The sequence below is a fragment of the Suricata suricatta genome, chromosome 10, assembly GCF_006229205.1.
Source record: "Suricata suricatta isolate VVHF042 chromosome 10, meerkat_22Aug2017_6uvM2_HiC, whole genome shotgun sequence".
Lineage (NCBI taxonomy): Eukaryota > Metazoa > Chordata > Mammalia > Carnivora > Herpestidae > Suricata > Suricata suricatta.
In genome coordinates this window covers 56,877,033-57,015,515 of record NC_043709.1, presented here as the reverse complement: position 1 = coordinate 57,015,515, position 138,483 = coordinate 56,877,033, and the positions used below count along the sequence as shown (strand labels likewise).

Here is a 138,483-nt window from a genome sequence, read left to right as displayed (position 1 = left end):
TTAGAGACAGAATTAGACACAGGTATACCACTGGTCCCACCTCTGTGATATGCTTTCTATTATAAATCACACTATACGAAAAAAGGTGTTCCCAGATGTTAAACCATCTCCCCAAAAGTCTTGAGTGGATGGGGACCATGGCATTCACCTCATCTCCCAAATACTAGGGTTTATAGAGCAAGGTCGAAATGGCATTAGACTGATTGAATCAAGGCCCAGTTTAGGGGTGTGTGTGTGTGTGTGTGTGTGTGTGTGTGTGTGTATGTATAGGGGCCACAGGGCGAGTATTACCAGCCTCCCTGGAGACACCTTCTCCTGTCTCCCCTGCTCAATAGTAGCAAGATACATAAAATAAAATATACAATACCTTGTTTCTCTCACTCTTCTCTCTCCTCTCACAAATTTCATCTCAAAAGTTATCTTTAAAGGAAGTGTCCATCTCAGTTTTCCTAACTTCTTTTCTTCAGTAGAAACAAAATCTTTTTTTTTTTTTTTCCTTTAAGTAATCTCTACATGGGGCTTGAACTCACAACACAGAGATGAAGGATCATATGCTCTGGCAACTGAGCCAGCCAGGCACCCCAGAAACAAAATCTTTATAACTTATTCTTTATTTTAAAATGTTTAAAAAGGCCCTCAGAGTTGATGTTCTCTTCCTTTTACTCATCTCCTTTATTCTCCTCTCTGTCCTTTTCTTCTTTTTCTCTTCTCAGAATTTCTCTATCAGTGATGGTTTTTCTGGGGCTCTCTTGGTATCTAAGTGTAGAGAGACAGAAAGAGAAATAAGCAGTAGAGGCACCTGGCTGGCTCAGCTGCTGAAGCGTGTGACTCTTGATCTTGGGGTTGTGAGTTCTAGCCTCACATTGGGTGTACAGATTACTTAAAAATAAAATCTGAAAGGAAGGAAGAAAGAGAGAGAGAGAGAAAGGAAGGAAGGCAGTAAAACCTGGCTAAGGGTGGAGGTAAAAGTACAAGTAAAGGTCAGTGAGAACTGCCCCTCCCCACATTGACAGATCTAAGGGCTCTCATTTCTGTCACCCCAGGTCACCAGTTTCCCTCAAACTGAAGCAGATAACTCAGAAGCAAAAAATCCCCCTGTCTGATAAACAGCACTTATACCCATCTGCCACATGGAAAGGTTAAACCACAGTCTGGGCCCCAGAATCTGAGACCCTGGGGTGGGGCCAGCCTGTCTCCCAGGGACGATACCCTACAAAGTCCCTGGGTCCTCCCTTCCTTTTTTAGCAGCAATTTGGCCATCACGAGGCCCACCAGCAGTCCAAAGCTATATGCCCCGGCTCCACTCTGTCTTCCCGTAGCTCGCACACTGGCCCTCTTCTCCACGGCTTGGTTATCTTTCCAGGCTTGCAGCTGAAGTCAGGGAAGGAAAGACAAGCAGAACTCACTTGAGCAACATCCCTTCCTCCTCAAGCCCATGCACCTTTGCTTCTGGATGGTTTTGTGGAGCCAGGATACAGGGAGAAATAACTCATGCCATCCACCTCCTGTCTCCTCCACAGTCTCCTCTCCCACGGTGGGCAAGCCCTACAAGTGTAACTACTGTGGCCGGAGCTACAAACAGCAGAGTACGCTGGAGGAGCACAAAGAGAGGTGCCACAACTACCTACAGAGTCTCAGCACTGAAGCCCAAGCTCTGGCTGGACAAGCAGGTGGGGCTGTTGGCAGGCCTGTGGGGGAGCTGAGGGCTGGGCCAGAGGGAGACCAGGGCTGGGATGATTCCAGCACCTCCCCCCCTTCACAAAGGGATGCGGTCTGTGGAAAAAGAACCCTTACCTCAGTAAATCTGCCAAGCCCTCCAGTTGGTGCAGAGCCCTGTGGTAGATGCTGCAGGGAGATCCAGGGATCGGAGAGGATTTGATCTATGTCCTTAGTGTGATGGGAGAGAGAAAACCGAAGGAAGTATAAAATCAAGGGTCACATGTATATAATTGTCCTCAAATTACTTGAAATGTTGCTAGGATGAGCTCTGGATGGGAGGGAAGTAAGCAGAACCTAGTTTTCCAGGTATCAGGTATGACCTTCCTTGGCTACCGACCTGCTGACATATTTACTCCAGGCAAAGGCTGCTGGGCCAATGCTACCCCCATTTAGCTATTACTTGTCCCTGCCTCCTCCCCTCCAGGTGATGAGATACGTGACCTAGAGATGGTGCCGGACTCCATGCTGCACTCATCCTCTGAGCGGCCAACCTTCATTGATCGGCTGGCCAACAGCCTCACCAAACGCAAGCGTTCCACCCCCCAGAAGTTTGTAGGTAAGAATCCTGTTGGAGAGGAGACATCAGCTTTAAGTCACAGCTCATCTAAATCTGAGCTCTGGTAGCCATTTGACCAGTTGGATCTGGAGATTTGATTTCAAAAAGCAGTCTGATAGTCTCTGGTGCTCAGAAAACTTCCCCGAGAAAAGGAGGGGAGTGAAGAGGGAGAAGGTACCTCAAGAGGGTGAAGAAGGGTCAGTGTTGAGGCATCTCGTGGTGGTTATAAGAGGAGGGGGTCAGGGAGCTCAGGTTCTCCCAGGTTTTGAGAATAGCAAGGACTTCAGCCTGTGGGAACTGAGAGAATGACTCTTAGTGTCAGAGGGAGGAAGTGTGAGTATGGGGTCCACCCATCTGGCCTTGATAGTTTGCTCTCTAGCTTAAATAAAGAGTAATGAAGGAAGTTTTAAAGATCAGTGGGCCGGGACTGAGTCCTTCCCTAAGATTATAGCCTGGAATTGGGGAGTGGCCCTACAGAGGACCTGACCTTGAGGGAAGTAAATGAGGGGTGGTAAATAATATTACAGCCATCCCATGGTAAGAAAACAAAGAAGTAGTCGTGGAGGAGCTTAGAAATGATCTAAACCCAGCTCTGCTAAGGTCCTCTTCTCCACAGGTGAAAAGCAGATGCGTTTCAGCCTCTCAGACATCCCCTATGATGTGAACTCGGGTGGCTATGAGAAGGATGTGGAGTTGGTGGCACACCATGGCCTGGAGCCTGGCTTTGGAGGTTCTCTGGCCTTTGTGGGGACAGAGCATCTGCGTCCCCTCCGCCTTCCACCTACCAATTGCATCTCAGAACTCACACCCGTCATCAGCTCTGTCTACACCCAGATGCAGCCCCTCCCTGGCCGACTGGAGCTTCCAGGGTCCCGGGAAGCAGGTGAGGGACCTGAGGACCTGGCTGATGGAGGTCCCCTCCTCTACCGGGCCCGAGGCCCCCTAACCGACCCTGGGGCATCCCCCAGCAATGGCTGCCAGGACTCTACAGACACAGAGAGCAACCACGAAGATCGGGTTGGGGGGGTGGTATCCCTCCCTCAGGGTCCCCCACCCCAGCCACCTCCCACTATTGTGGTGGGCCGGCCCAGTCCTGCCTACGCCAAAGAGGACCCCAAGCCACAGGAGGGGTTACTGCGGGGCACCCCAGGCCCCTCTAAGGAAGTGCTCCGGGTGGTGGGTGAGAGTGGGGAGCCCGTGAAGGCCTTCAAGTGTGAGCACTGCCGAATCCTTTTTCTGGACCATGTCATGTTCACCATCCACATGGGCTGCCATGGCTTCAGAGACCCTTTCGAGTGTAATATCTGTGGTTACCACAGCCAGGACCGGTACGAATTCTCTTCCCATATTGTCCGGGGGGAGCACAAGGTGGGCTAGCCACCTACTGCCCTCCCCTCAGTTGGCCACTCCACTGCCCTGCCTACACGAGTCTAGCTCTGTCCCCACTACATCCCAAGGAGTTTTGCTTGGTAGCCCCCACCACTGGCTACCTGACTTCACACTTGACCCTGACCCCTCTTCACCTATTCTCTACCCTGACTGATTTAAGCATTGTGATGAAACAGGCCTTTTTGCTTACGTTTCTCCTTTCCTCTTCTCCTCCCATCCTAGCGTATTCAGAATTATTTATTAATATAATTTGTTGATTTTTCTTTTGCTTTTTTTCCTCTTAACTTGTATCAGTCACTTGCCACCACCCCCACACTCCTCCTGCCCACAGTCCCTTTCCACTTCAGGCCTCATTTTTCTTTCTTTGATCCAGCTTTCTCTAACAGCCCTAGTGGTAAGAAGCTCCTCTTAGTCCTAAAAGTCCTGAGCTTCTTGTGTTAAGTCCTCACCTTTTGCTTTATTCGATTCTTCAGTTTTGCTGCTGATAGCTCCCTCTGGCCCTACGTTAGCTCTGTGGCATTATATCTCTTCTCTGGGGCCCTCCGACCTGGTACTCCACACCTCTTGTGCCCTCTCACTTTAGGCAGCTTGCACTATGCTTGAACAAATGAAGGCTTTCCTCATTTGGAAGTAGGAGGGGCTGAAGAAATTCTCCCTAGGCACTGTGGGACTGAAGGTCCTCTTGATGTTCCCCTAGTAATATGAGTTTCCCAAAGCCCACACTTGGGAATCTCCCTCTGAGATGTGATCTATCTCTTCTCTCCTCAAACAACCCCCAACACTGCTACTCTCTTCAACCTGCCGGTCTACTCAGTGGTGGTTTTTCTCTCCTTGGCGTGCCCCAATTTTATATTCTCAGGGGCCAAGGCTAGGTCTGCAATCCTGTCTCTGACATGTTGGGAGCCACAGGTGCCTAATTGGGAACCAGGGCATGGGAAGGGGGTGATTTAAAATTCTTATCTTTCTCTTCCGCCTCTAAACTTCTTCACTCTAGTGACCTTCCTAGGATCTCAGGGGCTCCTGCAGTCCCTGTCCTATGAGAAACTAGTGGGTTGCTGCCTGATGACAAGGGGGTACCTCAACCCCTCAGTCATACTGCCTTCTTCTTCTCCCCCAAGTCCCCTGCAGGATCCACCCTCATTCCCAGGCTTCTGGGCCCTGTTCTTAGGATCAGTGGCAGGGAGAGAAGGGTGTCTCTTTTCTCTCTTCTAATTTTCAGTATAACCAAAAATTATCCCAGGATGAAGTAGGGCATTTGCCCCTTGCCTCATTCCATTCTTGTGCCAGCAAGAATGGGATGGGCACAACTGAGCTGGGGGTCATCCTTTACTGCCCCCTTCTACACTCAGTTCCCAGATGTATGGCAGGATGGGGGCACTCTCCTCCTGGCTACAGCAGAGACCCCTGGCTTTTTGGGTAACCTAGTTAGTGAGAAGGGGGCAGGAGGAGATAGCTCCACTGCAAGTGGAGGTCTCTTTCCACAAGTGTTTCCTGCCCCAGGCCACAGCTGTCCCATTCTCTGCTTCCTTGAGATTCAAACCAAAGGCTGTTTTTCTATATTTAAAGAAAAAAAAGAAAAAAAAGAAAGTAAAAACCAAACACAACACCTCACAAGTTGTAATGCTTGGTCCTCTCTCTCTCTCTCTCCTTTTCTCTTCCCTTCCATCTTTATTTCCATATGTCCTTTCCTTATTGGCTCTTTTGCCTCCTACTTTTCTCACTCCCTATCAGGGATAATTTAGGGGGATGGTGAAGGGTTGGCTAAGGAACAGATCCTGGGATTGGGGCTCCTAAGGGCTCTAAGAAGAGTCTACCTTACCCTCTTATGGGAAGGGAGACCCTAGAAAAACTCCTCCTCTATTTCCTTTTTCTCCCCCATTATGTAGTCTCCCTAAGAGAACCAGATTGCCAGGAAGGGGCATTGTGGGTTGATTGTTCCTCCTTGACAATGTAGCAATAAACAGATGCTGCCAAGGGCAAAGGATGAGGGAGTTAACTGGAAGGAGAGTGCTCTCTAGGTAAGGGGAGGGTCATCACAACAGCACCCTAGGGAAGCGGCTCCTTGTTTCAGGATGGCAGCAGAGTGGAGATTAATATCTAGGGTTCTCCTCAACTGTTCTGGTTATTGAGCCCCTTCCTGTTCGACCTATCCCTTACCACCTCTTCTGCGTCTGCTATGTATTTGGTGACACCTCATAGGGACTAGTCCCTTCTGAGGTATCAGAGCCTTAGGGTGCCCACATCCCCTCCCCCAGTCAGCTCTGGCACCTGTAACCTCCTGGAACATGAAGGACTATGCTCTGAGGCTATACTCTGAGCCCATGAGAGCAGAGACTGGAAGGGCAAGACCAGGTGCTAAGGAGGGGAGAGAAGGGGACGCTGTCTCTCTCCAGACCATCACTGCACTTTAACCAGGGTCTTAGGTACAAAATCCTACTTTCCAGAGCCTTCCAGCTCTGGAACCTCAAACATCCTCATGCTCTCTCCCAGCTCCTTTTGCATAAAAAAAAAAAAAAAGAAAAGAAAAAGAAAAAAAAAAACAACAAAAAACACATTGAAACCCACATGGAGAAAAGAGGTGTTTTCCTTTTATATTAATATTCAAAACTAATACCACACACAAAAAATTTCTAAATAGACACTTTTCCAGACCTTTGTTTTTTTGTGTCAGTGTCCAAGCTGTGGATGGGATTTTGTAGTACATCCAGCAGCTTCTTTCTTTATGTATATAATATATATATATATATTATATATATTTTTAATCAGAAGTTATGAAGAACAAAAAGAAAAAACACAGAAGCAAGTGCAATACCACCTCTCTTCTCTCTCTCTCCCAGGGTTTCATTTGTAGCCTATGCTTGGTGTCTCCTTGGACCTTACCCTTTCACCTCTTCCTCTTCCTTTGGTTCCCCCAAGCCCCTTTTTTAAAGAGTTTTTCTCCTTTGTCAAGGGGAGTTAAACTAGCTTTTGAGACTTATTGCAAAGCATTTTGTATATGTAATATATTGTAAGTAAATATTTGTGTAACGGAGATATACTACTGTAAGTTTTGTACTGTACTGGCTGAAGGTCTGTTATAAATAAACATGAGTAATTTAACACCCCTGGTTGTTTTTGCAGACTTCCTTTGCTGTAATTTTCTGCTGGGAGGGAGGAGGGCCTCCTTGCTGTATATTTTACTGACTGCTAAACATTTTGAAGGTGAACAAGTCTAAGACTAAGAGGAAACCAAACAAGAATGCGCAAGTTGTTCTTACAGAAGAAGAGATTTTTCGACCTAAGTGGAAAGTGGAGATTTTCCTACCAGGAATGCCTTCAGGATAGAGAAAGCCCAGCTTGCCTATCCATCCAAAGTAGAGATTCATCAAACATATATAGAGTACCTACTATATCCAAAACACATAACATGCCTACGGAGATACAAGTTAAAATAACATGAGAGATGATAACAGTAGGATCTACCACTTCCTGAGTATCTCATAAATGCCAAGCACCTTGCCAAGTATTCATTTAATAGTAGAAACCACCTACAAATAAATGATCCACCATTACTAGTAAAGAAATAAAAGCCCAAGAAGAGAATAAATAACTTGTCCAAGACTCATCAGCCAATAAAAGTCAAAACTCAGATATGAACCTAGGAGTATGTAACTCCAAAGTCTGTGTCCACACCTTTATACCAGGGAATGCAGCCACTGAAAGTCCTAGGTTATAAAAATTCAAAGAAAAACCAAGATAGGAACATTAACTTCATACTTAAGTCTTAACTATTTTCTGTCCCCTTCACTCTGCAGTATTTTCTGTTCTATCTCATTGCCAATCCACACACTAATGTCTGCCTTCAGTTTTCCATGAGACTACACTGAAGTAAAAATTGAAGACACTTCCATCTAAAGCCTATCATTTTCCATGCCTCATTAAAACTAACAAATTCAAACATGGAAGAGACAATGACTACAGTTGTTCTGAAGACAAAAGTTAGAAAATAAATTTTAACCCCAATAAATTGGAATAAAGATTAAAAGGAACCAAGAGAAAAGAAAAGAAAGGAACACGATAGGTTTCTTTTGAGGAAAAGTAACTGGTGTTCAGACTCCAGAATGACTCATTAATGACTTGCAGATCTCCATCTGTACCATCTTGGGTCTGAATTCTGGGAGGTCCACTAGACACTGAATTTTTTTGATGTTTGAAGGTAACTAGGTGGTTGGCCACCCATGGATAGCATTCCTGCTCAAAGCTAAAGACTTTCTGAAGACTCTTCAGGGGTAAATGAAGCTCACACGAATGACAGTATGTGTCCCACAGGCCAGCTTCATTGAAATGGTGAAATCACTTCAGTGGGGCTTGATCAACATTTATTAAAATAAAGTAGAAAACAGAACACATCATTGTACCTTATGTCCTAAGGAAGTAGTTTCATGAAGTCTGTGTTTCAGTTTTTTAACTTTATGTTTTATTTATTTTTGAGAGAGAGATCACGAGTGGGAGAAGGGCAGAGAGAGAGAGAGAGAATCAGAAGGAGGCTCCAGGCTCTGAGCTGTCAGCACAGAGCCCAATACAGGGCTCCAACTCAGGAGCTCTGAGATCATGACCTGAGCCAAAGTCAGACACTTAACTGGCTGAGCCACCCAGGCGCCTCTAATGATGAGATACTTTATTCATCATGTAATTTTATATATATATATACACACACACACACAATCTATTTGTATTTGTATGTGTTTAAGTTTTATACGTTTGTGTATTTGAGTACCAATGTAAAATATATTTCTACTGTGGGTGGGGCTCAAAATTGTTGAAGTTACTGTTCCAGACTACACCAGCATCCATTTTTTGTTGTTGTTAGGTGGGAGGCAGCATGGTGCAGTGAAGGCAGGACACGACTTACTAACTCTGTGACTGTCAGTAACCTCAGTTTTAACCGCTCTACACCTCAGTTTTTCAATCTGCAAAGCGAGGATAATAATAGTTTATTAGTGCCTGGCGCTAGGCTAATAGGATTCAGGGGCTTACCAAAAACAGTGAATGAAAAACAGTCCTAACACCCACGTACTTCCCAACAGCCCTTCGAGGGGTTTTGTCCGTACTGGATGAAGGGGAAATGTTTTGTTCCCCACTCACCCCAACCTCCGTTTCCCAATCCCAGACTAAGTAAAATGATTGTCAGAGAAACAAGCCGAGAGCGTCCCCTGGTGGCGTAGCGCCACTTTCGGTCTAAGTACTTGAGGCCAAGGGCCTGCCACCTTCGCACTACAACTCCCATGCATCTCGCTAACTCTGATCTCTGATTGTACAATTTGTGGTCTAGCGCCGGGCAACATCCGCGTATAGCAAAAACCGGATAATTACAACGCCCAGAATTACTTCCGGGGTAGGGTGCGTGGTGCTTGTTGGGAAACGTATAACCCAAATTTTCTTCCGCCAGCAGGTTAAATAGTCCCACGGTCACTTTCTACCACGGATAACTAAACTCGAGAAACGCTTTTCTACTCAAGATTTCAGCGTAAACACTGAATAATAAAGAAAATCTGAATAAACTGGGTTGCCGTTCTTGGTATGTGTCTCGTAAATAGTCTCCCTGTGTCGGCGTAGGGATCTCGTGATATATAAAAGAGCCGGGCCGAGGGCAACATCTTCTCTCGGGTTCTTCTTTCCAAGATGGTGAGTTGTGGCGCGTGGTGAGTGCGGGGGGCTCTGAGTAAGGACTAGCAGAGCAGATTCTGGAGGTTTGGGGGCTTCAAAGCCTAGGCCGTGGTGGAGAGTACACAGAATGTATATATTTGTTCCGAAGTTGGCGAGATTTGCGAACGGACTGAAAGTCTCCGTGGAGCCTTTGTAGGGGGTGCTGGCCCGGATTGGAGCCGATAGGGGGGTAAGGTTGGGGAAGTTGATCCCTTTTTATAATGTCTTCATTCTGACGCAGACCAAGAAAAGAAGGAATAATGGTCGTGCCAAAAAGGGCCGCGGCCACGTGCAGCCTATTCGCTGCACCAACTGCGCCCGTTGCGTGCCCAAGGACAAGGCCATTAAGAAGTTCGTTATCCGGAACATAGTAGAGGCCGCCGCGGTCAGGGACATTTCCGAAGCGAGTGTCTTCGACGGTGAGTGAGCTCTTTGTGCAGCCCATCCGCACGTTCCTGGCGCGTCCCAGACAACTTCCGTGCACCTTTAGAACTGTTGATGGTTAAAGAGAACGGTATATTTGCCATGTTTTTTCTTTCCTTTTTTGTTTTTTTGTTTTTTGGATTTTTTTCAGCCTTGACTGGGCAGGGGCTTTTATGGTAGTGCAGTTTTTGGGTCATCGTTTGTGGCTACCTATTTAGAGAGTGAGATTCCAATTAATGTTCCAGGAATGAGGGTAGTCTCATTTAATCAAGGGTGACTTTATTTGGGGCTTTCTGTTCTGATCACTGTTTTTCCTTAACATATTAGTTTTCCTACGGAAGGAAAAGGGGCCCAAAGAACAGACAGTAGGACTGGTGCAACTGTTGAAGGAACTGGATTGATTCTCTGTTAATTACATGTAGTCTGTGGATTTGGTACCCATGGTGATGAGATGGATTAATAGGGGTCCGGGAGTATTCATTTGTGAAAACGGACATGTGTTAAATTATCAGAAACTGAACGGTTCCTTTTGAAGTGCAACTTTGTGGAGATGCTGGAGACACACTTAACTGTGTTTTTAACTGATAGAATGAAGGAGAGAGCAAGTGCAAAGTGGGTATGATAATCTACTGTTCTGCCTTATTTACTTTCTGCTCCTTAGCCTATGTGCTTCCCAAGCTGTATGTGAAACTACATTACTGTGTGAGTTGCGCTATTCACAGCAAAGTAGTCAGGAATCGCTCTCGTGAAGCACGGAAGGACCGAACACCGCCACCCCGATTTAGACCTGCTGTAAGTATCCTTTAAAAAAATGTGGAAGCCAGAAGGGTGATGGACAAAAGATAATGTGAGGACCCAAAGAATATCAAATTAACCTCTAAGTAGGTATCGTAGACCTAAAACATTTGAAGTCTCATATGAAGAAGAATTGTTAGAAACTGTTTTAGATGGAGTAAGTGATGTGGGTGGTGCACGCCCACCAGTTTTCCCTGCATGTATGGCCCAAGTGCATTGTCAGTTATGGGAGAGTATGGCCAGGTTCTTGGAGAGGAGAGTCCTTCTTTGATGTTTTTAAAATTTACTCTTGTGGTGTTTTTTTTTTTTTCAATCTTTCAGGGTGCTGCTCCACGACCTCCACCAAAACCCATGTAAAGATAAGGCTTGAAGAAAAACTTCTCTGAAAAAGATAAAATAAAAGAGGTTATACTTTAAAAAGCATGTTGAGTGTATCTGTTGTCAGTGTGAGAGTCCTATGTATCACAAGCACTGTAATTTTCATTCAAGTGTGATGTGCCAGTCTTTATTTTCATGGGGGAAGAAGTTTATCCATGTAAGTAAAACCCTAACTTGGGTTTCTTTTATATTTGTATTATTGGCTTCCCCAGTTTGCAGAGCGTCCTCGAAGGAGGGGGGTAGGGTTAAAGGTGCCTCTGGGTGTTAAGTCAGTAACACCGTGCCTAGTGGATTATGTTGGTGTCTTAAAAATAGGGATTAGGAAGGGTGCCCTGCCTAGGTGGCTCAGTTGGTTAAGTGTCTGACTCCATTTCAGCTCAGGTCATGATCTCATGGTTTATGAGATTGAGCCCTGCATCAGGCTCAGCACTGCTAGTGCAGAGCCTACTTGGGATTTTCTCCCTCTCTGTTTTCCCCTGCTCTTATGCACTCTCTCTCTTATGAGATAAACTTGAAAAGAAAATAGAGATAAGGAATTAAGGTAAGGGAAAACGAGTGAGGAGCACATCAGGAGGTAACTTAGACTGAGATTGTGTTTATCTCTAGTGGGGGACACTTTAATAGGAAGTGTATGACTTAGTTTTCAAAGGATCTGTACTCTGATCTTTCATACAATTCATCTTTTTTTGGAATTGGTCTGCTGCTGAGCCTGTTTTGGGCTAGCTTTCATTTCTATGGAATAAAGATGTCCAGGATACCAGAAGCATTCCTGGGAACTTGTAGTCCCACAAGAGGAAAGAATTTCCATACAAAGTATGGAAGAAAGCTGTATCATACTTCATCTCTATGACAATGGCTCGTTTTTTCTAGAGTTCAGAAAATAGAAAGTTACCAGCTAGGAATATGTATGTGTTTGAAAAATCCATTTAGGAATTAATTGATAATCTAGTTTTGTTAGTTAGGTTATATGATTTTCTTTTGCCTCTGAACTAAACTAAACCTGTAGCTTGGAAGCCATGATTAAAATGAAAGTTTTGGGCACCTGGCAGGCTCAGTCACTGGAGCATGTGATTCTTCATTTTGGGGTTGTGAGTTCGAGCCCCACTTCTGTATGGAGATTACAAATTTATTGATTTATTTTGAGAGTGCCTGCAGAGGGGAGAGAGTGAATCCCAGGCAGGCTCCACTCCACAGCGTCAGCACAGGGCTCAATGCAGGGCTCGAACTTGAATTGTGAGATCATGACCTGAGCCTAAATGAAGAGTGGGACACTTAGCCAAAGGAGCTACCCAGGCATCCCACTTAGAAATATCTCTCTCTTTTTCATGCCTGTGGGGGTGGTAGAGAATTGATGCAGGGCTCAAACTCCCTGAAAGGTGAAATGGTGACCAGAGCCAAAGAGTTCAATGCTTAACGTACTGAGTCATGCAGGTGCCCCCAAAAGTCTTTTTTATTTTTGAAAGAGAATATGAACAAGCGGAGGGCCAGAGGGAGAGGGAGTCACAGAATTTGAAACGGGCTTTAGGCTCTGAGCAAACATTCAGCAGAGAGCCTGATGGAGGGCTCAAGCCCACAAACCATGAGATCATGACCTGAGCTGAAGTCAGATGGCTAATCGACAGAGCCACCCAACCGCCCCTAAAAAAATTATTTTTTTTAATGTTTTTTAAAATTTATTTTTGAGAGAGAGAGAGACAGAATCTGAGCAGGCTCCAGGCTCTGAGCTGTCAGCACAGAGCCTGATGTGGGAATTGAACCCACAAACCATGAGATCATGACCTGAGCCAAAGCCGGACGCTTAACCAACTTGAGCCACCCAGGCACCCCTAAAAAATTTTTCTTAAAAAGTGATCTTGTTTCCAGGGATTGTACATTTCAGAGCCTAACAAGACTATGAATGGGTTTAGCAATTTCTCTACTTGGAGATAATCTCAACTTCACTGAGATTTTGGAGTGCCAGAGATGCCTGACAAGCTTTTCATGTTCTTCATGCTCTAAAGTAGGCCCATTCTACCTCCCAACCCCGACGCCCGTTGCAAATAAATCAAATTCATGCGTTGTCTGATGGGCAACCAGGTTATCATTCACATCTATGGGAAGATCACATATCATGCCACCAAAAGTGACCCACAAGTCAGCTTAAGGTTCTCCAGATGTTGACAGCAAAATGAACAGCCTGTTTTGCTTAAGCCATCGTGGACTAAAGTTCTAGTAGTTGGTTGCAGAAAAGGTGATAAGAGACCTCTGAGTCCCCATCTCCCACTCCCACTTTATTTGAGTGGACTTAAGTGGGTGGGGAAAAGGTAGTTCCAATCTCAGCATCCCCCTCCAACACTTTTGTGTTTATTTTTGAAGGAGAGAGACCCAAGAACATGGGCAGGGGCAGAATCTGAATCAAGCTCCAGGCTCTGACCTGTCAGCACAGAACCATGCAGGGCTCAAACTCAAGAACCTCGACATCATGACCTGAGCCACCCAAGTACCTCCCTAACAAATTCTGATTTATCCCCCAGTCTTGATGTATAAAGTATTCAAACCAGGTGGAGGTCTCTGGGCTATTCCAGTCTTTGGTCCAATATCTTTGAGGTTCTTGGATCTGAAGTCAGTTCCCTCTGGTAATCTGGATTCATTGATGTCCTGGACCTTTCCCTCAACAACAAATCCTGTACTCTTGTTTTTGTCTATATTTCCATTACTTAGCATGTAGGAAGACAGAATTAGTCATTCCCTATCCTATCACATCATTTAGGTTAATGTCCTTTAATTTACACATTTAGCTTAATTCTTTCAGTAACTATTAGGTACGGAGGAGTGTCTACTTCATCTGCATTAACAAGCTAATAGGCTTGTCAGAGGATGCTGAACCAGCAGATGAAAGAACAGGCTAGAACTAGATTCATTCATTTATTCAGAAAATGTTACTTACTGATATACTTAGCACTTAGTTTCTCAGTTCAAATCCCCCCCACCCCCACATTAAACCGAGCTGTCTGGTTAAGAACCTAAGAGAGTGGGCTAGTAGATGTGAATCTTACCTCTGATACTTCTAGCTCTGGCCTTGGATGAGTTAGCTAGCTAACCTTTCCTTTTTTTTTTTTTTTAAATTTTTTAACATTTATTTATTTTTGAGAGAGAGAGAGGGAGACAGAATCAGAAGCAGGCTCCAGGCTCTGAGCTGTCAACACAGAGCCTGAGTGGGGCTCGGACCCAGGAATTGTGAGATCATGACCTGCGCTGAAGTCAGCTGCCTAACCAACTGAGCCACCCAGGCACCCCAAGTTTGCTAACCTTTCCAACTTTCATTTAAGTAGACTTCATGCCCAATGTGAGGCTTGAACTCACAACCTTGAGCTCAAGTCATATGCTCTACTAACTGAACCAGGCACTGCTCCAATTTTCTAATTTTTAGGTGGTCTTTGTTTATTTTTGTTTATTTTTTTTTTTTGAGAGAGGGAGAGGAAGGATCCCAAGCAGGCTCTGATAGAGCCTGATGTGGGGCTCCAACTCAAGAAAAGTGAGATCATGACCTGAGCCAAAACCAAGAGGGGATGCTGAAACTATTTAGCCACCCAGGCGCCCCCAGGTGGTCATTCTTATTTCATAGTATTTTTGTGAGGTATAAGTGATAGGAAACAATCATTTATTCAAGAAATACTGTTTTAAATTTATTTTTGAGAGAGAGCGTGAGTAGGGGAGAGGCAGAGAGGAGGAGAGAAAAAATCCCAAGTAGACTGCAATATCAGAGCAGAGCCCAATACAGGGCTTGAACTCAGGAACTATGAGATCATGACCTGAGCCGAAACTGAGTCAAGATGCTTAACCAACTAAGCCTCCCAGGCTCCCCTCAAATTTTTTTTTTTAATGAGAAAAAATGGGGCACTGGGGTGGTTTAGTTGGTTCAGGATCTGGCTTTGGCTCAGGTCATGATCTCATAGTTCATGAGTTGGGGCCCCATGTCGGGCTCTGTGCTGACAGCTCAGAGCCTGGAGCTTGCTTCAGACTGTGTCTGCCTCTCTCTGCCCCTCCCCTGTTCATGTTGTCTCAAAAATAAAGACATTAAAAAATTTTTTTAAGGGGAAAAATGTTGAGTACCTAATATGTGCCAGCCATCTAGTTTTATATAAAATGGCCTTATGTCAATAAGATTGATAACATTTAATCAAAAAATTAAAAGTGAAAGCAAGCTATTTGAATAAATGGGGAAAGAGCTTACTAACAGAGGGGAAACTGAGTGCAAATGTTTCAGGAAACTTTGCCTGGCATGTCACAGATAAAACAAGTGAGCTAGGGGGAAGTAGTTTAGATATACAATCCTTTATATGAAATCCTTGAGACCTTCCTTGCTTTGGAATTGATTTTTACTTTAGAACAGTAATATAGAGCATATACTATTTAATATATAACATCCCCAGAGGGATTTGGAGCAGCACCCAGGATAAAACACATTACTATTTCTGCAGCAAAATGCAAGAGTAGTCATGTAAATTACCCAAATAGGTTTCATGTCAAGTTTTGTTGCCATATGAGTTCCAAAAATCTTGGGTTTTAGAACTGTTTTACGGGCGCCTGGGTGGCTCAGTCTGTTAAGTGTATGATTTCGGCTCAGGTCTTGATCTCACTGTTCTTGGGTTAGAGGCCCGCGTTGGGCTCTGTGCTGACAGCTCAGAGCCTGCAGCCTGCTTCAGATTCTGTGTCTCCCTCTCTCTCTCTGCCCCTCCCCTACTCATGCTCTGTTTCTGTCTCAAGAATAAATAAACATAAGAAAATTTTTAAGAACTTATTTGTCAACTGCAGAAAAGAGGTTGTGTATCGGGGGCGCCTGGGTGGCTCATTTGGTTAACTGACCAACTTTTGATTTCTGCTCAAGTCACAGTCTCATGGTTCATGAGTTTAAGCCCTGCATCTGGCTCTGGACTGGTGGTGTGGAGCCTGCTTGGGATTCTGTCTCCCTCTCTGCTCTCCTCCGCCTGTTCTCAGTCTCTCTCAAAATAAATGAAAATAATATTAAAAAAAAAAGATTGTATATCTACCTATGGTACACAAAGTTAGATCATATGGGTCCTTATAGGCCCTGGCCAACTCTGGACTTCACTCACAATGTGATGGTAAACAATGAAGTACTACTTCACACCCACTAGGATGGTTATAAAAAAAAAAAGACGATAACAAGTTCTGGACAATGTGTGACAAAGTTGGAACCCTTGTACACTACTGGTGGGAATGTGAAATAGTGCACTTTGGACACAGCCCTCATAAAGTTACCATATGACCAAGCTATTCCATTTCTAAATATATACCCAAGAGAACTGGAAATATATATTCACTCAAAAACTTATACATAAAATGTTCATAGCATTATTCATACTAGCAAAAAGAAACAACCAGGGTTTCTGGGTGGCTCAGGTGGTAGAGTATGCAACTCTTGATCTCAGAGTTATGAGTTAAAACCCCACATTGGGTGTGGAGCCTACTTTAAAAAGTAAGTAAATAAGAAAGTTACAGGGGCACCTGGGAAGCTTAGTTGGTTGACCATCTGACTTTGGCTCAGGTCATGATCTCATAGTTTGTGAGTTCGAGCCCCTCACAGGGCTCTGTGTTGACAGGGCAGAGCCCCCTTCGGATCCTCTGTCCCTCTCTCCCTCCTAGCTTGCGCTCTCTCAAAAGTAAACATTAAAAAAAGACCTAGAAACAATCAAAATGTTCATTAACTTGTGAATGGATAAATAAAATATAGTATATACATACAAAAGAATATTTGGCCATAAAAAGGAGTGGAGTGCTGCTATGTGCCACATTCATGAACCCTGGAAACATGCTAAGTGAAAAAAAGTCGTAAAAGACCACATGTTGTAGGATGGCCCCTGGGTGGCTCAGTCAGTTAAGCATCTGTCTTTGGCTTGGGTCATGATCTCATGAGTCTGAGTCCCACATGGGGTGAACCTCACTTTTTTCTCCCCCACCAATTCTGCTCCACACTCGTGCTCGCTCTCTCTCAAAAAAAAAAAAAAAAAGTATGATTCTATTTACATGAAATGCCCAGAATAGGCCAAATTATGGAGGCAGAAAAGAGAGTAATGGTTACCTAGGGATAGGGAGTTGGAGGAGAGGGGAGTGACTGTTAAATATATGGGGTTTCTTTTCGGGGTAATGAAAACATTCTAAACGTGATTGGTGATACTTGCACAGCTCTGAACCATACTAAAAACAGTTGAATTGTACACTTTAAATGGGTGAATTATAGCTATGTGAATTATAGCTCAGTAAAGCTGTTACGAAAAATAAAAATAAAGTCTGGTAGTAATCCATTGGGGGAGCACAGTGGTGACATGATCTGACTTAGATCTAGTGAGTTCATGATGAATCTTGACTATTTTTTTTTTAAGAGAGAGAGGACATGACCGGAGAGAGGGGCAGAGGGGCAGAGACAGAGGCAGAGAATCGTAAGCAGGCTCCACACTCACCAGGGAGCCCGAGGCAGGGCTCAGTCTCACAACCCGGAGATCTTGACATGAGCCAAAATCAAGAGTGGACTGAGCCACCCAGGTACCGCAGCTACCTCTGAAATGCTAGATGAGTATTTCCCAACTTCAAACATTTGTGTACTTCTTTTGGTATTTCTGCCATATCTACACTGTCATTTTCTTTAAGTTGATTCACCTTTATATACATTAATTATGAAAAAAGATTCTATATTTAACATGAAGTTAATGTTCTAAATGAAAAACTAATAACTCTTCCCATAAATAGAAGGTAATGTTTTTTAAAAAACAAATTACATAATTTTTAAATTAAAAATGTTTATCATTTTTTTGTTTATCATTTTTTATCACCAAAATGATTATTTTCAAATTTTATTTTTGTTTCACTTAAAACAATTTTTTTAATGTTTCATTTTATTTTTGAGAGAGAGACAACGTGAGCAGGGGAAGGTCAGAGAGAGAGGGACACACAGAATTCGAAGCAGGCTCCAGACTCTGCTAGCTGTCAGCACAGAGCCCGAAGCGGGTCTCGAACTGACAAACTGTGAGATCATGACCTGAGCCTAAGTTGGATGCTTAACCAACTGAGCTACCCAGGCACCCCTCACCAAAATTATTTTTATCACCAAAATCATCCCACATATGTCTACGGGAAATATTTCTTCAGCTGTAAACTTATGAGGTCAGGGACAATGTCTAGATGGTCAGTTATATTGCCTGATGTACAGCAGGTACTCAATATTTTGAATAAATATGCTGGGCTTATTTATTTAAAAGTCAGGGATGAATGAAAATAATCTCCTAAGAATCATCTCTGCCAACTGAATAAAATTCATTCCTAATCCCACCTCCACAAAGCAGTATTCAAAGATCTTGAGGGTACTGGGCACCTGGCTGGCTCAGTCAATGAGAGCATGTGACTCTTGATCTTAGGGGTCCTGAGTTCCAGCCAAATGTTGGGTGTAGAGTTTACCTAAAACATCAACAACAAAGAATTTGAGGGTAGAGTTTGGGACTCTGCATTTTAATAACATCCCAAGTGATTCTGATACAAGTGGTCTGCAGACCATACTTTGAAAATAAACAATTGTACTAGAAAAAAAAATATCCTGGATTGGTTTGCTCTAGTTTGGAAATATAAACATGGTGCTACTTCAGTCATGATTGGTGAATGGAAGAGTCCAAGAAGAACCGGGAGAAAGAGGAAGCCAAAAAAAAAAAAAAAACTAATTAGAAAAAATAAGGGAGGCTGAGAGAGGATGTTGAGCAAGAAGATAAGATCAGAAGTTGTAGGGAAAGTGGTAAAACATATAATGAAATATTTAAGATATACAGCAAATTTATATATATCCACCTCCCAGCTTAAGAAAGAAAAGGTTACCTGTAGAGTTGGATCTCTCTGTGAACTCCCCACTGATCGCATCCACTCTCTTCCTCCAAGTGGTAACCACTAAACTGAAGTTATCATTTATCATTCAAATGAATTTCTCTTTTAAATTTTTTAAGTAGGCTCTACACCCAACGTGGAGTCCAGTGTGAGGCTTGAACTCACCACCCTGAGATCAAGACCTGAACTGAGATCAAGAGTTGCACACTTGGGGTGCCTGGGTGGCTCACTCGGTTAAATGTCCGACTTTGGCTCACGTCATGATCTCACGGTTTGTGGGTTCTGGCCCCATATCAGGCTCTGTGCTTACAGTTCAGAGCCTGGAACCTGCTTCAGATTCTGTCTCTCCCTGTCTCTCTACCCCTCCCCAGCCTGTGCTCTGTCTGTCTCTCAGAAATAAACATTAGAGGAGCCTGGGTGGCTCAGTGGGTTGGGCCTCTGACTTCGGCTCAGGTCATGATCTCATGGTTAGTGGGTTTGAGTCCGGCATTGGGCTCTGTGCTGACAGCTAGCTCAGAGCCTGGAGCCTGCTTCGGATTCAGATTCTATCTCTCTCTGCCCCTCCCCCTCTCATGCTCTGTCTCTTCCTGTCTCAAAAATAAAACATAAAAAAAAAATTATAAGAAATAAATAAACATTAAAAAAATTTTTTAAAGAGTTGCACACTTCACAGAGCCACCCAGGAACATGATTTTCTTTGTATTGATATTGTATATGTGTATATATATTCCTTCACATCTTATATCAAAGTGAAAATATAAAGTAGGCAGTTGAATATAAAGGTTTGGAGTTTAAGGGAAAGAAGCCTAGATTGGAAATACAAATTTGGAGATCATCATTTTATTTTTTTTTTTAAGTTTATTTGGAGAGAGACTGCGAGTGTGAGTGAGGGAGGGAAAGAATCCAAAGCAGGCTTTGCATTGTCAGCACAGAGCCCCACTCGGGGCTTGATCTCACCATTTGTGAGATCATGACCTGAGTTGAAATCAGGAGTTGAAAGTTTAACCCACTGAGCCACCCAGGCCCCCCTAGGGATCATCACTTTATTTTTTTTTAAGTTTGTTTATTTGTTTAGAGGGAATGGGGGGAGGGGCAGGGAGAGAGGGAGACAGAGGATCTGAAGCTTCTCTGCACTGACAACAGAGAGCCTGATGTAGCACTCACATTCACAAACCATGAGATCATGACCTGAGCTGAAATCAAGAGTCAGACACTTAACCAACTGAGCCACTCAGGTGCCCCTATAATTGTTTTTAATTCATAAAACTGGATAAGGTTATCCAGGAAGAGAATATGTAGATGAGGGTGGGGGAGAGAGAAGTCTAGAGACTGAATATATACTATGAGGTTTAGTAATCAGGGAGGTGAGAGGGAACCAGCAAAAGAAACAAAAGAAAAGGCCAATGAAGTAGGAAGAGAACTGAGCTATCATGAGTGTCCTCAGAAGTTAAGTGAATAAAACCTTGCAAGGAGGAGCAAGTGATTAACTGTGCCAACTGTTGTTAATAGATTAAACAAGAATTGAGAAATAACTATTGGCTTAGGAACACGGAATCATTAGTAACTTTGATGAGAAGTTTTAATTGATGCGGACAAAAGCATAAGACGAGGTTCAAAAGAGGATGGGCAGAATGTCTCTAACATTTATTATTGCTAAATATGATACTTACTGCAGAAAGAGAGATAGAGAATGGGAGGGGAGAACATTGGAGACATCTTTTTCAAACAGTTTTGCTGAACAAGGAAGGAGGGGAATAGAGTAGTGGGTGGAGGAAGAAGTGGGGTCAAGAGAGGGATTTTATAGAATGGTAGAAATATCAGCATGGTTGCTTGAAGATGGAAAAATTGAGGGAAATAGAGAAAATTAGATGATGTAGGAGACAGAGCCATGTCCTTGAGCAGACAAGGGGTGGATTCCAGGGCACAGGTGGAGAGGTTGGCCTTGGATAGGAACATGGACAGTTTATGTACCAAAACAAGAGAGAAGATAGAATATATAATCCAAAAGCAGATGGGTTATTTCCTACTTCTATTTCTCAATGAAGTAGGAGGCAAGGTCATACGCTGAAGAATGAGAATACAGGGAGTGGGAATTAGAGGTTTGAAGAGAGAGAGAAGAAAGAATGGAATAGGCATCTGGGGAGTGGAAAGTGAGTGGGCTAGAGAATGCTGTCTGATGTAGCGTGCTTGCCCAGCAGCACTAGAGGTTAGAGGGCAGTAATTTAAAGTAAGAACAGTTGGCATGATTATGTACTTTTCCCCATCTATTCAATTGTATGAGTATAGATCCAAAATGGATAGAGAATTAGATTTAACCAGAGCTGTGGGTTAGCCAATGAGCACACTAAAGTGTGGGGGCAAAGAAATTGAGAGTATTTTCCAGAAAGTGGCTGTAATGACAGACCATGGAAATTAAGGTAGATAAGGAGAAAAGAAAAAACATGGGGGAGGCCCAATGGAAAGGACGTGATCAATGGGTTTGAGCTCTGGTTGAAGTTAGGACCCAGAGGGGCACCTGGGTGGCTCAGTCGGCTAAGCATCTGACTTCAGCTCAGGTCATGATCTCACGGTTCTTGGGTTCAAGCCCCACATGGAGGTCTGTGCTGACAGATCAGTCTGGAGCCTGTCTTCAGATTCTGTGTCTCCCTCTGTCTCTGTTCCTCCCCTGTTCATGCACTCTCTCTCTCTCTGAAATAAATTAAAAAACCTTAAAAAAAAAAGTTAGGACATAGAGCTGCTAAAAATATGAAATCGGAGAGTAGGATGTTTAAAATGGAAACTATGGAGGGTTTTCAGTTACTAGTCAAGGGTCTTTTGGGGAGATACAGGTTTCCTTCAGAGCACAATGGTGAAAGGAATGTTGAAGATGGGGGATTTTACTGATGAACCCTGACTTCAAAGCACTGTGAAAGAAGAAAATAGGAAACAAAAACAAAAAAACAAAGAGAAGTTTTAAGGATATATCTTTTTCTCCAGGGTAAAGCACTACCCAGACTACCAGGATCTAGGCCACCTGTATTAAAGTTGGGTTAAAGATGATGTCAGGGACAGGAAGCCAGCCTCATAGTTTCAGTACTGAGGAGTGCTCAGAGCAGCAACTTAGTGCATCGGTTAGGAGCTCAGTGTTGGAATCTAACAGACCTGAGTTTGAATCCTTCTTTTGCTGTGACTTGGGGCAAGGCACTTACTCTCTCTGGACCTCCATAACTTTATTTAAATCTTGCAGGGGCACCTGGCTGGCTCAGTTGGTAGAGCCTGTGATTCTTGATCTCAGAATTGTGGGTTCAAAGCCCATATTGGGTGTAGAGATTACTTAAAAATAAAATCTTAAAAAAGATTATGGTGTGCTCAGTCAAAAGAGCAGGTAGCTCTTGATCTTGGAGTTGTGGGTTTGAGCCCATGTTGGGTAGAGAGACTGCTAAAAAATAAATAAACTTAAAAATGTTGTAGTAGTTAGGGGGTGACTGGCTGGCTCAGTCAGTAGAGCACATAATTCTTGATCTTGGGGTTGTAAATTTGAGCCCCATCTTGGGGTATAGAGATTACTTAAAATTAAAATCTTTTTAAAAAATTGTAATAGTTATACTTCACAGGACTGTTTGGAGAATTAGATGCAATAATATATGCAAGGGACTTTGCATAGACCCTGCTAGGTGATGTAACATTACAAAGGGCAGTAGATATTATTCCTGGCCAGTCTTCAGTTTTGTTATGTCTTAAAAACTCAATCTTTAAAATTGCTTTATTAAATTAAGGGTAATTGAGGGGTGCCTGGGTGGCTCAGTCAGTTAAGCATCCGGCTTTGGCTCAGGTCATGATCTCATGGTTTGTGGGTTCGAGCCCTGCATCAGGCTCTGTGCTGACAGCTAGCTCAGAACCTGGAGCCTGCTTTGGATTCTGTCTCTCTCTCTCTGACCCTCCCCTGTTTGTGCTATTTCTCTCTGTTTCTCAAAAATAAAAATAAATTTTAAAAAGGGGTAATTGATATACAATAAACTGTAGGTATTTAAAGTATACAATTTGAAGTCTTGATATATGTGCATACCCATAAAACCATCACCATACTGAAAATAATGAGCATATAGATCCCCCCAAAAGTTGCCTTTGCTTCTTTGTGATCTCACCATCCTATCATTTTAGCCTTCTCCTGAGGCAACCACTAATCTGCTTTTTGTCATCATAAATTTCTTGGTATTTTGCTGGAATTTTACATAAATCATACAGGGGCGCTTGGTGACTCAGTTAAGCTTCCAATCTCAGCTCAGGTCTGGATCTCAAGGTCGTTGGTTCAAGCCCCGCATTGGGCTCCACACTGGGCATGGAGCCTGCTTTAAAAATAAATAAACAAACAAATGGTTAAATCATATAGTGTATGCTTTTTAAATCTTGGCTTTTTTCACTCAGCATAATTATTTTGAGACTCATCATTATTGCATGATTGCTCTTTACTGCTGAGTAGGATTTCATTTTACGGATGTGCCACAGTTTGTTTATCCATTCATCTGTTGATGGGCACTTACATGTGTTTCTAGATTTTGGCTGCTATAAACATTTATGTACAAAGTGTGTGTGGACATATGCTTTTGTTTCTCTTGGGTAAATACCTGGGAACAGAATCACTGGCTGGATGAGTCATACTGTAAGTGTATGCTTAACTTTTAAAGAAACTGCCAAAAATTAAAAAAAAAAGAAAGATACTGCCAAATTGTTTTCCCCAGTGATTATACTACTTTACATTCCTCCCAGCAGAGTATGAGAGTTCCAGTTTCTTCACATCCTCTCCAATACTTGTATGTTTTGTTTTGCTTTTAATTTTAGCCATTCTAATAGGCACATGGTGTAAACAAACCAACATGAGTTTGCACTTTGAGCCAAAAACTGCACCAGATTGAGCTGTCCCACAAAGAAACCTTTTATTTGTAGCAAATAAGATCAAGGGGATGGCTTCCAAAGCCTTGACTCCCCTAGAGAGGGTGAATGGGTTCCTTTTGCTTAGGGTTAGTACTAATGTTTAGATGAGGAAACCTTGTCTACCTATGGAGTGGTGAGCGCATAAAGTTAGGCGTGCTCATTTAGGAAACCTGCTTAGAAGTACATTGTATGTGATGTAAATGAGGCGGAGGCTCCTCTTTGGACAGAGATCTTAGTCTTATAATCAGGTAAAGGTTATTGTAGTCATTCCAGAGATCCATCTGCGCAGGGAGTCGGGTTTAGCTGAGAAGTCTGGGTGGTCTGGGCAGCGTGAGGTCTTGTTAGGGCAGTTGCCATCACCTAGGCGGTGGTTTCGTGTTTCATTTGTCTGAGTTAAGGGGAAAGCGGAAAGAAGAGCATAAGGAAAAATATATGACAAAGGTTACTGAGTATAGGCAGGTGGGCAGTAAAGGCCTGGTCTTGGGGTCCAGCTGGTGATAATAGTGCTGTCTCATTATGGTTTTCATTTGTTTATCCATAATAACTAATGACGTTGAACATCTTTTCAAGTGCTTATTTGCCAGATGTATTTTTTTGGGGTAAAATGTCTTTTCGAATTTTTTGCCCATGTTTGTTTGAAGTTTATTTATTTATTTTCAGAGAGAGAGAACACACAAGCAGGAGAGGTACAGAGAGAGAGGGACAAAGAGAACCCCAAGCAGGCTCTGCATTGTCAGCACAGAGCCCAATGTGGGGCTCCATCTCACAAACTGCAAGACCAGTACCTAAGCTGAAATCAGGAGTCAGACACTTAACCAGTTGAGCCACCCAGGTGCCCCTCTTTTGCCCATGTTTTTAAAGCCAGTTTGCCTATTTTATTAAGGGCTTTTATTTATTTATTTTTAAGTAATCTTTACACCCAACATGTGGCTCAAACTTACAACCCTTACTATCTTGAGATCAAGAATTAGATTTTACACTGAGCCATCCAGACGCCCTTTTACTGAGTTTTGAGAGTTCTTTTTTTTTTTAATAATTATTTATTTTTGAGAGAGACAGAGAGACAGAAACAGAGCGTGAGTGGGGGAGGGGCAGAGAGAGAGGGAGACACAGAACCTGAAGCAGGCGCCAGGCTCTGAGCTCTCAGCACGTAGGTCTCAAACCCAAGAACTGTGAGATCATGACCTGAGCCAGTCAAATGCTTAAATGATTGAGCAACCTAGGCCCCCCAAGAGTTTTTTTTAAACAAGGTTTTATTGAGAGGGTTTTGCTTTTGAGAGTTCTTTATTCTGAATGCAAGTTATTTCTTAGATATGTGATTTACAAATTTTTTCTTCCAGTTTGTGACTTATTTTTTTATCCTCTTAATAATGTCTACTGAAAGCAGAAGTTATTAATTTTGCTACAATCAAATTTATTTTCTTTTATAGATCATGCTTTTGGTACTGAATCTAGATAGTTTCCTTATTCAAGGTCATTGAGTTCTTCTGTAAGTTTATAGTTTTAGGTATGTGATGCACTCTATAGTTTTTTATTTTTTTAATGCTTTATTTATTTTTGAGAGAGAGAGAGAGACAGTGAGAGCAGGGGAGGGTCAGAGAGAGAGGGAGACACAGAATCCAAAGCAGGCTCCAGGCTCTGAGCTGTCAGCATAAAGCCTGACGCAAACCTCGAACTCATGAGCTGTGAGATCATGACCTGAGCCGAAGTCGGACGCCCAACTGACTAAGCCACCCAGGTGCCCCTATTTTTTAATTAAAAACATTTTTTAATGTTTATTTTTAAGAGAGAGAGAGAGACAGTACAAGTGGGGGAGGGGCAGAGAGGGAGACACAAAATCTGAAGCAGACTCCAGGCTCTCTGAGCTGTTCAGCACAGAGCCCAATGCAGTACTTGAACTCACGAACCAGGAAATCATGATCTGAGCTAAATTCAAATGCTTAACCAGCTGAGCCACCTAGGTGCCCCAATTTTTTCTTAAATTTTTTAAGTTTATTTATTGTGGGGGAGCACAGAGTGGGAGAGAGGGAGAATTCCAAGCAGGCTCTGCACCAGTCAGCACAGAGCCCAATGTGGGGCTCAGTCTCACAAACTGTGAGACCATGAGCTGAGCCAAAAATCAAGAGCCAGATAGTTAACCAACAGAGCCATCCAGGAGCCCCTGGTCTGTGATCCACTTTAAATTTTGTATCTAGTATGAGATATGGACCAAAATTCTTTTTTTTTCTTGCATATGGATTTCCAATTGTTCCAGCACCATTTGTTGAAAAGACTATCTTTATTGAATAGTCTTTGAACTTTTGTCAAACATCAGTTGACTATATTTGTGAGACTATTTCTAGACTCTATTTTGTTCCATTGATCTATTTATCTATGTTTAAACAATACTATTGTCCTGATCACTGTAGCTTTATAGTGAGACTTGAAGTCAAATAGGGTAAGTTGCCAACTTGCCAATTTTGTTCCTCTGGCACTTTCTTAAAAAAAAAAAAAAGTAAATCTGAGATTTTTATTGGGATTGCATTAATGTATAGATACATTTGAAGACAATTTGACATCTTAAGGATATTGAATCTTTCCACCAATGAACACAGTATCTCTCTCCATTTATTTAGGTTTTCTTTAATTTCTCTCAGGAGTACTTTGTAGGAAAACTCAGTTTTGAAAGCTCACTCAGAGTCAAACTAGCCATACACTCTGGGTCAGAAAATTAACCAAATTATTGAAGTGTAGACTCGAGTCACAAATGCATGGGTTCAAATCCTAAATTTTACTGTCTATATTATATTGGGCAAGTTATTTAACCTTCTGGCGACCTAGTATCCTAATCTGTAAAATATGAGTAATAATACTAAATTCTTTATGTGTTTTGAAGATTAAAAATGAGGCAATATGTACAAGGCATTTAGTATAGCAACTGGCACACAGTAAGTACACAATAAATATTACTTATCTTTTTTAAAGAAGATTATTTTCTTATTTTGTTTTACTTTTTAGAGAGAGGGGGAGAGAGAGAGAGTCTTAAGCAAGTTCCATGCCCAGCATGGAGCCCAACACGGGGCTTGATTCTACAACCCGGGGATCATGACCTGAACCAAAATTAAAAATCGGATGCTCAACCAACTGACCCACCCAGTGTCCCAATAAATGTTACTTATTATTACTATTCTCTAGGCACTTTACAATAGCTATCTCATTTACATCTCAATTCCTAAAACACCTCTCCCTTTAGGTCCAATCTTTTTTTTTTTAATGCTTTATTTATTTTTGATAGAGAGAGAGACAGAGAATGAGAGAGGAAGGGTCAGAGAGAGAAGACACAGACCAGAAGCAGGCTCCAGGCTCTGGAGCTAGCTGTCAGCACAGAGCCTGACATGGGGCTCGAACCCATGAACATGAGATCTGACCTGAGCCGAAGTCGGAGGCTTAACCGACTGAGCCACCCAGGCGCCCCAGGTCCAATCTTTGATGACACATTCCTGGCTTTTTTTTTCTTCTGAGTTCTGTGCTCAGTGTAGGGCTCGAACTCCTGACCCTTAGATCAAGAGTCACATGCTGCACTGACTGAGCCAGCCAGGCACCTCAGACATTCCTAGCATTTCAAAGATTTCCTTTAATTTTAAGCCTCCCCTTTACACTAAACACATTCTACCAGCTTAACTTCCAATGAAGCTAAAGACTCACTGCTCTTTCACTATATCCATTGATTTTCCATCACTAGATGGAAAAAAACCCTTATTTTTTCTGTTTCCACTATTCTAATAAAACCTCATAAAATGGCAAAATACAATGAAATTATGATTTTCTATTCTTTAAGTGGGCAGAATCCTTTCTTCAAGTGAACATGTATCAGAAGCTTAATATGTAACCGGCTAAAGTTTGCTTTTGCTGAAGCAAGATGTATATGTGTCTATGAGGTGCTCAAACCCTTCCCCACTTCCCTTCTTACCCCACCAGAACACCCTGAAACACCTACAGGGTTCTTAGGAACATAGTTAGAAAAATACTGGGAAGGAAGGAAGGGAGGGAGGGAGGAAGAGAGAAAGAAACAGAGAGGAGGTGGGGGGAGGAAGGAAAGAAGGAAGGAGAAAGTAAGAGAAATGGAGTGACAGAGGGACAGAGGGAAGAAGGACAACATTTAAATGCTATTATTGCATAACAGCTCCAAAAGCAAAGAATATAACACTGTAGAAAGCAAACTGTTGGCTGTTCTAGGAAGCATCTTCATGTAACTATATAATGGGAATAATTTCTCTGCTGGTGTTAGAAAGGAGGTTAAGATGCAGATATATAATGTGCAAAAACACTGGTGTGGAGAGCTGAGCATAGAAAAGTTGAGGACCCCTATGCTATCCATCAGAAAGCCTCTGGGGACAGGGGCTTAGAATTCTGCTGCCCATGTCCTCTGAGGACTTTCCTTTCTGGCTACTCTGTTCTATTGGCATGTGTCTGCAGTGCCACCAGCTCCCAGTATCTTTATGTCCCAACTCTTGCCTTGGCCAAATGTACCCTGCCTTCTGTATGAAAGTCATAGTTTTCTGGTCACTTGTGTTCCCCCATTTACATATTAAAAAAATTTTTTTTAATGTTTTATTTGTTTTTGATACAGAGAGAGACAGAGCATGAGAGGGGGAGGGGCAGAGAGAGAAGAGACACAGAACTGGAAGCAGGCTCCAGGCTCTGAGCTAGCTGTCAGCACAGAGCCTGATGCGGGGCCTGAACCCACGATCGTGAGATCTGACCTGAGCCAAAGTCGGAGGCTTAACCGACTGAGCCACCCAGGCGCCCCTACATATTTTTTAAATGCAACTAAATTGTAAAGCCCAGATTTGGAGCTAACTCCAAATTTTGTCTTCTTTGTCTGTCTCCTAAACCCAAGATGCCAATCTGTATATTTCTAATGATACCACTCACTCTCTAGCAAAACAATTAATACCAGTCACTTCCTTGGGACATTTCTCCCTGCCTGGTAAGTTAACTCAGGAGATGAAACAATAAAACTAAGGATTGTTCAGTCAGCACAGGATTAAGGCTGAAGTGGTAAATTGCCCTTTTCTACTCTAGGGACAATTTTAGCTAGTAAGATAATTTCTGCACAAATACAACATACCCTCTTATGACTCTATAAGTAGGCTACATTCCTAGTAGCCCTTCCAAATTCCCATTAAAAAAATTTTTTAATGCATTTTATATGTTTGTAATAGAACATTTCTGGAAGGATCTCCCAAAATAACATTGGATTAGGAGGTAATAGTGGTTGCTTCCAGGGGGAAGAACTGGGTGACTGAAGGACAAGTGGAAAAAGATTCCTTTTTCAGTACTATCACTCTGGTCCAAGCTACTGTTGCCTCTCACCTAGATTACAGCAGTGACCTCACAACTGATCTTCTTGCCCCTATTATTACCTGTCACAGTTCGTTCACTGCAGTGAATTTAAATTAAAAAAAAATTTATTTAAAAAAATCTCATCTGTGACATCCTTACTTAAATCCTTCCAAAGACCTCCTTCTGCAACTAAAATAAAATCTTCCCTGCTTTGGGGAGCCTATATGGCTCATTCAGGTAAGTGTCCAACTTAGGCTCAGGTCATGATCTCGAGGTCCGTGGGTTTGAGCACCACGTCAGCTCTGTGCTGACAGCTCAGAGCCTGGATTCTGCTTCGGATTCCATGTCTCCCTCTCTCTGCCCCTTCCCCACTGACACTCTGTCTGTCTCTATCTCTCAAAAAAATAAATTTAAAAAAAATTTATTTATTTATTATTTATAAAAAAAATTTTTTTAAATAAAATCCCAACTCCTTACTGTGGATACAAGCCTCTGCATGATCTGGCCCTTCCTTTCCTCTTTGACCTCCTCCCCATTATTCTTTCTGGTCCAGTCACATGGGTCTCTTTTCTGTTCCTCAGGCATTCCAAGCTCATTCCTTTCTCAGGGCCTCAGATCAACGCACAACTGGCTCCTTCTTGGGGCATTTAGGTGGCTCAGTCAGTTGAGCATCTGATACTTGATTTCAGCTCAGCTCATGGTCCCAGGGTCATGGGATCAAACCCCAGGCACTGGGCATGGAGCCTGCTTGAGATTCTCTCTACGACTCTCTCCCTCCCTCCCTCCCTCTACCCCTGTCCCCTGAGGGAGATCTTTCTTTCTCTCTAAAATAAAAATAAGCCTTAAAAAATTTAACAACTGGCCCTACTTTCTCGTTCAAGGCTTAGTGCAAACATCACCTCAGAGAATCTCCTTCTAACGATTCTGACTAACGGAACCCCTCCTCACACACACAGGTGATCACTTCCCAATATCTCATTTTGTTTTTGTCATGCCACTTCCTACTTAGGTTATTTCTTGAATTATTTGTTGAATGTCTACCCTCCCTAGAATGGTGACTCTTTGAGGGTAGAGGCCTTGTCTTGCATTTTAACATTATTTCCTCAGCATTTAGAACAGTGCACGGTACTGAATGAATGGAGGGACGGATGGATAAGGTCACGTAGGGGGGTCTCAGGTGGAGGGCTGTTGTATTGCTTACTATGATTGCTGTAACAAATTACCACAGACTCAGTGGCTTAACACAACACAGGTTTATGATCTTACAGTTCTAGACATCAGAAGTCTGAAATGGGTCTTGCAGGCCCAAGATCAAGATACTACCAGACTGAATTCTTTCTGGAGGCTCTCGGAGAGAATCCATTTCCTTCTCTTTCCCAACCTCTCTCTAGAGGCTATCTGCATTCCTTGGCTGGGGGCCTCTTCCTTCATCTTCAAAGTCAGCAGCATAACACCTTCAAATTCCCCTGACAGGCATGCTTCCCTCTTCTAAGGACTGTTGTAATTTCACTGGGCCAACCCTGATAATACAGGAAAATTTCCCCATCTCAAGATTCTTAACTTAATTGCATCTGCAGAGTTCCTTTTGCCATGTAAATACCATATTCACAGGTCTCACGGATTAGGATTTGGACATCTGTAGGAGCCACTAATCCACCTACATCAGCCATAAACCTCTCTTCTGGAATCCATCTCGATTACCCTCTAACTCAAGCAGTACATCCACCCTGAAACCTTGTCAGACCCTGTCCCCTGCAGAAACAGATAACCAGTTGTCCGTGTGTGCCTGCGTGGTGCTGTTCTCACAGCAACGCTCACGGTACTTCATAGAGATCAATGAATCCATTTACCTGCCTATCCCTTCATTAGGCTGGGAGCCTTTGGGGGCAGAAGGTAATGTTGTTCATCTTCCCATCTTCAGCACCCAAAACCCTGATGTATTAATTAATTGCTTCATTACAAAAAACATTTATTGAAGGCCTCGTATGCTCAACGTACTGGGGATACAATGCTAAACAAGCATAGATGTGGTCTCTGCCCTCAAAGAGCTTGCAGTCTACCTGGAAAGAAAAACAATTTAACCATCAATAACCAAAAAAAGAGATGAATGATAGGGTAGGTGCAATGGAAGAGCACAGAAGAAGCATACACTCTTATTTGCAGGTGTCAGAGAGACCTTCTGAGAGTAACATCTTGGTTGATGCCCAAAATGAGAAGAAATTAGCCGTAAGTGAAATCTGAGAGAGTAAATGGCAGCCCCCATAAGCATCAGTAAGCCACCTTTGGGCCCCTCACCCCAAATGGTCCACCCCAGTGAGCAGTTGCCCCCCAAAAGCAGCCATACTCAAGTGATGCATTAGAAATGAACACTCCTTTGGGGTACCTGGGTGGCTCAGTTGGTTGAGCGTCCAGCTTCCAGCTTCGGCTCAGGTCATGATCTCACGGTTTGTGGGTTCAAGCCCCATGTCAGGCTCTGTGCTAACAGCTCAGAGCCGAGAGCCTGTTTCTGATTCTGTGTCTCCCTCTCTCTCTGACCCTCCCCTGCTCATGCTGTCTCTCTCTGTCTTTCAAAAAGAAATAAAAAACATTTAAAAAATTAAAAAAAAAAAAAGAAATGAACACTCCTGGGGCACCTGGGTGGCTCAGGACTGGTTAAGCATCCGACTTCGGCTCAGGTCCTGATCTCACAGTTTGTGGGTTCAAGCCCTGCATCGGGTTCTGTGCTGAAAGCTCAGAGCCTGGAGCCTTTTTCAGATTCTGTGTCTCCCTCTCTCTGCCACTCCCCTACTTGTGCTCTGTCTCTCTCTGTCTCAAAATTAAATAGCCCATAAAAAAAAAAAAGAATAAATGAACACTCCTGGGACACTTGGGTGGTTCAGTTGCTGGCTCTGACTTCTGCTCAGGTCATGATCTTGTGGTTTGTGAGTTCGAGCCCCACATTTGACTCTGCTCTGACAGCACAGAGCCTGGAGCCTCTTTTGGATTCTGTATCTCCCTCTCTCTGCCCTCCCTTCCTTGCTTGCACTGTGTCTCTCTCTCAAAAATCAATAAACATTAAAAAAAATTAAAAAAGAAAGAAAGAAATGAACACTCCTTTAAAAATTTTTTCAATTTTTTTTATTTTTGAGAGACAGAGAGAGACAGTGCAAGCAGGGGAGGGTCAGAGAGAAGGAGACACAGAATCTGAAGACAGACTCCAGGCTCTGAGCTAGCTGCCAGCATAGAGCCTGACACGGGGCTCGAACCCATGAACTGTGAGATCATGACCTGAGCTGAAGCTGGACGCTCAACCAACTAAACCACCAGATGCCCCAAGAAGTGAACACTCCTGATGGGTGCCTAGATGGCTCAGTTGGTTAAGCATTGGACTCTTAATTTTGGCTCTGGTCATGATCTCACCGTTCATGAGTTCAAACCCCATGTCAGGTAGACAGAGCTTGCTTAAGATTCTCTCTCTCCCTCTCTCTCTGTCCCCTTCCCACTCATGCTGCTCTCTCTCTCTCCCTCTCAACATAAATAAATAAACACAAAAAATGATTAAAAAAAAGAAATGAGTGCTCCAAAGGAAATTTTAGGGGTCATAGATATGTCAATACCTATGTAAGAGCTTATCAACTTATACATTTGCAATTTATTGTATATCAGTTATACTTCAATAAAGGTGTTAAAAATAGTAATGAACCAGGGGTGTTGGGGTGGCCCAGTTGGTCAAGTGTCCAACTCTTGATTTTAGCTCAGGTCATGATCCCAGGGTTTTAGGACTGAACCTTATGTCCAGTTCCTGCTCTGAGCATGAACCTACTTGGGATTCTCTCTTCCTCTCTCTCTCTGCCTCTACCCTGCTTGTTCATGTGCCTGAGATTTCCCTCCCTCTCTCTCTCTCTCAAAATAAAGAAATAAACATTTAAAAATAAATAAAAAGTGGTGCCTTGGTGGCTCAGTCACTTGAGCATCTGATTATGTTCAGGTCTTAGTCTCATGGTTTGTGAGTTCAGGTCCCACATCGGCGTCTCTGCTATCAGTGTGGAGCCCACTTTGGATACTCTGTTCCCCTCTTTCTGCACCTGACGTGCTTGAGCTTAAACTCTCTTTCTCTCAAAAATAAACATTAATATGAATAAATAAATGCAAATTGGATTTAATTTTCCATATAGACAAGGTATTCTTCAGAAATGGTGATGGGGGCATGATACTGGAGACTAACATGAATGAGATTGTCACACAAATTGATGCACAAAATAAACTGGAGGAAAAAAATTTTTTTAATAAAAAATAAAAGATAAACTGGAGAACTCTGACACTGGCTTAGTGAGAGCTCCTGCCTGTGCTGTACCAGATGTAAAGAATATGAATCTTCCCAAGATCCCAAGAAATATTAACATTGGTGACCTCAGTATAAAAGTGCCACACCTGCACTTTTTTTTTTAAGAAAGAGAGAGAGCAAGCGGAGGAGAGGTGCAGAGAGAGAGAGAGAGAGAGAGAGAGAGAGAGAGAGAGAATTAAACAGACTGCACGCTTAACGCAGAGCCCAGCTGCAGACTCAGTCCCATGACCCTGAGATCATGACCTGAGCCAAAATAGAGTCAGGCACTAAACAGACTGAGCCACCCAAACACCATAAACCTGCGCTCTCTTTAAGTTTTTCTTAATGTTTATTTTTGAGAGAGAGAGAGACAGAATGTCAGCAGGGGAGGGGCAGAGAGTGAGGGAGACACAGAATCCGAAGCAGGCTCCAGGCTCTGAGCTGTAGGCACACAGCCCTACTCGGGGCTTCAACCCGAGAACTGTGAGATTATGACCTGAGCTGAAGTCAGACAACTGAACCAACTGAGCCACCCAGGCGCCCTAAACTTGCAGTCTTTTAAATACAAAATTTAAAGACCACTCTCAGGGAGAATCCAGGGGAAGATTGTCATCCAAGATTACCATGCACTTGTTTACCAAAGATAGAGGAGAAAAGTCTTAACTTTTGCTCTTGGATTTAAGTCAAGGTACTGTAGAGAAGGTATGTAAAATCAGTATACAAATTCAGTATTGCTTTTCTTGCTCAGTGATTTTGAAGAAATTGGGTACTTCTAGTGTGCTATTTCTCTTCTTTTCTACACTGCATTCCTATGCCCACCTAAGGCATACCTCTCTGTACTGGCTACTACAGTATTTCAAAAGGTGCTTAAGACATTTCTTTAAATTATGTACAGTATGGGGCGCCTGAGTGGCTCAGTCGGTTAAGCATCTGACTCCAACTCAGGTCACCATCTCATGGACATTGAGTTCAAGCCCTGCACTCACAGCCTGGAGCCTACTTCGGATTGTGTGTCTCCCCTCCCCTGCTCACACTCTGTCTCTCTCTGTCTCTCTCTCTTCTCTCCAAAACAAATAACATTAAAAAAAAATAAATTAGGTACAGTCCAAAATGTTGGTGTTTTGTATGGATACAAGGACAGCATTCCATAATTCCCCCCATTATTTGTCACAGTTGTTTAAAGAACCAAGTACGTATTGCATGAAAACATTATGACCTTTTTCTCTTAGCTTAAATAAACTCCAAGTTAAAAGACTTTTTTTTTAATTTATTTTTTCTAGTAATCTGCACCCAGTGTGGAGCTAAACTCACAACCCCAAGTTCAACAGTTGCTTGCTCTTCCTCCTGACACAGCCAGGCACCCAGCATGGGCCCTGCTAAGTGACTGCATGATTGCACAGATTGCCAGCCTGTAAAGCCAGCCCTGCAGGACAGGACAAGTGGCTGTATTGATCTGCCACAGGAATTCCACATCAACACAAGCCGTGAAAGATTTACAGAAATGGTGAGCCCTGGCTGTCTTTTAATCCCTAATGGGACAGTTTTCTTTCTTTTCAAAATTTCACCTGGTATTTTGCTGTGGCCAAAACAATGACCAAATTGGAGATGATTCTAGCATTGAAAAAAAAAATCAATGAAAGAAACTTGCATCAAAAGCCTCCTTTGGGCGCCAGGGTGGCTGTTAAGCATCAGGCTCTTGATCTTGGCTCAGGTCATGATCTCATGGGTTCATAAGCGCAAGCCCTGTGTCAGGGTCTTCAGGCTCTGTGTTGTCAGCAGGGAGCCTGCTTGGGATTCTTTCTCTCCCTCTCCCTCTGCCCCTCCCCCACATTCATTCTCTCTCTCTGTCTCTCTCAAAAGTAAACATAAAAAAAAAAAAAAAATAATAATAATAATAAAAGGCCTCCAGTCAACCAAAACCCTGTGCTTCATGTAAGCTTCTTCGTGTCAGGGAGAAAGGCCTGGTTATAGGATTAGGGCAGCCTCTTGGGAAAGCGTCTCTAAGCCCCGGTGACCCCATGTACCAGCACTGGCATGTCCCATCTGGCCACATCTTGACAGGTGGTCATGGGTTCCAGGCAGAACCGGTGGAACTGTGCTCTGGAGCTCCAACCTGCTGCCCCTGAGAGCTGAGTGCAGGGTCAGTGCCTTGTGGTAGGGATTTGGCTTCCATAACTTCCCCATCCTGATGGGTGGGCCCACTCGGAGGCCAGGAGTTCAGCATTCTTGGACTTCTTTAAAAAAAGCCACAACAAAAACGTGGTTCTTACAGAAATGAGAGAATTAGAATATTTCATAGTTACTTGTTTGCTTTAATCCATATAATACATTTAATAGTCCTGATTGACTAGTAATACTACCTCCATCAGTTATGATTCCTGAAAAACTATACTTTTTTTTTAACAAATGCTAACCCCATTCTCCTCCCATTTTTTTTTTTATTTTAATGTTTATTTTTGAGAGAGAGAGACAGAGCACGAGTGGGAGAGGAGCAGAGAGAGGGAGACACAGAATCCAAAGCAGGCTCCAGGCTCTCAGCTGTCAGCACAGAGTCCAATGTGGGGCTTAAACTCATGAACATGAGATCATGACCTGAGCTGAAGTCCAATGCTTAATGGACTGAGCCACCCAGGCACCCCTATTTCTTTATGGTTATAATATCTACACTGTCACATCGTATGGCCATTACATATTATACTTTCTCTTTGAACCTTCATTTAGTCTCAGTTTACAAGTAACTAATATTACAATGTTTACTTAGAGCCTATATGTTGGTGTCTCTCCAGACAGTTTGGTTGTCTGAAGTACATTCCCCAGTGGACTTCTTAGGAAGGGCTCGTGGGAAAATACTCCCTTAGTTCTTGCATATTGATAACAATTTGTCTGTGTCCGTTGTAGTTGAAGATTAGTTTCTTTGGCTCACATGTCCCTCTCTTAAATATTTAAAATACATTAAACTCATTTTCTTCTTGCATCAAGCATTGCTGTCAAGACATCTGCGAGGTATCTAATTTGCCCCTTATGAATCTATGCTCTTTTTGTCTGGTCAAAGGATTTTTTTTTAACGTTTTTTATTGATTATTGAGAGACAGAGAGAGACAGAGCATGAGCATGGAAGGGCAGAGAGAGGATGAGACACAGAATCCAAAGGAGACTCCAGGCTCTGAGTTGTCAGCACAGAGCCTGACGTGGGGCTCGAACCCAAGAGCCGCAAGATCATGACCTGAACCAAAGTCGTATGCTTAACCAACCGAGCCACCCAGGCACCCCAGGATTTTTTTCTTTAAAGTCTTTTAATTTACTAGAATATGTGTTAGTGATGTCATTGTAAGTCAATATTTGTAGGTACTTTCTATATTCTTCTTTTTCTTGTCAAATGATTATACTTGAAGCAACAACTGAAATATAATTTTAAAAAATTTTTAAAGATTTTATGTTTTTGTTTTTTGTTTAAAAATTTTTTTATGTTATTTTTTTTTTTGTTTTATTTATTTTTGATACTGAGAGAGAGAGAGCGAGAGAGAGAGCATGAGGGGGGGAGGGGCAGAGAGAGAAGGAGACACAGAATCTGAAGCAGACTCCAGGCTCTGAGCTAGCTGTCAGCACAGAGCCCGATGCGGGGCTCGGACCCACGAACGTGAGATCATGACCTGAGCCAAAGCCGGACACTTAACCGACTGAGCCACCCAGGCGCCCCTGTTTTTTGTTTTTAATGTTTACTTATTTTGAGAGAGCAAGATAGAGAGAGAGAGAGAGAGAGTGGAGGAGGGGCAGAGAGGGAGAGAGAATCCTAAGCAGGGAAGGACTTGATCCCATGAACTATGAGATCATGACCTGAGCTGAAATCAAGAGTTGGACACCCAACTGACTAAGTCACATAAGTCACACAGGTGCACCTAAGTATTTTATTTTATTTTTTTAAGTTTACTTATTTATTTTGAAAGAGAGAGCAGGTAAGGGGCAGAGAAAGAGTATCCCAAGCAGGCACAAGCTCAGCCCAAGCCTGACATGTCTCCTGATCCCATGACCATAAAATCACGACCTGAGCAGATATCAGGACTCAGACAGCTGAGCGCCTGGGTGTCTCGGTCAGTTAAGCATCTGACTTTGGCTCAGGTCATGATCTCATGGTTCGTCAGTTTGAGCCCCACTGTTGGTGAGCTTGAGCCGGGCTTCAAGTGAGCCTGCTTCTCTCTCTGTGTCTGCCCCTGGTGGGATTCTCTCTCCTCACTCACTTGCACCCTCTCTCTCTGAAAGAAAGAACCCACTCTTTTTTCTTTTTTTTTTTATTTTTTACATTTATTTATTTTTGAGAGAGTGAGACAGAGCACAAGCAGAAGAGGGGCAGAGAGAGGAGGAGACACAGAATCTGAAGCAGGCTCCAGGCTCTGACCAAACATTCAGCACAGAGCCTGATGTGGGGCTCGAACCCACAAACTGTGAGATCATGACCTGAGTTGAAGTCGGATGCTCAACCGACTGAGCCACCAAGGCGCCCCAGAAAGAACCCACTCTTAAAAAAAAATCAGACACTTAACTGACTGAGCCATCTGGGCACCCCCAAAGATTTTATTTTTAAGTCATCTCTATACCAGATGTGAGGCTCAAACTCACAACCCCGAGACCAAAAGTCACATGCTCTCCCAACTGAGCCAACCAGATGCCCCCGAAGTATAACTTCATTCAACAGGAAACCACACTTGGCGGGAAAACAGCAGGGAAAAAACCTTAAAGCCAAACTTTTTTCCCAAGGCACAGCACTGATATTTCCAGAGTGATAGCAGAATGAATAGATTTATTTCCATGAAACAAAATGATCAGTACAGAGTTTGCCTTTGAAACAGTTTCCCACTTTGTCTCCATTTCTCAAGGCTCAGGAAACCAGGCCTGTGGCCTTCCTCAGGGCCAGGTAGCCAGTGACAATGTCGGATGGCAGCCTCCAAATACAGGAATATTCTTCAACGGTGCTGAACCCCAGCTTTTTCTGGGAGTCAGACTCTTTGGCTAGAAGACCTGAACCATCAGAATAGCTTAGCTGGTTTAAAGGATGGAGGAGTGTCAATAGTGAAGTAGTTAGGATCCTTCAGTTGCCATGGCAATGCCCTTTCAGAAGCAAGAATTTGTTTCAGGTTCTTCCAGGTTCTGTTCTTCTTGCCAGCTACCGCGCCACCGTGGCCAGAGTGCACACTGAGTTTGGATCCTTAAATGGCAATGGCTTGGCAGCTTTTTCCATAGGTCCTGTGCTGAAATCAGAGGGCACCACTTTATTTGCACTCACAGCTTCTGTACTGATACCCTGCCTAAAGCTGGAGGCAGACACTCTTTTTCTTCCTCCTGGCGTTGTAACCCCTGAGCTGTTGTGGGAAGCACTGGCTGGCCTCTTCCTGCTGTTTCGGGCTATTCCCAGAGTGGAAATGGTGGCCACAATTGGAATTGGAATTTGAGCCATCATTCTTACCCCCTCTATGTCCTTTTAATATATGGTTTTGAAAACTTTTTGAATTTAAATAATTTTTTTAATGTTTAATTTTGAGAGAGAGAGAGACAGAGCAGGAGGCGGGGAGAGGCAGAGAGAGGGAGACACAGAATCCAAAGCAGGCTCCAAGTGCTGAGCTGTCAGCACAGAGCCTGATGTGGGGCTCAAACCCATGAATGGTGAGATCATGACCTGAGCTGAAGTCAGCTGCTTAACCAACTGAGCTACCCAGGCACCCCTGAATTTTTTCAAATAAATTTTTAAATATTTTTATTTATTTTTGAGAGAGAGAGAGAGAGACAGTGAGAACAGGGGAGGGTCAAAGAGAGAGGGAGACACAGAATCTGAAGCAGCCTCCAGGCTCTGAGCTAGCTGTCAGCACAGAGCCCAAAGTGGGGCTTGAACCCACGAACCACGAGATCATAATCTGAGCAGAAGTCAGACACTTAACCAACAGAGCCACCCAGGCGCCCCTTAAATAAATTTTTTTAAATGAAGTTTATTTATCTATTCTGAGAGAAAGAGAGAGAGAGAGAGGGAGAGAGAGAACAAGTGGGGAAGGGATAGAGAGAAGGAGAAACAGAATCCCCAGCAGGCTCTGCACCATCAGCCCAAAATCTAATATGGGGCTCAAACCCACTAACGGCAAGACCATGACCTGTGCCAAGATTAATAGTCAGACGTTTAACTGACTATGCCACCTATGCACTCCTAATTTTTTTTTTAATTTTACTTACTTATTGTGAGAAAAAGAGAGAGGTGGGGAGGGACAGAGAAAGGGAGGGAGAGAGAGAATCCTAAGCAAACCCCGCAGTGTCAGCACTGTCAATATAGAGGCCATCTTGGGGTTCAAACCCACACACCGTGAGATCACGACCTGAGCTGAAACCAAGAGTCACACACCTCATGGACTGAGCCACCCCAGTGCCCCTAGTTGTGAGATTTTTAACTTCAGGAAAATCTTCTTGAGTAGTTTTTGGGTTGTTTTTGTTTGTTTGGCTTTTGTGTGCGTGTGTGTGTGTGTGTGTGTGTGTGTGTGTGTTCCTTTGCTTTGGTTTTCTTTTTCATATATATCTATTAATCTATTAATGGAGTACTTGAAGATGCTCAAAGAAAAATGCCTAAGGGAAAAATAAGATGAGCCAAGAATTTCATATCTTCTTTGTCTTTACTATTTGTCACTTTCTCTTGAATCATCTTACTTCATTTTTTTTACTTAAAAATTTTTTCCTCATCAACATTTTTTTTCTTGTAAGTAAACCCTACATCCAAAGTGGGGCTCCAGCTCATGACTCCAAGACCCAAGTCACATGCTCTACCAACTGAGCCAGACAGGCGCCCCACATCTTTGATAATTTTAAGGCATTATTTGTTGTGTTTTTTGCTCTGGTGTTCTTTATAGTTTCATCTTCATTTCTAAAATGTTTTTTTTCTTTTACTTCTCCTTTTTCCTTGAGTTCTCTCACTTCAAACATCTTTCAGTTTTTTCAACTGATATGTGTCATTCTTTCATTTCTCATATCACTTTCTTGATGTCTTTTAGTTCATTTTGAAATAAAATGTTATCATTTTCATCTACTTTGTGAGCATATCTCTCTGGCATGCTTTATTTTTATAAAAACATTTTTCTGTTCTTCATTCTTTTTTTCCTTATTTTCCACTTAGCTTATTTTTTATTTATTTTGAGAGAAATAGAGAGCAAGTAGCAGAGGGGCAGGGGGCGGGGAGACAGAATCCCAAGCAGGCTCCCTGCTGTCAGTGCAGAGCCCCATCAGGCTTGAACTCATGGGAAGTGTGAGATAATGACCTGAGCCAAAGTGAAGAGTTGGATCTTAACCAACTGAGCCACCCAGGTGCACCCATTCTCTTTTTTCTTTTGTTTTTTAAGGTTTTTTTTTTTAAACATTTATTTATTTTTGAGAGACAGAGCATGAGCAGAGGGCAGAGAGAGAGGGAGACAGAGAATCTGAAGGAGGCCCTAGGCTCTGAGCTGCCAGCACAGAGTCTGACATTGGGCTCAAACTCACAAACCATGAGATCTTGACCTGAGCTGAAGTTGGCCACTTAACTGACTGAGCCACTCAGGCGCCCCTCTTTTTTCTTATAGTGATTTTGTAGAGGCTTTATTTATTGTTTGTTTGTTGTAGAGGATTTGATCTGACACTTCCTATTGCTCATTTTTACCTGAATTTAGTTTTTCTGAAGGATTTGTTCAGGTAGCTTTCCTATTTTGATAGAGCTCTCACATCTGTTGTTTTGGGGTGATGTTAAAAAATATGACTTGCTCTCAGATTGCCTGGCCTCATACCCCTACCCTGCCTTTATCTGGACCTTCTCTTGCTTTGTCTTTGCTGCCCCTGTCCTGATCAATTTTGATTTTTCTTTCAGAGTTTTTCTTCAGTACGAGACCAATCCTGAAAGGGAACCCTGACGGGCACCCGGGTGGCTCAATCAGTTAAGCTTCTGATTTCAGCTCAGGTCATGATCTCACAGTTTGTGAGTTCAAGCCCTGGATTGGGCTCTGTGCTGACAGCCGGGAGCCTGGAACCTGCTTCAGATTCTGTATCTCCCTCTCTCTGCCCCTCCCTTCTTCACACTCTGTCTCTCTCTCAAAAATAAACAAACATTTTTAAAAAAAGGTAAAAAAAAAAAAAAAAAAGAGGGAGGAGCCCTGGGTAGGCATTAGGCCATATTGGCATGTGTCTTCACCTGCTACTGGAAACCACAAAACCTCTCCATTTCAGCTCTTGTCAGAGTGGATGCCTTCTGCTGGTTGTTTGGACCGTCTGTTCTCATATCTATCTCTCTGACACCTTGTTTCTCCCTCTGTTTTTCCTGCATAAACACCCATAACAAGCAGGTCTTGTGGCTTTTGGTAGTTTGTTCCCATACTGCTCAATACTTTGGGGTTTGTGGTGATAGCTGGTCCCCTAGTTTTGTTGTAAATGTTGTCTGTGAATTTTTGGTTTTGCCAACTAGTTGCTCTGTTTTTATTTTTTGTTTTGGTGGGGATTTGAGAAATCCAAAAACTAGGCTGCCACTCCCACTGACATTCCCCTCCCCCTGCAACCACCACATATCCCTGCCCCTGTTACCCCTGTTTGGGACCCTACTTGGGCTTATTAGTTTTTTTTTCCATTTGTAATGATATGTGTACTTGTCTATTACCTGTTTCTCCCTAGACTGTAAGCGCCATAAGAGCTCAGGTATAGTGCCTGCAATATAGTACGGGTTCAATCAATATTTGTTGAAGGAAAAATGTTTCAAAAGAAGCAGCATATTTGGAGGCTGAGAGGAAAGAGTCAGTTTCTGGCAGATATATAAAGTGGGGTAAAAATTGGTAAGAAAGGAGGCACCTGGCTGGCTCAGAAGAGCATGTGACTCTTGATCTCCAGATTGTGAGTTCAAGCCCCACACCGGGTGCAGAGATTACTTATTAAAAAAAAAGAAAGAAAGAAAAGAAAAGAGCTGGTTGGTAAGAAATAAAGCTGGAAGATTGGAGCAGGTCAGTTTAGGGCTTTGTAAAGCTTTTAAGGACGTGTTTGTACTTTACCCTGAAGGCAATGAAAACCCTTTAAAAATTTTTAAGGGAAAAAAAAGACTTTAAGTAAGGGACTGGTCTGATGAGATTTCTTTCCTTCTTTCTTTTTTTTTAACATCACAAACTATAGTACAGAGAATGAATTGTGGGACATAAACACTAGAGATGGGATTAGAATCAATGGCAATAATTCAGCATTTGAATATAAATGGTAAATAAAACATTGAATCACAGTGATCTGATTTTCAGATAACTTGCACAGTGGAAAATATAATCAGAATCCAAAAAGTAATAGAATGGCCAGAAAAATGATTAATATGAAAAAGATGATAATTAGGCAAGATAAATGAAAGCTCATTCATTCAGGCCCCAAATTCATAACTGACGAACAAATATAGGCTGGTTTAATAATAGCTTATGGAAAGACAAATTGGCCATAACTATTATGAAGTGACACTGTGATGAAACTAAGGATGTTAATTTATTCCTTTTATTTTACTTTATTTTATTTTCAGTTTATTTATTTATTTTGAGGGGAGAGGAGCTGAGAGAGAAGGAGAGAGAGACTCTCCAGCAGGCTGCCCACTGTCAGTGCAGAGCCAGACACGGGGCTTAATCCCATGAACCATGAGATCGCGACCTGAGCTGAAATCAAGAGTCAGATGCTTAACCCTCTGAGCCACCCAGGCACACCTATTTGTTCCTTTAAATTTTTTTTTTGTTTTAAAATTTTACATTGAGAGATAATTCACATATAGTTAACCCATTTAAAGTGTACATTTAATTATTTTATTTTTTTAATTAATAATTTTTAGTAGATTAATGTATGTGGTACATCCATCCAGGAGTCAAATTTAGAATATTTTCATCACCTCAAAAAGAAACCCTGAGGGGGTGGGGAAAAAGCAAACAAACCCTGTAGCCATTGCCTGTCATTCTTTGAACCCCTCACCCCCCTCCCTAAACCTAAGCAACCACTAACCTACTTTCTATCTCCATAGATTACCTTTTTCTGGATTTTAATAATAATGGAGTTATGTAATACATGGGCCTTTCTGACTGGCTTTTTTGGCATAATGTTTTCTCTTTCTTTTCTTTTTTTTAATTTAAGTTCATTTATTTTGAGAGAGAGAGAGAGATCAGGGGAGGAGCAGAGAAGGCGGGAGAGAGAGAATCCCAAGCAGGCTCAGAACTGTCAACACAGCCAGATGTGGGGCTCCAAGTCACAAACCACACGATCTTGACCTGAGCTGAAACCAAGTCTGATGTTTAACCGATTGAGCCACCCATGTGCCCATTTATTTAGCATAATGTTTTCAACATTCATCCAAGTTGTAAGCATGTGTCACTACTCTATTTTTTAAATTTTTTATTTTATTTTATTTTTGAGAAAGAGAGAGAGAGAGAGAGCAGGTGAGGGGCAGAGATGGGGAGGACAGAGGATCCACTGCTGACAGCGGTGGGCGTGATGTGATGTGGGGTTCACACTCAGGGTCCATGAGATCATGACCTGACCTGAAGTTGGATGCTCAACTGACTGAGCTACCCAGGTACCCCAGTACTCTGTTCTTTTTATAGGCAAGTAATATTTAATGTTTGGCTATACCTCATGTTGTTTATCCGTTTTTCTGTTGATGGACATTGCGGGGGTTTTTTCCATTGTAAGGGAGGTAAACTTTACCCATGGTAGGTTCTGAGCTGGGGCTTTTTAACAAAAAGATAGATTAGCAAGATAAAACAAACAAGCTTATTAATATACGTAGCACACATCACAGAGGAGAAAACCCAATGAAGAGTAATTCAAAGTGGTGGCTCAGAACTCTGGCTAATATGGCATCTTCAACAAGGGCAATACATTTATGGAAACATGACAGGAGAAAGAGTTTTAGGCTTCAAGGGGCAGCAAACTAGGAAGGTAAACAAATGGGAGGAAACTAAGGGGGGAAAGTTTGTTTGCAGATTGCTCTGGTGCCATCTCTGAGCTGATAAGAGTCTAAAGCACCTCCAATAAAGAATTTACATCCACCCTTTGGCAGAAAAGGAGGTTAGAGAGAGAGCTTTTTATGTGTTTGCTCCTTCTTAGTTGCCTTTAGCTCAAAAGAATTTTATGTCAAAGAGGCATATTTGGGGGCAATGTATTCTGGTTTTCTTTACCATCTTTTTGCTATGGTGAATCATGCTGCTTGTAAACATTCATGCACAAGTTTTTATGGGGACATATGTTTTCATTCCAGCAATGGAACTGCTGAGTCATTTTATTTACTCTTTGTTTCCATTAATGGACATAGCCTTTAGTATGTGCTAAGTGACAGTCCCACCTGTAATCTGATATTCAGTCCTGGGCTACACACATTGACAAACTGACCATGTACAGCTATGAAAGGCCAGAGCAATAGAGAAGAGACTGTTAACCAAGTAACTTGAAGAATAAGGGGAGCATGTGGAGACATTTAGCTGGAGAAAAGAAAACTAAAGTGGAAAAGAAGGGTGCCTGGGTGCCTTAGTCAGTTGAGCATCTGACTTTGGCTCAGGTTGTGATCTAGGAGTTCATGAGTTCGAGCCTCACATCAGGCTTGCTGTTCTCAGCGCGGAGCCCACTTCAGATCTTCTGTTCCTCTTTCTCTCTGCCCCTCCCCCTCTTCTCTCTCTCAAAAATAAACATTAAAAAGATAAAGTGGAAAAGAGATTTATTCAAAGATCTGAAGAGTTGTTATATAGAAGGGGGATTAACCAGAGGGTAAAACTAAGCCCACTTGGTAGAAATTTCAGAGAAACATAGTAAATCTGAAGATTTTCTTTCCTCCCTTTCTTCTTTCTTTCCATTCTTCCTTTCTTCCTTCCTCTCTCCTTCCCTCCTTTCTTCCTTTCCAATTATTTTATGTTTGACTACATAAAACATGAATAAAACATAAAAAGTACAAAAGGATGCACACTGATATCTGGCATTCAGTTCTCCTTCTTATAGGCAGTTTCTTATAAATTCTTTGAGATATATTTTAAGCATATATAAACTGATTTTTAAATTTTATAAAAAAAATTTAGTATGCTTTTAGAGAGAGTAGAAGCATTTCTAACTAATTTTTTTATTTTTAAATTATGTTTATTTATTTTTGAGAAGCAGAATACAAGCAGGGGAGGGGCAGAGAGGGAGAGGGAGCCACAGAATCCGAAGCAGACTCCAGGTTCTGAGCCATCAGCACAGAGCCCAACATGGGGCTTGAACTTGTGAACCAGGAGATCATGACCTGAGCTGAAGCTGGACGCTCAACTGACTGAACCACCCACGCATCCCATAAAAAAAAAATTTTTTTTCTAACTCTTATAAGTGGCCCAACCCTGTCTATAATGACTGTTTCAGGCATTCCGTATCCTGGAGGTATTTAGGGGAAATAGATAAGCAATCATCAGTTAATTTTCTGCAGTATTTTTCTCTTGCAATTTATTTGTTGAAGAGACTAGATGGTTATCCTATAGAATTTTCCACATTCTGGATTTTGCTGATAAAATTTTCTGCATTCTGGATTTTGCCACCTGGTGTCTTTCATTTGTTTTATGAATTTCTTGCAAATTGGTATTGGATTGAAAAGCTAAGAGTCAGATTTGATTTAAAAAATTTTTTAAATGTTTATTTAATTTTGAAAGAGAGAGAGAGACAGAGCACGAGCAGGGGAGAAGGAGCAGAGAGAGGGAGATACAGAATCTGAAGCAGGCTCCAGGCTCCATGCTGTCAGCACAGGCATGGGGCTTGAACTCTGAAACCACGAGATTATGGCCAGAGCTGAAGTTGGACACTTAACTGACTGAGCCATCCAGGTGCCCCCAGATATGATTATTTTAGTAAGCCTACCTAATAGATGGTGGTGAGTTCTTATATCAGGAGGCATGCATATTTGGCTATCTCTTTTTGTAATCTTAGCAACTATTATTGCTCAAAGTGCTGATATTCTCATTGTATTATTCCTTCTTCATTTATTAGCTGCCATATCTTTATAATGAAGAACGTCCCCTCAGAGTAGTCGTTGAAAAGGCAAGATAAATGTTAGATACTTTTTCTTTATCTAGAGTTTTCAAAATAGTGAGTCAGTACTCTACCATCTTACAATGACTAGTACTTTTTTTAAGTAACATTATGAACTCATGGATTTAAATCTATTTAACATGTTGCATTGTGGTTATTATTTTTGTTACACTGGAATGTTTATATTGGAAGCCTCTTAAGGTTGGCTCTTGAGTTCTTTTGATAAAACCTTAATAGTCTTTGATAGTTTCTCCAGTTGTCTCTTCAACCCACTATAAATCAAGCGTAATCCCTACCATGTGAGAGAAACTCGTCTAGTTAAGGTCATCGAAAACCTCCATATGTGATCAAATCCCTGGCCATTCTCCAACTTCATCTTTCTTGCTCTACCAGCAGTATATGTGCCTGCTTATATATTTTTTATTTTTATTTTTTTAATGTTTATTTATTCTTTTTTTTTTTTTTTTTTTTTGAGACAGACAGAGACAGAGCATGATTGGGGAGGAGCAGAGAGAGAGGGAGACACAGAATCCGAAGCAGGCTCCAGGCTCTGAGCTGTCAGCACAGAGCCCGACACAGGGCTTGAACTCATAAACTGTGAGATCATGACCTGAGCCAAAGTCAGATGCTTAACCAACTGAGCCACTCAGGTGCCCCAATGTTTATTTATTCTAGAGAGAGAGAGAAAAAGGGAGAGAGAGGGAGGCAGAGAGAGAGGCATAGAGAGAGGGAGACACAGAATCCAAGCAGGCTTCAGGCTCTGAGCTGTCAGCCCGCCAGACGTGGGGCTCAAACGCACAATCCGCGAGATCATGACCTGAGCTGAAGCCAGACACTTACCCAACTGAGCCATGCAAGCGCCCCAGTGCCTGCTAATTAAAAGTCTTTTTTTTCTTGTCTTCTGACACACTTCTTTTCTGCTTTTCCTCCTACTTCACTGAACATTTGCTCTCTGTCTTCTTTGCTGGATCTTTCTCCCTCCCTACTACTTAGGAAGTGAGAATAGATAGTAAAACAGTTCAAGGACCAAACTCTAGAACCCTCCACCATTTTTAGGTTAAAAAGAAGAGGAAGATACAGCAAAGGAAGAGCAAACTAAACCTAAAGCTAGTATAAGGAAGGAAATAATAAATACTAGGAAAGAGATAGAGAATAGAAATATAATAGAATAAATGAAACCTGATGCTGTCTTCGTTGAAAATAACAAAACTGACAAAACTTAGCTAGCTAGTCTGAGACAAAGAGAGACACAAATAACTAAAATCAGAAGTAAAAGTGAAGACATTACTACCAAACTTACAGAAATAAAAAGGACTGTGAAAGGATACTATGAGCAATTGTACAGCAACAAATTAGGTTACCTGTGTGAAATGGGCAAATCCCTAGAAACACAGGAATTACCAAAATTGACTCAAGCAGAAATTATAAAATCTGGACAGACCCATAACAGGTAAAGATAATTAATCAGTAATCAAAACTTCCAACAAAAATAAGTCCAGGACCAGATGGCTTCACTGATGAATTCTACCAAACATTTAAAGAATTAACACCAATCCTTTTCGATCTGTTAAAAAAAAAAAAAAAAAAAAGGAGGAGGAGGAATGTGCTAACTCATTCCATGAGACTAGCATCACCCTGACACCAAAGCCAGAAAAAAAGAAAATTACAATTCAGTGTCATTCACAGTATTATGCAACCATCACCTTTAGCTAGTTCTAAGTCATTTTCATCCCCCCAAAATAAAAACTCATATTCATTAAGCAATCATACCCCTTATCCCCCTATCCCCAGCCCCTGGAAACCACCAATCTTTCATTTTTATGGATTTACCTCTTCTGGATAATTTATATAAATGGAATCATACAACATGTTATCTTGTATTTCGGGCTTTCTTTCACTAAATATGATGTTTTCAAGGTTTATTCATATTGTAGGATGTAACAGTAGTTCATTTTCTAAATGTTTATTTTTGAGATAGAGAGAGAGAGCAGACACGTAAGCAGGGGAGGGGACAGAGAGAGAGAGGGACAGAGGATCCCAGTGGGATCAGGCTGTCAGCAGGGAGCCTGATGCAGGGCTTGGACTCACAAACCTTGAGATCATGACCTGAGCTGAAGTTGGATGCTTAACCGACTGAGCCACCCAGACACCTCACAATAGTTCATTAAGTTTATTGATTTCAAGAGAGAGAGAGTGACCCACATGAGGAAGGGCAGAGAGAGATAGAGAGAGAAATCCAACCAGGCTCTGCACTGCCAGCACAGAGCCCAAAGTGTTCCCACCAATGGTGAGATCACAACCTGAGCCTAAACCGGGAGTTGGTCACTTAACAGACTGAGCCACCAGACACCTCTAGAGCATGTGACTCCTGACCTTGGCTGTCAGTTAGAGCCACACCTTGGGTTTTTTAAGATTTTTTAGAAAATAAGCCTTTTAAAAAACATGGAGTTATTCCTTTTACCACAAACGTGACTCTAAAAGAAATGTAATATTGTAGACATCAAGGGAACGGGCGCTATTCAAAAAGGAATGCCCCACAAATGTTACTGTGGCAAAACTTGAGGAGTCTAAGGTGTTACCCAGCATGCTCTTGGCATTGTTGTCAACATGGGCAAGATCCTTGCCAAGAGAATTAAAATACATATTGAGTATAATAGGCACGCTAAGAGCCGAGACAGCTTCCTGAACCGTGTGAAGGAAAATGGTCAAGAAAGAAGCTAAAGAGGCGCACCAGGGTGCTCAGTCAGTTAAGTGTCTGACTCTTCATTTCCACCCAGGCCATGATCTAACGGTTTATGAGTTCCACCTCCCATCAGGCTCCACGCTGACAATGCTGAATCTGCTGGGGATCCTCTCCCTCTCTCTCTGCCCCTTCCCTGCTCACATTCTCTCTGTCTCTCTCAAAATAAATAAATAAATGAAAGAAAGAAGCCCAAAGAGAAAGGCACTTGGGCTCAGTTGAAGCTTCAGCTTGTTTACCCAGAGAAGCATACTTTGTGACAACCAGTGGAAAGGAGTCTGAGCTGCTGGAACTCATTCCTTATGAATTCATGACAGGTGTAAAAAGAATAAAAGACCACTGGTCTGTTAAAGGGGGGGGGGCAATAGTAATAGTTCCCATCATATCTTCATTATATTTACCGATTTCTGGTCTCTGCGGAAACCAGACAGATAATGGAGGATGTGTGTGAACTTTTATAAATTCAGTCAAGTAGCAGCCTAAATTGTAGGTGCCTTGCCTGATGTGGTATCATTGGTAGAGCAGATGAACAGGGCCTCAAGTATGTGGTATGCAACCCTTGATCCGGCAAATGCATTCTTTTCCATCCCTATCAGAAAGAAGAAAACCAACAGTTTGCATTCAAGAAATAGTTCACCTTTGCTTGAAAAGGCAACAATATATATTTATAGTCTTACCCCAGGGCTGTGCTTGCTGTTTTGCTCTCTGTCATTAAACCATCTGAAGAGAGCTAACCAGCTAGGCGTCTCTCAGAGCCTTATTATATTGAGCTGCTATATTGATAACATCATGCAACATGGACTGGTTGAGCAGGAAGTGGCAAGTGTGTCACATTCCTTGGTAAAACACTTGCTCTCCAAAGGGTGAGATAGTAATTCAGCTTGAGTCATGGACTTCCACACTTGAGCCCCACATTAGACTCTGGTGCTGACAGCTTGGAGCCTGCTTAGGCTTCTCATTCTCTCCCTCTCTCTCTGCCCCTCCCTTACTCTCTCTCAAAATAAACTTAAAACAAGGTGGGGGATGGTTTCCCTAGAAACTCAATCTGTGATCAAAGGAAATGCTTTGCCAGGCAAAAAATAAACATAAAGTAAATTCGGGTTTTAATCATTTATCTTCAATTTTTTTTTAGTTTTTATATTTTTATTAAAAATATTTATGGTTTTATTTACATTCAAGTTAGTTAGCATATGGTACAACATGATTTCAGGAGAAGAGTCCTTAATGCCCCTTACCCATTTAGACCATCCCTCCCCTCAATCCCTCCAGCAACCCTCTGTTTGTTCTCTATATTTGAGAGTCTTTTATGTTTTGTCCCCCTCCCTGTTTTTATATTGTTTTTGCTTACCTTCCCTTATGTTCATCTGTTTTGTATCTTCACTTCATATGAGTGAAGTCATATGATATTTGTCCTTCTCTGACTGATGAATTTCTCTTAGCATAATACCCTCCAGTTCCATCCACGTAGTTGCAAATGGCAATATTTCATTCTTTTCAACTGCCGAGTAATACTCCATCATCTTATTTATCCATTCATCTGTTGATGGACATTTGGGCTCTTTCCATACTTAAGCTATTGTCGATAGTGCTATTATAAAGATTGGGGTGCATGTGCCCCTTCAAAACAGCACACCTGTATCCCTTGGATAAATACCTAGTAGTGCAGTTGCTGGGTCATAGGATAGTTCTATTTTTGATTTTTTGAGGAGCCTCCATACTGTTTTCCAGAGTAGCCGCACAGTTTGCATTCCCACCAGCAGTGCAAGAGATCCTCTTTCTCCACATCCTCGCCAACGTCTCTTGTTGCCTGACTTGTTAGTCATTCTGACAGGTGTGAGGTGGTAGCTCATTGTTTTGATTTGTATTTCCCTGATGATGAGTGACATTGAACAGTTTTTCATGTGCCTGTTCACCATCTGGATGTCTTCTTTGGAGAAGTGTCTATTCAGGTCTTTTGCCCATTTCTTCACTGGATTATTTGTTTTTGGGGGTGTTGAGTTTGATAAGTTCTTTATAGATTTTGGATACTAACCCTTTCTCTGATATGTCTTTTGCAAATATCTTCTCTCATTCCATCGGTTGCCTTTTAGTTTTGCTGATAAGAATTTTTTTAAGTTTATTTATTTTTGAGATAGAGGGAGAGAGAAAGATGAAGGAGGGTGGAGCAGAGAGAGAGAGAGGGAGAGGGAGAACCCCAAGCAGGCTCCACACTGTCAGCATCAGAGCCTGATGTGGGCTTGAACCTAAGAACTGAGCTGAAATCAAGAGTTAGACACTTAGCTGACTAAGCCACCCAGGTGCCCCCAAATTTGAGTTTTATTATGTGATAAAATTCAAGGCAAAAAATTATGGACCAAGGAGAGATCATTACATAATGATAAACAAAGAAAGCAAGAAAATATAACCAACATAAATGTGCTTGGCAATATAGGCTCAAAATACATAAATAGTAATAGTTAAGTGGTCCCTGGCTGGCTTAGCTGGCAGAACATGCAACTCTTGATCTTAAGGCTGTTTGTTTTGTTTTTTATTTTTTTTAATGTTTGTTTATTGTTTTAAGAAAGAGAGAGAGAGAGCGCAAAGGAGGGGCAGAGAGAGAGGGAGACAGAATCCCACACAAGCTCCACACCACCAACGCAGAGCCCAACATGGGGCCTGAATCCATGAACCAGGAGATCATAACCGGAGCCAAAATCAAGAGTCAGAGGCTTAACTGACTGAGCCACCCAGGCCTCCCATTGATCTCAGGCTTGTAAGTTCAAGCCTCATGATTTATGTAGAGATTACTTAAAAATAAAATCAGGGGCGCCTGGGTGGGTCATTTGGTTCAATGTCCAACTCTTGATTTCAGCTCAAGTCATGATCTCCTGGTTTGTGGGATAGAGCCCAGCAATAGGCTATGCAGTGACAGCTTGAAACCTGCTTGGGATTCTCTCTCTCCCTCTCTCTCTGCCCCTCCCCAACTCTCTCTCTCTCAAAATAAATAAATAAACTTAAAAACAGAAAATACAAAAATAAATAAATAAATAAATAAATAAATATTCATGGTTAACTTTATTGACTACCTTCTATGTGCCAGGCATGCTCTAGAGGCTTTCCATGTGTTAATTCATACTCTTCATTAAAGGCATATGAAAAAGTACTATTATTCTCCCCTTTTGCAGTTATAATTTTTTTTATAATGTTTTATTTATTTTTGAGAGACAGAGAGAGACAGAGCAAGCAGGGGAGCGTCAGAGAGAGAGGGAGATACAGAATCTGAAGCAGGCTCCAGGCTCTGAGCTAGCTGTCAGCACAGAGCCTGACGCGGGGGTCGAACCCACGAACGATAAGATCATGACCTGAGCCGAAGCCAGACACTCAACCGACTGAGCCACCCAGGCCCCCCACCTTTTGCAGTTATAAAAAAAAATCAATAAATTTAGGAACATATATAAATAAATCAACTATTGGAACTGGAAATGTTTACATAGCTCTCTTTCAAATAAATGAATGAAGCAGACACAATAAACAGAGATACAGTAGAATTGAATAACTCAGTCTAGTGTATAATGGAAAATTCTACATCAAACAGATAGTACCCCTCTTTCTAGTACACGTGAAACATTACAAAAGATTACTATGTACTAACTTACAAAGGAAGTCTTAATATTTCATTTTAATTTTTTATAAATTTATCTTATTCTTAATTTTAAAGTAATCTCTGTGCCTAAGGTGGGACTTGAACTCATGACTCCAAAATCAAGAGTCTGATGCTCCATGGACTGACCCAGCCAGGACCCCCTATACTACATTTCATTCAAAGCATCAATATAACACAGCCTATGTTCTATGACTTTAAGACAATCACATGAGAAATATGTAATTAAAGGATAGCTTTACAATTAAAAAAATTTTTTAATGCTTTTTATTTATTTTTGAGAGACAGAGAGAGACAGTGCGAGCAGGGGAGGGTCAGAGAGAGAGGAAACAGAATCTAAAGATAGACTCCAGGCTATGAGCTAGCTGTCAGCACAAAGCCTGATGTGGGGCTCGAACCCATGAACTGTGAGATCATGACCAGAGAGCTGAAGTCAGACACTTAATCGACTGAGCCACCCAGGTGGCCCTACAATTGTTTTTAATGCTTATTTATTTTTGAGAGTGAGAGATAGTGTGAGCGGGGGAGGGGCAGAAAGTGATGGAGACACAGCATCTGAAACAGACTCCAGGCTCTGAGCTGCAAGCTTAGAGCCCAACACTGGGCTCAAACTCATGGACTGCAACATCATCACCTGAGCCAAAGTCAGATGCTTAAACTGACTAAGCCCCCCACAGGCCCCACGGACAGCTTTTAAAATTCCCAAATGTCTGGAATCTAAGTACATACTATTAGTAAATCTTGGATAAAAAAGGAGTAAGAGAGGGAAAAAAAGGAGTAAGAGAAATTATGAAATACTTTAAATAAAAGTTTGCCATACTTTCTAGGATACAACTATTTTTATTTTTATTTATTTATTTTTAATTTTTAATGTTTATTTTATTTTTGAGAGAGACCATGCGAGTGAGGAAGGGGCAGAGAGTGGCAGGAACAGAGGATCCAAAGTGGGCTCTGGGCTGACATCAGTGAGCCCCATGAGAGCTTAAATTCATGAACCTTGAGATCATGACCTGAGCCAAAGTCAGACACTCAACTGACCAAGCCACCCAGGCACCCTTCGTTTTATTGTTATTACTTTTTTTTAATGTAGGATACAACAAAACCTTTAATTAGAAATGTAGACTATTCAATACATTTGAAAGAAAAAAAAAGTTTGGAGACAAATGAAAAGGTATTCAACTCAAGAATGAATCAGTTACTAGAGATTTTAACATACCTTCTCAGAAACTGATGAATCATGCAGACAAACCATAAAGTGCAATATAGAAGAACTGGATAATTGACAAGCTAAATATGTTAGGACACAGAGAAGAAATACAGATAAAGGGAATAATATAATCAATAAGCCAGAAAGAAAACAAAAAAGAACTCTAGTTAGAATGATAAATACAAAAGAAGGAGAAGGAGAAGCAGCAGCAGCAGAAGCAAATAAGCAAAATATAGAAATAGAATGGGACACAGACACAAGAGATATTTTTTCAAAATAAAAACTGCATTATTAATAACCATATACTAATGAGTTTATAAATCTGGATGAAATAGATAAATTTCTGGGAAAATATAAAGAGCAAAATGGGTCAGGAAGAAATTAAAAACTTGAAAATATCAACAAGCATTAAAAAAATTAAAAATATTTTTAAATGTTTGTTTTGAGAGAAAGAGAATGTGCGCACATACAGGTATGTGAGCCTCTTGCACTCATGAGCGGGGGAGGGCCAGAGAGAGGGAGAGAGAGAGGAGAATCCTACCTGGTTGGCTGAGTTGGTTAAGCAGCCAACTCCTGATTTGGGATCATGTCATGATCTCATGGTTTGTAGGCTTGGACGGTTTGATGACAGTGCAGAGCCTTCTTGGGAGTCTCTGTCTCTGTCTCTCTCCCCTCCTATGCTCTCTCTTCCAAAATAAATGAATAAACATAAAAAGATTATCTCCAGGCGCCTGGCTGGCTTGGTCAGCAGAGCATGGGACTCTTGATCTCAGGGTCATGAGCATAAGCCTCACTTTGGGGTGGATCCTACTTAAATACATTAAATAAATAGTTATTGCATACTTTTTTTTCTAGTTCTGAGAAACTCACATAAAGTATTGAGAAACTGTTCTTGAAAGTCAGTAGAATATACCTATAATATCATCTGGGTTGAGACTTTTGGGTAGAAAATGCTTTGATTAATATTTTAATTTCTTGGGGCCCCTGAGTGGCTCATTGGTTAAGCTTCTGGCTCTTGGTTTCAGCTCAACCTTGATTTCATAGTTGGGGGTATTGAGCCCCATGTAGGGCTCTGTAACTAACATCACAGAGCCTGCTTGGGATTCTCTCTCCCTCTCTTTCTGCCCCTCACCTGATTGAGCTCTCTGTCTCTCTCTCTCTCAAAATAAATAAATGAAGCTTAAAAAAAAGTAATAGGGGCACCTAGGTGGCTCAGTTGGTTAACTGTCTGACTTCAGCTCAGGTCATGTTCTCACAGTTCGTGAGTTTGAGCCCCGTGTCAGGCTCTGTGCTGACAGCTCAGGGCCTGGAGCCTGTTTCGGATTCTGTGTCTCCATCGCTCTCTGCCCCTCCCCCACTCGTGCTCTCTCTTTCTCTCTTTTTATAAAATAAAACATAGAAAAATAATAATACACTAAGTTAACGGGTATTTTACTTAGAATATTTGCTTTTTTTCTTACAATATTTATATGTACATACATAAGTGAGATGAACCAATAACACTTATTTCATGCATTTTCATTAACCAGTTTTAGAACCAAGATAACTACTATTGATTGGGTAATATTGTGGTTGTAGCCAGAAATCTTTTTTAACTGTACTTATTAGTTCTAATTGTGTATGTGTTTCTGTTTGTTCTTTTTTTTTGCATTAATCACTCTCACAGGGCTTTTATGTGATATGAAACTTACTATACTTTTACCTCTTCTGTGTATTTATTTCATAAGATCCAGTTCAAAGGATTCTGTGTGTAAAATACCTCCCCTGAAACTTTCTCCCTTAAAAATAATGGAAAACAGGGGCACCTGGGTGGTTCAGTTGGTTAAGCCTCTGACATTAGCTCAGTTCAGATCTCACGTTCATGGGTTCCAGCCCCACGTCAGGCTCTGTGCTGACAGCTAGCTCAGAGCCTGGAGCCTGCTTCTGGTTCTGTGTCTCCTTCTCTCTCTGCCCCTCCCCCTCTTGGGCTCTGTCTCTCTCTGTATCAAAAATAAATAAAACATTAAAAAAAAATTTTTAATAAAATAAAATTAAAATAATGGAAAACAAATGCCCATTTTTACTATGTAGTACAGTATTTTTTTTTAGTATTACAAGTCTACTACTATAAGTAAATAAAACAGTACTCAAACAATTGGATATACACAAGATGTGGTAAGGCAGAGTGAGATTATGGGGATTAGGAAGGAGGGATTACAAATGGGCATGAGGCAATGTTTCTGGGTGATAAATTAATTATCTTGATTGTGGTTATGGTCATATATATATGTGTGTATATATATATATATATATCAAAAGTCATCAAATTGTGGACTTTAAATGCATGCAGTTTATTGTATATTGATTATATATCAATTATACTTCAATAAATGGTTGGGGGAGTCTTTTTTTAATTTTTTAATATAGTTTACTTTTAAGACAGAGAGAGACAGTATGCGTGGGGGAGGGGCAGAGAGAGAAGGAGACACAGAATCAGAAGCAGGCTGCAGGCTCTGAGCTGTCAGCACAGAGCCCGATGTGGGGCTTGAACCCACGAACCGTGAGATCATGACCTGAGCTGAAGTCGGATGTTTGACTGAGCCACCCAGGTGCCCCATGGGGGAGTCTTTAAAATTATCAAGAACACGAACCATAAGAAGTAATATTAATTAAATTATACCAAAATTAAGGATGTCTGTTCTATAAACAGTATTATTTTTTAATATTTATTTATTTATTTTTGAGAGAGAGAGAAAGAGAGTGTGGGCAAGGGAGTGGCAGAGAGAGAAGGAGACAGAATCTGAAGTAGGCTCCACATGGTCAGTGTAGAGCCTGACATAGGGCTTGAAATCATGAACTGTGAGATCATGAGCTGAGCTTAAGTCAGATGCTTAATGGACTGAGTCACCCAGGTACCCCAATAAACAATATTATTGACAGAGTTAATGATGAAAGTTGGAAAGAAATATTTGCAATGTATAAAATCAATAAAAGACTGATATCTGAACTGTACAATAAAATGATGCAAGTCAATGTAAAAAATGTGGGAATTCCTATAGAAAAAATTGGCACAGGAAAACAGGCAAATTTATAAAAGAGAAAAACCAAAAGTAAAAAAAAATTGAGACGATGCTCAAACATATTAATAATTAAAGAAATGTAAGGAGGGACATGTAGGTGGATCAGTCAGTTGAAGCGCCCAACTTCAGCTCAGGTCATGATCTTGCAGTTCATGAGCTTGAGCCTTTCGTTGGACTCTGTACTGACAGCTCAGAACATGGAGCCTGCTTCAGGTTCTGTCTCTCTCTCTCTCTCTTTCTCTCTCTGCCCCCACCTCCACCCCCTGCTCGTGCTCTGACCCTCACTCTCAAGAATAAATACACATTAAAAAAAGAAAATTAGGGGTGCCTCGGGGGCTCAGTTGGTTAAGCTTATGGCTTCAGCTTAGGTCATGATCTCACTGTTTGTGAGTTAAGACCCATGTCAGGCTCTATGCTGACAGCTTGGAGCCTGGAGCCTGCTTCAGATTCTCTGTCTACCTCTGTCTCTGCTCCTCCCTCACATTCAGCGTCTGTCTCTTAAAAATAAATAAACATTAAAAAGTAAAAAAGAAGTAAAAAAAGAAAAAGAAATGCAGGGAGATATCTTAAATTCATGGCACAATGAAAAATTGGAAACTTGAATAACATTAAGTTACTTAATTGCGTAGGAAGCTGAGAAAGTTGAGATATAGAAATCCCACCACTGATGGTATGACATTCCAGAGTGGGGAGCTCAATATGCACAAGAAATTTTCATAGAATGAGGGATGCCTGGGTGGCTCAGTTAGCTAAGCGGCTGACTTCAGCTCAGGTCATGATCTCACATTCGTGGGTTCGAGCCCTGCGTCAGCCTCTGTGCTGACAGTTCAGAACCTGGAGCCTGCTTCAGATTCTGTGTCTCCCTTTCTCTCTGCCCCTCCCCTGCTCACTCTCTGTCTCTCTCTCTCAAAATAAAATAAAGACATAAAAAAAATTATATATAAAAAAAAGAAATTGTCACAGAACCAAAGGAGAAATGTCCACATGCAGCATCATTTGTGGTAACAGGAAGCTGGAGGCAATCATGGGAGTAGTCAACAAATCAGCACAGGGATCCACATAACAGAATATCTTGCAGCACTATTAGGAGCAAAGGACTAGAAGGCCATGAGGTCAAAGAATGTTTGTTTTATTTTATTTAAAAAATTTGTATATGTCTTTATTTTATTTTGAGAGACAGAGAGTGAGTAGGGGAGGGGCAGAGAGAGAGGGAGACACAGAATCTGAAGCAGGCTCCTGGCTCTGAGCAGTCAGCACAGTGTCGGATGCGGGGCTCCAACCCACGAACCATGAGCTCATGACCTGAGCTGAAGTTGGCCGCTCAACCAACTGAGCCACCCAGGTGCCCCTGTTTTATTTTTTAAGATGGCAGATATCCCTGCACATTTGTATGCTAATGGAATGATCTAGAAAATTTGATAATATAGGAGAAAGAGAATAATTCAGTAGAAAGGTAAAAAGGAATAGACTGAAGCATTGAACTAGAGGGTGGGGTAGAGGTAAGGGATGGGAATAGCGGAGTGACGGCTTAAATAGCCGCAAGAATGATTCACTGACAAGATGGAAGTCTATGTATATAATAGAGGATGGGGGTAAATTGGCCAGATTGTAGTAAGATAACTATGTTTTCTTTTCTTTTCTTTTTTATGCTTTATTTATTTATTTTTGAGAGAGAGAAAGCCTAAGCAGGGGAGGAGCAGCGAGAGAAAGGGAGACAGAGAATCCCAAGCAGGCTCTGAGCTGTCAGTGAAGAGCCCAACTCAGGGCTCAAACTCATGAACCAGGAGAGTATAACCAGAGCTGAAATCAAGAGTCAGATACTTAACAGACTGAGCCATCCAGGCACCCTACTATGTTTTCTTTTGATTACTTTTATTTTCACATTAAAAAAAGAACCAAAGTCACAATCTAAGAGAAAGGAAAGATAAGGGATGCTACATAACTGTAGAGAGCTTTTGTAAATAAAGCCTCCCTTTCTTCATTTAAACAGTGAGGGCAGCACCCAACAGAAATGGCCCTATAGGTGTCAGCTTTATCCAAGCATTCATATCCCTGATGCTTAGCATGATGATTCTCTGAGTATAAGAATGTATACCAGCAAACCACCTTGGGATCTAGCTGGAGAGGAGAAAAGTGGGGTCATTGATAATAGAAATAAATAGAGCTAGCATTCATTGAATGCTTCTTAAAGGACCAGGATGACACTGTAATTAAGAGTTTACTCACCTTTTCTCATTACATTCCAACAGCAACTTTGCAAATAATACAGCTGTTTCACAAAGAACCTAAGGAGGGTTTCCTCCTTCATGACCAGAGCCTTGAACATTAGAATGGTGAGTAATAAAAATGTAAACCTCCTTAAAGATACTATTAGCTCAGGGGTACCTGGATGGCTCAGTCCGTTAAGCGGCCGACTTCTGCTCGGGTCATGATCTCACGGCTTGTGGGTTCAAGCCCTGCATCGGGCTCTGTGCTGACAGCTCGGAGCCTGGAGCCTGCTTCAGATTCTGTGTCTTCCTCTTTCTCTCTGACCCTCTCCCGCTCATGCTCTGTTTCTCTCTCTGTCTCAATAATAAAATAAAACATTAAAAAAAAAAGATACTGTTAGCTCAGATGCGACTCTTGATCTCAGTCAGGGTTGAAAGTTTGAGACCCACGTGGGGTGTAGAAATTACTTTTTTTGTTTGTTTGTTTTTGTAGAAATTACTTTAAATCCTTTTTTAATTTTTTTATTTAAAAAAAATTTTTTAATGTTTTATTTATTTTTGAGACAGAGAGAGACAGAGCATGAGCAGGGAGGGGCAGAGAGAGAGGGAGACACAGAATCCGAAGCAGACTCCAGGCTCCGAGCTCTTAGCACAGAGCCCGATGCGGGGCTCGAACCCACAAACCATGAGATCATGACCTGAGCCGAAGTCAGAGGCTTAACTGACTGAGCCACCCAGGCGCCCCAAATCCTTTTTTTTAAATAAAAATTTTAAATGTTTTGTTTATTTATTTTTGAGAGAGATCGTGAGCAGGGGAAGGTCAGAGAGAGAGGGAGACATAGAATCCGAAGCAGGCTCCAGGCTCTGAGCTGTCATCACAGAGCCTGATGCCGGGCTCAAACCCACAAACCATGAGATCATGACCTGAGCCGAAGCCGGTCGCTTAACCGACTGAGCCACCCAGGCACCCCTAAAATCCTTTTTAAAAATGCTATTAGCTCAGTTAGCTAATCGGAACTTGATTCTCAACAGATGAAGCTCCAATCTCTGTGACAGAAGAAACCTAGGCAAAACCCTAGCTCCCCCTCCTGATCACCTGACCCACTATTACAAGGTGGGTAACCTTGGAGCAGTCACACATTCCAGTTCTGTAAAATGGAATGATGGATGTTAAGTGAAACATTATCTAAGTTTGAGGAAACGCTTGCAAATGAAGTGATATATGTGTGTATTTGTTAATGTTTCCCTGTTGCTATTACTATTTTGACTGTAAGAGTCCAGACCAAGGCCAATGCCTGAGGGCAAAGGTAAGCCTCCATTAGAGAATGGCCCTTTAGGATACATATCAACACAGACCAAGTTTAAAGAATTTTAGCCGGTAGTCTTAGCTCGATGGGGGCGGGGGGTGGGAGCGGCGAAATTTTCATCAAGGTTCAACCGTTTTAGGTCTTAGGCTTGAAACTCTGGAGAAAATAATTAGGCTCTCTGGGCGAGATCTGGGTGGCCAATCTTACGGATTTGAAAAGCGACGCTGTGGGGCCTCACTGCCACCCATTGGGCACCAGGAGGCGCCCATCGGATCCATTCGAAGGGTTTGCGGCGGTTAGTTACATTGTGCCTGACCGACTATGGTCAGGATCTGGGAGCTGGTGCTAGAGGTGCCAGGAATCCGTGCCATTTGTGGACACAGTCCTAGTGCCCTCTTTGCGTCCACCTCCACCGCACCCCTTCCTTTCCAGCGCGAGTCCGGACTTGGAAGGCGTGAGGGGACCGTGTTGCCGGTGTGGCTCCGCAGAAGAGTGGCGGGAACTCCGGCCGCCCCGACGGCTCGGTGACTCCAGTGTGGAAGAGGCAGCTGTTCTCCCAGGCGGCCGTGGGGGGCAGCAGAGGGGACCGCGACAGGTGCGGGAGCCCCTCCCCGGGTGGAAGTGAGAAGGCGGGCTTCGGGTCTGTTCCCAGGCTGGAAACCACCCCCGTCCTCCTCCCCCCCAAATCCCCCGGAGAGGCAGGGCCGGCGCCGGGTCTGGAGGAGGAAGCGGCCAGAGACAGTGCAATTTCACGCGGCCTCTGGGGCTCGGGTTCCTCGGCAGGGTAGATGAATTATGGGGTTTCGAGGGGTTTCCGGGGAAACTGAGGTGGCCTGAGTGTGAGGCAAACATCGTCCTCCTCAAAAACACACACAGAAAAAAACATTCACGTTCAGAGAGAAAATCCAAGTGACCCAACCGGCTAGGGGAGTTGAGTGATTTGCTTAATGGGCGAGGCCAACTTTCAGGGGGCGGGATTTGGAGCGCTCTCCCCACCCCCATTACCTTTCTCCTTTGGAGACTTTTAGGGGCGTTTGGAATCTCGGCCTCCCCTTAGTCCAGCTCCCGAAGAAAAATTAGGGTGAGACCCATGCTCGATATGCGTGGCGAAGCGGCCAAAAACTGGGGCGTGGGGCGCACTCGGGGCGGGCAGTCGGAGGCTCCAGCCAGCTCTACGCCAGCCTCGCGCCGGAGGGGGCGCGGCCGTGACTCACCCCCTCCCCCTGCGCTCCCTCCTTCACCCTCTCACAGACGTACACCCCTCCCCTGCTATCCCGCCCCGGACTCTGGCTCCGGCTCCTGTTGCAGTTTGCAACCTCCTCTGCCGCCACTGCTAAGTCGCTGGCGGCTCAGGTGGCTCCGCTTCGATGTCCTAGTCCAGGCTGCACCCCCACCCCCCACGCCCCGGGCCGGATTCGGCGGGGCTGCTTTCACCCTCTGCTGGAGTCATGAGGGCGAATGGGGCTCTGCAGGTGCTGGGCTTCTTTCTCAGCCTGGCCCGAGGCTCCGAGGTGGGCAACTCGCAGGCAGGTAAGCGGCACGAGGGCACTCGCAGCCTCGGAACCCGGGATCCCGAACCGAGTGCGCCGAATCCTGAAGGGCAGGGGCAGCAGCTGGGGTGGAGCGAGGCTGGGGGTGCCCAACCGGGTCTGCTGGGACCACCTGAGCGGGGACCGTCAGGCTCAGGTTCTCGGCGTGGTCCGGGCGGGGTCGGGATTCCTGGACACCACCCCCCAATCCCCGGCTCAGCAGCGAGTCGCGGACGCTCTAATTCGTCTCTCTCGTTGGGGCTGATGCCGAAACAGATCACACTTCTGAGGGGCCTTGTATTTAGGGAGGGGAGCTTGGAGCCTCCGTTCTGTAAATGTGAGATGATCGGAGGTGCAGGTCTTGGGGGGGAGGGGGGGAAATGTCTCAGTTTGTTTCCCGGGGTTTCAGCACCTCTAGTTTCGTTGTTTTGCCGACAGGGCGGAGCTCTGGAAGGGTTGGTGGGGTTGTTGTTCTCTACTGTTTGAAAAACAAGAGAGGCACCTCCTCTTCCGTGAGTTGACCTGCCCTGGGAAGGGCTGAGACTAACCAAAGAGCTAAGTACAGGTGACATCAGGTGAGAGGCCACCCAGAGGCCGACGTCTCTCTTTTCCTCAGAATAATAAAGCCGGCAGGTCCCCGACTTGACTAACCTCACTTTGTCAAGACCCAGATTAATTCACCTAGTGTTTATTGAGCATCTACTATGTATTAGGCTCCAGGCCAGGAGCTGTAGGGTCAAAGACGTCCAGTCTGTATTTTTCCCCCACAACCTGAGACCCAGCAGGGCACCTCTCCGAACTTCTGAGCTTGCTGTCCTGGGGTCCTTCCTAGACCCAGCTTCTCCCCCACCTACATTCTCTTTACTGTCTGACTCTGCCTCTTAGAGTCCAACAAAAGTCAGATTGCTCTTCTGTTCCTCCTCCCACTCCCAGGCTACTGGAGCCCACCCCTTTGGTGTATCTCTGGGACCGTGGACACCTTGGGTGCTGGAGTGCTCACATTGGAGGATTCCTGTTGATCTCTTCCCCTCCCCCAGACTTCAGCTTGGGGTTTGGCACAGCCAGGGCCTCTTCCCCAGAGTGGGAGTGGGAGAAACACCTGTGCTTCCCCCACAGTTGCAGAGCCTAAATTTAGACCCTGGGATCTTGAGATGTGAACACTCCCAGCTGGTGGAGGGGGGGGGGGGTTCTGGGGATTGGAGTGGGAGGGACCAAATAGAATGACTGAATCACTGTCCCATCCAGACCCTTAGAATCTTCAGCCAGGAACCCAGGAGTCCCACATCCTGGCCACCTTCCCTGAAGGAGACAGGAGGCAGGCTTGGTTGGGTCTTTTTACCCTTTATCTGGATCCTGCAGCCTCTGGGCATCCGGCCCTGTCTCAGTCCTTCTATAGCCCCTTTGTCCTGGCTGTGATGGGGGTGGGGGATATTGGAGAGGAGGCCTCTGGTTGAGGAAGGGCTAGAGATTCTTGGTCTGACCCACCCCAGTGCTCTCTTCCAAAGGAGTGCCCAGACCCCTCCCTGTGCCCCTGGTCCCTGTGCATTATTCCCTTCCCCCAGCCCTCTTCCCCAAGCAGCCTTGTTCCTCCTTAGAGACAGTTTTTATGCTCTTCCCAGAGATGTTTTTTATGCTCTCTTCCAGAGGAGGCCCTTTGCTCCCTGTTTGTGTAATATGGACTTTACCCTCAGGATGGCAGGGAACTGGGACCTCTAACACTGTAGCCTTCCAGACACAGATACAGAGTCTGCACAAACACATAAAGGCAGGTGGGATGGATGGGGCCTAATACTTCCTAATAAAGAAACCCAAGGACAGAACCAATATGGATTTCTGGGCCAGCAGGGAAGCCGTGTATGTGCATGTGTCGCAAGTGCACCTACACACACACACACATACACACACGTCACATCACATACATACACCACTTCTCTGCAGAAATCTTGGCTCCTTCCTTATCTGGGGACAAGGGTTGGCACCTCGGCTTGTAAGAGGGGGTATCCTGCCAGGAAAGGGATTGGGGTGGGGCTGTTCCCAAAATGACTAACCTTCCTAGTCTCTTTCCTTTCAGCCAAGGACCAAAGAGTTCCCAGGATCCTCTGGGAGCTCCCAGCCAGTTTACCCCTTTGCTGGGTCTAGCCCACCTTCTTCCTATTGTGGGGAGCAATAGGGAATGGGAGTGCTCAAAGGTCAAGTGGGCAGATAGGGGTGTATCTAGGAGGAGGAGGTAGGACCTCACTAATTTCCCTCCCTCCATTCCCACTCCCGCCTCCTACTAAGCTGCCAGTGCCTCAGGGAAGGGTGGTTGGAACAGGTGGAACCTACCCCCCACCTTCCCCACAGCCTCACTGAGCCAGAGGAAAGAGATAGGGGTAGGCTTGAGGGTCCAAGATTTCCCATAGCCCCTATGTCCTCCAAACGTACAAGGTCAAATGAACCCCCAAGACTGGCATGCCTCATGAGAATTGCAATGTTGGAAAGCTTTTTAATGAATCTTTTGACAATGAAATTGGGTGGAAGGCTTAGAATGGGGGTAATCTTTTGTTGTTTTTCTCCAGGCTACTGTGTATTTGCTGGAAAGTGTGATGCTGAGGAGCTTGGGATAGGGGAAGGGAGAAGGGAAGCCAGAATTTAGGAAGGAGGGGTGCGGGGTAGGGAACCAGCTCCTTATCTTCCAGCTTTAAAGACAAAGCTCACATTGACCCCCTCTTCCCACCAGAGCCCCCCTTCTAGTGAGGTCACTTGTCTGAGCCCAAGGCTTGAGGGTGGAGGAGGGGCGGGTGCTACTGAGGACAGGGTTTCTCGGGACAGGGTGGAGCAGCCCCCTCCTCCTAGATAGAATTGCCTCATTGTGGGCTGAACTGTGGCCCTGGGCACTGCCCCCACCCTCTGCCCCCATCCCACCCTCAGTAGACACAATAGGGGCTGTGTGCTAGCCCCAAAGAGATATTTATTCCAGGATCTAGAGAGAGGCAGGATGGGGGTAGAGAAGTAAGTACCCTGGTTGGAGAGGGGGAAGGGAAAAGAAGGGTAACCAAGTTGTGGTCATTTTCTAACCTAAGGAGGAAAAAAAAAAAAAACAACACCTTCTACATCCTCTTTGATTAACTCCTTAGTACCCAAAGTAGCACCTGAAAGAGGCAAGAAGAGGCCCTGGTGGAAATGGGAAACCTTTTCACCTTCCAGTTCAGAGACATAGTGAGGGACTTCTGAGAGAGGGAGTTCAGGCTCTCATTCCAACATAGGCCTTTGTGTCGGTCTCTAGCGGGGAGGGTTGGAGGCAGCTGCCTCCTGATCATGTTGAAAGTTACTGGAAGAGGGCAACCCAAGGGATGGCCTTGGGGGACGAGGCTAAAAACTTGGGTCCAGCTCTCTGCCACTCTCACCTCCACTCTGAGCAGTGTGTCCTGGGACTCTGAACGGGCTGAGTGTGACTGGCGATGCCGAGAACCAGTACCAGACGTTGCACAAGCTCTACGAGAGGTGTGAGGTGGTGATGGGGAACCTTGAGATTGTGCTCACAGGACACAATGCTGATCTCTCCTTCCTGCAGGTTAGAGTGCCTGACTCCCTACCTCAACCTCTTTCCCCCTTAACCCTCCACCCCTTCCTCAGGGCTGTCCTCTGCTGGAGTTCAGCATTCCTAAAACTCCATAGTTGCTAAGATCCAAACTTGTGTCTTAATGGGGAAGTGACTGGCATCTGGGACCTATGGTCTGCCTCTAGCTAGGGATACACAGGGGCTGGCACAGGATACACAGAGAAGCGGGCAGAAGTGGCATAGTGCTCTGCAACAGGGGCTAATTTAGAGAGACCCCTGGGACCAAGCAGCACCTGGAGAGATGAGGATGGGACTAAGCAAGGACCCTCCCAGCAAGAGGAGCTCCGAGAAGGAAAGGGTAGGAGACTAGAATTCCCCAGTCATTTCTGCTGCCGGTCTTCCTTTGCAGAAGGGACACAGTAGTGTGATGCCAGCTACCCCCCTATTCCAGATTAGGAATTGGAAAGAATTAGAGGGGTTAGCGATTACCTAATGCCTTGGGGAGGGAGGGGAGATTGAGGCTTTTTGTCCTGTTCTCCCTCCCACTGACATGTTCTCTGTTCCACCACAGTGGATCCGAGAAGTGACCGGCTATGTCCTCGTGGCCATGAATGAGTTCTCTACCCTGCCACTGCCCAACCTCCGGGTGGTGCGGGGGACGCAGGTCTACGACGGGAAGTTTGCTATCTTTGTCATGTTGAACTATAACACCAATTCCAGCCATGCTCTGCGCCAGCTCCGCTTTACTCAGCTCACTGGTCAGTTCCTGATGATTCCTTCTAGTTTTGCCCCTCAACCAACCTGCAGACAGGTGCCTCCTTGATGATAACCCAAGACTGCTCCCTAAGTGGCCTTTACATGAGGTCCACCATCTTGAGCATTGTGGTCTAAAGGTCCACCACTCCTTACACAACATAGGGCCCTGATAGGGAGCAGAGGCATCTGCCCCAGGGGAAAAGTTCTTATGTCTAATGGGTCTGGAGTTGAAGCTGGACCTGTTACCCACTCCTCTGTCTTTAAAAATAGTGTAGTTTGATGTCCCTCCTTCCCCAGGAATGGGGATCCTGTCTCCTCCCCCTCACAATTCCCCACAAGCTGCAGGAACATGGGAGTTAAATGCCACATGGCTACCTTCTACTTCTCCCTGTCCCTGTCAGTTGGAAAACAAACAGGTAGGGCAGGGGAAGGAGGTGGTTGAATCAGGGATCACCTCTTTCTTTCCCTTCCCTCCCCCCACTGGCTAAACCGGATCTGGACAGGTGTCTGAGGAGGCAGAAGTTTCTTCTGGCCTGGCTCCTCCTCTATCTTACAAGGCAAGCCTTTTCTGCCGGTCAGATTTAATTAGACATATTTGTCCGTCCCATTTCCCTTCCTCTTGAGTCTTGGGTGGCCTTTTGAGTTGGTGGTGGGGTGTGTAGGGAAGAGGAGGTCTGCTGCAGCCTGTCACTTCTCTTCCCTATCTCAGAGATTCTGTCAGGAGGCGTTTATATTGAGAAGAATGATAAACTTTGTCACATGGACACAATCGACTGGAGGGACATCGTGAGGGACCGAGATGCCGAGATAGTAGTGAAGGACAACGGCAAGACTTGTGAGTGAACATGATTAGGACTGCTGCCCTGCCCCTACCCACCAAACCAGAGAGACGCCTCTCCCATCATTATTATATCCTTATTTCGAACCCACCTCTCCACTGATAAAACACCTCAGGCTCCAGATCTAAGAAGCCTGCCAGGAGGGAGCAGGTCAGTCTCCTAGAATCCAAACCCCAGAAGTAATGTGTGAAAAAAAGGAGCAAAAGATCTCTGTGTGCTAAGTAAGGAAGCCAGATCTTTGGGCTCCATATCCACATTTCTTTCCACTATAACATTCTCCGTTCTTCCTGGAACCCACCCTTGATCAAAATTGGCTGCCCCCTGACCACTCACACACACATACTCCTGCTAGGTTCAGTTTGCCAAGGAGGAACCAAGTTCCTGGGTTTAGACTGAGGCTGAGCTTGGCAGTTACGCCAGGCCCACTGCTCCAGCTGCCCTGTGGGTGGTATGGAGGTGTGGCTGCTCTACCCCTTGTTGACGGGTTCACTTGAGCCCAGCCCTGCTCTGCCAGGGCAAAGGGTGACACTGCCCTGGCTCTTTGCTTCCTGGGACTGGGGTGTCTGTGTGCTGACATCATACCCTGTTGATTCAAGCAAGCCTTTCCTAACCCTGACAGCCCTTTGTGTTGCTTTCCTTCCCAACCAGGTCCCCCCTGTCATGAGGCCTGCAAGGGGCGCTGCTGGGGTCCTACACCAGAAGACTGTCAGACATGTGGGTTTTCTCTAAAAACTTCCAAGTTCAGGGGCGCCTGGGTGGCTCAGTCGGTTAAGCCTCCGGCTTCGGCTCAGGTCAGATCTCACGTTCGTGGGTTCGAGCCCCGCGTCAGGCTCTGTGCTGACAGCTAGCTCAGAGCCTGGAGCCTGCTTCCGGTTCTGTGTCTCCTCTCTCTGCCCCTCCCCCTCTCATGCTCTGTCTCTCTCTGTATCAAAAATAAATAAAACATTAAAAAAAAAAACTTCCAAGTTCATACACTTTCATATCCCTGCCCACCCCAATCTATATGAACACTGGGGGTAGGGACAAGCCGAGAGGGTGAACAGTGGTCTCAGAATATAGTCTTAAGAGCTCTGACAGCCATGCTTTCTCTCTTTCTATAGTGACCAAGACCATCTGTGCCCCTCAGTGTAATGGTCACTGCTTTGGGCCCAACCCCAACCAGTGCTGCCATGATGAGTGTGCAGGGGGCTGCTCAGGCCCTCAGGATACAGACTGCTTTGTATGTACCGCCATTTGCCTGGCTTCTGAAACAGGGATGTGGGCTTTGGGGAAGAAGTTGGGGTACATATATTATAACGTGAGTTTTGTGACTCTCCTATGTTCCTAGGCCTGTCGACTCTTCAATGACAGTGGGGCATGCGTACGCCAGTGTCCACAGCCTCTTGTTTACAACAAACTAACTTTCCAGCTGGAACCCAATCCCCACACCAAGTATCAGTATGGTGGAGTTTGTGTAGCCAGCTGTCCCCGTAAGTGTCTAAGGAGAGGAATGATGGTAGTAGAAACTGGATTTTAGACATTTTAGGAGGTAAAAGGGATCAAGTTGGGTGGTAAATAGAGGATGTAGGTTGTGATCATTTAACAGCCTCCAGTGAATAATCCCTATGCCCTACTCCCCCGTCTGCTTTCCCATGATTTCTAGTAATTGGTCATTGTTCTGCAACAAAGAGCAAAGGGCCCTTCTAATCCATAGGATAGTGCTTAAGGAGCCTTGGGTGGTAGGTCGGGGCAGATCCAGCAAAGAGTAGGAGGGAGCAAGGTTCAGTTGGTGGTTGGCAGTGTTCCTCCCTTTTTGCTAATCGTGCCCTCTTCTTTCCTAGATAACTTTGTGGTAGATCAAACGTCTTGTGTCAGGGCCTGTCCTCCTGACAAGATGGAAGTAGATAAAAGTGGACTCAAGATATGTGAACCTTGTGGGGGGCTGTGTCCTAAAGGTGAGTAGGAGCTGGTGAGGAGTTGGGGAAGAGAACTCCTTTCCCCACAGGCCAGTCAGTCCCCACCCACTGAGCCTGTGTTGTCTTTGCAGCCTGTGAGGGGACTGGCTCCGGGAGCCGCTTCCAGACTGTGGACTCTAGCAACATTGATGGGTTTGTGAACTGCACCAAGATCCTGGGCAACCTGGACTTTCTTATCACTGGCCTCAATGGGTTAGAGACTCTGCTTTCCTTTTTTCTAATCCCTCACCCCATCCAGCCTCTCACAGTTCATTGCATTTGGCTCAACCCTTCATATATGCAGATTAAGAATATAAGTCATACAAAGATGAGATAATGTATATAAAGCATCTGGCTCATAATAAACGTTTAATAAATAATATTATCACAAAAAAATATATGTCATAAAATTTTAAAAGTCACATAGTACCTGACCATGCCTAACTCTATCTCCTACCCAGGGCTTGAATCCCGTCAGAGACATCTCTAAGCAATCTGATACCATTTAGCTGAGTGGCAAGAGACAAGGACATTGTGTCCTCTTTCTTTCTTTTTTTTTTTTTAAGATTTTATTTGTATATAATCTATACAGCCAGCGTGGGGCTCAGACTCACAATCCTACGATCAAGAGTCTCATGCTCTACCGATTGAGCCAGCCGGGTGCCCCTGCCTGAATCAGTGTTTTTTTGTTTAATGTTTATTTCTTTATTTTTGAGAGAGAAAGACAGAGAGAGAGGGAGACAGAGAATCCCAAACAGGCTCTGCACCCTCAGCATGGAGCTTGACGCAGGGCTCAAACCCGTGAACTGCCAGATCATGACCTGAGCTAAAATAAAGTCATACAGTTAACCAACTGAGCTACCCAGGCGCCCCCTAAGTCAGTTTTTTTTTTAGTTTTTTATTTTTATTTTTATTTTTATTTTTGAGAGAGAGACACACAGTGTGAGCAGGGGAGGGTCAGAGATAGAGGGAGATACAGAATCTGAAACAGGCTCCAGGCTCTGAGCTAGCTGTCAGCACAGAGCGCGACGCAGGACTTGAACCAATGTACCATGAGATCATGACCTGAGCCGAAGCCAGACGCTTAACCGACTGAGCCACACAGGCGCCCCCAAATCAGTTTTTTAATGAGAGTTGCCCACATGATGATTTTCTAATTCCATTAGTTCTTTTGCAATTATTTGTTGTCATTTCAGTGTCAGGAAGAGTCTCCCCTTCCCATTTATTTGTTTATTTAATAATACCTATTTCATTCAATTCTTTATCATCTTTTTCAGTCATTATTTTGGTATTCAGTTATCTCTGAACTGGCCAATGGGGGGCACTTTCTTACTGTTTTGCATGAGATGCTATAAACTCATGTTATATTTATCCTGCCCTAGCCATTTCTCCAAGGAACCCTGTTTCCTTTTAGTGGCAGATGGTGTTTAGAAGCTAAGTTCTGAGGCTAGGCATGCTTGTTGCTACTGGGTTCTACCTCTACCTTGTCAACTGGTTTTTACTATTCTTTCCAGAGACCCCTGGCACAAGATCCCTGCCCTGGACCCTGAGAAGCTCAATGTCTTCCAGACAGTACAGGAGATCACAGGTGAGTGGGAGGAGAGACTTTTCTTTCTGAGAGGAACAGGTAAACCACTGGCACAAATTGCTACATAACTACTTACAAACTCATGTACTGAGCAACAGGGGAAGGACTGACAGAACCTAAGAAAGCAAGGAGCAAAGATTCCCTGCTCACATGCTTCTCTCTGACCCCCCAGGTTACCTGAACATCCAGTCCTGGCCTCCCCACATGCACAACTTCAGTGTCTTTTCCAACCTGACAACCATTGGGGGCAGAAGCCTGTACAAGTGAGTCGTAGAGTGTGGAGGTGGTAGCATCTCCGGGCAATGGACCCTGTTTCTGAGGCCTCCTTGCATGACATACAAGGTGCTGTGTCATACAGAAGTCCCAAAGGGTCTGCCCATCTGAAGAGGAAAAGATAAAAGGAGGGGGTGTCCATCTCAGTGGTGTGACTACCCCAGAGCAAATTGGTTGAATGAACATGAATCCACTACATGGTGTTTTTCCCCATGTCGTCTCCCTTCTCACCCTGTCTCCTTGTTCTCAGCCGGGGCTTCTCTTTGTTGATCATGAAGAACTTGAACATAACATCGTTGGGCCTCCGATCTTTGAAAGAAATTAGTGCCGGGCGTATCTACATAAGCGCCAATAGGCAGCTCTGCTACCACCATTCTCTGAACTGGACCCGGCTGCTACGGGGGCCTCCGGAAGAGAGACTAGACATCAAACATAACCGGCCCCGCAGAGACTGCGGTGAGGGAAAGGGCCCCCAAGGGTGGTGGGAAGAGGAGGTCAGGGAGGAGAGGGTACAGTGTAAGGACTATTCCACTCTAGGAGTAGAAGAGCTGGAGGTGGGACCAAGGAGAGGGGCATGTCAGGCTAGAGGCGGTTATGAGGAAGAGTTCCAAAGAGGGCATGTTAGAGACGTGACTCCTCCTGACTCACCCCTTCCTTTCCAGTGGCAGAGGGCAAAGTATGTGACCCCCTGTGCTCTGGGGGATGCTGGGGCCCAGGTCCTGGTCAGTGCCTATCCTGTCGAAACTACAGCCGAAGCGGTGTCTGTGTGACCCACTGCAACTTTCTGAATGGGTAACAGCAAGGGGCAAGAGAGTCAAGAAGGGGTGGGGATGGGGAGTAGGGACCCTGGGAGCTGTTCTGGTGGCACCTGAAAGCCTTTAGATGACTCTCTCCATATGGCTTGGTGGGAAAGAGAAAGGGGACTCTATGGCTGGGGGATCAGGAAGTAAAGGTCAGGACTTAGAAGTGACCCCTTCCCTTTACCCCCCCATTACAGGGAGCCTCGTGAGTTTGCCCTTGAGGCTGAATGCTTCTCCTGTCACCCGGAGTGCCAACCCATGGAGGGTAGTGCCACATGCAATGGCTCGGTATGGTAGCAGCACAGGATCTCTAAGGGAGAGGGGGCAAGGGCAACACGTGAAGGTCTTGGGAATGATATGGCCAAATCCCAAGGCCAACACAGGGAGGCCAGATAACACTAGGGTCTATGGATGGAGCATCCTGAATGGCTGGGTTGGTCCTTACTGGGAGGTATGCCGTTGACTTTGGGATCCCATCCTCCCGCCCTTCTCTCTTCCATCCAGGGCTCTGATGCTTGTGCTCAGTGTGCCCATTTTCGAGATGGGCCTCACTGTGTGAACAGCTGCCCCTATGGAGTCCTTGGTGCCAAGGGCCCCATCTACAAATACCCAGATGCTCAGAATGAATGTCGGCCCTGCCATGAGAACTGCACCCAGGGGTCAGTGATGGGATTATGTGGGAGGAGGGGGAGAACATAAAACTAGGGGGAAAGAAGTGGGTAAAGGGAGCTGAAAGAAGAAAGGAATTATGACTTAAGAATCACTCCCAGCTGCATAATGAACGGTTGGAGAAAGGGAATCTCCGTAATAGCACACAATTATACCACAGTTTTGAGAACCTGGAATAACCTCAGCTCAGGGAGTTTCAGTCAAGAGAGGGACTCAGGGAGAGTTGGCAAGCTAGACATGGGGGCCATGTCTTGGGATACATTTGAACTCCAGGATAGGACACTATGATAGGGTTTGAAACAATGTTGTACGTTGGGGCTGTCAGGATTCAGCTTCCTATGGGAGTCTCCCACACTCCCATTTAAGGAGGTGACTTTGTTCTCCAGGTGTAAGGGACCAGAGCTACAAGACTGTTTAGGCCAAACACCGGCACTGATCAGGTATGATGGGCTTGGAGATTTATGAAGCTGGGGATATTTGGGAGAGAAGCTAGGGAGGGGGCAGTTACCTGCTGGCAAGAGATGACTCTTTATTCATTTTGGCCTTCTATATACACCACTATCACTGGTCAGAGACACAAGAATCCAAGCTTCTGGCCTTCCCTTCTTTAAATTAACTTGTAGTAGCCTCAGGAGGTCCAGATTTAGGGTAACCCTTTCAGTGCTCAAGGACATGTGTATGTGTGAATGTTAATTTCTTGCCCCAGATTTGTACCATAACTTTAAAACAGGCATAAATGGCATTTGTTTTTTTGTTTTGTTTTTGGTTGTTGTTTTAACAGATCTTTTTATTTTTATTTTTTAATGGTTTATTTTCAAATTGGTTTCCATAATACACCCAGTGCTTCTCCCCACAAGTGCCCCCTCCATGACCATTACCCACTTCCCTCCCCCCCCTTCAGTCCATGGTTCGTTTTCAGTATTCAGTAGTCTCTCATGATTTGTGTCCCTCACTCTCCCCAGCTCTCTTTCCCCCTTCCTCTCCCTATGGTCCTCTGTTAGGTTTCTCCTGTTAGACCTATGAGTGCAAACATATGGTATCTGCCCTTCTCTGCCTGACTTATTTCGCTTAGCATGACACCCTCAAGGTCCATCCACTTTGCTACAAATGGCCATATTTCATTCTTTCTCATTGCCATGTAATATTCCATTGTATATATATACCACATCTTCTTATCCATTCATCAGGTGATGGACATTTAGGCTCTTTTCATGATTTGGCTGTTGTAGAAAGTGCCGCTATGAACATTGGGGTACATGTGCTCCTATGCATCAGCACTTCTGTATCCTTTGGGTAAATCCCTAGCAGTTCTATTGCTGGGTTTAACGGATCTTTTTAAATTTATTTTTGAGAAAGGGACATAGTGTGAGAGCAGGGGAAGGGCAGAGAAAGAGAGAATCCAAGCAGGCTCTGCACTGTCAGTGTGGAGCCTGACATGAGGCTTGAATTCTCTAACCGTGAGATCATGACCGGAGCCAAAATCAAGAGTCTGACACTTAACTGATTGAACCACCTAGGCACCCCGGCATAGGTGATATTTGTAAGGGAGGTGTAGACCTAAGATAACGCTGGGCTTCTTTATCTCACAGCAAAACCCATCTGGCAATGGGCTTAACAGTGGTAGTTGCACTGGCAGTGGTTTTCCTGATCCTGGGAGGCACTTTTCTCTATTTGCGTGGGCGCCGGATCCAGAATAAGAGGGCTATGAGGCGCTACTTGGAACGGGGGGAGGTAAGTGCCTAGCCTAATCTTGAAAGGTACCCTATATCATCTCTCTTCAAGAGCCTCCTCCTTTCCCAGAAATTGATCCTTTTCTTTAAGGAGGCAGTATGGCCCACGATAAAAATAACTCTGGCCAGAGAAATGGAAGAATATGCATTCTAGTCCTGATTTTGCCATTAATTTGCCACATGACTTTGAAGAAATTACTTTTCTTCTCTGTGCCTCATTTTATGCACATATACAAAAGAAATAACATTCATCCTTACAGGATGGCTGTAAGGGTGAAAGGGGCTGATATATGTGAAAATGCTTCGGAAAGCATAGAGAACTGTAAGGAAGTATTCAAGGGGAGGGCATTACCACTCTCCCCACTTCCCTCCATAAAAAGGGAATTCCCAACCTTTTTGATTGCTGATCCCATGAGTACAAAAAACTTTCTCAGACCTTAGCGTCTGTTACTCCCCAGTATGCCTGCAATGCTTAAGACTAAAGACAATTCCTCTTCTTGCTCCCAACCCTGTGGGCTTTGTGACTCTGAGCATCCACCTATTGGGAGGGAGTTGGAGTGGGACATGGGAATGGCCTTAAGTATTTTCTTCCCTTCTGCTCCTTAGAGCATAGAGCCTCTGGATCCCAGTGAGAAAGCTAACAAAGTCTTGGCCAGAATCTTCAAAGAAACAGAGCTGAGGAAGCTTAAAGTGCTTGGCTCGGGCGTCTTTGGAACTGTGCACAAAGTGAGTGGCCCACAGAAAGTCTGTGGAAGAGGAGGGGAAAGGGTCTAGGGTGAAGGAAAGAAAGGTTTAGAGAAAGGGCTAGCCTGGGGAGAATGACCTTAGGCTGACTTCTGTCCAAAACTTCTTAGGGAGTGTGGATTCCTGAGGGTGAATCAATCAAGATTCCAGTCTGCATTAAGGTCATTGAGGATAAGAGTGGCCGGCAAAGTTTTCAAGATGTGACAGACGTAAGTGAGGGAAGAGTGTTTGCATGCTGCTAGAAGAGAGGTCAATATTAGATATTGAGGCATGGTCCTGTGTCAGTAAGTACTGTTAACCATACGGATGTCCTTGAACGTTGGGGTAGCCCTGATCTGGGTGTAAGTATTTGGACCTGTTTGATCCCTGGATAACCCCTCTTGTGTCTCTTAGCATATGCTGGCTATTGGCAGCCTAGATCATGCCCACATTGTACGGCTGCTGGGACTGTGCCCAGGGTCATCTCTGCAGCTCGTCACTCAGTACTTACCTCTGGGTTCCCTGCTGGATCATGTGAGACAACACCGTGGAGCACTGGGACCCCAGCTGCTGCTCAACTGGGGAGTACAGATTGCCAAGGTGAGAGGAACCTAGAGGAGTCCTGTGACTGAGCTGCCTGGTTGGTGGCCGGCAGGGAGTTGAAATTCTGAGAGCTGCCTTTAGGGTTTAGGATGATACTGGATCTCAAGGATCAATTCCCCCAACGTTGAGAATACTTCCTTCTTCTGTAGGGTATGTACTACCTTGAGGAGCATGGTATGGTGCATAGAAACCTGGCTGCCCGAAATGTGCTACTAAAGTCTCCCAGTCAGGTTCAAGTGGCAGATTTTGGGGTGGCGGACCTGCTGCCCCCTGATGATAAGCAACTACTACACAGTGAAGCCAAGGTGAGGTGACACAAAGGGCTGGATAAGGCGGTGGGGATGGAGTGAAGCATGGGGACAGGGAGCAGTCAGTGGTCTCCTTCAGAGGCAGAGAGATGGTGAACGATAAATTCAAGGAGAGGAACTTGGAAATGCCAGAAGTACGAGTTCAGAAAACAAAAAGAGAAAAGAGTGATAGAGAACTTGGGGTTTAGAAGTGCTGAGAACATTTGTGGAAATCAACTTTTGCCTTTAATTCCCCAGACTCCAATTAAGTGGATGGCCCTCGAGAGTATCCACTTTGGGAAATACACACACCAGAGTGACGTCTGGAGCTATGGTCAGTCCATCTGGATACCCTCCATATCATCACTGGCCCAAATCCCATAGTTGCCTTTTGAGAGACCCTTTCTTAGAATTTCTAAGCCCTTGAGATCCTTGTGTTAGATTAAGTTCTGCCTCCCTTTCATCTTCATGCCCATGTCTACTATTTTGCCATCAACTAGTCGTGTCTTCCTATAACAGGAGTGACAGTTTGGGAGCTGATGACCTTTGGGGCAGAGCCTTATGCTGGGCTACGACTGGCCGAAGTACCAGACCTACTAGAGAAAGGGGAGCGATTGGCGCAGCCTCAGATTTGTACCATTGATGTGTACATGGTCATGGTCAAGTGTGAGTTACTTGCTGATCCTAGCTTTTTTGTTTTGTTTTTACATGTTTATTTCTTTGAGAGAGAGTGGGAGCATGAGCAGGGGAGGGCCAGAGAGAGAGGGAGGGAGAGAATCCCAAGGAGGCACCATGTTGGCAGCATAGAGCCTGACTCGGCTCAATCTCACAAACTGTGAGACCATGACCTGAGCCAAAATCAAAAGTTGAATGTTCAACCAACTGAGCTGCCCAGGTGTCCCTGATGCCCCAGCCATTTTCTATCTGACTTCCCTCCCTACTCCACTCCCCTCTTATGGCTCTACTTCCTACATCTTACCCCCAGGTTGGATGATTGATGAGAATATTCGCCCAACCTTTAAAGAACTAGCCAATGAGTTTACCAGGATGGCCCGAGACCCACCACGGTATCTAGTCATAAAGGTGAGTAGGAACTAGGAGTTTTGAAGGAGATCTAGAGGAAAGGAGACTTGGCAGGAATGAGGATCCCTCTTAACAATCACCTGTCCCTACAGAGAGAAAGTGGGCCTGGAATCCCCCCTGGAGCAGAACCCCCTGCTCTGACAAACAAGGAACTGGAGGAAGTGGAACTAGAGCCAGAACTTGAGCTAGACCTGGACTTGGAGTCAGATGAGGATGGTCTGGCAGCCACACTAGGCTCTGCCCTCAGCCTGCCAGTTGGAACACTTAATCGGCCCCGTGGGGTAAGGTGCTTCCCAGTGTTTCAAGACTGTCTGCACCCTGAGCCTTCTGTGTACCCGAACCCTCATGAACCCCAATGATACCCAGATTAACAACTCAAAGGCCCCCCCATGGTGAATAGATTTCTCCCTTAATCAAAGCCTTCTTCACTTTTTTCATCCTAGAGCCAGAGCCTTTTAAGCCCATCATCCGGATATATGCCTATGAACCAGGGTAATCTTGGGGAGACCTGCCAGGTAAGGTCTGTCTCTTTAAGGGGTTACTGAGAGATTGGGTAACAGTGTCTTAGGATCCACAGAGGCAGTGTGGGAGACTTTAGAAACATTTCAGGGTTTTTATTTTTTGTGGGTTTTTTTTAAGTGTGTATTTTTGAGAGAGAGGAGAGAGCGTGAGTGAGCAGGGGAGGGGGGAGTGGGAAACACAGAATCTGAAGCAGGCTCCAGGCTCCAAGGTGTCAGCACAGAGCCTGATGTGGGGCTCAAGCCTACGAACTGTGGGATTATGACCTGAGCTGAAGTCAGATGGTTAACCGACTGAGCCACCCAGGTTCCTGAAACCTTTGAGGTTTAAGCAGTGTCCTACAAAAAGAGAAGGCTTTGAACAACCCAATCTCCTAAACAAATATCTCTTTCCTTATCTCTGTGTAAATCTGTGTTTTACTTTCCTCCTTAGGAGTCTGCAGTTTGTGGAGGTGGTGAGCGATGTCCCCGTCCAGCCTCTCTGCATCCAGTGCCACGGGGACGCCTGGCATCAGAGTCCTCAGAGAGCCATGTGACAAGCTCTGAGGCTGAGCTCCAAGAGAAGGTGTCAATGTGTAGGAGCCGGAGCCGGAGCCCACGGCCACGTGGAGACAGTGCCTACCATTCCCAGCGCCACAGCCTGCTCACTCCTGTCACTCCACTCTCCCCACCAGGATTAGAGGAAGAGGATGTCAATGGCTATGTCATGCCAGATGCACACCTCAAAGGTGCCTGACTCTTCCTAGGGTTTTCCTCAAATCTTTCTCTCATCCTTTCCCTAGGCTTATCTTAATCCTTTTATCTTCTCTGATCTTTTTTAACTTTATTTTTAAGAGAGAGAGAGCAAGAGAGAGCACTGCTGCATGCAAGCAGGGGAGGGGCAGAGAAAGGGAGAGGGAGACGGAGACAGAGACAGAGACAATCCCAGGCTCCATGCTGTCAGCACAGAGCCTGATGTGGGGCTGGATCCCATGAACCTTGAGATCATGACCTGAGCCCAAATCAAGAGTTGGATGCTTAACCGACTGAGCCATCCAGGTGCCCCTTGTCTTCTCTGATCTTATCCCTCCCTTTTCATTTTTTCCTAACTTTCCCCCACTTCCCACTGCCTACTACCATATTCTCCACATACCTAGCCTCTCTTCTCAATCTCCAGGTACTCCCTCCTCCCGGGAAGGCACCCTTTCTTCAGTGGGCCTCAGTTCTGTCCTGGGTACTGAAGAAGAAGATGAAGATGAGGAATATGAATACATGAACCGGAGAAGAAGGCACAGTCCGCCTCGTCCCCCTAGACCTAGTTCTCTTGAGGAACTGGGTTATGAGTACATGGATGTGGGATCAGACCTCAGTGCTTCCCTGGGCAGCACACAGAGTTGTCCACTCAACCCTGTGCCAATCACGGCCACTGCTGGCACAACCCCAGATGAGGACTATGAATACATGAATCGGCGACATGGTGGAGGAGCTCCTGGGGGAGATTATGCAGCCATGGGGGCCTGCCCAGCAGCTGAACAAGGGTATGAAGAGATGAGAGCTTTCCAGGGGCCTGGACACCATGCCCCTCAAGTCCACTGTGCCCGCCTCAAAACTCTACGGAGTTTAGAAGCCACTGACTCCGCTTTTGATAACCCCGATTACTGGCACAGCAGGCTTTTCCCCAAGGCTAATGTTCAGAGAACATAACCCCTTCTTCCTGAAGTACTCAGGGAGCATCTCATGGCAGCTAGTGCCTCTAAAGGGTACTCCTCCTCTCCCTCGTCCCTCCCTCACAGGTCTCAGCCCATTTCCCCAGTCCTAGACAATTCCATTCAACCTGTGGAGGCTTTTAAACACTTTGACACAAAATTCTTGTGGTATGTAGCCAGCTGTGCACTTTCTTGTCTTTCCCAATCCTGGGAAAGGAGGTTTTCCCTATTGTGTGTGCTTTCCTAATCCCATTCCTCAACTTCCTCAGGGGGACTCCCTGGAGATATGAAGGATTACTCCCATGTCCCTTTCTTTCAGACTCTGACTTGTCGAGATTAGACTTTTAAGTGTGCTTTTGTTTCCCATCAGACTCCTAAGGAAGAGGAAACAGGGGTACCCTGGCAGGGGAAAGTAAAAGTTTGATTTATGACCCAGTCCCCTGGAAACAATGGAAAGCTTCAAATCTTGAGTGAAGAAAGATTGGGCATAGATACTGATTACTATTAATTGAGCATTTACAATGCCAGCCATCATCCTAAAGTTTACCTACATTATCTCACCTGATCCTTCCAGCAGTTCTTTGAGCTAGGTATATTCCCATTTCACAAAAAAAGGAAACTGACCCTTAAAGAGATTAAGTAAATTAAGTGGCAGGTTCAGGATTCAAAATCTTCCAATGCAGGTTTCCTTACTGTAAGATATCAAGGAAAACCGATAATAAGTCAGAGTCCTTGTAAGGGGCATTGTGTTCTTGTTTTTGCACTGAATCAAGCCCAACAACCACAGCCTCCTCCTACACCCAGACGTCTCATCTCAGGAAGTGGGAGTAACGGGGTGGTCAGAAGGAAAAAAATAACTGGACATTTTTATGTAAACCATAACCTACATGTGCTGTAAATGATCAATTCTCACCCAAGGGACAGATCATAACGGTCCCAAGAGCTACTTTTAGGGTCTATTCTCATCGAGTAGTGGGAAGTTTCCAGTCGGAATAGAAAGAGGACCCAGCTTCAGGCCTCTGTCCCCTTGGATGGGAAACGGGATATCTTTTGTATCAACTGAAGTTTTTTGTTTTGTTTTTATACATGCTTGAATAAAAATACCAAAGTTTTCCAGCCTCCTGACTGTCGAATGAAGACCTTTAGTGCCTGATAGACCATCCCTTTGCTCTTCAGCAGTGGATAGCTACCGCAGCATGCTGCCTTGTCTTCTGACAGTCCTACTCTGTCCCTTGCAGCTTTCTCCAGCCCTACTTTTCTGAAGACAAGCATAGCACACAGTCCTTTTCATTTAAGGCGTTTACTAGGAATCTATACAGGGCAGTCACCTGGGAATAATAAAAACAAGAAAATCCACGTTTGGGAAAATAAAGCCCGACAGATGTGGCTTCTCAAGAAATGGAACGCGAAAACTCCCATGTTTCAGAACTCTCATTCTCTTGAAAAAGTATGTACCAACACTTCCCTTAAGTGCCTTCAAAGCTTATTGTTGGAGCAATGGTGCCATCTTCAGTGGGAGCTTGGCCTCTAGATTGGGAGGCTGTGAATGGATAATCCCTCCGGACTCTAGCTACCCAGTTAGTCCCCGCTCCCAGTATTTCTGGTCTCCTTCCACATAGTTCTTGCCCCTCCCCGTTTTCCCAGCACCGGAGAACTGATTGGACCGGCTGAGCCGGTCCCCCCAGCCGCTCCAGGGATCCGGGGAAGGGCGCACCCAACCTCCCCGCCCTCAATATAGTCACTCCCGCCTCTCCTCGGTTCCACCCTGCTCCACCCAGCCCGGCTGCCTCGACACAGGTCGCCCCGCTGTAGCTCCACCCTTTCTCCCTTAGCCCGCCCCTCTCTATTACGGGTTTTCGCTTAGCACTCCTGGTGGATGTGGTTTTTCCGGGAGAGACCACGCTTCCCAGCAAGCTCGCCAACGGCTCCGCCTTCCCGCCGGAGCCTGACCCTTCCCAGAGTGCTCGGCGAGTCCGGCGTGCGAGGCCCTAGGAGGGCAAGGCCCCAGGGCCTGGCTTAGGCGCGCGAAAGGCGAACTGGGAATTGTAGTTCAAGAGTCCGCAAGGTCAGCTGGAGGCGGGCTGTAGAATGGACTCGTTGCCCCAGCGTGCCTTGCGCCTCAGCCCGCGCGCTCGCAGCTCCTCTCTCTCGCCCGCCCGCCCGCTCCCTTGCTAGCTCGCGCTTTCGTTCGCGCTTTCCTCGCGGATCGAAGGAGCTGTCGGCACAGCCTGCGGCTGAGAAGGAAGACAGAGGCGGAGGCTCAGGGCGAACTAGGCTGCAGTGGTGGTAGTGGTGGAAAGATGTCGGGTGAGGACGAGCAGCAGGAGCAAACTATCGCCGAGGACCTGGTCGTGACCAAGTATAAGATGGGGGGCGACATCGCCAACCGTGAGTGCGGGCCTTGGGGGTCCGGAGGTAGAGACTGAGAGAGGGGAAGCGAAGGGGACGGTGCTGGGCTGGCCCCGGAGGGGCTGGAGCGGTGGGGTCATGCGGAGTAAGCAGCTGAGGGCCCCGCGCCGGTCCGCCGTGGGTGGCGTGGTAGGAAGACTTCGTGTCGCGTCTGAGACCTGAGCCGCTGGGCCTGGGCTGGAGTATGTGGAGGTGTGGGGCCGTGACCTGGAAGAGCGCAGAGTAGGGCCCCCAGCCGGCTCCGACCTTAGGCCGTTAGTCAGGAGGCAAGTCGCATCTTCTGCCCCTCACCCTTCGGTCCGGATCCCTGCCTTATTCTGGCAGCGGCGAAGCCACCTCGAAAAGGAAGGGCCCAGCTGTTGGCGACGGAAGCGCCCCCCTATTTTTGTTTTGGCTCCCCGGCGTTAAGAGCCTGGCCGACACGTGTCGCCGGATTCCCATGCAGAGCGCCGGCTCCCTTCTTCCTCTGCTACAATCCCTGACACCAGCTTCCCTACCACGTGCTTTGCTGGAGTCTTTCGTTTTTTACTTCAACTCCTTCGCTGGTGGGGCCCCCTTCTACCCTTGGGCCAGCGCAGGGACCGTTGGAGAGCACCCCTGGAGCTCCTAACACAACTCTTGGGAGATAAGACTTGGCTTTTCTTGAAGTTATTACTACCAACAATCTGTGTAGATACCCTTGGCCGTCAATTTTGATTGTTCTCAGGAGCTTGATAACTCTAGGAGTGTTTTGAGGTTCTCAGCCCAACTAGGCAGTCTTATGAATGGTACTGAAAAGGGGGGGACTGATTTTTGGGTCTCAGAAGTCATCCTTATTACCACTGTGCTCAGACTTTCTGAGCAGCTGCCTGCCAAACTTGGCAGATGTCACACTTTGCCTTTTCTCTTTGCAATTTACGTTTTCATTTTAAAACCCAATTAGGAGGACAGAAAATGCTTGTGTTTGGGCTTTTAAATGGTTTTGACAGTAAAGACAGGTATTTAGCATCCTTTTGGCCCGATGGCTGAAAACCTGAGTTTTTCATACTTCCAAAGAATCACCAAAACTTACGTCACAAAAATCAAATCTGAAGTTCAGAATAGGCCATGGTCAGGGCATCCAGTGAACAGAACAATGCTTTATAACATAATGAACATTTAGTATAGTGCCTTTTTAGTATTGGTGGTTTAAATAAATTAAAAAAAAAATTCCCCTTGCAGTTTACAACTTCTGGAGGCACTTGTGATCCCAGATACCAGTTTGAAACTCTTTCAGGTCTTACACCTCTTTGAGATGTGCTACAAGCTGTAAGCCATGAGCCTTTGAAGCCCAGGAACTTTGGATTAAGTCTCCTTCGTTTATACACTGGTTGATGAGGAAATAAGTTTACACAGATTGAGATTACTAACATCTAATTGGGGTGTCTGAGAAGGGAAGAAGGTAGCATTTAACAATGCATCAGCTTCGAGTCAGCAATTCTGTGTCTACCTTCCTGTTGTTCCTAACGCCTATAAATTTCTTCCAGTCTGCTTTGCATGTGTGTTGGTCACCTTGGTGAGAACCCCCTTGAAGTTTATAACTGTCCTACCACGCCGTTGGTATCTTTGGAAAGTCTCCCTTGACTAGGGAGACAGACAGATGGTGTTTACCCAGTTGTCACATTCTATAGGGAGGGAAGGGTATGTTGACTTTTTTATTTTAGGAAAAGGAAGGTAGAAATTTAGTGATTATATGTAGGTATATTCCAAGAGGCAAACTTGTTCCCTCTTTCAGCCTTGGGCAATGGCACTAGGGAATATTACAAATGCTAACTTCTAGGTATTGTTTGGATGGTAACTTAGATAACAAATGCAGGGCTGACATGGTGGGATTCTGTCCCCAGGGGTACTTCGATCTTTGGTGGAAGCATCCTGCTCAGGTGTGTCCGTACTGAGCCTGTGTGAGAAAGGTGATGCCATGATTATGGAAGAGACAGGGAAAATTTTCAAGAAAGAAAAAGAAATGAAGAAAGGTAAAAAAAAAAAAAAAATCCCCCACTGATTTCCCAAGTTTGACCCTTATTCAGTCCTGTTTGTTTTATTGTAATGATGTAACCCCCACCCAAGTTCTGGTTGAGATATTTGGAAATTTGGAACAGCAGGTGGGATACAGTTTCCTACCCAACCCTCACTGATTAAACAGGCAAGACCCTGAAGAAAATCCTCCATTTTTCCGAGGGGCAACAGGGCTCCAACAGAGACCTAGAGAGAGAGACAGCAGGGTAGTAAGGCTGATGATTGTCTCTTTACAGGTATTGCCTTTCCCACCAGCATTTCAGTAAATAACTGTGTATGTCACTTCTCCCCTTTGAAGAGCGACCAGGACTATATTCTCAAGGAAGGTGACTTGGTAAAAATGTAAGCTTAAGCCATTTTAGAGCACTTGTCTTTTTCCTAAGTATTTGCATAGTGCTGGTTGCTAATGCCTTGTTCTCCTCTTGCCTTCTAGTGACCTTGGGGTCCATGTGGATGGCTTCATCGCTAATGTGGCTCACACTTTTGTGGTTGATGTAGCTCAGGTAGGTGGTCTGCTTTGAACTCTGTTTTGCCTGTGGAGAGTGGGGGAGAATACACTGCTGCTTTTTATTCCCACCCCTACCACCATATACATTTTGAGAGAGTTCCTAGAGAAATAAAAGGAGAAAAGTGTTGACTGGCCTTGCATAGTGACCAGCTGAGTTAGAGCGATTTTCCAGGGAGGTACTGAATGCATTTCTTTTTCCACAGGGGACCCATGTAACAGGGCGGAAAGCAGATGTCATTAAGGCAGCTCACCTTTGTGCTGAAGCTGCCCTTCGCCTGGTCAAACCTGGAAACCAGGTAAGCTGTTTAGTCTAATTCCAAACCCTGATAGAGCCTAGGATGCATTGGTCAACTATAGCTATTTTGTGTTGAACTGTCCCTTTCTCCTATAGCTCCCTTATAAAATAGCCTTTTTCTTTCAAGTTTATTTTATTTTATATATATTTAATGGGATCACATAGTGCCTACTATTTAAAAAAAATTTTTTTGCTGTTTTATTTATTTTTGAGACAGATTCAGAGCATGAGCGGGGAGGGGCAGAGAGAGAGAGGGAGGCACAGAATCCGGAAGCAGGCTCCAGGCTCTGAGCTGTCAGCACAGAGCCCGAAGTGGGGCTTGAACCCATGAACGTGAGATCATGACCTGAGCCACCCAGGTGCCCCAAGTTTATTTTACTTATTTTGAGAGTGAGCAAGCACGAGTAGGGTAGGAGCAGAGAGAAAGGAAGAGAGAGCTCCACATAGGCTCTGTACTGTCAGTGCAGAGGCCAACATGAGGCTCAAACTCAGGAACCGTGAGATCATGACCTGAGCTGAAACAGAGAGTCAGATGCTTAACTGACTGAGCCATCCAGGTCCCCCCTCCCTCCCTCCTTCCCTTTTTTTTTTTTTTTTTTAAGCCCCATGGTGGGCTTCAAAAAAACAAGCCTGTGAGATCAAGAGTTACATGCTCTACCAAGTGAGGCAGCCAGGTGCCCCTAAAACAAACAGCTCTTTAAAATTAGTTGTATTGGGGCACCTAGGTGACTCAGTTGGTTGTTAAGCATCTGACTTTGGCTCAGGTCAAGTTTTCACAGTTTATCAGTTCAAGCCTTGCATTGGGCTCTGTGCTGACACTGTAGGACCTGCTTCAGATCCTCTGTCTCCTCTCTCCACCTTAAAAACAAACTTTATATATATGTAAGTGTTTATTTATTTCTAAAGTGCATGTCAGGATGGAGAGAGGACAGATAGAGAGGGGGATGGAGGATCCGAAGCAGACTCTGTAGACAGCAGTGAACCCAATATGGGGCTTGAACTCACAAACTGTGAGATCATGATCAACTCTGAGCACCTATCATAGATAAGTTCCATGCTAGGTGTATGGGGATATATGGTCCTTTCCTCATGGAGCCTGTAGAGGTCCTCCATTATTCATGTTTTGTATGTGCATCTTTTCCTACAATAATTTGAGGGATATCCCGGTAAAACACAAATGTAAAAAAAAAACCCAACCTTTTTTAAGAACTTTTTTTTTATTATTTACTTGTTTAAATATTCCCCCCACACACCATGGGACTCAGACTCACAACCCCAAGATCAAGAGTCACTTGCCCTTCCAACTGAGCCAGGCAAATGCCCCCAAAAGCTTATAAAACAGAAATCACAATAGTACCAGTAACCATAGTAGAGAGAGGCCAAAAGTTAGTTTTGTGCTTTGAAAGACAATATTAGAAAGCTCAGGAATCATGAACCATCATGAATTAATACAATTTAACATCTTAGGCTATGCATGGAGACATTTTTTTCTCATACCTCAGTCTCCAGGGCCTGGAGCTTGCCCCTTTTTTTCCTTTTTTCTTTTTTTCATTTCTGTGCTCTCTTATTCTTCATTCTTTTAATTAGTTTGTACTTCCCCATTGTTACTCATTCGCAACATTTTTACTTAAACCTCTGTCTTGGTTTCCTTATAATGATACCTACTTCAAACAGTTGTTATGAAGCACTTTGAACAGTGACTGGCACATAATAAACATTTGTGTTGGCTATTAGTACTTTGCACGTTGATTATTTATATACTTAGAAGTGTGTATCTTGACTGGAAGGTAGTGTTATATACTGGCTATTGTATAGTTATGACATACATCAAGAATTCCTGGGCTCTTGCCCTACTGCCAACCCCACTATTTAAAATAACTTTTTGGGTTCAAATTTCCTCATCTGCAAAACAGGAAAAGTGAAATTGCTACTTACTGTCACAGGGTTGTTGTAACAATTGAGATGATCCGTGTGCAGTACCGAGTATGTGGCTTAATAATATTAGTTGTGATTACTTACTCTCTTTTTCATTTTGTTTAGGAACTGTAGCTTGGCGGGGGGCTCAGATCATATTTGAAAGAGTTAAGAAGGGGAAAATCAGAGTTTGCTCTTCCATCACAACAGATATTTTGGAATAGACACTCGATTTATCGCTAAGAAATCTGGGTTTATCTCAGTTTCTTCATCTGTTAAGTCGGGATATGGGATATAGATCTTCTGTATTTACCTTTCAGAATTATTGTCTAACTAGACCATCTTTGTGAAAGCACTTTGTGAAATGATATGCAAAAATAAGGTGTTTTTAGGTTTTAGGGATAATAGTTTGAAATGAAAAGCCAATGAGAGTTGTTGCTCTTGATGGATGATATTGGGACTATCAGTTATTTTTCATTCTCATGGTGGAGAACTTATTGACCCCTTTATATATCTCACCTGTTATTTGATCTTGTTCTTCTAGAACACACAAGTGACAGAAGCCTGGAACAAAGTTGCCCACTCATTTAATTGCACACCAATAGAAGGTGAGACCTCAGATAACAGGGTTGAAGAAGGTCTGAGTGGTTTAGTAGAATTAGGATTTTTCTCCTTTGAAGATCCATTCTGGCTCTAGCACAGTGTAAGCCCGAACCCTTACTCCCCTGAGTTTTCGTAGCCAGGCACTTTCCCTCACTGCCTGTCCCATCAAACTACTTAGATGGGTGGATTTGGAAACCTCTTGGGATTCTAGATGGCTTTGTCCTGTCCACAGGTATGCTGTCACATCAGTTGAAGCAGCATGTCATCGATGGAGAAAAAACCATTATCCAGAATCCCACAGACCAGCAGAAGTAGGTGCCAGTTCCACCCTCTGAGACTAGTCATGAAGTTTCTTCATGCTGCCAGCTTAATCAATCTTGTCTATCTTCTATTTCAGACTCCAGGAACTACTCACTGTTTTTATGGCTCCCTTTCTATTCCTTTTAGGAAGGACCATGAAAAGGCTGAATTTGAGGTACACGAAGTATATGCCGTGGATGTTCTTGTCAGCTCAGGAGAGGGCAAGGTGAGGAGAGTTTACCAGAGCTAGCACAGAGGGGTGGCCAAAGGTGTGTTTGAAGAGCACAAGCCCAGATGTGACCCAACCTCTTACTCTCTTAGGCCAAGGATGCAGGACAGAGAACGACCATTTACAAACGAGACCCTTCTAAACAGTACGGGCTGAAAATGAAAACATCACGTGCCTTCTTCAGTGAGGTCGAAAGGCGTTTTGATGCCATGCCATTTACTTTAAGGTACTACTGCTGCACTTAGCAAGAACCGGACTTGGAACCAGTCTGACTCCTAGACCACACGCCCAGGAACGCTGTTACTTCTCCCAGCGCACCCCCACCCCTGCCTAGACTTGTAACTCCAGCCTGTATACACGCCTTCTCCCCCTCTCTCCATCACCCTTTCACTGAAGATAATGTGAAAGAGCAATCCTATGCATGATTTCTGCCTGAGGGTAGGACCTATTTAAAAACATGAGGAAAATGGTACTTGATAGGGAGTTAAGGATGCCTGGATTTGTCTTCCACCACCCAGAGCATTCGAAGATGAGAAGAAGGCCCGCATGGGTGTGGTGGAGTGTGCCAAACACGAACTGCTGCAGCCATTTAATGTTCTCTATGAGAAGGAGGGTGAGTTCTAAGGGAGTTTCACTTTGGAGCCCCTGATTACAGTCCCCTGCTCTAGCTTACAGAAAGGGGTATGGCAAAGGGGACATTTTGTCAAAAACACTTCCTTTCTCCCATAGGTGAATTTGTTGCCCAGTTTAAATTTACAGTCCTGCTCATGCCCAATGGCCCCATGCGGATAACCAGTGGTCCCTTTGAACCTGACCTCTATAAGTCTGAGCTGGAGGTCCAGGATGCAGAGCTAAAGGTCAGTGTGTGATGGAAAGTGGTGAACACATGGCACCTGTCCTGGGAGTGGGGGGGTGGTGTCACCAAAGACCTGAAAAGAGCTAGGATACTGAGAGTGACACTTTGTGTTTCCTCAACCTTCTCAAAATTTGTTTTCCTTTCTCCTCCTGTTTTCCAGGCCCTCCTCCAGAGTTCTGCAAGTCGGAAAACCCAGAAAAAGAAAAAAAAGAAGGTATGTTTCATCATCCCTCTCTGGTAGGGTGAACTTGATCCCTCTTGAGTCCACCTTCCTGGGTGTTGTGGTGGGCGTATATGTATCTGTGTATCCTTACTTCCCTTTTCCTCATCCTTGACCTAGAGGATTAGGATATTTTTGTCTTCTGTACCCTGGATACCCCAAGTAGTTGGAAACCGACAAGTTTTCCTCTCCTTTCCATGAATATAGGCCTCCAAGACTGCAGAAAATGCCACCAGTGGGGAAACATTAGAAGAGAATGAAGCTGGGGACTGAGGTGGGTCCCATCTCCCCAGCTTGCCGCTCCTGCCTCATCCCCTTCCCACCACACCCCAGGCTCTGTGAAGTGCAGTTCGGCTTCTCCACCCAAGACCGCCGGCAGAGCAGGGTCTCCCTGCCCCCATCCCTGTCCCTACCCCAGTCCCCATCCAACAACAACCAGCTCCAACTGACTCTGGTCTTGGGAGGCCAGGCTTCCCAGCCACCGAAGACTACTTTAAATAGAAAAAAGAAATTGAATAATAAAATCAGGAGTCAAAATTCATCGTCTTCAAGCCCCTCTTTCTAGCCTTTTTCTACTACTCTCTGCTTTGGTCAAGGTTTATGACCCAACAACAGAACAGGGAGAAGGCTAAAGTAGCCACCACCACTAAAAACTCAGCTGAAATTTTTTTATACCACTCTGGTGTCAGCATTTTCCTATCTGTTGGGGCTTGTTCCTCTCTTTTCCCGCTTTCCCCAGGTATTTTATCAGGCCTCAAAATAGAGAGGAGCTATATTCAGATTGTTTTTATTCACGTGTGGCAGATTCCTTTTCTGATCCAGACTGTCTGGTCAGGCCCATCTCATTTTTAGGAGCTGGAGCCTGCACTTACCAAGGGATTCTCATCTGTCAAATGGATCCTCATTTGTAACTCTCTTAGTCATTTTTGTTCTGCAGGACTTTTTTTTTTTTTGTCTTCACAAAGCTGTAAAGAAGTAATCCATCTCCACCTTGTCCATTTCTTTGGAGTCAATGGGGGGGCATTCCCCTGTTCCATCTTAGAAACCTGAGCTGGAAGCTCAACTGTGGTTTTGTTCCCTGTTTGAAATATTTTGACTTCCCTCCCTGAAATAAAGACCAGGAACCAGACGAGCAGACTGACTGAAGAGACATCTCCTGGCTTTCTGAAGCTGTGGACTTGGATTGGATGAATTGCTAGGGGTTTGGAGAGGAAGGTGATGAAATTCGGTACCTCTGGCATGCTGTCCCAGGGAACTTGGGCTCCCGCTAACTTATGAGGTTTTTAAACATGTTGAAAATGATATGGTATTAAAATAAATTTGGATTTGATCATAATCGTGCCGTTGTGTGCTGTGCTTATTTGATAGAAATGGGGAAATGTCCGTTGAAGTGGTGGTCATTTGGAACTAGTTTTGTATATTGCCATATTCTGCCTTTCTAAAGTAATGCTGTAGGTTGAGACTAAATTTTTTATGAAAGTTTTTTAAGTTTTTAGAGTAAAAACTTACCATGTTGCTGACAGTCTGTTCAGAACAATTAATGTGTACTGCAAAAAATAAAACACTTTACTCAAGTGTTTATCTTGATTTAGGAAGCCAGGAAGAATGCTGTAGTGTTAGGCAGTTTTTCAGAGCAGGTCTAAGATGGATAGTTTATCAGAGTATTGTATAGGTGAGGCATTACTGGCCTGGGGATTCTGTTGTGAGCAAAACCAAACACAAGTCCCCCCTTCTTTTCTTTTCTTTTCTTTTCTTTGTTTTTGAGAGACAGCGAGCAGGGGAATGTCAGAGAGGGGAAGATACAGAATCTAATGACAGGCTCCTGGCTTTGAGCTAGCTGTCAGCAGAGCCCGACATGGGAGCCCACGAAGTGTGAAATCATGACCTGAGCTAAAGTTGGACCCTAAATCGACTCAGCCACCCAGATGCTCTAACACAGGTCCCTTCATAAAAGCCTACAGACCACAACTCACCCTTGAACAGCAATAAGGGTTAAGGGCACTAACATGCTGGTGCAGTCGAATCTACCTAGAACCTTTGGCCCCAAAATTTAATAGCCAGAAGCCTTAGGATAACAGTTGATTAACATTTCATACATGCATTATATATTCTCACTACAATAAGCTAGAGAAAGACCATGTTAAATTCCTGAGGAAGAGAAACAGATTTACAGCATTGTATGTATATTTAAAAAACAGGTATAGGGGTGCCCGGGTGGCCGACTTCGGCTCAGGTCCTGATCTCACGGTTTGCGGGTTTGGGCCCCACGTCTGGCTCTGTGCTGACAGCTTGCTCAGAGGCCGGAGCCTGCTTCGGATTCTGTGTCTCCTCTCTGCCCCTTCCCTGTTCAAGCTCTGTCTCTCTCTGTCTCACAATAATAAATGTAAGAAAAAAAACTTTAAAACACGTATAAGTGTACCGAGTTCAAACCTGCGTTTTATAGTTGACTGTTGTGGGCAATCAACAGGTGAAAATCTGAACCTGATGGACTTGATAAAATGTTGCTAAAGTTTATTTTAAATAAAATAAACATTAAAAAAAAATAATAAAGTTTATTTTAAAAACTTGTTATATTCTGATGGTGACAATACTTGAACTACTTAAACACTTGGGAAGAGGGCCCTAAGTTTTAATTTTTAAAGTTTACTTTGAGAGACCAAGTGGGAGAAGGAAAAAGAATCCCAAGCTGGCTCCACGCTGTGAGAAGCAGAGCCCCTCAGCAGTACTGATCTTGAGTCTCAGAGATTCTGACCTGAGCTCAAGAGTAAGACGCTTAACTGACTGAGCCACCCAGGCACCCTGAGGGATGTAAGTACATTTTTTCCAGAGTTAAAAAAGTGACGTTGCGGGGCGCCTGGGTGGCTCAGTCGGTTAAGCCTCCGACTTCGGCACAGGTCAGATCTCACATTTGTGGGTTCGAGCCCCACATCAGGCTCTGTGCAGACAGCTAGCTCAGGTCCTGGAGCCTGCTTCGGACTTCTGTGTCTCCTTCTCTCTCTGCCCCTCCCCATCTCATGCTCTGTCTTGCTCTGTATCAAAAATAAATAAAACATGAAAAAAATTTTTTTAAAAGTGACGTTGCTGTATAAATTATATAGGGAAACCGTGAAAAAAGGATTGTCACAAAAACTCCTTAGTCTCTTATTAAAGTAAGGTGAAGTCTGATGGTAAACTGTTCTTTTTCATCCTTCTTACTCAACTTTCCTGTGGCCAAATCTACAAGTATATGTTTTCTGGGTGTTTCTGACCTGACCATACCGTGAGACTGGGAAGTTCTTATATCTTAACACCAATTATTCTCACTCCAGAGAAGACAGCTGATCTTGCTTCCTGTATGTTCATTAATTTGATCTTAACCCCTAAGTAGAGAATCACTGAAGTATTTTCTGAACAAGATGTATTGAGCCAGGAATCTTGTGACATTCAGCCTCATGTATCGTGAAGGAAAGACTACAGCTGACAAAGAAAAAGCGTTTATCTAAGTGACAAAGCTCTCTTTGTAGTATGACGGCTTTCTGGACTCCCCACTTCCACGTTCCGGAATCTTAAGAGCTTCGTAAATCACGAGACAGAATCTCCCTGCAGCAATTTAGAAAATAAGCCAGTAAAACAAATTAGGAATTTTTGTACAGTCCGCACCTATCCATAGTAAAATGGAGGGTGTTCCCAGGAAACTGCAACTCCCATGAAGCACTGAGAGAGAAAGCGGAAATCGCTATCATTCGCTCGTCTGCACCTCTCGGACCCACATTTGAAATATGTTCTCACGCAGAAATAACACAGATCTTCATAATAAAACTGGGGGAAGGGGGATTTTGTAACTCAAATTCAAAATGTTTTCCCAGCGAACTCCTAATTCAATCGTTTAATCTGCCACCTGAGACGGGCAGAAAGCCATTGTTACTCCTCTTAGGTAGCCCCGCCCCTGGAGGGGAAAAAAAAGTAAGACAGCGGAAATGACGCCACAGCTCCCTATTAAATAGGTGTAGGCGGGCCTCTGGCGCTCTCTCCGCCTTAGCGCCATCTTCTTTGGTGAGTGTTAGTGCTGTTTGTGTTCGGATTCCGTGTTCAATCCGCGAACATCTGATCTCTCCGTTTGCCATCATTGCAGCAAACTAACTGTAGCTTTTTTCTCTTTACCTGTAGAAACCTCTGAGCCATGAGAGCCAAGGTAAGCAGTCCCTGGCGGTAAGCTGAGGCAGTAGAAATTGGTAAAGGCGGGGACAGAGGCAGCCAGGCAAGGGAAGTCCGCCATGGTTCCCGAGCCGCCGGGTTCTCAAGGGTGCTAGTGGAGGAGGAAGACTAATTGGGGGAGAAGCAGAAGAGGTGGGTAAGAACTGTGGGCAGAAAGGGCGGGAGTAGAAAAGCGCACGCGGGATTCAGGTTTATTTTGGCGGGTGAGGGTGGGAGTCCAAAGTACTGATAGCTTACTGTGACCAAGCCCACATAGTTGGTCAAGAACCTGCCAGGATCTAAATAATGCTCTAAACATCCCTGCCTCGGTCTGCTACTAAAATTAATACTCTCTTGTTTTCTCTTCTGCCTCTGGTTATGATGGGTTGCCAGTGGAGGAAGAAGCGAATGCGCAGGTATGTTGAGACTTGACCGGCCAACATAGGAAAAGGGAAATGTAGCGTGCCTCGGACGAAATTTGGAACATTTGGTTTAGAAATCTGAAAGAACTTTAGGAGAAAACCAGTGTTATAAACATTGACTTGCATAGACAGGGAATGAACATAGGATAATAGAACTGAAGTATGTGTCCGTTTTGCCTCCTCATGTATTGGATGCACATTTAAGATGGGAGGGAAAGACTGAACTCAGGTTTGTGGGCAGGAGATTTATTCCAGTGTCTGCTTTTCAGGCTGAAGCGTAAAAGAAGAAAGATGAGGCAGAGGTCCAAGTAAACCGCTAGCTTGTGCACCCGTGGAGCCACAGGAGCAGAAATAAGGAAAGCCAGAGGCCAGGGACGCTGGTACCAATTGTTGGACTGCATGCCCACTTTCTAGAGCTTGATTCAGTGGATCTAGAACATCCATCGCCATCTGATCGCAACGACCAACTTTGAGAGACTCCTCGCCTTGCTCCTACCAGAAGTCCCTTTTGGTCCTTCGCTCTGGACCTGTGACTTTCAGGACTAGTTCTGTTTTCATTTGTGGCTGAATGTAACATCGTGTACAATAAATCTTCTGCTGTCTTAGCTGAAGAAAAAAAATGGTTTTGTCTATTACTTGGTATTTATTGGCTGGGTATTCTGTATCGATACAGTAGGTCCTCTTGAACACCCCAAGCTGTAGGGTGTCGAGCGCGCTACACAGGCTACAGCCCGGGATGTAACTCCTGTCCTTTGCCAACATCTGGTCCCCAAGCCTTTGGAGTTGGTAGATACTGGGTGGTCCTTATTTCCCGGAAAGGGTATAGTGTAATTATGAGAGGGGATAGGTTTCATGGTGGCCCGCGCCAAGTTGTGGGCAAATGTCGCTCCCGCCCGAACTCGTAAGTCTATGTTAGAAGTTCCGCTCTCTGGTCCCTACTGTGCTGTTGTGGTGGGTTGCTATGGTGATGGCGCAAAGCTTGCTGGGAACTTCCTGCTTGGCGTACAAGTACTTCGCACACCATAGAGTAGTTCCGGGTCTGGTAGCTAGAGCGTCATTTCTTCCGCAGGAAGCGGAAGGGCAATAGGGTAGGCGGCTCTTTGTCGAAGCTAGAGGACCGGCAGGCGGCAGCAGCAACTACGGCGGCGGCGGCAGGTGAGGGAGGCGGGAGACTTAGGTGGAGGCCGCGCCCGGAGGGGAGGAGTCGGGGCCGGCCCAGCAGCTGGGCCCGGCTGGGCTACACAAGGCCCCCCAGGTCCGAGCTGGTTCATCCTCGTGCCCCAGGGCCGAGCCCTTTTTCTGACTGACCCTCCTTCGCTAGCAAAGGCCAGCTCCGTGACGTCACAGCCCTGCCCATCCCCGCAGCTTGATGTCACCTGGAGTGCCCCTTTCTGCTTCACTTGTGCTCCCATAGTGTCTTTTTCGCCTGGTCCACGACTGAGCACTGCACAGAAACTCGCAAGCCGGAAGACTTGCTGCAGAAAACTCCTAGGACTTCTTTCCCAAACTCTGGGGTGTTGAAAGGCGTCATAATCACCGCCCCCAAGTCTAATCAGCCATGCCATTGCCCTGTCAGTCGCTGCTCTTGCACAGGTCCCCATTCGCAGTTAACCTCAACCCTAGACCAGGCTCTGATCCCCACATCTTCCTTCATCTTGTGGCAGGGCACCCCTAACCCTTTGTTCTATATACTTATTTTTCTTGCTGACAACTCCCCTTGATAGGTGAAATTCAGTTGAACTGGAAGGAAGTGCCCAGAGGTCTTGCCATTTTGTCAGACTTCTTTATTGTAACAAACATAGTTCTCTGTTCTTATCCTTCTCCAACCAAGTCTCTGTTTTTTCCTGTTCAGAACCCAGCAGTGATGTGGAGGTGGAGACCCACAGGAGCCCCGGACTTCACCTGAGCTACCTCAGGTATCGAACAATCCTGGAAGACTTGGGTGGGGAGGAGTATCACAGCCGATTATCTGCCTCTGGTGGGAGTTGCATCATGCTTCAGGCTTAGATAGAAGACATTTATTTTTCACCAGGTCATTTCCCTTTAAGTAAAAGTTTGTATCTTTTACTGTTTTTTCTTGATTGTTTCTATTTTGGGACTACATCCCTTTGGAGGAAGAGGATCTCTTTCCTTTTACAGATTCTTCTGTAACTCTGGTCTCTCATCTGGTTGGTTCATTCTAAGGATCTCTGAAGGCAAAGTCCAGACAGTAGGGAAGGTGCTTGGGGGAAAGTGAAGACCAAAGAAACCAGGAAAGAGTTCCTTATACTGTAGGGGAAGCAATATGAAGTTTTCCTATATGAACAGCAGGGGGAGCCTGGTCACTGCCTAGGAAAGGCTTATGAGGTCAAACACGTGGTGGCAGGGACTCCCTGTCTTCTTGGGGGTGGGGAGAGGGGAGGGCTAGAACCAGGGCAAGTGGACTGACATTCCGGAGCTCTCTTGGGAAAGAGGAGACTTAAAAAGCTTTTATAGAGCCTATAAATAAAGAGTCTTTATGGGGTGAGGAATGGTGTGGTTTGATGTCAGTGGGATCTTCTAATGGAGAATAGGAGTGGGGTGTAGAAATGGGGAAAGAAAGGTCACTTGTTCCTGTGAAATTAACTCCTTCCTCCCACCTTGACGTTTCTACAAATGGTTTTGTCCTTTGGGGGAATCTGTGAGTGGAGATTCCAGCTGTAGAACTTTTTCCCCCAAAATGGAGTGGAGGGGGCTGACCACACCTGGGTTTGAGAATGGAGGTGAGCTGGGAGAGAATACTAAAAAACGATGTTTAGGGACTGCTGTCAAGCTGGTGACACCAATCTCTTCACTTAGGGTTTCCTGGGTCTAGCGATCTCATACTTCACAGTGCCCTCACCTGAGGTCCCACGAAAGAGGGGTTAAGGGAAGTTTTGTCTGCAGTGTCCCATTATCCACAGCCCTAGTAAGCTCACCAGCCCATCTTGGCCACTTCCCAGTCTTCTCCTAACCTACTGAGACACTGAGACAGCAGTTTTAATTTCACTTCCTCAACTTTAATAAGGTCAGCTCAGAAGGGGAAATAAAACCCAACACTATTTTCTCCTTGCCCCTACCTTGGCCTGTCATCATTAGTGAGATGAAGTGGCTTCACCCCAGCTCCCTCCCTCCTCCATTCGTCAGGCTAGTGTGAATCATTCTGACCCAACCAGGTGCACAAAGGGCCTGGGAGAGACTTCTGACAAGCCAGCCAAGCCAGCCAGAATTCTCATCTCTTAGATTTTCCATCTCCAAAGCCATTGCCTCTCTGGCCTGCCTCTTGCTGGACTTCCTGCTCTATAACTGGGAAGAGTGTGGCCTCTGGAAGACACTTATTTGACACAGTTCTTCTCTTTCCTAGCGGTCACCAAGGGTGGCAAGAAAAGGAAGAAAGCCCTGAGTTGGGGGGGACCAGAATGCCCGACCGAGACAGCTATGCCAACGGCACCGGGAACAGCGGTGGAGGCCCTGGAGGAGGTGGCAGCGAGGAGACCAGTGGGGCAGGGGCAGGCAGTGGCGGGGCCAGCTCAGATGCCATCTGTAGAGACTTCCTGAGGAATGTATGCAAGCGAGGCAAGCGTTGCCGCTATCGTCATCCAGACATGAGTGAGGTATCCAACTTGGGGGTGAGCAAAAATGAGTTCATCTTCTGCCATGACTTCCAGAACAAGGAGTGTAGCCGCCCAAACTGCCGATTCATCCATGGCTCCAAGGAGGATGAGGATGGTTATAAGAAGACAGGAGAGCTTCCTCCTCGGCTGAGGCAGAAAGTGGCAGCTGGTCTGGGCCTTTCACCGGCTGACTTGCCGAATGGCAAAGAGGAGGTCCCTATCTGCCGTGACTTTCTCAAGGGTGACTGCCAGAGAGGAGCCAAGTGCAAGTTTCGCCACCTGCAGCGGGATTTTGAGTTTGATGCTCGGGGTGGAGGAGGCACTGGTGGTGGTGGCGCAACAGGCCCAGTCCCCCCAGGACGACGTCATGACCTCTATGATATCTATGACCTCCCTGACAGGGGCTTTGAGGACCATGAGCCAGGTCCCAAGCGCCGACGAGGTGGATGCTGCCCCCCCGATGGCCCCCATTTTGAATCCTATGAATATAGCTTGGCTCCACCCCGAGGGGTGGAGTGCAGACTGCTGGAGGAGGAAAATGCCATGCTCAGGAAGCGGGTGGAGGAGCTTAAGAAGCAGGTCAGCAACCTGCTGGCCACCAATGAGGTACTGCTGGAACAAAATGCCCAGTTCCGCAATCAGGCCAAGGTCATGACCCTGAGCTCTACTGCACCTGCAACTGAGCAGACTCTGGCCCCCACTGTGGGCACTGTTGCCACTTTTAACCATGGCATTGCCCAGACTCACACTACTCTCAGCAGCCAGGCTCTACAGCCTCGCCCTGTATCCCAGCAAGAACTGGTGGCCCCAACTGGAGCTCCAGCTGCTCCCCCAACTAATGCTGCACCTCCTGCTGCTCCACCACCCCCACCCCCACACTTGAACCCAGAGATCACGCCATTGTCAGCTGCTCTGGCTCAAACAATTGCCCAGGGAATGGCACCCCCACCTGTCTCCATGGCTCCTGTGGCTGTATCTGTGGCTCCTGTGGCCCCGGTGGCTGTATCGATGGCCCAACCGTTGGCGGGAATCACAATGAGCCACACCACCACTCCCATGGTGACTTACCCCATCGCTTCCCAGAGCATGCGTATCACAGCCATGCCACACTGATGGGGCTAATGGACACTCCCCTGGTATAGCCTCCCGGGGCTGGGGTCGAGGGGCCCTTACCCACTCGCCTAGCCCTCCCAGGGCCTGTCTGAAGGGCTCGCTCAAGAACTAGGACAAGAGACTACAAGGAGTTTGCTTCTGAGAAAGGGTGGGGCTGGTCTGTTTTCTCTCACCTCCCTTTTATGAGGGTCCTCTTGTCCATCTTCCTTCAAGCCTCACAGAGAGGGGGGCTTTCATAGGAGTGCAGACTGAAGCTAGCAGAGAGGAAGGACTGACTGAGGGGCTGTATGTATCCTGATGGGAAGATGGGGACATCCCTTGTCTTGTCCTCTCTTCTGCATAGCACAGGTTCCAGCAGTGGCTTTGGAAAGAAAAGAAAACCCTGCCCAGAGGGAAAGCCAGGAAAGATTGGGAAGCGGGTGGCCAGGAGAGAAGGCCTAATAGGAGCCTTCAGACAATTGGGGGCCTAGTTGAGTTGGACAATACAGGAAACTATCCTGGGCCCATGGGAAGGTGGGGACCATAGTACTCCAGCCCAAAGACTAGGGGAGTATTCATTACCTTGGCTTGGCCTGGAAATCCATAGGGCAGGGCCCACCACTTTCCAAAGAAATAAAAAAAGAATTATTTTTAACAAATGGAGGCAGTGAAAACTTGCTTAGATACTCTGTGTGGAAGATGGGAGCAGTAAATCTATCTCATGCCAAAATGGGATAAAGACCCCACCCTCACAAAGCTTGGGTAAGGTTTGGTAGAGGCCAGGTGAAGGGTAGGGGCCCAGAACGAAACTAAATGGCACTTTGTGGGGGAAAAGCGTTGGAGCCACCTAGTCCAGTTTAAAAATAGTCCCATCTGTTTCTGGTTTCTATCTGCATGATACTATTCCCAGGATACCTTAGTAACCAGGGCTCCTGGGGTCATTTAGGGGGGCAGGTACTAAGGAGGGGTGGATGTGCTGGGAAATGGGAATGGGATATGTATTGACAGATCTCTTATTCAAACAGCAGGGCAGGTGGCAGTTGCTCTCTTGAGTAGTTAGTGGCTGTTAATGCCCCTCTTACCCCATCCCTTCCTCAGTTACCAATGCCTTAAGCCTTCAAGGCTTGGGAGGTGCTGGGAAAAGGAAAGTTCTCCTGGGGACACAGACCTCAGGGTTCATCTCTTCCCTCTGCCTCCACATAGAACTACAGAGGTTCTAAATCCAATTAAGAGTCCATAAGGCCAGGGACCCCAGTAGCCAAACCTCAGTTCCTCCTCAGCTCGTAGTTGATGTAGGGGCAACAACTCAGGTATCTAGTCCAATGAGAGTGGATTTGAGATAGAGAACGTAATTCTGAGTTGTGCTTCCCCCATCGTATCTCCTGCTACCTCTTGTTTTCTTGTCTGGTTGATAACTCAGGTCACACCTGGGGTTGGAGATGGTGTGCTTGGTTAAGGCTGGTCATGAAAAAACAAAAAAGGCCTAAAGACTAGAAGTGGTCAAATACTGAAATATTGTCTGTCGTCTCTAGAAACCGCACGTTGATAAGCTTAATGTTGACTTTTCTGGCACAATTTTGGATGATTAAAAGAGTTGGTTTATGAGCATTCAGAGGCAAGTGTGATCACGGATACCAACAGGAGTTCGTCCCAGTCAATTCCTGACCCTTCTTTTTGCCAAGTATCTCTAAAGAGGTAGATTTGGGAAACTGTAGACATAGTATGTTCTCTGTTAACATACACCAGCTAAAGACCGCCGGGAATCCACCTGTAGTCAAACTGGGTTCAATGCTCACCGCAGTGATGGGGCCCATGGTGTGTCTTAGCTGGTGGGCATTAGAAAGGACTTCTGGACTTGGGACTTTGGTTAAGTGATTTTGGGGAAGGTTCAAGGAAGCGGGGCTTGACTCCACAGGGAAGCAGGGATACTTCTGTGATTGGGTATCTTATCTAGGAAAAGGGCAGACTAGAGTGAACCTGAAACTGGTAATAAAACAGCAGTCACCCATTAGCTGGGATAAGGGGATGTTTGCTATTTCATGATTTGCACACTGATCTTGTTTTGTGTTTAAACAAAATTGTGAAGTGTGATCTTGTTTTTTGCCTCACTTCATCACAGTCACTGAATGCCATTGTGTGATGTTGGTGTTTCATGAGATTGTGTCCAGTAGGAGAACACCATTTCCTAGCTGTGAGCCCAGCTCAGCCCCTAACAACTCTGAAGCCCAGCACTGCCAGGCCAGGCCCCAAAGGCAGCTTTGCTCTTTCTCACCTGCTAAGTCATTGCAGATACGAGAATAAGTATGGGTCAGTTAGTGGTAGAGTTTGGTGGAGTCAAAACTCAACATCTATGTCTCTTAAATGTTGATTAGCACATTTTGTTACAGAAACTTCTAGTTTCCAGTGATATACTCAAGGGCTATATTTTATTAAGAAACATATACAAATATCAAAAGCCCTATTATCAACAGTAATGCAAGGAAGTACCAAGTAAACCTGAAAGTGCTGTAACTTGGACTGACTGAATTAATCCGAGAGGTCAGTTTGGATCAATATGGATTGACCCTGCCTCTAAAAAATTGCTTGAGCCTGTCTGAGAAAGAACAGACAACTATATTACCAATAATTCACGTGAAAACAACGCAGAACTTCAACTGGTTACAAAAACAATTAAACTCGGTCCTGTAGTATGTAGTCCTGAATCCATAAATATTAAGAGCCTGCTATGTTCTAAGCACCTTTTGAGGAGCTCCGAAAGGGTAAGAGAACCATAATAATGCATTGTAAATAGAACAGTTCTACCATGTCTTCTTGAGTGAAACCGCTCTTAAAGTATTGTATGTTCTAAGTAATTTTTCAGAGGCCCCTTGATAAACCAGTGGGGCTAGCAGAAAAAAACTGACAAGACTGAAGGGAAACCTAACATGTCTTCAAATATTTGAAGGGCTCTCCAGTAGAGAAAACATCCTATCTTGCTGCATAGGAAATAAATAGGGAGTTTTAGAATAATAGCTAACATGTACTGAGCACTTAATAATATAAGCCAAGGCACTGTGCTAGGCACTTAACTTGCAATTTGTCTTTGACACAATGGGTACTGTTATCCAACCTGGTCTGCAGAGGAGAAAGGCTTAATGAGAGTAAGTGCCCAAGGTTCTGCAACTACTAAGGAATGGAGCCAAGAATTCAGGCAGTCTGACTCCAGACTTGGCATAAGAAAGTTCTAATGATAGGCCTACTTTGCAGTAACTTTTGAGAAATGATAGAGGAAATTATCTCAAATCCTGTTGCCCCTTCCATCTTGGAGAGAAGGCAAGACTACATTACCACGTCTGACCCTCTCTCTCCCTGAGGATGTTAATGAAGTTTCCATATAAATGCAGATTGCACTGCAGGAAGTTTTGGTATTCTCTTCACGGAGACACTTCCTCAAACAAATGGCCAGGCTTTCTCCTGTTACCGATTTACTGCTTATCACCACCAGGTGGCACCTGGACTACAGCATTGTCTTTGGGCAGGGACCCACCCTGTTTACTTGTTCTGGTGCCTGCATTGCAGCTGCAGATCCTATGTCTCCTGGGCCCCAGCTGGGAAGAGACCTTCCTGAGGATGAGCTTCTATAGACCGGCTTTGTTAGAAGGGTCTGATGATCTAGACGGGGTGAGAAAGTAGAGAAGCTTGGAAAGGAAACATAGGTCACCCTCTCACCCCCCAGCCCAAATGACCTGCTCCTCCTACTCTAGTGCTGGGCAAATTTTAGTTTACAGAAAGTTTCCCTCCAAGGAGGCTCACCCATTTTCCTGCTGTAGTTCTGCTGTAGTGAGCAGGTCACTCTTACCTCTTCCAAATTCCATGAGCTCCTTCCTCCCTGCTTACCTCGGAAAACACGGAAGATGTAAAAGGCAGAAAGTTGTTCCTTACACAGTTCTGCACACTGAATGAGGCACTCTAGATACTGTCAGCCTCAGGGAAGTAGAGAAGGGGAAGTGAGAACATTTAAGATTAAGGGGGTAAGACTGAGCAGGAGTGGGTTTTAAACAGTTGATGAAACAGCCTGATGGAATCTATGCTCTGCAGAGTGAGATAATATTTATCGGCTGCAGATCTAGTCTCTTCACCAATCAACCCTACTTTCCCTACTGCTTCAAACGACACAAGCCCCACACATACTGCATTAAAAGATAATCATTTTATGACCACCTGTTCCCTCCTGAGCTTCCAATTAGTCTAGTTTCTAAGTCCCTGGACAACACCCCTAAGTCCAGTTAACTAGTAACAGTAGTCATCACCATTGTACCCTGCGCTCTTCCCTTCCTGTGTACACTGTACGTACACTGTACAACATGGAATTGCCTTAGTTCTACATGTATTCCAAACTTTCCTTCCAACTCAGGCAAATAAGAAACAATTGTCTCATTACTCTTGATTTCTCAGGATCAGGGAAATCATGGAAAATGTAATTAGTTCCGCTGCAGCTGAGGCATCTCCCCTCCTCCCCAACCCCCCACCGTTTGGGAGGCAATTTAATTTGCCCTCTATGATGAGGATAACTAAATCTTGGAGATCACTAATAAGAAATAAAGCCTCACTTCCTACTCACGCCGTTTTCTCTGTCTCCCTCTTCCCTGAAGGCTGTTGTTACACTGCACAAAGTAGAGGACTGAAGACAGTATAGACAGGTTCAGACATTGAACATTTTCATTGCACAGGGAGTGTTTTGTAAGGACAGCCACGGAAACACCGAAGGAGAAGAACTGTGCTTACTTAGAGTATGAAAACTAGGGAAAGCTGACAAACGAACATGTAGGAATTCCAGATAAGTCCTGCCAAACCGTCCGAATGGAGTGGAAGTAAATCCCGATCCTCCACAACCCCTCAACCCCAAGTCCCTCTAAAACGGAGTAATTGGCGGTGCGGCTCCGCATGACGTCATACCACAGGCACTCCCATCCCACGTGGGGGAGCGCCGGAGCCTCTTCCCTTAAATGGTACACCACGCCTCTTCTTTCTGACCAATCAAGCGCCGCTCTTTAGCCTCTTTCCTCTTTTTCGCGCCGTCCCAGACTGCCCATCTTGACACTCGGTCTAATCAGGGAGGTCCTGCCTCTGCCTAACCTTATCCCCTCCCTGCGGAAGAGGGGCAGGGTTTGTATTTTTTGACTCCGCCTTGGTCTATGCAGCGCCGACCAACCCGAGCCCTCAGAGAGAGGGGGCGTGGCTTAAATTCCCCTCCCCCAGCCTGGAGGTTACGGTTTGCTGGGGGCAACTGGTCCCTAGACTAAGCCACCTTTCCCTGGTTTCTGGGTCGGGCGGGTCCTCCCAGAGGTGGCACCATGGAGCGCTCTCCAGGAGACGGCTCCAGCCCCAGCCCCGCAGATCAGCCCTCTGCTCCCTCCGACCCCCCTGACCAGCCCCCAGCTGCTCCCACAAAGCGGGACCTAAGTTCTGGAAACCAACCTGCCGGCCCAGGCGCGGCGGGTGAGGCCCTGGCGCTGCTGACTTCATTCGGGCGGCGGCTGCTTGTGCTCGTGCCGGTGTACCTGGCCGGGGCAGTGGGACTCAGCGTGGGTTTCGTGCTCTTCGGCCTCGCCCTCTACCTGGGCTGGCGCCGAGTCCGCGACAAGAAAGAACGGAGCCTTCGGGCAGCGCGGCAGCTACTGGATGATGAGGAGCGGCTCACGGCGAAAACACTTTATATGAGCCATCGAGAGCTACCTGCCTGGGTGAGCGAGCACCCTCCGTGCTGCATAGCCCTCCTCCTAGCCCCTCGGTTCTAGGGCTCTTCCTCCCTGTCCCTAAAGTCAGCTCCCCGCCCTGGGAGGGAGACTCCCCTCTCGCCCCACTAGCCGCCTGCCTGCTGGGACACGCCACTCTTGGGACCTGGTAGCCACTCTTCCCCTTCCTCTCCGCGCGCCCAGATCCCGATCCTCCCACAGAATCAGAACTTCTTCCTCTGAGCTGTAATAACTAACACCTGGGGAGCCTGTCTCAGCCCTCCTAGACAAGACGTTTGAGCGCTCCTTGCTTCTGGTGCCGCTCTCGCCTTGCTGCTCCCGGACATCCTCGTTGCGGCTCAGAGGGTTCCCTCGTCACTCCAGCCTTCCTTGAGACTTTTTATTTAATTTAATTAATTTATTTATTTATTTATGTCTATTTAAGGCCATAATGTTCTCCCTTTTCCCGCTCTTATCCCTGGTACCTACCGGGACTGGCCCCGGGAGCACTGCTTCGGGGAGCCATGGCACCCGGACTGACCCCCGACCCTCGCCTTCCAGCCCCAGGCAGCTGGGCCGCAGCGCAGGGGAGGCGGCTGCGGGACGCAGGGCGGGGATGCGGGGAGCCGGGGCCGGGGGGGTGGGGCAGGGTAGTCCGACAGACTGCTGCAGTGCCCGCTGCCCACACTCTACTGCTCCCGGCCGGCCCCACCCTTTTCCGGACTGCGCGCTGCGCTTGCTGGGTTGGGAACCGGGCCCCATTCCTGCGCCCCCTCACCCCCTGCTGGCGCTCAGGCCTTGCTGGGGCAGAGCCCGTTACCCGGCCCCTCCCTGCCCCCGCCTTCCTGCCCCTCCCAACGGAGGTGCAGGTCTGCGGGGAGAATGGCAGAAGAGCGGAATCAAAGTTGACACTAGGCAGATATGGCCATGCTGCGCAGACTCAGGACTGGAGAGGGGAAGGGGGAGAAATGGTCTCAGGGGACATGTAGCCCAGGCAGCAACTGTCTTTGTTCCTTCTACTCCTCATCATGGAAAATCAGCCTTCTTCCTGAAGCAACTGCCGCTCCTCCCCAGTACAAATCACAGGTGTCCTTCTTTCCCATAAAAGCACACTAATAAACAGAAAGAAGATGAAGGGGGAAAAAAAAAAAAAGGGCTGGCTCTTCTGGCCCCTCAAGGAGCTGCTTCCTTCTTCACCTTCTTGGTGTAGAAGAAGCCCCAGTCCAGAGTAAGATGGGAAGGCTGCAAAAGGGAACCAAGACTTATCCAATCCCAGGATTTCCTCCTTAAACTCTGATTTGTCAGGACCTCCCCTTCCAGAAAGAATGTGCCCTTCTCCTCCTGCCCTCTCTCCGAAGCAGCTGTCTTCATTTCACCTCCCCCAGCTATCCACAAAGCAACTTTGTGTGTGTGGCCCACATCCCGACCGCGCCCCTTGTCAGAGAGAACTCTGAGCCCGGAAACCCTGTGGAGGAGTGAATCCCCTGAACATCCCAGCCCCTTCCGGCCAACCCCGGGGTGTGAGGAGGCCCCGTCACACTTCGGTTTCCTTTCCTCTGTGGGCACGCCACCCAGCATCTTACTAGGAAACCACAGGTGGAGGGTGTGCTCATCCCTCACCTCTCCCTTTCCCCACCTCTAGGTCAGCTTCCCAGATGTGGAAAAGGCCGAGTGGCTAAATAAGGTAAGTGTGATTGTCTTGATTTTTATTTTTCATGAGGGGGGAATGGGGTTCGTTTCTCTTGCCAGACCTGCCACTTGTCAGGTCTGGCCCCAGTGCCCTCTGTGAAGAGGATTCCAAAGGAACTAGTCATGAGAAGGAAGATTAGGCCCGCCTGTGACAGGTTCCCTCTCTTTCCAGATTGTGGCCCAGGTCTGGCCTTTCCTGGGCCAATACATGGAGAAGCTTCTGACTGAAACTGTGGCCCCAGCTGTTCGAGGCTCTAACCCCCATCTGCAAACATTTACATTTACAAGGGTGGAGCTGGGTGAAAAGGTATGTATGTAGGAAGGAAAATAACTGGAAAGAAGAGATGAGCCAGGGAAGGTGGGTGGCCCAGAAGATACTCCTCCCTTTCCCTCTTCTCTTTCTCTCAAGAATTTCTCTCTCTGCAGCCATTGCGCATCCTAGGAGTCAAGGTTCACCCTGGTCAGAGCAAAGAACAGATCCTGTTGGATTTCAATATCAGGTAACACCATTCGCTCTTCTGGCTTCCCTTTCAACAGGATCCTGGTTACTCTGACTGCTTCATTCCCCTCCCCCCATTTCAGCCTAGTACTAACCCTCTTTCTTCTCTTCCTTATCAACCCCCAGCTATGTAGGTGATGTGCAGATTGATGTGGAAGTGAAGAAATACTTCTGCAAAGCAGGAGTCAAAGGCATGCAGGTGGGGCATTATGTCAGGGGCGCCCATAATAGGGAGACCTAGCCCTAAATTTCATCAGATATGGGGAAGTGGAATGTTGAGAAAAACCAAAGCTGGGGGAGTTTGAGAGGGAAAGGAGGCAGCATTTTGTGGATAAATGCTTTGATTTTCTCTTCTTGCCCCAGCTACATGGTATCTTGCGGGTGATTCTTGAGCCACTCATCGGGAACCTTCCTTTTGTGGGGGCTGTGTCAATGTTCTTTATCCGACGCCCGGTAAGGGAAAACACTGAGCGGGATGGGGAAGCAGGGAAAACAGGATTGGAAGAGAGAGAGAATGGCCAGCTCTGGGGCTTGGGGGAGGGAAGGCTGGGGGTCTGGGAACTTTGGATAGGTGAGACCATGCCAGCTTGTGCTCTGTCCTGATCTCCCCACTGTTTCCTTCTAGACCTTAGATATCAACTGGACAGGGATGACCAACCTGCTGGATATCCCAGGACTCAGGTATCAAGGATTCGTTGAGCACCTAAGTGCTCCAGCCCTGGGTTAGGGGTTTTCAGGATACCAAGCAGCAAAAGATACAGCTGATACTGTCCGGGAGCCTTGATCATTCTGGCTGGAGGGGGAAGACAAATGCCTCTGTGAAGTCCCATGCTGTGATTTTTCTCCTATGGGGGAGCATGCATGTGGGTAGAGAAGGACGAGGGCTGCAGACTGCTCAGCAAGAGGAAGATGAAGAGCTGGGACAGCAGTGAAGAGACAGAGCAGTGGGTGGGGAATTAGAGTGGAAGCGTAGCAAAAATGGATTTTCAGGAAAGGAAGCCCCTCTAGCTTTGGGTCACTCTTGATTGTGGAAAAGAGAATTAGGATTGGGAGACTGGATATTGGAATTTGGGGCCACATTCTGCTCCTTTTTTATCCCCCCATCCAGCTCCCTCTCTGATACCATGATCATGGATTCCATTGCTGCCTTCCTTGTGTTGCCCAACCGATTATTGGTGCCTCTTGTGCCTGACCTTCAGGATGTGGCGCAGTTGCGTTCACCACTTCCCAGGGTATGGCCCCTCCAACATTAGATAGATCCTTCTTTCAGGAACCTCATGCTGGGTCCTTAGTTTCTTACGATCTGATTCCTATCCCAGGGTATTATTCGGATTCACCTGTTGGCTGCCCGAGGTCTGGGCTCCAAGGACAAATATGTGAAGGGCCTGATCGAGGGCAAGTCGGACCCCTATGCACTCGTGCGAGTGGGCACCCAGACATTCTGCAGTCAGGTCATCAATGAGGACCTCAACCCCCAGTGGAGAGAGACTTACGAGGTGGGACAGCTGAGGAATGGAAATTGTGTCAAGTGGGGAGGCCCTGGGAGGCTGTGAGAGAAGATCCTGATTGGAAGATCCTCACAGTATAGCCCGTGAGACCCTTAACTCTGTATGTTCTTCAGGTGATGGTCCATGAGGTCCCAGGGCAGGAGATTGAGGTGGAGGTGTTTGATAAGGATCCAGACAAAGATGACTTTCTGGGCAGGTGAGACTCTGCCTGTGTTAGGATTCTAAAGCCCCAGTGCTACCAACTATAATCCTTTTCCAGGCCCAGGAATTGTGTTATCATTTTCTTTCTCAATCCCCTGTTCCCATCTGCACCGTGCACACACACGTGCACACACACACGCACATGCACACACACAGAAGTATCTGCTGAGTATAAGAAGGGAGTCTGAGGTTTGCCGTTTATTTCTGGGTGGGTGAGTGGAGGGCCAGTGACATGCTACTAATCACAACACTCTCTTTCCCCTCTCACTGTCACCCCTCCCCACCCCTCTAGGATGAAGCTGGATGTAGGGAAGGTATTGCAGGCTGGAGTACTGGATGATGTAAGTTGAGAGAAGGGAAAGCTGGAAGGTGGTATCACCCATTGGGCTGACAATAGTTGCTACACTGGTACAGAAGAGGTTGGGTGAATATCTGATTTCTGTTATACCCCACTTTATTCTCTCTCTCCCTCCAGTGGTTTCCTCTACAAGGTGGGCAAGGCCAAGTTCACTTAAGGCTAGAATGGCTGTCACTTTTGCCATATGCAGAAAAACTGGAGCAGGTAACCAACACGGGAAACAGGAAGCTGGCAGGGGAGACACAGGTGGCTGTAAGTATGGGGGACTGCAGGGCAAGGGTCTGAAGACTGACCCCTTCCTTCCAGGTTCTGCAGTGGAATCGAGGCGTCTCCTCCCGACCAGAGCCCCCGTCAGCTGCCATCTTAGTCGTCTATCTGGACCGGGCCCAGGATCTCCCTGTGAGTGTGGCTTCTGAGAGCAGCTGAGCAGGAAATGCTGGAGGCGGCATTCCCGTACTCTCTTGCCCCTGCCCACTCAGCTTCAGAAGCACAGCATGTAACACAAGGGTTCCAAGGAGGGATCAGAGCCACCTCAAGGAAAAGGTTCTGATGAGAGCCCACCTTCACCCATGGAGACAAAACCAAAAACACCAAGATGGTGACTTCCTAATTCTTCCCCCACAGCTAAAGAAGGGGAACAAAGAACCCAATCCCATGGTACAACTGTCAATTCAGGATATGACCCAGGAAAGCAAGGTGAGGGCCAGAACATCATTGTGGGAGATGGTGTGTGTGTCCGCACGCCCACCTAGTGGGTGGGGGAGGATTGTTCTTGAGATGAAGTCTCCCCGTTAGGCTGCCTATAAAGGCAAAGCTTTTCTGGGGAAACAGGAATGGGCACTGCAGCACTTACCCTTAATCCCGTCCTGTGCATCTCCAGGCTGTCTACAGCACCAACTGCCCAGTGTGGGAAGAGGCGTTCCGATTCTTCCTGCAAGACCCTCGAAGTCAGGAGCTCGATGTGCAGGTGAGATGATCACGCACTGAGCCTCTTCAAATACCCTGTCGGCCTCCCCAGGTCTGTACCCCTCCCTCCATCTGCCCTTTGATTACTGTTTCAGTCCATCTACCTGGGCTCTCCACCTCCTTCAAGCACTCCATTCTCCCCAACTCTCTCCCTAGAATCATTCTTTATAACTGAGAATTGTATACTTAAAATGAGTGATTTTACAGTAAGTTATGCCTCAATGAAATTATTTTTTTAAAAAAGAACATATTCAGTACACTAAGCCTTTTATTGTATTTTTCCTTTGGGCACATATTTAGTTTTATTGTAACAAAACAACTTGTACACTTTAAACATTTAACACTAAGCATCATCTTTCTTTTCCAGTGAAATAAAAAAAGAAAATTTAAAAATAAACAGGAGCAAAACGACAAAGAGAATGTCAATTCCAAATAAGATCCTACAGGTTCTGGGGCACCTGGCTGGCTCAGTCAGTTAAGCACCCAGCTCTTGATCCCAACTCAGGTCTTGATCTCAGGCTTGTTGAGTTTTGTACTTGGTGTGAAGCCTACTTAAAAAAAAATCCTACAGATTCTGTGGATTCTTCCAACAAAAGAGCCCGTGACAGGGTTCAAGTCATGATTAGAATTTTATTTTAGTTTTTTTTTTACAATGTTTATTTTGAGAGAGAGTGTGTACCCTTACATGAGCTGGAGAGGGGCAGAGAATCCGAAGCAGGCTTTACACTGTCAGCACAGACTGTGAGATCATGACCTGAGCTGAAACCAAGGGTTTGGTTGCTTAACTGACTGAGCCACCCAGGTGCCCCCGGAGAGAATTTTATTTTAAAAGTGTCATCTTGGGACATCTGGGTGGCATAGTTGGATAAGCATCCAACTTTGGCTCAGGTAACAATCCCATGGCTTGTGGGTTTGAGCCCCACATCGGGCTCTGTGCTGACAGCTCAGAGCCTGGAGCCTGCTTTGGATTCTGTGTTTCCCTCTCTCTCTGCCCCTCCCCTGCTCACACTCTGTATTTCTTTCCCAAAAATAAATAAACATTTAAAAAAAAATAAGTGTCATCTTAAACTGCAAGTAGGTCTATTAAACATTGCAATTAAACATGCCAGAGAAGCCATGTAGACACCTGGAAGCTTAAAGGTCACAGAAAAAACATGAAACAGTATCTGCCTTCATGAAGCTTACTACCCAGTTTACAGACAGGACACACGTGTATAAAGCCATCCAAAAATGATTAAATGTTAAGTAATGGAAAAGTACCCATAATGCAGGGCTAAGGATGGCCAAAGAAAGGTACAGAGGCTTGAGTAACTAGAGAGATTTTGTGAAAGATTTTTTAAAGTGGGCCTTGAATGATTAATAGGATTTAAATAGGAAGAGGAAAAATAAGTAAATAGGTAGAGAGAACTACAAAAACATAATAAAAGTGGTTAAAGGGGCACCTGGGTGGCTCAGTCAGTTGAGCGTCCAGCTTTGGCTCAAGTCACGATTTCACGGTTCATGGGTTCGAGCCCTACATCGGGCTCTGTGCTGACAGCTAGCTAACACCCTGGAGCCTGCTTTGTATTCTGTGTGTCCCTCTCTCTCTGACCCTCCCCTGCTTGCACTGTCTCCCAAAAATAAATAAAAAACGTTAAAAAAAATTTTAAAAACTTTTTAAAGGTTGTTTAAAAAAATAGGCAGGGAAGGAGAATGAGAACTTTTCAGATAATGGGAACAGGGTGAGCAGAGGCAGAAGGAATGATGGAGTAGGTGGACTGTAAGAAAAGTTGGATAGAGCGGGGCAAACGGTGATGGCACAGAGCAAGTGAAGCTGGAGCCAGGTTACAATTTCCCTAGCAGGTCTTCTTTTTCCCAATCTCTTTACTACATCCCCTCTTCCTGTGCCTCTAGGTGAAGGATGATTCCAGGGCCCTGACTTTAGGGGCACTGACCCTGCCTCTGGCTCGCCTGCTGACAGCCCCTGAACTCACCTTGGACCAGTGGTTCCAGCTCAGCAGCTCTGGCCCAAACTCCAGGCTCTACATGAAACTGGTTATGAGGGTATGGAGACGGAGGAAGCGCTGAGGGTGGGGAGGGACCTTGAAGAGTCCTTGGTATTAAGTGTAAGAAAGGAGAATCCTCTAAGATCTAATGAGCTAGTATGTGCAGAAGTACCTATCAGGCACACGAAGTGTTTGCTGACCTAACTGGGGAAGAAATGGTGTGTGAATAGGGAGAGTGTGGAGGGATCCCTCCAGAGACCTGGTTTCCCAGTCAGAGCCTCTACGCCGCTGCTCCGCCCCCCCCCACGTCCACGTACCTTGCTTGCAGGTGGCCAGCAGCATTTCTTTGATTTGACAATTACACTGACCTTCCCAGATCTTGTACTTGGATTCATCAGAAGTGCACTTTCCCACCGTTCCTGGAACACCTGGTGCTTGGGACGTGGACAGTGAGAGTCCCCAGGCAGGCAGCAGTGTGGATGCCCCACCTCGACCTTGTCACACTACTCCTGATAGTCACTTCGGGACTGAGGTGAGCCTATACTGGAAAGGACTAGGGTCTGTTGCCTAAGTGTGCAAAGCCTGTTTCAGGACTGGTTTTGACAGGTTTATCTCACAGCCATCTGGTGCCTCTGTCCCTTTTGCAGAATGTGCTTCGGATCCACGTATTAGAGGCCCAGGACCTGATTGCCAAAGACCGTTTCTTGGGAGGATTGGTGAAGGGCAAGTCAGACCCCTATGTCAAACTAAAGCTGGCAGGACGAAGCTTCCGGAGCCGTGTTATTCGGGAAGATCTCAATCCCCGCTGGAACGAGGTTTTTGAGGTCAGAATTGAGCAGCTGGGACTCCTTGGAGTCCCTTCCCCTTCTTCCCTCTAGCTCTGAGAGTGGTCTATAAGTCCTCTGGGGTTCAGGTGATTGAGGGGGAAGTTCCCAGTCATTTGGGGAAAAAAAGGAAACCATTCCCTTTGCACTATTCTCTCCCACTAGGTGATTGTCACATCAATTCCAGGCCAAGAGCTAGACATTGAAGTTTTTGACAAGGACCTGGACAAGGATGACTTTCTGGGCAGGTGAGAGGCTGGGAGTCTGGCGGGGAAGACAGGCTGGGCCTCCTGAAGTCCACAGAAGTCTGGCTTTGGGGAGACCGAGATATGGCTCTGACCACCGGCCTCTTATTTAAATCTTTCTTCTCTATAGGAGTAAAGTGAGTCTCACTGCAGTCCTGAACACTGGCTTCCTTGATGAGGTGAGCAAGGAATTAGAATGAATAATCCCTCCTGATCCTGACCTATGCCTCACTCTCCTAGTCCCTCTGCCCCACACCCCGAAGTCCTAACCCTGCCTACTTCCACAGTGGCTGACCCTGGAGGACGTGCCATCTGGCCGCTTGCACTTGCGTCTGGAGCGTCTGACCCTCCGGCCCACTGCTGCTGAGTTAGAGGAGGTAGGGAAGGGGCTCCGATGGGTCAAGGCGAACTCTTGTGTCAGCTTCCAAGGTGGACGGCAGGCCCCAGTGTGTCAGCCCCATGTCCCAAGCTGAGTGTGTCCTCCTGCAGGTGCTGCAGGTGAACAGTTTGATCCAGACGCAGAAGAGTGCAGAGCTGGCAGCGGCCCTGCTGTCCGTTTATCTGGAGCGGGCGGAGGACCTGCCGGTGAGATCTGCTCCCCACGCCCCATAGCTCCCTGGCCCTTCCTCCGCCTCCCTCAGGTTTGGATGCCCCTGGTGTATCTGGAATAGTAAATTCCAAATTCCTCCTTCCCAGGGCGGGGCTGGGGTGGGAAGAATGGTCTGTTTGAGCCTAGGAGGGTGGTGGCTGTCAAGTAATCATGGGGACCTGGCCACTGGCTGCGGATGGAATTTGTGAGGGGCGTGGAGGATCTGCCTAATGAGGTCTAAATTTAAGGCCATATTTATTAACACAATATTTTCTCTCCTAGCTCCGCAAAGGTACCAAGCCTCCCAGCCCCTACGCTACTCTCACTGTAGGAGATACTTCTCACAAGACGAAGGTATTAGAAAATGCCCCAGGGCTATCTGGGAGGGACTAGAGATGCAGAGGAGAGAGTTCCAACCACTGACCATGATCCGTCATCTCCACCAGACTATTTCCCAAACTTCAGCCCCTGTCTGGGACGAGAGTGCCTCCTTTCTCATCAGGAAACCAAACACCGAGAGCCTGGAGTTGCAGGTACCATCAATTCATTCTGTGAACATTCTGCCATCATGGGCTGGACACTGAACCAGGCACAAGGCATTCAGAGATAAACGATCTAGTTCTTATCTTTATGGAGCTCTTGCTCCCTTTTAGGAGGAAAATAATCAGACTGACAACTCCTGAGGAAAAAGGCACTGTGGGGGAAAAAGGAAGGCTTTCACCTCAGACCAGGGGGAAAGATAGAGGCAGTAAGAGAGGCATCCTGAGACGACCCCTGAGCTTAAGGGCAAACAGACTCTGACCACGAAGAGAAGGAAAAGTCTTCAGGCTGAGAAGAGAATGAGCAGAAAGAAGGCAAGTTATAGATCAGAAAGGCAGACAGAAGGAAGATCACAGGGGCTCTTGAATATTATGCTAAGAATCTGGATTTATCCTAAAGGCACAGGGAAACATTTGAAGAAGTGAGGGGGAGAGGTGGGGGGACCTGGGTGGCTCAGTTGGTTGAGCATCCAACTTCGGCTCAGGTCATGATCTCATGGTGGTTCGTGTGTTCAGCCCCACATCAGGCTTGCTGTTGACAGCTCAGAGCCCACTTCGGATCTTCTGTCCCCCTCGCTCTCTGCCCCTCACCCATCAAAAATAAACATTAAAATAATAAATAAATGAAGGAGTGAGGGGTGACATACCCAGATTTGCACTTTACAGAGATCATGCTGATAACAGGAGAAAGAATAGACTAAAGGAAGATGATGCTGGAGATCAGTTAACAGTCTATTAGAGTAGTAAGCAAGAAATGACCAAGCTTGGTTGGTATTTAGTGGGTTTGGTTTTTTTTTTTTTTTAACATGTTGGTGTTTATTTTATTTTTAATGTTTTATTTATTTTTGAGAGAGAAACAGTGTGAGCAGAGAAGGGTCAGAGCGAGAGGGAGACACAGAATCCCAAGACAGGCTCCAGGCTCTGAGCTAGCTGTCAGCACAGAGCCCGATGCAGGGCTCAAACCCACAAACTGCGAGATCATGACCTGAACCGAAGTTGGACACTCAACCAACTGAGCCACCCAGGCGCCCCCTAGTTGTGCTTATTTTGACATGGGGCGAGAAGGAACAAGGAACAGTCGAGACTAACTCCTGGGTTTTTAGCATGGGGTAGCTGGACAGAGCAGAGTGCCATTGCCAACACAGAGAATGCCCAAAGCAGGTGTTTGTTTTTTTAAGAATTAAAAAAAAAAATGTTTATTTTTGAGAGTGGGGGTGGGGCAGAGAGAAGGAGAGAGAAAGAATCCCAAGCAGGCTCCGTGCTGTCAGGACAGAGCTCGACAGGGAGCTTGATCCCACAAACCGTGAGATCATGACCTGAGCCTAAATCAAGAGTCAGATGCTTAACTCACTGAGTCACCCAGACACCACCAAAGCAGAAGTTTTTTAATTTGAGATCCTGAGACCAGGCAAGGGGAAAGAGCCATCCAGAAGGCACATCTATGGCCCACTATGGTGTTCTTCCCTCTCCCTCTTGTTTGAACATCATGAACGAGCACTGCGTAGCAACTGTAGCCATGGGTATGAGTGGGTGCTCTTAGGGATGCAGGGTGAAAAGAAGACCAAAGATGGACACGAGCATGACAGCAGTGAAAGGGTACGCAGAGGAAGAAGCACTCTTCAAGGGCCAGCAGTGGGGCGCTCACCAGGAAAGAAAGGGTTATGGAAACCAAAAGAGCGTATGAAAAGATAAGAAGTGGCCAAATGTTACTAAAAAAACAAAAATAGCTGTGCCTAGGTGGCTGAGTCGGTTAAGTGTCCGACTCAGTTTCGACTCAGGTCATGATGTCATGTTTTGTGGGGTTGAGCCCCACATCAGCCTCTGTGCTAACAGCACAGAACCTGCTTGGGATTTTCTCTCTCTCTGCACACCAACCCCCCTCAACTCATGTGTATGTGTGCATTCCTGCACACACTCAAAAAAAGTTTAAACATAAAAAACTAGATGACGGAGAACTATTGATTGACTTTGAAAATGGGGCCACTGATTATTGAAGCAACTTCAGTGAACTGAAAGGAGTAGAAACTAGATTTCAGGGGGTTGTAAAGGCTGAATAAAAGAGGTACGGGAGAGGGTAGGTGAGGTAATATTAGGGGTACCCTTTCCATTCTGAAATGTGAGGAGTCAGATACTTTCTAAAGTTGATAAAACAGTAGAGAATTACACGAACAGAAACCAATAGAACTTACCTAACTATCAGCAACACTAACAAAGACGGAGAAGAGATGCAAATGAGCTCAATTCCTGACCTTCAGTTGCAGGGGATCAGTAGACACTAACACTGGCAAATCACAATAAAGAGATACAGGCATATTAGCTAGAATTATGCTAGAACAAGAAAACAGGAAGGGCTTACAGGTAGTTACTTAGGAGTAAGGAAACGGGGGTTGGATGGGCAAGAAACATTTAATTCCATTTTTACTGTTCTTTTTCTCCACCCTGTGCAGCTACTACAGCCCTCGGGCATAATTTGTGAAAGCCTGGGAAGTAAAGATAGCATGGTCCACTCTGGTTAGGAAGGAAGGGTAGTGGGTCTCCTGACTGTCACAAAGAGGAGTCTCTCTCTGAAACCACCCAAGTGTCCCAAGCATTTGGAACTAGAGCACCAGGGTTAAATCGTTTACCTCTTGACTCTACAGGTTCGGGGTGAGGGAACTGGTGCACTGGGCTCACTCTCCCTGCCCCTCTCGGAGCTACTTATGGCTGACCAGCTCTGCTTGGACCGTTGGTTTACACTTAACAACGGACAAGGGCAGGTGCTGCTGAGAGCACAGCTGGGGGTGAGTGCCAAGGGAAGATGAAAACCAGGGGCCATGTCCTCATAGCAAGGGAGCCGAGCACGAGTCTGCCCTGCTCACGGCCTTCTTGCCTCCTAGATCCTGGTGTCCCAGCACTCAGGGGTGGAAGCACACAGCCACAGCTACAGCCACAGCTCCTCATCTCTGAGTGAAGAATCAGAGCTCTGGGGGGGAGTCCCTCATATCACCTCCTCAGCCCCAGAGCTCCGGCAGCGCCTAACACATGGTGACAGGTAAGGAGCTTGGACACAAATATGGGGTGCAGTCAGGAATATAAAGGATCAGCCACTGGCTCCCTAGGTACTACCTTCCCCCAGCCCTGTCTCCATCTCTCCATAGTCCCCTTGAGGCTCCGGCTGGGCCCCTGGGCCAGGTGAAACTGTCGCTCTGGTACCATGGCGATGAACAGAAGCTGGTCACCATTGTGCACAGTTGCCGGTGAGACCCTATGCTTTGGGTTCCCGCCCTCCCTCCTCCCACCTCAGGCTGCCTTCTACCTACATCTCCCTGTTGCAGGGCCCTTCGACAAAATGGACGGGATCCCCCGGACCCCTATGTGGTACTGTTGCTACTGCCAGACAAGAACCGGGGCACCAAGAGGAAGACCGCACAGAAGAAGAGGACCCTAAATCCCGAATTCAGTGAACGGTCAGTCAGGCATTCAGCGGGAGAGATGGCAGGCTTGGAAGGAACCCCTGCCCCTAATACCCAGTCCCTCCCCAGGTTAGAGTGGGAACTGTCCCTCGATGAGGCCCTGCGGCGAAAGCTGGATGTGTCTGTGAAGTCTAATTCCTCCTTCATGTCAAGAGAGCGTGAGCTGCTGGGGAAGGTAAGAGGGGGAGGACGAGCAAGGCAAAGGTAAGACTTAGAAGGTGCAGGTAGTAAGACTATAGTCCCTCAGGGACTTAGGGAGGAAGCACCGAGGAAGCACCGAAGGTGACACTCTTACACAGGTGGTCTGTGTAGTACCAGACCACAGCACTGGTTTGGACCAGGAATAATGTGATGATGTGATGTGGTCTTTGAAAATGTCAAAATAACACTTTGCTCCTACCATCATCCACACAGGTACAGCTGGACCTTGGAAAAATAGACCTTTCCCAGGGAGCAGCCCGATGGTGAGTATCTGATGGGGGGGGGGGGGCTGGATATTTAAATAAGAGAAATCCCAATCATAGGAAGGGAGAAAAGAATGCATTCTGAGGTGAGAACCATTGATTCTCTTAAGTATAAGGGCCCTTGGGTCATGTTTTACTTATAAGAGGACACAGGTCACCTTTCTACCTGAGCCGCCTCTGCTTGTTCCCACAGGTATGACCTCATGGATGACAAGGACAAGGGCAGTTCCTAGGAGCCAAGGATCACCAGCCTGACTACTGTCTCCTTGCCTTGCCTCTCGCTGCATCACCTCAACGTGATGAGCCTCAGCTAGGGCCCGAGGGCAGAGCCTGTGCCCCTCAGCCCTCTCACCTCCCAGGCCCATGCTAGGGCCTGTGCCTGACCAAAGAGGACGACCACAGGTTACCCTTTACTGCATGGCCTCAGGCAGAGACCTGAGCTGGCTATTTCCTGCTCTTCCTGCACATTCTTCTCCTCCCCTCCCAACTCCTCAGGGCCTTCTGTACCTGTGCCTGGCCACTGGCAGCACTTGCAGTGGCATTAGCTTATGCCAAATACAGCTTTTGGATATACCTTTTTTCTTTAATTAGATGCTCACCTTCTTTCCCACCATGAACAGTCGAGGAGGGTAAACACATGGGTGGGGAGGTGGACAGGCTAACCACTCAAGCCAAGAGCCTCTTGGACTATTACATGTAGTAAATGTACAGCAACCCAGGCCCCCGGGGCCACTTCTGTCCCCACTTTTCCTCAAGTCTGTCCTGCAAATTGTACCTGCTGTGATGATGAGGGCCAGTCTTCTCACTCACTCTGGGAATGAGAGCACTTAGATCCTATCCCAGCCTTAACGTAGTGGATATCAGTCTTGGAGCCTCTAGCTGGTGCTGTGCAGAGGGCCTCGGAGGCCTCGGGCCAGCAGGACCAACATTTCGTCCAGGTGCCTAGGCTGTTAGCTCACTGACCAGAACTGAATCTCTTGGTTCTGCACCAACTCTACCAATCCACTGTATTTTACATTAAACATACTCAAACCAGCTGTGGCTCTTTTGCTTAAGAACAAGGAATCCAGCCTACCGTCACTATTTGCAGATGATATGACATTCTATGTGGGAAACCCTAAAGACTCCACCAAAAAAACTGTTAGAACTCAAAATTCAGTAAAGTTGTAGGATACAAAATCAACATACAAAGATTTGTTGCATTTCTATACACTAATAGCTATCAGAAAAATGACTAAAACAATCCCATTTACAGTGGTTTCAAGGAGTGAAAGACCCAGAAATAAGTTGAGCCAAGGAGGTGAAAGACCTGTACACTGAAAACTATAAAACTTTAAGAAAGGAACTGAAGACAAAAGACATTCTATGCTCATAGACTGTTATAATGTCCATTCTAGCCAAAACAACATACAGAGTCAACGCAATCCCTATCAAAAATCCAGTGGCATCTTTCACAGAAATAATCCTAAAATCTGTATGGAGCCACAGAAGTCCCCAAACAGCCAAAGCAATCGAGGCGGAAGACCAAAGCTACAGGCATCACACTCCAGGATTTTAAACTATATTGTAAAGATACAGTAATCAAAACAATAAGGTACTGGCATAAAAAAACAGATCAACACAACAGAGAGCCCAGAAATAAACCCACACATACAGGTTTTCCCTGTTATCTGAAGGTAGAATGTTCCTGTGAAACCTTTCCTAATCTGAAATATATGGAGAAATTTTTTGGGAATTCCCAGACCCCAAAAATAGTCTCTTCTAGGCTTCTCAGACACTTGAGGGCACTTCTTGGAAACAGATGCAAAAATAAATTGGAATAATGCACAGATGCTCATAGTTCAAAGCTATGCCCATTTGATGCTGATTACAGTTCGCAAGGAAGAAGCTTGGTGGTTCACTCTATCTGCTCAGGAGGCCCACTCCCCCATAATGGCTCACTGCAAAACAACAGCTGAACACCATGTTTGCTTTCACTCTTTTTCATAAAAGCAACAATCCCTTTGGAATCCTTTTGGTTAGTGAAAACAAGTACTAATATAGGTATTTCTAAAAAGTAAAGTGGCCTAGGGGTGCCTGGATGGCTCAGTCAGTTGAGCATCTGATTTTTTAAGTTTATTTTTATTTATTTTGAGGGAGAGATACCGAGGAGGATAGGGGCAGAGAGGGAGAGAATTCCAAGTAGGCTTCACACTCAGCATAGAGCCCGACGTAGGGCTTGATCTCACAAACTGTGAGATGGTGACCTGAGCTGAAATCAAGAATAGGACACTTAACCACTGAGTCACTCAAGTGCCCCTTGACTCTTGATTTCAGGTCAGGTCATGATCCCAGGATCATGGGACTGAGCCCCATATTGGGCTCCTCATTGAGCATGCAACCTGCCTAAGATTCTCTCTCAGGGCACCTGGGTGGCCCAGGTGGCGCTTGATTTCGGTCAAGATTTCATAGTTTGTGAGTTCAAGGCCTGCATTGGGCTCTATAATGACTGCAGAACCTGCTTAGGATTCTCTCTTTCCCCCTCTGCCCTTCTCTGCTTGTGCTCTCTCTCAAAAAAAAATTTTTTTAATGGGTTAAACACTTAGATATAAGACCTGAAATCATTAAAACTAGAAAAAAATATAAGCAATAAGCAACTTGACATAGATCTTGGCAGTGTTTTGAATATGACACCCAAAAGCAAAGGCAACAAAAGCAAAAATAATCATCTACATCAAACTAAAAAGCTCCTGCATTGCAAAAGACACCAACAAAATGAAAAAGTAAACTAATGAATGGCAAAAATATTTGCAAATTCATATATATGATAAGGGATTAATATTCAAAATATATATAAAAAAACATTTACAACTCCATAGCAACAACCCCCCCCAAACAATCCGGTTAATAATGGGCAGATCTGAAAAGACATTTTTCCAAAGACAACATACAGATGGCCAATAACCATCTGAAAAGATGTTCAAGATCACTAATCATCAGGGAAATGCAAATGAAACCACAATCACCTTACACCTGTTAGAATGGCTATTATCAAAAGACAGAGAGGTAATAAGTGTTGGTGAGGAAAGGGAACCCTTGTATACTGCTGGTAGAAGATAAATTGGTGCAACCACTATGGAAAATAGCAATGGAGGGTCCTCAAAAAATGAAAAATAGAACTGCTATGTGATCCAATAATTCCACTTCTGGGTATATATCTAAAGAAAATCAAATCACTATCTCAAAAAGACACCTGCATCCTTATAGTCACTGCATCATTACTGACAATAGTCAAGACATGAAAACAACCTATATGACCACTGAAGAATGAATGGATAAGATAATGTAGCACATGTGCTCGTGCGTGTATGTGTGTATACACATTCAATGAAATATTATTCAGCCTTATAGAGGAAATCTTACCATTTGTATCAACATGGATAGACCTTGAGGGCATAATGCTAAGTCAGACAAGTCAAATACTACATGATCACACTTATATGTGGAATCTAGTAAGAATACTAAAAAAAAAAAAAAAAAGCTCAGGGGTGCCTGGGTGGCTCAGTCGGTTAAGCGTCTGGCTTCCGCTCAGGTCATGATCGCACGGTTCGCGGGTTCGAGCCTCGCATTGAGCTCTGTGCTGACAGCTCAGACCCTGGAGCCTGCTTCGGATTCTGTGTCTCCCTCTCTCTCTGACCCTCCCCTGCTTGCACTGTCTCTTTCTGTCTCTCAAAAATAAATATAAAAAGATTTTTTTTAATTTAAAAAAAGCTCATAGATATAGAAAACAAACATCAATGATTGCCAGAGGTGGGGGGTTGGGGAAATGGGAGAAATGGGTTGAGGTGGTCAAAAGATAGAAACTTCTAGCTATAAACTAAATCCTGCGGATGTAATATATAGCATGGTGGTGACAGTTAATAATACTGTATTGTATATTTGAAAGTTACTAAGAGATCTTAAAAGTTCTCATCACAAGGAAAGAAACCTTTTTTGTTATTATGTAAGGTGATGTTAACTAGACTTACTTTACTTAATCACTTTTTAATGTTTTTATTTATTTTCGAGAGAGAAAGAGAGACAGAGCATGAGTGGGAGAAGGGCAGAGAGAGAGAGAGAGGGAGACACAGAATCTGAAGCAGGCTCCAGGCTCTGAGCTGTCAGCACAGAGCCCGATGCAGGGCTCCTACTCACAAACCACGAGATGATGTCCTGAGCCAGAGTTGGAAGCTTAACCAACTGAGCCATGCAGGTGTCCCAAGGCTTACTTTACCATTCTGAGATGTATACAACTATTGAAACATTATGGTGTATACCTGATACTAATTTAATGTCATATGTCAATGTTAATTTTTTTAAGTAAAACAGGAAAAAATGAAAGTTAAAAACTTAAAAAGCATTTCAATTTATGAATCATGTCAGTTTAATGAATGGTTGTAGCCACCAAGAATGTTGGTTCTGTTGGGGTCCTGGGTGGCTCAGTTGGATTAAGCATGTGACTTGGGCCCAGGTCATGATCTCACAGTGTGAGTTTAAGCCTGGCACTGGGCTTTGTGCTGACAGCTTGGCCCCTGAAGCCTGCTTCAGATTCTGTCTCTGTCTCTCTCTGCTCCTCCCTCACTCATGATGTCTCTGCCTCTCTTTCTCAGAAATAAAATACACATTAAAAAAAGAAAAAAAGAATGTTGGTTCTGTTGAGGATGGTCAGGGGACCTGTATGAAGCACCCACTGTTGACTTTCTGATCAAGTCTGTTACCCATCTATTGTCTGCTGACCATTGTGATCTCATGGGCTCTCCAGGGAAAGGATCCCTAAACCAGGTGGACTGGGAGGCTCTGTGCTACAGGCTCTGAGCCTCTGGGCTCAGTCTGTCTTAGTAGCAGGGTTAGCCATCTCCAAAAAGGCTTCAGGCCTACCTGATGGGCAGCAAAATGAGATATTTTATAACCATTCAGATATGCTTACTTTGAACTCTTCCTCTTTCGGGACCCCTTGTAGAATGCACGCCGTAGACACTGTACTCCGTCTATTCTAAGTACCAAATGAAAGGAGAGCGAAGTGGAGGAACAGCGAATTACTGAAAACAGGGTCAGTGGACTAGGAACTGGAGATTTCATAAATGCATTGGGAGTGGAGATGCTTATCACCTTCTCTGAAAGAATATAAACCTTAGGATGCTATCTGTCCACTGGGAGGAGAGGAAAGGCTCAGGGCGGGGTGGGGGGTAAGCATTTATAAACTCAGTTCCACAGGGAGTTGTCAATTTCACTGTATTAGCAAAAGCTGAATTTAAGCTTCATGCCATCTACTAACCTTGCTCCTATTTTTTTTTTTTCAGTAACTCTTTTGTCCTTGCTGCTGGTTCTTCTGCCATCTGTTTCCTTCCTATCAACCTAAGAGAATTCTCAAGCCTTGGTCTGAGCAAGAGGTCTCAGTTGCCCTCCCCTCAACCCAGAAACTTAAGCAAGTAAAACTCAGAATACGGGACAGAGGAACTTACATTCTAGTCTCTGGTCTAGTTGTTCGATACTGGGCATATGGCCCAAGGCCTGCTGTTCTAGTTGGCTTCAAATAATACAAACAGGGATCTTGCAGTGTGTGATTTGAAGCAGCACACTTGACCTAGTTCATCACTTCAAGTAATTACATTTCCAGAAAACTAGAGAACATGGCACAAATTCTCCCATCCCAGAAGGGTCCTTAATCTTTCCTAACCGTTTCCAGTTCAGGATATATATGGGAAGAGGTATTGATCTACATCTTAAATAAATTCAAGATGAGGCACAATTCAGTACACTGTTGTACTTCATATACACAAAGATGGAACAAATTAAGGGTCATTAATCACAAGAATTAAATAAATGTACACCTGTTATTTCTCAAACAGCTGGCCTTTGACACCAACACATACAAGATGCTTGCCTCTTCCAGAGACAGGCAGATGCAACTGCCTATGCATACACTGTCAGATGTTTGCGAATACTACTCTCTTGAAATGTGCCTTTCCTGGCCCAAAGTGCTGTAGTTAACTGGGTGTGGCAACACAGCTGCCCACCCAGAAGCTATTTTCCCCTCTTCCCTATATACAGAATCCCAGAGCATTCCTGGTGGCAGTGTGCCAGCCCCAGGGGGTTAGTCATGGCCGTATTTGCTAGATACTCTTTCACAGCCTCCCCTGTAGCTTGGGGTGACTCTGTGTGGCCCCAGCTCTGGTCAATAAGATGTGGGGACTGGAGCGTCAACAGAGGAAAGCCCTCGTTGCCTCCTTCCTTTCCAGTTGGGTAACTGTTGGAAGGATGTGATGCCTGAAGATGCAAGAGCATTCTCTAAGGCCATGAGCTGACACAAGGAGGAAAAGCTAACATGACTACAGGAATACATATTTTATAAATTAGCCTCATGTTGTATATGCATACAGTGAAATATTATATAGCCATTTTTTTAAAAAAAAGGAAATCTTGGGGCATCTGAGTGGCTTATTGTGTTGAGCGTCTGACTCAGGTCTTGATCTCAGGGTTGCGAGTTCAAGCCCCACATTGGGCTCTGCACTGGTTGTGGAGCTTACTTAAAAAATAAATATAGTCAGGCTCTGTGCTGACAGCTCAGAGCCTGGAGCCTGGAGCCTGGTTCAGATTTTGTCTCCCTCACTCACTGACCCTCTCCTGCTCACACTCTGTCTGTCTCTCTCAAAAATAAATAAGCATTAAAAAATAATACTGAGTGGGGAGCCTGGGTGGCTCAGTCGGTTAAGCATTCGACTTCGGCTCAGGTCATGATCTCATGGTTGTGAGTTCAAGCACCACATCAGGCTCTGTGCTGTCAGTTCAGAGCTTGAAGCCTGCTACGGATTCTGTGTCTCCCTCTCTCTCTACCTCTCCCCCACTCATGTTCTGTCTCTGTCTCTCAAAAAAAAAATAAACATTTAAAAAATAATAATACTGAGTGAATGAACAAATGAGTGACTTTAAAAAAAAACCTGGGTGCTTGGCTGGCTCAGTTGGTAAAGCATGCACACTTGATCTCAGGGTTGAGTTTGAGCCCCACAATGGGCATAGAGCTTCTTAAAATACATACATACATACTTCCAAACTTAAAAGAAAAAGTAAAAGCTCACTCTCTTCCTCTTGTGGTTTAAGGACGTGATACCTGTGCAGCTAGCTAAGCTAGATATGGCTCCAGAAAGGAACCCAAGTAAGAAACTAACAAATGAAGGACAGAGGCAAGAAAATTAGAAAATGGATCCCTTTGTTATGTCATTAAATTCTGAATCAAAATGAACTTTTTTTTTAGTTTATTTATTTTTGGGAGAGGGAGGCTGAGAGAGAATGCCAAGCGGGCTCCATGCTGTCAGCACAGAGCCTGATATGGGGCTCAGATCACAAACCGTGAGATCATGATCTGAGCTGAAGTTGGACATTTAACTGACTGAGCCACCCAGGCACCCCTGGATTAAAATGAACTTGAAACCCACCCTACCTCTTAACTTTTCAATTACATAAGCCAATAAATCCTCTTTAGGGGAGCCTGGGTGGCTCAGTGGGTTAAGCATCCGGCTTTGGCTCAGGTCATGATATCGCGGTCAGTGAGTTTGAGCCCTGTGTCAGGCTCTGTGCTGACAGCTTGGAGCCTGGAGCCTGCTTCAGATTCTGTGTCTCCCTCTCTCTCTACACCTCTCCCACTCTCTCTCTTCCAAAAATAAATAAGCCAGATTTCTTGCTACTTGTGATTGAAAAAGCCCCAAGGGACATTCTCCTCAGATCCAATAATCTTTACCTCCCTACCCTTTCAATCATTCAGTCCCATGGTCACTCGATCTAGTTCCTGTCTTCCTCTACATCCTTTGAAATTTTAATCTCAAATACGCTATTTTCTCCAACTACAACTCTGAGATCTCCAACCATCTTACTTCTTCAACCTCACTGAGACTCAAGTCTATTAGTCACTTTTTATATTCTCTCAATCTAATAGGGCTTTTTTTTTTTTTTAAAGTAAACTCTACTATGGAGCACCTGGGTGGCTCAGTTGGTTAAGTTTCTAACTCTTGGTTTGAGCTCAGCTCATGATCTCACAGTTTTATGAGTTGAGCCCAGTGTTTGTTTGGCCCTGCACTGGCTGAGTGGAGCCTGCTTGGAATTCTCTCTCTCTGCTCCCCCCCTGCTCATGCTATCTCAAAATAAATAAATTTTAAAAAAATTTAAAAAGTAAACTCTATGCCCAATATGGGGCTTGAACTCACAACCCTGAGATCAAGGGTCACATGCTCTACTCACTGAGCCAGCCAGAAGCCCCTAATAGGTCATTTTATACTCACTCCTCTATTCAGCCCAGACCACAAACCCTCTTTTACTCAAATGCTCAACTCCCTTGCCTCCATGTTCATCCATCATCCCTACTCCATAAAACTCCAATCCATTACCGTTCCAGCTGCCTCTTTTCTGTGGCTCAATCATCCAAGCAGCTGAGTACTGCTGGAAGGAAATTGCTGCCTTGTGGATTGGTATCACTGCAAATTCATGATCTCCCAGTGCACCCACCCTCCATGCTGCTCAGCAAGTTCATGTAAGAAACACAGAGTAGGCACTGAGTAAATGTCAAAGATTATTTGTGAATGCGTTCCAGGAAACTGTCTCCCACTTTTCATAGCACTTATTTCAAACCTTCACTACTTTCTCAAGCTATCTCTTCCTACTTCCTCTTTTTTTTTTAATGTTTATTTTTGAGAGAGAGAGAGAGAGACAAGTTCGAGCAGGGGAGGGGCAGAGAGAGAGGGAGACACAGAATCTGAAGCAGGCAAGCAGGCTCCAGGCTCTGAGCTATCTGTCAGCTCAGAGACTGATGCGGGGCTTGAACCCACAAACCGTGAGATCATGACCTGAGCCAAAGTCAGACATGACCCATTCCTACTTCCTGTTTTAGCAAATCAATCACCTCATATTCTAACACATGGCAAAAATACATGGGAACTCTCTTCATATCCCAAATCCCCAATCTATCTCCTTATCAATTTACTGGTATCAGTGTCCATCCTTGACTCTTCCTTTTCACCCAGACAGCCATTCATTTTACAGATATTTGAGTGCCCAGTACGTGCCAGGCACTGTACTCTGCTTGGCCCTAGAAAGGGTGTGTGTTGGTAGGGAGAGGGGGCAGAGATTTAAAAGACAGTGGCAACAAACAGAGAGAAGGCAACAGGACACTGAAGATCTGAAAGCTAGTAGGTGATATACCACTGCCGGTTTTGTGGGCCAACTAAAGATTTAGTCTTTAGCAAAATACATGGATGGATTCTAGGTAGGAAGACATGACCAAACATACATTTTGAAAGATCACTCCTCTTATTAAAGCTGCAGTTACCTATGTTAGTTTGTTCTCTGTCCTTCCCAGTAGCTAAAAATATTTCTAATTTTTTTTTATGTCTTTTATTTATTTTTGAGGGACAGAGAGAGACAGCGCGAGCAGGGGAGGGTCAGAGAGAGAGGGAGACACAGAATCTGAAGCAAGCTCCAGGCTCTGAGCTAGCTGTCAGCACAGAGCCCGATGTGGGGCTCGAACCCACGACTGTGAGATCATGACCTGAGCCGAAGCCGGCCACTCAACCGACTGAGCCACCCAGGCGCCCCCCCCAGTGGCTAAAAATATTTCAAATAGATTCCCAGGCCCTAACACAGACCTACAGTTAGAATCTTTGGAGGCAGTCTGGAAGTCTGTCTGTTTACAAAGCTATGAGGAGATTCTGAAGAACAGCTAAGTCAGAGATCCAATGTCTTAGAACATTAAAAAAAAAAAGAAACTTAGCATTCAAATTATTTTTTCTGCTTATATCTTGCATCTAGTAAGGGCCTATAAAAATGGGACTTGGAAAAGACTTTATACACTACCTGTGTATATCATAAAACATTCTTGTTATAATCCTTCTTTCTATTATGGATTACTATGAGTACCACTTCCTGGTCAAAATGCCAAAAGATTGAAGATATTTATCTTAACAAATTCTTTCCTATTTACATAGGAAATAGTATTCTTTCTTTCTAAACTATTATACATCTTAACACATTAGCTAGTACCCACAATTATAGGTAAGCTCTACAGGGTGAACCCACAATTATTCAGGTAAATGAAGATCTATAGTGCCATATTAGTCCTAAAGTCGCTCTATTAGGGTTTTGGTTTTGAGAGAGAGAGAGAGAGTGAGCAGGGGAGAGGGTCAGGGTGGGGGGAGAGAGTGAATCTCAAGCAGGCTCCATGCTTGGGCTCAACCCCACAATCCTAGGATCATGACCTGAGCCAAAACAAGAGTCAGATACCGCCGACCAAGCCACCCAGAAGCCCTGTGCTATTAGGTTTTTTAATTGCATTTTCTTTTTCTTTTAAAGATGTGCCCTTCCTAATTATTTTATGTTCAGACTAATATTAGAAAAAATATGCAATAAAAAAAACCATACTAGTCACATGCTACATGTGGAAAGACAGATTTGTCAAAGAAGATCCACATACATGCGGTATGCTATGCCGAGTTAAGATCATGTTCAGTACAGTGTGCATTATTTATGATTGAAAGACAAGAACAGTACAAAAAAATGAAGGACAGTCCACCCATCTGTTTGCCAAGAGTCTTCATCTTTTCTCTTTGCTCTACTTCTCTACTAAGCAGGCGAAAATGCTAGACAGTCAGATAATGCCATAACTGCTTCTACTTGGCAAAATGCCACAGGCTCCAGATACCAAGGGGAAGAGGAAAAAAAACCCTGAACCACCTCTTCCAAATCAACTACTGCCAACATTTTGAAGGACACAAAAAGGCTTCTGTAATGCAGTTCTTCCCCAGCCTTGTGACCAAACACATAAGAAATGTATTTCTTCTTGCTCCATCTCTTCATGCCTACTAATGATCCTTTATGGGTGTAAAATAGGGAAATACCAACTATTTTGTATGTTGGGAAGATAAAAGGACATTTATTTCATCAACACTTATATACTACTCACTCTGTGCCAGGCTCATTTTATTTTACAGATATAATACATCTAATCCTCCCAACAGCCCTATAAGGTAGGTATTATTATCCTTATTTCACAGATGTTGGAACTGTGGCACACAGAGATAACTAAACTTGCTGGAGTTTACCAGCAAATACCTGGCAGAACCTGGATTCCAATCTAAGCGAACTGGTCTTAGCCCATTTTCTTTAGCTCCCCCTTTGCTGCAGGAGATAATTTAGCCCCTGGTTAGGACTTGCTGGAGGCCTCTGGGATAGTTGCTAACATCCTCCTCTTCATCATCGTTGTTTCTGTTATACAAGCCAAAGACGAATCTTGGGAGCAGCCTTCCCCAACCAACAAACACCACCTACTGTCCATAAAGTTCATTTAGGCCTCATCCTCCCGACCTCGCGCAGGCTTTCTACTCTGATCCTCTGCAAGCCCATGTAGCCCCAGCCTCCAGCACCAGGGGCGCGGCCAGGGCATTTACTGATTCAGGGCCTGACCGGGTTGGTTCCTTCCCAGCAAGGGTGGTGGGGAGGGTGTTCTGATAATGGTTTGGGGAATAAGATGTCCAATGCTGGCAGAAGTGTCACAGACTCAAGGGCTTGAGGGCCCAGCCCTCCATTCCTGGCGGACCCATAAGGTCCCATCGGGATGCCGGATGCATACGTGGCCGGTGTACGGAAAAACGTCAACTAGGAGAAACGCGGGCAGGTGACAAGGCTTAATCCAAATCTTAACATATACTTCAAGTACCAGCTCATTTCAAAAAAAAAAAAAAGAAGAAGAAAAAGAGGAGGAGGAGGAGAAAAGAAAAACTTTGAAGGTACTATTCCAAGTCACACAGCAACCTCATGGCCTCCGCTCACTACCAAACCGCAAGAGTAAGCGCAGGAGACCGCACCACTCTCTCCCGGGCAGTGCTTCCCACTGTGCCTTCCTCCGGCCGGCAGCGGCTTCAACCTTCCCCCGGGTTTAGCGTTCTCCCACCACGCGAACCAGGAAGGTATCCCACCCCACACTAAACGGAGAACTCACGGCTAAGCAAGGGAGATAGCCTAGGGGGCGCGCAGGGTTTTAGGGTCATGAGAGGGAACTGTAAATTGCTCATTGCCTTTTAGTTCCGGAACAAGAAGAGCGCCAAAACACCCTGAATCATCAACCGCCGCCACATACCGGAAGCCACTATGTGGGCGGATTCTCCCAGCCGGAAAGCGGCGTATCCCGTGAGCCTGCGGGGCACATCCCGTGAGCCCGCGGGCGATTGAGGACTACGATTCCCGGTATGCTCCGAGGCCTCTGACGTTAACCCTTCGGTACCCGCAGCCTCCCAGCGCCCCGCCTCCGCCCTTACCTGGATCTTGCAGGGTGAGTTTTTGGGAGCTGGAAAGGGACTCTTTCCTTTTGTTTAAGCTTTATTAAAGGTGTGTGTGTGTGTGTGTGTGTGTGTGTGTGTGTGTGTGTGTGTGTGTGTGAGAGAGAGAGAGAGAGAGAGAGAGAGAGAGAGAGAGATTGTGATGTATTCTGGAAGGGTGGAATGATTGTGATTTTTCTAAAATGGGACAATGTTCAGTAATGAGATGCAGACGCATTTGTGCAATTGGAAGACCGGGTGCCAACTCTCTGAGCCCCAGGATCTAAGTGGAATCACTACTGTCTTCTTCGGAAGGCTGCCTAAATCCTTTAATTCCTTACCCCTAGAACAAAAGTAGCCAGCAATGCCTCCTCTATACTTAAATGGCCTTCGACTTAGACCCTACCCTGGTGCCCGCAGCAAGGTTTGGAAGCTGGCCCCAGAGTCAGGGTTTTTATCGTCCCTTTGGTTGCGAGCTGAGTATCCATGGAGCCTGTAGGACCTCCCACATCTTTCAGATTAGAGATTCTAGAATTTAGGCCCTTTGCTTCTCAGGGCCTGGCCTTCCCTTCAGGGGCACCGCAGAGTCCCTGTAGGTTCTGCAGGCATAACCATGGACTTGTGGAAAAGGGTGTTAAACCCAATCCTTGCCCCCACCCTCATCCTTAAGACAGTCATAGGAACAGGAGACAAGGGGGGGGGGGTCACACTCCTCTTTCTGTTACTATTCTTTATCTATATCGTGCACAATTCCAGTTCTCGTCTGGGAGGGAGGGGGACAGGGACTGTATGTATTGGGGATTAACAGACTGTGGAGTCAACTACCCCTGCTCCTCATTTGTGGTAAGAGGGCCTTTTGTTTTTTCACCTTTCACTGCTCCCAGACCCCACTTTTTTATTATAAGATTTTATTTTAAGTAGTCACTACATCTAACATGGGACTTGAACTCAAACCCCCAGATGAAGAGTTACATGCTGTTTGGACTGAACTAGCCAGATACCCCTCCCAGATGCCTCTTTAACAATTTCAGTTCATAAGACCGCCCTCCGTACCTCAGCCTTTAGGAGTTAAAGCCGCTAGAAAAAAGGGGTACTCTGTGCCAGGGGGTTGAGGCCTGGAGTGCTTGGATCCCCTTTTTTGCTTCACCCCTATATCAGTGTCCGTCACTGGCAAGCATCCTATCCTTACCCTGGAGGTTAACTCCCCCATTCTGGGCAGTTTCTGGCTTCCTTCCCCTGCCCCAAAGGGGCCATTGTTCTGGCCAGCATTTGGGGCTGAGTGAACAGGAGAGAGAAGACCTTGGGGCAGGAGTCCTGAACCATAGGAGTCCAGGACAAGCCAGTATATCTCTCCTCTATCTCACGCTCCCCACCGCCAACTGGCTCCCTGCCCCTGCCCCCGCCCCTTGACATCCCAGACTCCCTGGCTATTTAAACAGAGATGGGTGCCCCCATCGGCACACTGTCCTTTGGCCACCGGACATCATGCCTCCCAAGAAGGATGTTCCTATGAAGAAACCAGCAGGACCCTCTATTTCCAAGCCTGCTGCCAAACCAGCAGCAGCGGCCCCTCCAGCCAAGACCAAGGCTGAGCCAGCACCAGCTGTCCCTCCAGCCCCTCAGAAAACCCAGGAACCCCCCATCGATCTCTCCAAAGTAGTGGTGAGTCCCTGGAAAATGAGGAAAGAATTCAACAGGGGTGGTACAAGGGGGGAAACAGCCTAGGGGATAGGGGTATCTGGAAGATAAGGAGTCAGCAAGCATTGGAATGATATGGGAGATGTCTCCCATTTGGAAGCATATAGGCTTATGACTCTGATGTTATCTTTGTTGTTCTCTCCCTCTAAACTATAATGTGTGTGGGTATGTACACAAACACACATACACACTCTCACCGATCCCCTTGCTGGAGGCTGGGACTGTGAGATGGGGAACATCTGGGTTCTGAGGACAATTTCAAGGTGAAGGGCGGGAGTTGCTGCCTGTGCCTGGCTGACTGTTCAATTCTAAAAGCCACAGCTCTGAACCCCAGGAGGGAAGGCTGAAAAGGACAGACTTGTTAGACAATCACAGCTGGGGGCCAGGGGTAAATTTAGCCTTTGTTCAGCCCCCAGTTATGTGAGGGATGCAGGGCTCAGGGCACTGGAGGGAGGGGAACAGGTGGCATGGGATTAACCCTGTTCCCAGGAAACCCTCCCCCCCATAATTCCTCCTCTTGGGATTCTCCCAAGGTCCAGAGCTGGGAATGGGACTGGGGTGGCTAGGCTCCCAGCCTGGTCTCTTTGGGCCCCTCCCCAGAAGTGGCTGCCAGTTGGTTGGGAGGAGTGCTGGAGACAGACTGAATGAGCCCTGTCATCCCTCCTCACCTGCTCTTTTCTTCCACAGATCGAGTTTAACAAGGATCAGCTGGAGGGTGAGGAGAAGCTGGTCCCTTAAGCCCTACTGTCTATTCCCAAGCCGCTGGTCAGATCCTTTTTCTCTTCCCCTAACTCAAGTCCCAACCTTGAAATCTTCCATGCTAGTCGTCTTTGTGTTTCCTATTCTGCCCAGCTTTAGCACATAGATTCTGAACCTACTTTCTGTCGTGGGGGGGGCGGGTGATGGGAACCCCTGGTCAACACTGACCACTCCTTATGCTTCAGAGTTCAAGGAGGCCTTTGAGCTGTTTGATCGAGTAGGGGATGGCAAGATCCTGTATGGCCAGTGCGGGGACGTGATGAGGGCCCTGGGCCAGAACCCCACCAACGCCGAGGTGCTCAAAGTCCTGGGGAATCCCAAGAGTGATGGTGAGAGGGACACCTGGAACAGTGCGGTTTTCAATATGGTGGTGGAACTGAGGAATATTGGCAAGGTCACAAAGGATGCTGGGGTGGGTCTCTGGACTTGAAAAACTGTCAAACACAAGATAGAAAAACATCCCGAATATGGAACAGGATAAAAGCCTTCGTGGTAGGAATGGGTGCTGGTTCCAAGGTGACTCTACAGTGACCTCACCCTCCCCTTTCTAATTTCCAGAGCTGAAGTCCCGGCGTGTTGACTTCGAGACTTTCCTGCCCATGCTGCAGGCAGTAGCCAAAAACCGGGACCAAGGCACATATGAGGACTACCTGGAGGGCCTTCGGGTGTTTGACAAAGAGGGAAACGGCAAAGTCATGGGAGCAGAGCTCAGACATGTCCTCACTACCCTGGGTGAGGCAAGGACCAGAACTCCTGTGGGTGGGAAAGAAAAGGGTGGACCAAGAAGGTTAGCCAAGTAGGCAGAGCCAGGGAAGAATAATGGTCCTGTAGGTCATGGGCAGGAGAGTGGGAAGGTCAGGGCCATGGGGGCAGATTCTAAAGGGCTTCTTCCTGCAGAAGGTAAAGTGAAAATAGATGCAGATGCCTTCCAAAGGACAGAGAAAGAGGATGAACTGATATTCTGTTGTGGAAGAGATGATGCTTATGCTCTGGGATCTGGTAGCCCTTTAACCCTCTGGGATTCAGTTTCCCTCTGTCAGAGCTTTCGCCAGGTGCTAATGCAGGTGAAATGGAAAGCAAGATGGAGGAACACATTCAAGGTGTTACCATTACCTTGGATTCCTTGGAGAGGATTCCTTTGGGTTTCTGTTGCGATGAACAAGTCTTCAAGGGTGGGAGAAGAGAAGGTACCATCCAGAAGAGAGTGGCCTGGTTTGTGAGGGAGGGAGGGCAGGCATTAAAATGCTGTGTATGGGGCTAGGAGAGAAGATGACCGAAGAGGAGGTGGAGACTGTTCTGGCAGGACACGAGGACAGCAATGGCTGCATCAACTACGAAGGTGGGGGGCCAGAGAAGCAGGGAGGGACAGGGGAGAGGAGGCAGAAGGCTCGCGGTATGTGGGTGGGGGCACCAAGGGCCTGGATTATCTAAAATCAGATGGATTATCCAAGGGCCTGTGTCTGAACCCTTCTTGCCTCCTTTTTGCAGCCTTCCTGAAGCACATCCTAAGCGTCTGAGCTCTACAGGTAGGGCCCTCTCACTCCGACTGGAGAGGCAAGTTTCCTTTCCTTCCCTCAGGGTAGAAAAGCAGGGAAGTGCACTTTCATGTCCTGGGGCGCGCGAGCTACAGGCCTTGGCAACTTTCATCTTTTTCCACAGATGCAGTGGGGCCGGACACTGCCCCCCCACCCCCCTTCCCCGGCAGGCGGAAGCACGTTCCTGCCACTAGGAGGCCACCTATTGTTTCAAAATAAAGAGACGGTTCCTCCCTTGGCGTCCGACTCTTGCTTTCTTCAGAGGTGGGGGAGGGAAGGGAGGGCTCCCCCCTCCCCAGTCCGATATCCTCTGATCTTTCCGCTGCAAGGAGGAGCAGATTCCTTGCGCCCTACTCGATACACTTTGCGGGTTCTTCCCCTCAGGTAAGGCTATTCTAGAGAATGGAGAAGCAGCGGACCCCGCCCACCTCATTACTAATGTAGCAATGTTATCTGCATAAGGCCAGGCCAGGATTCCTATTGGCCGGAGCAGCTGGGGGTGACGTCATTGGAACGTACGAAGACTAGGGTTGGGCCGGGAGCCGGAGCCATTACTGCAGGAAAAGGTCCCGCAGAACAGAGCAGTCAAGATGGTGGGACCTGGGGCCTGGAAAGATGAGCGGGATTCGGGGCAAGAGGCGGGAAGTCGGGGGTAGGGGTTTGCAGAGGGAGCCTGAGGGCCTGGAAGGTCGGAGGTGGGATTGGAAAGTTTGGGGTCCTGTCTTGTCGGGAAGCGAGTCCCCAGCATAGAACAGGAGTTTGTGGTTCAATTTGTGGGACTGGGTAGAAGCTTGGGGGGTTGGAGTTCAGATGCTGACCGGTCCCCTCTTCTCTGAGCAGTGTGATTTCACCGAGGACCAGACTGCAGGTAGGTCATCTCTGACCGCTACTGAGGTCATGCTTAGAGAGAGGGACCCCCGCCTCTAGCACCTATCTCATAGCCCCACCTGTCATCTCTTAAGCACCCCCAGGGAAGTACTTCCCGGATTCCCTTCTCTTTCTGGATCCTCCATTTTCTTTTCTCACTCTTTCTTCCTCCCTCCCATTCCCCTCTAGATCCGAGCCCCAAGCCCCTGGTGAGTTTTAGGTGGTGTGGGTGTGTGAAACAACTTGGTCACGTTATGCCTGCTGTGTGTGGCGTTTGGGGAGGGTGTATTAAGTTGCCTGCGCTACTCTGTCCTTTAATCAGCTTCTGCCTCTTTTCTCCTCCTGTTATAATTCCCCTCCCCCAGCTTGGATTTGTGAAAATTGTAAGAAGCAGTGACTTGGGATTTTGTGACGTTGGGGATAGGGAATTTGCTGAGGATACTTCATAGCTGTATCCTCTGAATGTCTCTTTCTGTACAGGAGAGGTGGTAAGTGGCAGGCTGGGATGACCCCGGTCCCAGGCTGCTGCTCCCACTTCCTTATAAGGACAGGACCCAGACAGGGCGGTGGCAAATTCCTGCTCTGAGTAGAGTTGTGAGGAGGCTGGGCAGGCTTGCTGTAGGCCAAGGGGGGGGGGTGTTAATGGATGTTACCACTCTGCCAGCGGGGGGGAAGAAGACTGTGTCGTTATGTGGGACATCTGAGTCTACGGCCATACTACCCTGAATGTGCCCCGATCTCGTATGTGGGACACCTGAGTTGGGAGGCAGGGACATTAGATCCCTCTTCGTGGACTTCCGTGTACAGTGGTATAAATATCTGGTTTCCTCAGCATGATCAATGTTGAATCGGCAGAAGGGGATGTTAGGGAGGGTTTGGGTTAACCCCCAAATGCCCAGTGCTGATGTGTATCTGAATCTTCAGAGTTCAAGGAAGCCTTCCAGCTGTTTGACCGAACAGGGGATGGCAAGATCCTGTACAGCCAGTGCGGGGACGTGATGAGAGCCCTGGGCCAGAACCCCACCAACGCCGAGGTGCTCAAGGTCCTGGGGAATCCCAAGAGTGATGGTGAGGGTCCTCAAGAACAATTTCTCAGTGTGGTAATGGGCCTATCGTTCTTCAGCTGGGAGCTTCCCTTTAACTTCATAGGTCCAGAACTCAAGCAGGTTTGTCTCAACTAGCAAATCCCACAGATTTCTCCAGCTTTGCGTGGGAGCCGCCAGCTCACTTGTGATCCCCTGTAGTCTCCTCAGTTCTGAGAACCCGTGTGACTTTCCTTCCACCTCCTTTGTGGCAGAGATGAATGTGAAGGTGCTGGACTTTGAACACTTCCTGCCCATGCTGCAGACTGTGGCCAAGAACAAGGACCAGGGCACCTATGAGGACTATGTCGAAGGCCTTCGGGTGTTTGACAAGGAGGGGAATGGCACCGTCATGGGTGCTGAAATCCGGCATGTCCTCGTCACACTGGGTAAGGCTCTACCCTTGCTCTTTGAGCTGAGGTGCTGCCTGATGACACACCTGCCACCCAGTTCCCAAAATGTTTTCCTTTCCCTTTGCAGGTGAGAAGATGACGGAGGAAGAAGTAGAGATGCTGGTGGCAGGGCATGAGGATAGCAATGGTTGTATCAACTATGAAGGTGAGGGACAAATTGGGGCTCTCGTGGAGAAAGCAGTTGTATAGGCAGGTCCTACCCAGTGTTTGGGGCTTTCTCTGCCCCTGGGCTCCAAAAAGAACCAGGAGGCAAGGGGCAGGGCCCAGCCCAGCCCAGGAGTGGGAGGCTACAGGGGCATGACTGGAAAGGAAGGGGGAACGTGTGAAGGGCAGGGAAGGAATGGGAAGTAAAATAAAGGGAATGTCTGTTCCCCACCGCCTGACCCCTTCACCCCATGTCTGTGTCTTGTCTTCACCATTAATGTCTCTTCCTTCCTGCAGCGTTTGTGAGGCATATCCTGTCGGGGTGACGGGCCCATGGGGCGGGTACGGCTCCTCCCAGCCTCCCCTTCTCTAGTTGCCCTCCCCGGTGTTTTTCTTCCCAACCTTGGCTCTCTAGCCCCTGCCCTTCCCCTACTACCATCTGATTTCATCCTAGCATGTTTCTGCATGGAGCTGACTGGGGAGGGGAGGGGTTCCTCAAAAGAGGAAGACAGCCTGGGGGTGTGGTACCTCCTTTTCTCCTAAAATGGGCTCTGAGGTTTTGCTCATAGGGCCCACCCAGGGTGTTAGTGTCTGGGAACTTGCACCAGCCTGTCTCCGTCTTGCTTCAGGGTGATCCTTTGGCCCCGGCGTACAGGTGGTTGGCATGGGGGGGGGGGGCGGTTGCCTGCCCCATTGTGCTGCTGCAGCTCAATAATCTTCTCTTTTTCCTTCTGCTGGGCAGCTTGGAGGTACCCTAACCCAAACCTCTGTCTTCTCCTGCCAGTGGCTGACAGTAGCTGTAGGTGTAGTTGAGAACTTTTCTGCCTCTGCTGTGTTCCTGCTGCTCGGGGAGAGGGTGGGGAGGCTAACAGCTGGTGGGAGGGGAGCTGGGGGCTGAGAGGACTGGGCAGACTCAAGGTGGCTCCTCTATAAACCCGTGGTTGGGTTCTGTAAGCACGTTCTGATGCTACCTTTGTGGTCTTGTGGTCTCTTGGCCCCTGGCGGACCTCTCCCCTTGCCCTGCTCCCTGGTTCACCCCTCTCTTCTATCCACAGAGCTCGTCCGCATGGTGCTGAATGGCTGAGGACGTTGCTGGTGTGCCCAAGCCCTGTGCCTTCCCCTGTGTGAGACTGTGCATGTAGCCCTAAAAGGCCTCCTAAGTCCTCTTGTCACAAGCACTTCTGTCAGCTTGTCTCTCCTGAATGTTATTTGCTGTCAGCCATCACCGAATAAACTTGCTCTGTGCCCTAAGTGCGGGTCTGCTTTCCTTCCTAAGCAGGGTGGAGGGGAGGAGAGACAATCCAGGGTCAACAGACCAGGGGTTGGGAAAGCTGGGAAAGGGCTCAAAGGATCCATCTTGGTGTCATTTAAGAAATGCTGGCAAAGGCCAGCATTGATGCTATAAAGGCTACCCCTTGGGTTCAAGCTGTGAATCCCTGTAGGACCAGGGCTGGCCATCCTCTTCTATCCTATCTGGCTGAATCCTCTCCTAGCCCTCCAGCTGGCTAAATCCAGCCTTTACCCTCCCAAGCACTGAAGTCCTTTTGTGGAAGAAGCCCAGGCAATGTCTGAATGGAGCTAAAGCCAGGCCATATTAGCATAGCCTGAGCCTGTCTGTCACTGCGGCAGAGCTAGGAGCCAATAATAACAAGTCTGTGAGATGCCTACCTTCTTCCCAACTAATAAGGGAAGGAATGGAGCCATTACTTCTGAAAGGATAAGGATACAAAATCTCCAGGTTGGGAGGATGTCCTTCCAAGTCTCAAACAGCTATTTTTAGGGCAGGTGAGCGCCTCTGCCCAGCCCCGATACCAGTGCACAGTCCTGACCGCTGTGCTGCCTTTAGCTTGTTGTGGAGAGAGGCCCAGTCATCTGTGTGCCTGTGGCTTGCTCGGTGCTTCTCCAGCCCAGTGCAAGCCCTTGTAAAGGATTCCGGGAAGGCTGCCCCCAGCCCAATCCCCCTGCCTGACAGCCACAGGTAAGAGAACACAGAAGGCATTCACAAGATGGAACTGAAAGCAAATTAATTTATAAAAAAGGAAAGGAAAAGAAAAAAGAAAAAAAAAGAAAAGAAAAGAAAAAAATTTACAGAAAACTTTTGAACAGAAGAAAGGTGCGAAGACGCAGAGGAAGAGAAACACGGGGACGTGGGGGACGAAGCCTGGTGGGAGGGACCGAAAGAACTGGTGGAGAGCCTGGAGTCCCGTCAGTCTGCCTTCACATCAAGGATGTGGAAGGAGAGAAGGTAGGGGAGGCAGTGGAACCCAGGAGCAGAGCCGAGCTGCAAGCTGGGAGTAGGCACTACCCTAGGACGGGCTCCCCTCCACTGTCCCCAAATCCCAGGGAACCCCTAGCTACCAGTCAAGATTCTGATGGTCTTGGGGGAAGAGGGAAGAGGTTAAGCGGTGACCCACCAAGTCATAAGAAGGAGGTGCTTAAGTGCTTTTTGAAAAATTCAGGTTAACAACTCCCCATCCTCTCTAGCTCCCCTCTCCATGTCTTCTAGGAGCCCACTGAGAGGGCTCAGGGAGGAGGAAGAACAGTGCCCTTTCTTCCTCTATTACCTACCACAGGAATCCCCAGAATATGTTTCCCCACCAAATACACATACGCTGACATCAACTACGCAGGTGACTTTTAAAAACACAAAACTGACATTCAGAGGGAAAGGGGTCGTTGGCTGAGCTGGGGTGGCCTAGAACAGCAACACTGAGGAAGCAGCAGGAGAGATTAGTAGGAATAAACTGGGGACGGGCAGCTGAGGGGTTTGGGGAGTTGATTCAGTCACTAATGGGGGGCTGGAAGAGACAGATTCGGCACCCTACTCTATCCCCAGAGCTCTCCCAGAACTTTAAATCCCCTTTCCTGT

General features: G+C 45.9%; 9 protein-coding genes, 2 long non-coding RNA genes and 1 pseudogene across 28 annotated transcripts in view; 9 read left to right on the top strand and 3 right to left on the bottom strand.

The window, feature by feature from the left end:
- Window positions 1-6,767, top strand: part of IKZF4 (IKAROS family zinc finger 4) — a 23,063-nt gene extending 16,296 nt beyond the window's left edge. For all 15 annotated transcript variants that reach the window (XM_029953818.1, XM_029953817.1, XM_029953816.1 and 12 more), the window contains 3 exons: window positions 1,521-1,670; window positions 2,144-2,275; window positions 2,892-6,767. In XM_029953818.1, coding sequence (XP_029809678.1) covers window positions 1,521-1,670; window positions 2,144-2,275; window positions 2,892-3,652 — 1,043 coding nt within the window. In that variant the 3' untranslated portion in view covers window positions 3,653-6,767. The remainder of the gene's footprint in view (window positions 1-1,520; window positions 1,671-2,143; window positions 2,276-2,891) is intronic.
- A 2,454-nt stretch (window positions 6,768-9,221) lies between these two features.
- On the top strand, window positions 9,222-10,990 carry RPS26 (ribosomal protein S26). Its single transcript, XM_029954151.1, has 4 exons — window positions 9,222-9,328; window positions 9,591-9,768; window positions 10,434-10,564; window positions 10,889-10,990. Exons 1-4 carry the CDS (start codon window positions 9,326-9,328, stop codon window positions 10,922-10,924), a joined length of 348 nt encoding a protein of 115 aa, XP_029810011.1. The 5' UTR covers window positions 9,222-9,325; the 3' UTR covers window positions 10,925-10,990.
- A 27,180-nt stretch (window positions 10,991-38,170) lies between these two features.
- LOC115304989 lies at window positions 38,171-38,802 on the bottom strand (annotated as a pseudogene).
- A 23,017-nt stretch (window positions 38,803-61,819) lies between these two features.
- On the top strand, window positions 61,820-80,222 carry ERBB3 (erb-b2 receptor tyrosine kinase 3). The gene is made up of 28 exons (XM_029955210.1): window positions 61,820-62,075; window positions 65,476-65,627; window positions 66,187-66,373; window positions 67,081-67,206; window positions 67,859-67,924; window positions 68,311-68,429; window positions 68,538-68,679; window positions 69,031-69,144; window positions 69,237-69,357; window positions 70,659-70,732; window positions 70,905-70,995; window positions 71,256-71,461; window positions 71,668-71,797; window positions 72,003-72,093; window positions 72,310-72,464; window positions 72,861-72,914; window positions 74,064-74,205; window positions 74,811-74,930; window positions 75,059-75,157; window positions 75,342-75,527; window positions 75,680-75,835; window positions 76,076-76,151; window positions 76,337-76,483; window positions 76,803-76,900; window positions 76,993-77,181; window positions 77,344-77,415; window positions 77,852-78,146; window positions 78,575-80,222. The coding sequence occupies exons 1-28, from the start codon at window positions 61,994-61,996 to the stop codon at window positions 79,099-79,101; spliced, it is 4,017 nt and encodes a 1,338-aa protein (XP_029811070.1). The 5' UTR covers window positions 61,820-61,993; the 3' UTR covers window positions 79,102-80,222.
- A 1,009-nt stretch (window positions 80,223-81,231) lies between these two features.
- PA2G4 (proliferation-associated 2G4) lies at window positions 81,232-89,807 on the top strand. Its single transcript, XM_029954946.1, has 14 exons — window positions 81,232-81,491; window positions 83,375-83,503; window positions 83,783-83,888; window positions 83,980-84,049; window positions 84,258-84,350; window positions 86,808-86,871; window positions 87,099-87,177; window positions 87,314-87,392; window positions 87,488-87,621; window positions 87,914-88,008; window positions 88,125-88,252; window positions 88,412-88,465; window positions 88,679-88,745; window positions 89,588-89,807. The coding sequence occupies exons 1-13, from the start codon at window positions 81,404-81,406 to the stop codon at window positions 88,742-88,744; spliced, it is 1,185 nt and encodes a 394-aa protein (XP_029810806.1). The 5' UTR covers window positions 81,232-81,403; the 3' UTR covers window position 88,745; window positions 89,588-89,807.
- A 2,702-nt stretch (window positions 89,808-92,509) lies between these two features.
- LOC115303540 lies at window positions 92,510-93,689 on the top strand. The gene is made up of 3 exons (XR_003914112.1): window positions 92,510-92,642; window positions 93,038-93,060; window positions 93,336-93,689. It is a non-coding gene; the product is annotated as an uncharacterized LOC115303540 (long non-coding RNA).
- Window positions 93,690-94,198: 509 nt separating this feature from the next.
- Window positions 94,199-99,860, top strand: ZC3H10 (zinc finger CCCH-type containing 10). 2 transcript variants are annotated; one of them, XM_029953328.1, is made up of 3 exons: window positions 94,199-94,221; window positions 94,919-94,982; window positions 96,428-99,847. In XM_029953328.1, exon 3 carries the CDS (start codon window positions 96,483-96,485, stop codon window positions 97,788-97,790), a length of 1,308 nt encoding a protein of 435 aa, XP_029809188.1. In that variant the 5' UTR covers window positions 94,199-94,221; window positions 94,919-94,982; window positions 96,428-96,482; the 3' UTR covers window positions 97,791-99,847. The 2 variants fall into 2 exon arrangements, with proteins under 2 accessions (XP_029809188.1, XP_029809189.1); XM_029953329.1 differs by lacking the exon at window positions 94,199-94,221 and adding an exon at window positions 94,300-94,321 and having other exon boundaries at window positions 96,428-99,860.
- A 372-nt stretch (window positions 99,861-100,232) lies between these two features.
- LOC115303541 lies at window positions 100,233-101,778 on the bottom strand. Its single transcript, XR_003914113.1, has 3 exons — window positions 101,562-101,778; window positions 101,296-101,420; window positions 100,233-100,358 (listed from the first exon to the last, which is right to left on the bottom strand). It is a non-coding gene; the product is annotated as an uncharacterized LOC115303541 (long non-coding RNA).
- A 1,225-nt stretch (window positions 101,779-103,003) lies between these two features.
- On the top strand, window positions 103,004-117,837 carry ESYT1 (extended synaptotagmin 1). Its single transcript, XM_029953327.1, has 31 exons — window positions 103,004-103,492; window positions 105,126-105,167; window positions 105,345-105,479; window positions 105,599-105,672; window positions 105,798-105,870; window positions 106,035-106,124; window positions 106,297-106,352; window positions 106,780-106,903; window positions 106,991-107,167; window positions 107,293-107,375; window positions 107,673-107,721; window positions 107,856-107,942; window positions 108,045-108,137; window positions 108,363-108,434; window positions 108,619-108,705; window positions 110,598-110,747; window positions 111,066-111,221; window positions 111,337-111,513; window positions 111,679-111,761; window positions 111,889-111,937; window positions 112,046-112,135; window positions 112,248-112,343; window positions 112,630-112,701; window positions 112,794-112,880; window positions 115,526-115,666; window positions 115,763-115,917; window positions 116,024-116,122; window positions 116,201-116,332; window positions 116,408-116,513; window positions 116,753-116,802; window positions 116,996-117,837. The coding sequence occupies exons 1-31, from the start codon at window positions 103,103-103,105 to the stop codon at window positions 117,033-117,035; spliced, it is 3,315 nt and encodes a 1,104-aa protein (XP_029809187.1). The 5' UTR covers window positions 103,004-103,102; the 3' UTR covers window positions 117,036-117,837.
- An 11,188-nt stretch (window positions 117,838-129,025) lies between these two features.
- Window positions 129,026-133,347, top strand: MYL6B (myosin light chain 6B). 2 transcript variants are annotated; one of them, XM_029953330.1, is made up of 8 exons: window positions 129,026-129,130; window positions 130,556-130,778; window positions 131,502-131,529; window positions 131,759-131,902; window positions 132,132-132,305; window positions 132,835-132,912; window positions 133,062-133,099; window positions 133,233-133,347. In XM_029953330.1, the coding sequence occupies exons 2-7, from the start codon at window positions 130,602-130,604 to the stop codon at window positions 133,088-133,090; spliced, it is 630 nt and encodes a 209-aa protein (XP_029809190.1). In that variant the 5' UTR covers window positions 129,026-129,130; window positions 130,556-130,601; the 3' UTR covers window positions 133,091-133,099; window positions 133,233-133,347. The 2 variants fall into 2 exon arrangements, with proteins under 2 accessions (XP_029809190.1, XP_029809191.1); XM_029953331.1 differs by having other exon boundaries at window positions 133,062-133,127.
- A 271-nt stretch (window positions 133,348-133,618) lies between these two features.
- Window positions 133,619-136,865, top strand: MYL6 (myosin light chain 6). 2 transcript variants are annotated; one of them, XM_029953332.1, is made up of 7 exons: window positions 133,619-133,701; window positions 133,949-133,976; window positions 134,900-135,043; window positions 135,273-135,446; window positions 135,538-135,615; window positions 135,912-135,956; window positions 136,670-136,865. In XM_029953332.1, exons 1-6 carry the CDS (start codon window positions 133,699-133,701, stop codon window positions 135,938-135,940), a joined length of 456 nt encoding a protein of 151 aa, XP_029809192.1. In that variant the 5' UTR covers window positions 133,619-133,698; the 3' UTR covers window positions 135,941-135,956; window positions 136,670-136,865. The 2 variants fall into 2 exon arrangements, with proteins under 2 accessions (XP_029809192.1, XP_029809193.1); XM_029953333.1 differs by lacking the exon at window positions 135,912-135,956.
- A 1,367-nt stretch (window positions 136,866-138,232) lies between these two features.
- SMARCC2 (SWI/SNF related, matrix associated, actin dependent regulator of chromatin subfamily c member 2) overlaps window positions 138,233-138,483 on the bottom strand; it is a 17,643-nt gene continuing 17,392 nt past the window's right edge. Inside the window, exon 30 of the mRNA XM_029955463.1 lies at window positions 138,233-138,483. This exon is cut by the window's right edge and continues 561 nt beyond it. The gene's annotated coding sequence lies outside the window, so the exon portion shown is untranslated.

Coding starts and splice junctions, on each gene's coding strand:
- RPS26 (XM_029954151.1), top strand. Junction 9,769..10,433: donor CGAAGCGAGTGTCTTCGACG/GTGAGTGAGCTC, acceptor TCTGCTCCTTAG/CCTATGTGCTTCCCAAGCTG. Junction 10,565..10,888: donor CACCCCGATTTAGACCTGCT/GTAAGTATCCTT, acceptor TCAATCTTTCAG/GGTGCTGCTCCACGACCTCC.
- ERBB3 (XM_029955210.1), top strand. CDS start 61,994: ATGAGGGCGAATGGGGCTCTGCAGGTGCTGGGCTTCTTTCTCAGCCTG. Junction 69,145..69,236: donor TGGGGGGCTGTGTCCTAAAG/GTGAGTAGGAGC, acceptor TTGTCTTTGCAG/CCTGTGAGGGGACTGGCTCC. Junction 76,484..76,802: donor GTACATGGTCATGGTCAAGT/GTGAGTTACTTG, acceptor TCTTACCCCCAG/GTTGGATGATTGATGAGAAT.
- PA2G4 (XM_029954946.1), top strand. CDS start 81,404: ATGTCGGGTGAGGACGAGCAGCAGGAGCAAACTATCGCCGAGGACCTG. Junction 84,351..86,807: donor TGGTCAAACCTGGAAACCAG/GTAAGCTGTTTA, acceptor TTGTTCTTCTAG/AACACACAAGTGACAGAAGC. Junction 87,393..87,487: donor TCAGCTCAGGAGAGGGCAAG/GTGAGGAGAGTT, acceptor TTACTCTCTTAG/GCCAAGGATGCAGGACAGAG.
- ZC3H10 (XM_029953329.1), top strand. CDS start 96,483: ATGCCCGACCGAGACAGCTATGCCAACGGCACCGGGAACAGCGGTGGA.
- ESYT1 (XM_029953327.1), top strand. CDS start 103,103: ATGGAGCGCTCTCCAGGAGACGGCTCCAGCCCCAGCCCCGCAGATCAG. Junction 105,168..105,344: donor AGGCCGAGTGGCTAAATAAG/GTAAGTGTGATT, acceptor CTCTCTTTCCAG/ATTGTGGCCCAGGTCTGGCC. Junction 116,333..116,407: donor AATCCCGAATTCAGTGAACG/GTCAGTCAGGCA, acceptor GTCCCTCCCCAG/GTTAGAGTGGGAACTGTCCC.
- MYL6B (XM_029953330.1), top strand. CDS start 130,602: ATGCCTCCCAAGAAGGATGTTCCTATGAAGAAACCAGCAGGACCCTCT. Junction 131,530..131,758: donor TAACAAGGATCAGCTGGAGG/GTGAGGAGAAGC, acceptor CTTATGCTTCAG/AGTTCAAGGAGGCCTTTGAG. Junction 132,913..133,061: donor TGGCTGCATCAACTACGAAG/GTGGGGGGCCAG, acceptor TCCTTTTTGCAG/CCTTCCTGAAGCACATCCTA.
- MYL6 (XM_029953333.1), top strand. Junction 135,044..135,272: donor GGGGAATCCCAAGAGTGATG/GTGAGGGTCCTC, acceptor CCTTTGTGGCAG/AGATGAATGTGAAGGTGCTG. Junction 135,616..136,669: donor TGGTTGTATCAACTATGAAG/GTGAGGGACAAA, acceptor TTCTATCCACAG/AGCTCGTCCGCATGGTGCTG.